The sequence below is a fragment of the Bos indicus genome, chromosome 14 (genome assembly GCF_029378745.1).
Source record: "Bos indicus isolate NIAB-ARS_2022 breed Sahiwal x Tharparkar chromosome 14, NIAB-ARS_B.indTharparkar_mat_pri_1.0, whole genome shotgun sequence".
NCBI lineage: Eukaryota > Metazoa > Chordata > Mammalia > Artiodactyla > Bovidae > Bos > Bos indicus.
The window spans coordinates 5,984,614-6,128,792 of NC_091773.1; the positions used below are offsets into that span (position 1 = coordinate 5,984,614).

The 144,179-nt window shown below is 42.1% G+C and overlaps 2 long non-coding RNA genes across 2 annotated transcripts; one reads left to right on the top strand and one right to left on the bottom strand.

The window, feature by feature from the left end:
• Positions 1 to 30,872: 30,872 nt before the first annotated feature.
• Positions 30,873 to 100,392, bottom strand: LOC109568314 (uncharacterized). The gene is made up of 3 exons (XR_002182227.2): positions 100,278 to 100,392; positions 90,757 to 90,829; positions 30,873 to 90,480 (listed from the first exon to the last, which is right to left on the bottom strand). It is a non-coding gene; the product is annotated as an uncharacterized lncRNA (long non-coding RNA).
• Positions 100,393 to 104,373: 3,981 nt separating this feature from the next.
• Positions 104,374 to 113,642, top strand: LOC139186794 (uncharacterized). Its single transcript, XR_011570403.1, has 3 exons — positions 104,374 to 104,580; positions 105,751 to 105,855; positions 113,253 to 113,642. It is a non-coding gene; the product is annotated as an uncharacterized lncRNA (long non-coding RNA).
• Positions 113,643 to 144,179: the final 30,537 nt, after the last annotated feature.

Consider the following 144,179-nt stretch of genomic DNA (forward strand, 5'->3'; position numbering starts at 1 on the left):
GACCCAATTCTAGAATTGGGGTGGTGATTCCCCCATCAACAAGGACAGATCCTCTGTGACACCAGCTGGGTGGCCTACACCAGCTTAGTGTCACTTCCTCCACTGTGACTGGCTCCCCTCAAGAGATCATCAGATTCCACAGCAAAGAGCTCAAGACGGACCCCTCTCCACTCTTCCCCTACAGACTTCAGCCACAAGCCTAGGTTGCTGCCAGTACCTTCGGACGGAATCAGAGGTTCTCATCCCAGCTTGGGTACAATTAATTGGCTAGAGTGGCTCACAGAACTCCAAGAAATATTTCATTCTCTAGATCACTAGTTTATTGTAAAATGAAAGCACTCAGAAACAGCCAGATGGAAAAGAGGCACAGGACATGGGAGGGCAGGAGGGTCTCGCGCCCTCTCCAGGCCTGACGCACCTCCAGTGCCCCGACATGTTCACCAACCCGGAAGCTCTCTGAACAGTGCTTCCGGAGGCTTTATTACATAGGCATGATTCATTACATCATTGGCCATCCGGGACTGATTTAACCTCCAGGTACTCTTCCCTCCCCAGAGGTCAGGTTTGTAAGACTGAATATTCCAATCTTATATGCAGAGTACATCATGAGAAATGCTGGGCTGGAAGAAGCACAAGCTGCAATCAAGATTGCAGGGAGAAATATCAATAACCTCAGATATGCAGATGACACCACCCTTATGGCAGAAAGTGAAGAGGAGCTAAAGAGACTCTCGATGAAAGTGAAAGAGGAGAGTGAAAAAGTTGGCTTAAAGCTCAACATTCAGAAAACGAAGATCATGGCATCTGGTCCCATCACTTCATGGGAAATGGGGAAACAGTGGAAACAGTGTCAGACTTAATTTTGGGGGGCTCCAAAATCACTGCAGATGGTGATTGCAGCCATGAAATTGAAAGACACTTACTCCTTGGAAGGAAAGTTATGACCAACCTAGATAGCATATTAAAAAGCAGAGACATTACTTTGCCAACAAAGTCTGTCTAGTCAAGGCTATGGTTTTTCCTGTGGTCATGTATGGATGTGAGAGTTGAACTGTGAAAAAAGCTAAGCACTGAAGAATTGATGCTTTTGAACTGTGTTGTTGAAGAAAACTCTTGAGAATCTCTTGGACTGCAAGGAGATCCAACCAGTCCATTCCAAAGGAAATTAGTCCTGGGTGTTCATTGGAAGAACTGATGCTGAAGCTGAAACTCCAATACTTTGGCCACCTCATGCAAAGAGTTGACTCATTGGAAAAGACTCTGATGCTGGGAGGGATTGGGGGCAGGAGGAGAGGGAGACGACAGAGGATGAGATGGCTGGATGGCATCACCGGCTCGATGGACATGAGTTTGAGTAAACTCCAGGGTTTGGTGATGGACAGGGAGGCCTGGTGTGCTGTGATTCATGGGGTTGCAAAGAGTTGGACACGACTCAGCGACTGAACTGAAATGAACTGAATCATAAGGTTGGCTCTCCGGGTAGTGAGCCCGCATCTATGCTTGCTGCTGCCACTGCTAAGTCACTTCAGTTGTGTCTGACTCTGTGCAGCCCTACAGATGGCAGCCCACCAGGCTCCCCCGTCCCTGGGATTCTCCAGGCAAGAGTACTGGAGTGGGTTGCCATTTCCTCCTCCAATGCATGAAAGTGAAAAGTGAAAGTGAAGTCGCTGAGTTGTGTCTGACTCTTAGCGACCCCATGGACTGCAGCCTACCAGGCTCCTCCATCCATGGGATTTTCCAGGCAAGAGTACTGGAGTGGGGTGCCACTGCCTTCTCCACATCTAAGCTTAGGTGGGTCCAAAAGGTGACATCAAAGAGACACCTTTGTTGCTCTCATCACAGAGAACATCCCAAAGAGTTTAAGAGCTCTGCGCCAGAAACAGGGTTAAGATTTATATTTATTTATATAGCTATATAAATTTATAAATTTTATTATATTATATAATTTATATATTTATATTTATTATAATATAAATCATAGTGCCACCATGGTGAGTTAAGAGAGAATGTGTGTCTGTGTGTCTGTGGGTGGGGTTATGTGTGGTATTTTGGTGGCAGTGGGGGTTGATATCTGTGTGTATCCATGTGTATGTGAGTGTGTGATGCTGGGTGGAGATACGAAGGTGTGTGTGGGTGTGTAGATGACTGTGTAGCAAGCCGTGTGACAGTATTTCTTTCCATTCGATCTTTAGAAATTATTGAAAACTTGCTTTAAAAAAGTTCACAAGTGATTTTCCCTGGCTCCTGAAGCTCCCTGGCTCCTTAATTAGAATTTTGTAAAAATACCATTCATACTCCCTCTCTCCTGTCTGGGCTTTGTGGCTTCAGCTTCTTTCCTCTTTTATTGCCCCGTACTATAAGCCAAATGTTAAATGCATAACATCAAGCAGGATAAAGGCACTGTTGACAGATTGTATATTTGATCTGAGAGAAAATATGTGTTTCAGACAGCCTCCTTGTCCTAGAAAATATGTGTGTTGTCAGAAGTTTTGTGACTGAGGCAGGAGGCTCCAGAAAGAAAATGGGATATTAAATTGTGGAGTGATTTGGACAAGATTCACAAAGTACCTTCAAGTTTCAAGAACTCAGCAGCCAGCTCCACACATGTCTGCCACAGAACATTAATATTTCAGTAAACACAAACCTTTTATCACATGTTCTATTTTGTTTTCCTCCCCTTTGAAATCTTCACAAATTTGAGTAGGAACAAAAGATACAGCTTGATCTGAAGAACAGCCATAAGTTGAAGGTTTATATCACTTAGAGTGCATAGGACAACAACATCAGCTATTTACAGCATAAAATACAATGTGTTAATATTTTATTTCATGTCAAAAGCCACATGGTATGTAGATGTTAGAAGTTTCAGAGGTATTTGAAAGTGATGTGTGAGATACTCGATGTAAACGGTAAGCATGTATTTTCCTTTAAATACAAAAATATATATAATGCAGAAGAGCTTGAGTCAAATTTATAAGATAAATATAAAGAACAAAATTATTTTCAGTTCAGTTTAGTCACTCAGTCGTGTCCAACTCTTTGTGACCCCATGAACCACAGCACGGCAGGCCTCCCTGTCCAAGTTCCAAGTCCACCCAAACCCATGTCCATTGTGTCAGTGATGCCATCCAACCATCTCATCCTCTGTCATCCCCTTCTCCTCCTGCCCTCAATCTCTCCCAGCATCAGGGTCTTTTCAAATGAGTCAGCTCTCCGAATCAGGTGGCCAAAGTATTGGAGTTTCAGCTTCAACATCAGTCCCTCCAATGAACACCCAGGACTAATCTCATTTCGGATGGAGTGGTTGGATCTCCTTGCAGTACAAGGGACTCTCAAGAGTCTTCTCCAACACCACAGTTCAAAAGCATCAATTCTTCTGCACTCAGATTTCTTTATAGTCCAAGTCTCACAGCTACTTAATTCACAAGTCTTCTTCTTAGCACAAGATGGGATGATGCACTATACAAAGCCATGGCAGTGGAGGGACCATCACTAGGACATTCCTGGGAGGAGAGACAGAGACATGCCCCCACTTCCAGGTGAGATAGAAACACCAGCTCAGAGGCCATGTTGGTTCCCTATCTGCACTTGAGCAAACTCAGCCTCAGTTCAGTTCAGTCGCTCAGTCATGTTCAACTCTTTGCAACCCCACGGACTGCAGCATGCCAGGCCTCGCTGTCCATCACCAACTGCCAGAGCCTACCCAAACTCATGTCCATTGAGTCGGTGATGCCATCCAACTAGCTCATCCTCTGTCGTCCCCTTTTCTTCCCACCTTCAATCTTTCCCAGCATCAGGGTCTTTTCAAATGAGTCAGGTCTTCGCATCAGGTGGCCAAAGTAATGGAGTTTCAGCTTCAATATCAGTCCTTACAATGAACACTCAGGACTGATTTCCTTTAGGATGGACTGGTTGGATCTCCTTGCAGTCCAAGGAACTCTCAAGAGTCTTCTCCAACACTACAGTTAAAAAGCATCAATTCTTCAGTGCTCAGCTTTCTTTATAGTCCAACTCTCACATCCATACGTGACTACTGGAAAAACCATAGCCTTGACTGGATGGACCTTTGTTGGCAAAGTAATGTCTGCTTTTAAACACAACCTAGTGAAGTGTTAGTCACTCAGTCAGGTCCCATTCTTGGCTACTCCATGGACTGTAGCCCACCAGGCTCCTCTGTTCATGGAATTTTCCAGGCAAGAATATTGGAGTGGGTTCCCATTTCCTTCTCCAGGGGATATTCCCAATCCAGGGATCAAATTCAGGTGAGATCGAACCCAAGTCTCCTGAATTACAGGCAGATTCTTTACCATCTGAGCCATCAGGGAAGCCCCAGCTTAGTGAAAGGTAGAGAAAATAATAGTGAGGAACTAAATTGATTTAAAATGTGATTCACTGAAGAAAGCAAGAAAAATATCAATATCTGAAATAACAAAGTAAATTAAATTAATTTAAAAGGTATTTCACACAGTATTTGCATAATTCAATTCATATTATTTTACATTTTTATATATTGCAAAGTATAGAAGTTTCTTGGGAATAATTTCTCATAAAAATACTTTTATATGATTTAGATAAAATGAATGTCCCTCTTCCACACCTTCATCTACTAAGGGAAGGATGAGATTATGTTTTATATAATTTATGTTTTACCGTCTCTATCCTCACTTTGCTGCTGCTGCTGCTAAATCACTTCAGTCATGTCTGACTCTGTGCGAACCCATAGACGGAAGCCCACCAAGCTCCCCTGTCCCTGGGATTCTCCAGGCAAGAACACTGGAGTGGGTTGCCGTTTCCTTCTCCAATGCGTGAAAGTGAAAAGTGAAAGTGAAGTCGCTGAGTTATGTCTGACTCTTCTCGACCCCATGGACTGCAGCCCACCAGGTTCCTCCATCCATGGGATTTTCCAGGCAAGAGTACTGGAGTGGGTTGCCATTGCCTACTCTGATCCTCACTTTATGTATATATATATATATATATATATATATATATATATATTATATAAATATGTAAACAGTTCTGCATTTGTTTCATGGATTTATATACTACACTTTAATTGACAATATGATTTTAAAATATGATTTTTAAATCATAAATATAATATGATTTTTTTTTAAAAACTGCTTTCAAGCAGCATAAAATTTGAAAATCTGGTTAGTGTACAGAGCTATAGTCCATTTTCTCTAATTTTTTATGATATGGATTAATGATCATTTATATTGTAAAAATCTTCCACACATAATAGAAAAATAAAATGATACTTTATCAAATTTCAATCCCAGCAGCATTGAGAATATATGTATATATCAGTTCCATCAACTTGCTAACAACATATATAATTCAATTAAAAAGAAATAGACAAATCTATTTTGTAAAAAAAAAAAAGTACCTCATAATTTTACTAATTAGTAGTTAGGTTAAGTAACTTTTTAATTTTTATTTATAATTTGTATTTTCTTTTCTTTGTAAGAATATTTAAATTGTGAAACTTTTAAAAGTTATATTATTTTCAGATTTATTTGAAGAGGTTCTGTACATAACTAGGGCAATTTGATATATTGCAGCATATATTTTTCTCAGTGCTTTACTTACCTTTCTGTGTGGTTTATGAGACAGTTTTTCACAGAAGTGAAGTTTGACTCAGTTGAATTTTTTTTTTCCTGTATTGATTCTGCTTCCTGTGGCTTTTTAGAAACAATTTCTTTATACAAACAATATAATCATATTCTCACATAATTTCTTTTAAACTTTTTGGAATTCTTTTTTAAGACTGTATTCTTAAATCACTGATTTGTCTAAATGTATGAAGTGTTGACTAGCTGTATTTGTTCTTCAAATGCATGACTTAATGACCCCACGCCATGTAAAGAACTAGTTTGGTGGTGCTCGTGCTGTCTGACCACGAGTCGCTCAGTCGTGTCCGACTCTTGCCACCCCATGGACTGTAGCCCGCCAGGCTCCTCTGTCCATGGGATTCTCCAGACAAGAATACTGGAACGGGTTGCCATGTCCTTCTCCAGGGGATCTTCCCGACCCAGGAAGGCTGACTGAGCTATGAGGGAAGCCCAAGAACTGGTTTAAAGGAAAGGAAAGCAAAGTGGCTCAGTTATGTCCAACTCTTTGCAACCCCACGGACTGTAGCCTACCACGTTTCTCCTTCCATGGGATTTTCCAGGCAACACTACTGGAGTGGGTTGCCATCCCCTTGCCATCCCCTTCTCCAGGGGATCTTCCCGACCCAGGGATTGAACCCGGATCTCCCGCATTGTAGGCAGAGGCTTTACCGTCTGAGCCACCAGGGAAGTCCCTAAGAACTAGTTCCCTCTTTTCCAAAGAACTTTCTTGCAGGACCCTGCAGATAATGCATGGTCTCCCTCACTAGGGGGCGCCATTCACACAACCCTCAATAGGGACTCACCCATTAGGGCTGTGTAACAGATGCTTCCCTCTTCAATGTCAACCATTAACTGAATTTCCAAATGCAAGACAATCTATTAATGGACTCATCTGCTCTAATGACCAGTCTGTATGCAGTTCACACATACGTCACTATCTTTTAATTACTTAAACTTTAAAATAACTTATTTCTGATTAAACAGCAACATTTCTATTGAAATATTAGCTAGATTATTCTGTTTTATTGAAGTATAATTGACATACAACATTATGTTAGTTTCAGGTGCACAATATGATGACTCGATGTTTGCATAATTTACAAAATGATCTCCACAATGAATCTAGTTAACATCTGTCATCATACAGAGTTGCAAATGTTTTTTTCTTGTGATGAGAATTTTTCAGATTTACTTTCTTCAGTTCAGTTCAGTTCAGTCGCTCAGTCGTGTCCAACTCTTTGCAACCCCATGAATCGCAGCACCCCAGGCCTCCCTGTCCATCACCAACTCCTGAAGTTCACTGAGACTCACGTCCATCGAGTCGGTGATGCCATCCAGCCATCTCATCCTGTCGTCCCCTTATCCTCCTGCCCCCAGTCCCTCCCAGCATCAGGGTCTTTTCCAATGAGTCAACTCTTTGCATGAGGTGGCCAAAGTACTGGAGTTTCAGCTTTAGCATCATTCCTTCCAAAGAAATCCCAGGGCTGATCTCCTTCAGAATGGACTGGTTGGATCTCCTTGCAGTCCAAGGGACTCTCAAGAGTCTTCTCCAACACCACAGTTCAAAAGCATCAATTCTTTAGCGCTCAGCCTTCTTCACAGTCCAACTCTCACATCCATACATGACCACAGGAAAAACCATAGCCTTGACTAGACGGACCTTTGTTGGCAAAGTAATGTCTCTGCTTTTTAATATGCTATCTAGGTTGGTCATAACTTTCCTGCCAAGGAGTAAGCGTCTTTTAATTTCATGGCTGCAGTCACCATCTGTAGTGATTTTGGAGCCCATAAAAATAAAGTCTGACACTGTTTCTACTGTTTCCTCATCTATTCCCCATGAAGTGATGGGACCAGATGCCATGATCTTCGTTTTCTGAATGTTGAGCTTTAAGCCAACTTTTTCTCTCCACTTTCACTTTCATCAAGAGGCTTTTTAGTTCCTCTTCACTTTCTGCCATAAGGGTGGTGTCATCTGCATATCTGAGGTTATTGATATTTCTCCTGGCAATCTTGATTCCAGCTTGTGTTTCTTCCAGTCCAGCGTTTCTCATGATGTACTCTGCATATAAGTTAAATAAGCAGGGTGACAATATACAGCCTTGACGTACTCCTTTTCCTATTTGGAACCAGTCTGTTGTTCCATGTCCAGTTCTAACTGTTGCTTCCTGACCTGCATACAAATTTCTCAAGAGGCAGATTAGCAACTTTCAAATTTGAAGTGTAATATTATTGACTATAGTCACCATGCTCTTCATTACATCCTCATGACTTATTATTTTATAGCTGGAACTTTGTACCTCTTGATAGGCTCTGCTATTCTTACACATTTTCCTTTCCATATGAATGTTAGAACACTTCATCAAATGCCATGAAAAAACCCTTTTGGGATTTGATTAGGATTGCTTTGGATGTAGAAATCAATTTAAGGTCTTTACAATATCGATTCTTATCGTCCTTGAACTAACTAGATTTCTTCATTTACTCAAGTATGTGTTTTCACTGTCTACTTAGATGAGACTATTTTGGTTTTCTTTAATAATATTTTAAGGAGATGAAATATATTGGTGTATTTTCTAACGTGAAATATTCCCTGCGTTTTTGGAACTAGAACGGTGTCCTTTAAGCTTGGTCTTTTACTGCTTTTTAGCATGTTGCTGAGTGTGTTACTAATGCAAGGACACTCATTGGCTAAGTACTCATATTGTGAGGTGGCACATGAGGTTGCCTAGTAAGAAAAGAAAAGAAAATACTGACTTGATGAATTATATTAATCCCCACTCAAACATCCCTTTCCATTTAACACTGGGTTTCTATCATTGTTCACATAATAAAACTTTATGTCTAGTGATTGTCAGATATCCTGGTTATGTGATGAAAACAGTATGCATATAAACAGTTTGCAAACTGTAATTGTAGATGTCACAGATGTAGACATTTAGGAGTCAATAAAGGATTTGCAGAAAGCCCAAATCATTAGTTCATTCAATGAATATTGATGAATCAACAACTATATATCAGAAATTATTTTATCTGCCAGGATATAATAGCGAAACCAAATGGGTAAGATCTCACCACCTCACTGAGATTATACTTTATTGAGTGATAAAAGTAAAAAAAGTTGGCTCAGTGGTTAAGAATCCACCTGCTAATGCAGGAGAAATGAGAGACACAGGTTTGATCACTGAGTTGGGAAGATCCCCTAGAGAAGGAAATGACAACCCACTACAGTATTCTGGCCTGGAAAATTCCATGGGCAGAGAAGCCTTGCAGACTACAGTCTATGCGGTCACAAAGAGTTGGACAGAACTGAGCACATTATTATAATATAAAAATTTGAAGTAAACTTTATATACGTTGAAGCATTGGAAAAGACTCTGATGCTGGGAGGGATTGGGGGCAGGAGGAGAAGGGGACGACAGAGGATGAGATGACTGGGTGGCATCACCGACTCGATGGACGTGAGTCTGAGTAAACTCAGGGAGTTGGTGATGGACAGGGAGGCCTGGCGTGCTTCGACTCATGGGGTTGCAAAGAGTCAGACACGGCTGAGCGACTGAACTGAACTGAACTGATATACATCTTGAGTGCGTGCTCTTAACAAATACATGCGCCCATATAACCTATCCCTCTCTCAAGATAAAAAATATTTCCATGAAGTCTCTTCCCAGTCAGTTCCCACCCCGGCAGAGAGGCAACCACTTTTCTGATTTTTATCCACCATAGGTTAGTTATGCCTCTTCTAAAGCTTAACATTAATGGAATCATAAAGAGTGCATTCTTTTGTGTTAGACTTATTTCACACAGGGTAATTCCTATAAATCTCATTCACATAGCTGCTAGTTCACTGGTCTCTCTCTCTAAACATCAGCTGTAATCTCTTCTCAGTACTTCCAGGTTCCAGCTTCTGTTTCTTCACTGGGTCCCTTGACATCTCCCACTGTGATGCATAGTTTAAAGACAGGGATTACATGGGGGATGTTAGCACTTCTGCCTCCCTTTTATTACAGCTGCTTCCCTTTTATTTCCCCGCTAAACTCCCTCTGTTCTTCCAGTCTCTCTCTCCTTTGATACCACAAACCAACAAGATTGTAACTTTCTACTTTCCCAACAGTGTATGTAGATTGAAGAACAAAAGAAAAGAAAGCTAGTTACTCAGTCGTGTCTGATTCTCTGTGACCCCATGGACTGTAGCCCACCACGTTCCTCGGTCCATGGAATTCTCTATTCAAGAATATCGGAGTAGGTTGCCATTTCCTTCTCCAGGGGATCTTCCCCACCCAGGGATCAAACCCAGGTCTCCTGCATTGCAGGCAGACTCTTTCTTGACTGAGCCACCAGGGAAGCCAGCTTGAAGAATAACCTTGTGTTTAAAAAAAAAAGCTACAGAAGGTTACATCTCTGTTAGTACAGTGGATACCTTTCTCCAATTTCTTCCTACTTTGGTTACTTTCAGAAAGGATGGTGGCGGTGGTTGTTTTAATCTTTTGTCCAGATTTTATAAATGTGACTTGTGGGCACAGTAGTTTCGCCAAACCACTTTATCATTACTAGAAGCTGTGTGTACATTGCATTATTTATAAAATCTTCTTTGCGGATAGTAATCTGTAAATGTTTCCTCTCCAAGTATCCATCTCTTTGACTTTTTGTTTTATTTCCCAGAGGCTTTCTTCGAATTTGTCTTTAAACTGTTGAATTGATATTTATTCTTACTTCAAATGATATTGTTCTCATTTTTATAGAAGCAGCATCTGCTCTAATCTTTCTGGGGACATCAATTATTTTTCAGAAGGTTTATTCTGTATTACGCACAAATATTTCACAAGAGAGGAAGCAGGGAATGGGAAGCTTGGGGATTCAATCTGGACCTATATTTATTTTCACCTCTAAAAATCTATGGGAATTTGGGAAAAGCTGCTGTGTGAATCAGAGTCCAACCAAAGAAGATTAAAATATTTGCCATAAATAATACAGGTGGGTTTTGTACAGGGAATTGGATTCACAGGTGATGGGAGAGGCGGAGGGGCCCAAGCAGTGGAGGATGAGGCAACTGAGGCTTTAGAAGGAGAGGAAGCTTATGTTACCTCTCAGTGGAACAAAGCAGGGGGTGTTGTTACCAAGGTCTGTGCAATAGACCTGAAAGAAGAAAGTAAGGTGGCCCTGCCTGGAGAGAGAGGAAGCTCCACTTCAGAGGCAGCAGCTGTTAGACATACAGCCTGAGGCAGAAAAGCAAAACGAGAAATGTCCTTGGCGTGTCTTTTCTCCTTCTGTTCAGTGTATTTCTAGTGCCTCCTGTTGGCCAACCCTGGAAGATAGCTGACGCAGCTGCTTGGGAAATGTGGCCTAAAGACAGGGACCAGAACAGGGGAAGGGCCAGGAGAGGACGTGAGAGCAAAGACTGCTGCCAGCACCCGCACCTCTCTTTAAAACTTGACTTACTTTGCTTTGAAGTGGGGTCTTCACGCCTACCATTATGCATCTGAGAGAGTATTATGTAAAATACTATGCACCACTTCCTGGCTCTAATCTAACAAATGATCAATGCTAGGGAAAAATTTCTCTTATAAATTGCTTATAGTGGTTTTGTTTATTGTAAAAAGAGATAAACTGTTAAGGAAAGCACATTATACATGTATCTGTGGTGTAGATTGCAAAAAAAAATGACTACAAATTCCTCCCATTCCTTTATGTATTATTATATTATACATTGTATATTTTTATGTATATACTTTTAAAATGTTGATACTGTTTCTTTCCAACTTGATCTAGAGATTAAAACTTGGCCCAAATAAACATGTGAAAAGATGCTCAACACCACAGGTTCCAGGAAATGACAGACTGACCCAGTGAGATATCATCCCTCGTCCACTAAAATGGCTAAAATCTAAACCACTTCCAACACCCAGTGCTGGTGAGGATGTCAAGCAACAGGAACTCTCATTCATTGTTGAGGGGAATGCAGAGTGGTAGAGCCATTATGGAGGATAATTCAAGTCAATTCATTAAAAAAAAAAAAATAGCTTGCAGTGTGGAAAAAAAAAAAAATGTGATTTTTGCCATGCCTTTCATCAAGTTAAAAATCTTTCTCTCATCCATGAAATCTGGCCTTGACCACGTGATGTGATCTGCCCAACAGTATATGAAATCAATGAACATGAAAAGAGATTAGACTGAGGATTACCTTCTCTACCACCACGAACTCTACCATGACCAGGAGAGGAAGCCCAGGCCGGTCTAATAAAGGAGGTGGCATCATAGAACAAGACAAACCATCCCAGCTCAGAAACCCTAGGTCAGCCAACCCATTAGTGGACCTACAGAGCAAAAGTTACTCTAAGCAAGCCCAGCAGGAAAAGCACCCTGCTGCACTAAACTGATAATCTACAGCATTATGAGTAAACGACGTGAGTATGGTTTAACGCCACTGAACATGGGGTGGTTTGCCACCCAGCAAAAGACAGCTGATACCTCTCCACCAGCCATTTGTAACCCTGAGGAAGTCACCCGGAGGTGTGGGGCCCAGGTTTGTTGACTGTAAAATAAAGTAGCAGAGTAGAGAGCTAGGAGAGGCTGCACTGATTTCTAGTTTTCTTCCAACTCTAAAATTCTGTGATGATGCAGGAGGAAGTTTGATTTTTTTTTTCCTTGTTTTTTCTCCTCAAAGTTATTCAAAGATTCGTTTCCTCTTTCCAAATAATCTAGCTTGGAGGATGGTTTATAAATATCTCATAGTGAAAGCACAGATCTGCTGTCAATGAAATGAGCTCCAAATGTCTACATTAAAAAATTTACAAGAAGTTCAAAGAACTCTCAGAGCCGACAGCTACATCAATACTAATGCTGTCTGTTTCCAACAGTGTCATCATTACCGCGTACTGTAGGAAACGGCTTGGCTTTAAAATCTGAATGATTTAGGTTTGAATACCAGCCCCGTGGCTCTGTGATTCTCAGAAAATTACTCAATATATGGTTATTGGCCAGAAGATACATATAAACATATGAGGATGTCTTCCTCTGAATTAGAATTCAGGGAAAGACAATAAAGATTGTGAGACATCATTGCTCTGCTATTCAAGTAGTAAAAGTGGAAAGTAAAAATTCCAGGGGTTAGAAAGATTGTGCATCAATAGAGTATCCAAAGATACAAAAAATCATGAAATTTCTCAAATTCACATTGATGGGAGAATGGAAAAATGATCTAATGTACATTAAGCATAGTGTTGAAGTTGAAATGGATAAACTATCCCCCCATTCAATAGTGTGAATAAAAGTGAGCAGCATAATTTTCAATCAAAAAATAAATTCCAAAGGATTACATATAACATGAGATATTGTTTTCATGATATTAGAGAAAAAAATATGCAAATATACTATCATATAGATGTGAAAAAATATTTAAAATGCAAACAAGGGAATGATGAATGCAGAATTTAGAAGTGTTTACTTGGGTGGGGACATGGGGCTGGAAAGATAGAGGGGAATCAGGCTGAGGGATTTATGGCCTTTGTTGGGTATCAAAATGGGTAAGGGAACCTTGAATGAACCAATGAAGGGAGTGTTATGTATCAAGGATTAAAATTTAATTCATTTGTGTGCACTTGTTGACCTTGAACCCATGAGAAATAAAGAAATAGTTAATACCCTGAAGCCAAGTAGACTTCTAATTTTGAGTGGGAAAATGCATCAGATTACATAGTCAATAGGACGCCGAAGTCATACAGTGGCAAACAGAGGTGAGGGTAGGAGAGGAGACGCGAGGCTCTGGGTCATTTCTTCATTTGCTCCCAAACTTTATCTGTGATCTGGTGATAAATGAAAAGGTTTTTGGATGAATGGGGCTGTTGCTTTCTGCTTCCTTACATTTTACCATCAGTCTTCACATATTTGAATTATTTTTTTTTCCTCCACCTCTCAATGTCTGGCTCTATAATGGGTGAACAGTAATAGATAAACTTTATTGAATGCTTATAAATACTTCTTAGGCATTCATTTATTGAATTATCATAAATATTCTTTTTTTAACCCTCATTTTACAGAGGAGGAAAAAGACTTAGACAGGCTAAAGAAATTGCCCAAAAAGTGACTGGGAAGGGAAATTAATCTAGGCAGTATGCTCCAGAGATGGTCTTTTCAATTGCTGCACCTTCCTGCCTCTTGGTATCACATGCCTTTAATACTGAATATATTGGTAAAGAAACCCAGAGTCCCTTATGTCCTAATGAACATGGAGTGTTTCTCCTGAAGAGAAGCTGTGTTAGCAGTCCCCTGAATTCTCTAAATAGAATCCAGCTCCTCCACCAGATGCTCACTGCTGAGGTCTGTCTCGGCATTCTCCATGCCCAGAGTTACATACCGTATTATTCCTGACATGCACAAGATACAGTAATGCTTCTGAATACATTGTTTAGGGAGTGAATGGCTCTCTGAATATCTGTTCCTTGGGGCTAGTGTCTGTGGCTACTGCTTCTGAGTGAGGAGATATTCACAGTCTATGGTGTAAATGACCTATTTGCTCAAGGATATCAATAGGCACTGCTCTCTTGGTTCAGCTGACCTGGAGCCATTAGCACCTGATGCTCGTGCCAGAGTCTTCCCATCAATAGAAACATCTCTGTCAATCCATGTTTCCACTTTAAGGAAATATATCCAGGAGGAAATGAACCAGAGGATCTAGCAGTAGACGACCTCTATGACCATACGGTATTATTACAGACATCAGAGAATGCTTCTCTCTCCAACCTCCTGAAGTGGATCTTGGGGTTCTGGATGCTCCCAGCAGGTACAGAAACATGACAGTCTAAGCTACTGAGACCTCATAAGGCAAAGGCTGTGCAAGGTATAGTGGGCTGGGAGGGGTGTGAGCAGATACTGAATTCCAGCAGCTCAATCTATTGGCAGTTTCTACTTAAGTAATTTGGATAGCCTTTTGGAGCCTCAGGTGCTTCCCTTGCTAAATGAGAATCTTATACCAAATATGAGGTTTCATGAAAATGAAACCAAATGAATGAAATGAGATGGTTCAGTCTTACTTTCTTCAAAGTAGTTTTAATGAGGTGATCTACCTGTTCACTTACATGCTTAGTAAATATTTGTGGAAATGCAATTTCTGGGAAAATACAACCTAGGTGATGGTGAAGGACAGGGAAGGCTGGCGTGCTGCAGTCCATGGAGTCACAAACTGTCAGGTGTGACTGAGTGTGCTGCAGTCCATGGTACTACAAAGAATCAGACACAACTGAGCAACTGAACTGCAACAATGCCTCCTTGGTGGCACAGTGGTAAAGAATCCGCCTGTCAATGCAGGAGATGCCAGTTATATCCCTGGGGCGGGAAGATCTCCTGGAGGAGGAAATGGATATCCACTCCAGTATTCTTGCCTGAAAAATTCCATGACAGAGGAGCCTGGCAGGCTACAGTCCATGGGATCACAAAGAGTCAGCTATGACTCAGTGATTGAGCACAAGCAATATCCTAGGTAGGAAATCAACATAAGGAAACTGTGTATGTATCATCAAAACATAAAATAGATAGATACGGTATATAAAATAGATACAGTAGATAATAGAATTGGGAGAAAAGGCATGAGTTTAGAATTAGGCATGTTTTCAAACCTCAACACTGATTTTTGTGTAGTCTGGGTAAATCAGTTTGCTTCTCTGTCCTTAGGGCTGGCTTCCAGGTTGAACGAGATGGTATCAGTGAAAACATGGAGCACCACTTCCGACTCTCAGTAGAGCTGAAAGGTCGCCTTTCCTCATGCCTTTTGCCCACAGAAGAGCAGTCCAACATGTTGGCAGGCATCCAGGGGTCTTAATTATCCAAGTCAGGTTTAGCCTCACTCCCCATCCCTTTGCAGTTGGCCAGTTGGTCATGACAGTCAGTTTACTCCTTCCTCTGGACCCAGAAAGGACAGCTGTGACTTGAAGATGGCCCCTGCCCCATGAATAAGTGGAACTTTGGACAGAGATTCTCTGGTTCCATCCTTTCCAAGTGTGACCAGACATCTGCCTGCTGTATTATCAATATTCTATGAGACTTAATAACTGCCCACCTTCATGCACGGGTCTCTAGGATAATAACAACTAGTACCAATCAATCTTTACTGAACCACAAACAAGGCACTGTAGGAAAACTACTAAGATCTCTTTGCAATAAAAGAGAAATCTGAGGCTTAGAGAGCTTAAGTCACGTGTGTGTCATATATGGTCGGAAATGAACCCAGAGACGTTACTTTGCCAACAAAGGTCCGTCTAGTCAAAGCTATGGTTTTTCCAGTAGTCATGTATGGATGTGAGAGTTGAGACTATAAAGAAAACTGAGCGCTGAAAAATTGATTCTTTTGAACTGTGGTGTGGGGAAAGACACTTGAGAGTCCCTTGGACTGCAAGGAGATCCAACCAGTCCATCCTAAAGGAAATCAGTCCTGAATATTCATTGGAAGGACTGATGGTGAAACTGAAACTCCAATACTTTGGCCACCTGACGCGAAGAACTGATTCATTTGAAAAGACCTGATGCTGGGAAAGACTGAAGGCAGGAGGAGAAGGGGGACGACAGAGGATAAGATGGTTGGATGGCATCACCAACTCAATGGACAGGAGTTTGAGTAAGCTCTAAAAGCTGCTGATGGACAGGGAGGCCTGGCATGCTGCAGTCCATGGAGTCACAAAGAGTTGGACACAGCTGAGCAACTGAACTGAACTGAACTGAACTGACTGAGAGACTGAACTGAATGAACCCAGTTGATCATATTATACTATGGACTCTGCTAGAGTTTTTGATCCATGTCATATATTTTACTGGAGAAGGAAATGGCAACCCACTCTAGTATTCTTGCCTGGGAAATCCCATGGGCAGAGGAACCTGGGGAGCTACAGTCCATGGGGTTGCAAAGAGTTGGACATGATTAAGCATACATGTATTTTACAATTTAAAAAATCTCTGGAAGTTTCCACATTCTCTGCTTCTAAAGCCAAACCCTTGCCCAGATACCTGCAGGGGCAAACTATTCTCATTTTAATCCTTAAACATAGCCCTAGATCTCACCTGAGTTTGAGTCACAGCGGTTTCTTTGCTTTGAATTCCTTCTCTTCCCTGGGGATTCCTTTCTTCCCATCTCATCTCCACTCCACACTGACACCGTATCAGCTGCAGTTCCTGAGGCCTGGTTGATTTAACAGCCTCAGCAGCACGGCCTCCCAGATCCACAGAGCTCTCCTCCTTCCCAGCAGACTTCAGAGTGGGTTTGCACATTATGGTATTCTCCCTGTTTGGTTTTCTGCACTGTTCCCGCACCTCCCTGGAGGAATGACTCAGCTCTTGGTGTTTCACAGTTCAATCTCTTGCCTCTTGTCTCTTAGGCTAGGCTAGTGCTCACCCTGCTTCTATGAAACTACACGTCGGTAGTGACATGTGAGTGCATGCAGTCAGGCTTAACCCTATGCAAAGTGCTTTCATATATATTGTTTAGTCACTCAGTCGTGTCTGACTCTTTTGTGACCCCATGGACTATAGCCTGCCAGACTCCTCTGTCCTTGGGATTTCCCATTGAAGAATACTAGAGTGGGTTGCCATTTCCTTCTCCTTTCATGTATATTTTACATACATACATATATATATATATATTAAATCTACTTCACAGGAATAATATAAAATAAGAAAATACGTGGAAGTATAAATTTAAAAAGACATACAGAATCCCAAAGAAACTTACCAGCATTGTAAATGAGGTTTCTCATTTGATCATTATAGCTGAGGTACTCATGTATTTTGGCATCCCGTTTAGTTTAAAACCAAATTTCTTTTCCAGTCCTGCCCTTCACTTACTACATCCCTGGGCTGAGTGTCTCTTATCTTCTCTAAGTTTCCATATCCATACAACAAGAATCATAACCTTTCCAGGCTACGGTGACGATTAAATCATTTAAATACGAATAGTCTACTCGTATGTTTTGTACTTTTTCTTTTTTTCATGGTTAGTCGTGTCCAGCTCTGTGACCCCATGGACTGTAGCCCACCAGGCTCCTTTGTCCCTGGTGTTTTCCCGGCAGGAATACTGGAGTGGGTTGCCATTTCCTCCTCTGGGGATCTTTCTGACGCAGAGATGGAACTTTTTTTGCGGCTCCTGCTTTTGCGGCTCCTGTATGGCAGGTGGATTCTTTACCTTTGTGCCACCTGGGAAGCCTTGGCATTTTTTTGGGGGGGGAAGGGGGATCAAAAATTATTCTTGTTTTGTAAACAAGATATCAGAATCACCGAAGATTAGGGCTCTGCAAGTTCATAGGGTGTATTAGCCTTCCTTTCTCCAAAGCAGAGGTCAGCAAACTTTGCCCATGGGTCAGATCCCGCCTTCGGAAACAACGTTCTGTTGGAACTCCAGCTCCCTTATTTGTTGGTGTGAAGTCGAAGGCTGGTGTTGCTCTCCAGGGTAAGCTGAGTAATCGGGTGCGGAGATCACGAGGCCTGCAGAGCCTGAGCCACTTACCATCTGACACTTTAGGAACAAGTTTCCTGCAACCTGGTTCCTTGCATGCTGACCCTTCCCTGCTTGGCATCACCCCACGTAGACAGGGAGGTCAGCAGAGAGTCCTGTAACAGTGAAAACAGACAGGACGCTGTTCGGCTTGCTTGGCATTTCTAGGCTGTGCCCTCCTCGGGCCTCGGGGACCTCAGAGACACCTAATATTTTCAGTTGCTCCATCTTAGAACTCAAGCAGGAAATCAACTTGGCTGTAGAATTCTGTGTGAAACATCTTATGTTTCTGACTCCAGTTATGACTCAGAGAGGTAGGGCAGTAAGAAAGCTACTTTTATCTTGTGCCAAAAATGAAAACCGATACATTCACAAAAAAAGAGAGAGAGGAAAAAAAAAAAAAAAGAGGAAAACGTGAAAGGAGACTTAACAAAGGTTTTGTTTTTCTTTCCTCCAGACCTCACAGGGCTGTCTTTGGCTGGGGGCCATGTTTGGACCGCCAAGTCTTCAACACCACAATCCCAACTTCTCGAGTGGCTCAGACAGTAAAGAATCTACAATGAGGGAGACCTGGGTTCGATCCCTGGGATGGGGAGATCTGCTGGAGGAGGAGCCCCCTGCTTGTAAGGGACTTTCTGCTGCTGGCCACCCAGTTCCTACCCCTTTGTGAAGGTTTTGCTTCTCTGCAGACCTTGTGTTCCCTTCCCCAGAGAGTGAGCCGTAGGACCCACTGTGTCCTGAGATCCTTGTCTGCCCAAAATGACTGGCAAGTTCCCAGGACCTATCAAAGAAGACTTGTTTGCCAATTTCAAGACACCTGGAGGATGTTCTTTGCTGTAAAGTATTTGAAATTCCTTCGAAGACAAACAGCAAAATATACAAATGGAAAAAGAAGGGAAAAATCCATCTGGTCACAGAAAGAGTAGTGTCTTTGAACATCGATTTTTTTCACCCAGTCATTTATTGGATAAATACTTACTTCAGAGTTATTCTATAAAACACAGTTATTCTCTGTCTCTGTTTTGAGACAGAGAAACATGCTGGTTCTGACTCTCGTAGTAAGAATGTTGAGTGGGAACAGATATTTTTAAGTATCAAGAAATACTTGCTTAATTAAACCTGTAATTAAAACTATAGGAAATAAAACCAGGGTGCTTTGATTTCAAAAAACATCTTGAATTTAAAATATGATTTGGGGTTAAGAACGAAGGATAGATGGTGCATGAAGATCACATGCAAAGTCCTAAGACATGATAAACATGTCATGACATGATAAACCAGGCACTTAAGAGTAATAGAATCATAAATACAGCAGTGATGAACTTAGTACTCTGTAGGCTGTGTTTCCTCAGTGTGTGTGTGTGTGTGTGTGTCTGTGTGTTTCCAGATGCACAAAGATGACTGGACCTTTAAAGATTGTCTAAATTTACTGTGTTAGTTGCTTGATTCAACTCAAAGCACCCCAGACAAGATGTCATTCCTTTGGTGCTTGAAATCTCCAGTGACACGTTCATTTCCTTAGACAACATTTAACTGCCTTTGGAGGGATTTTCTACTGGAAGCTTCTTCATTACGTTAGCATGGGTTTAAGTTGCCCGGGACCTCTTGGCTTTGGTCTTTGTTCTACTTCTACCCAGGAAGTCAAACTCATCTTGCACATGACCACCATCAGGCCTTCGGAGGGAGCCTTCAAATCTGCCTTCAGGCTAAGAACAACCAACTACTCTATACCAAGAATCTTCTTTTTTCATGTGTTTTAAGTGTGCTTTCTGTACTAGACACTGTGATGTGGGATAGGAAGTTGTTATTGTTGTTGTTTGGCTAAGTTGTGTCCGACTCTTTCATGACCCCATGGACTATAGCCCACCAGGCTCCTCTGTCCATGGGATTTTTCAGGCAAGAGTACTTGAGTGGGTTGCCATTTCCTACTCTGGGAGATCTTCTTGACCCAAGGATTGAGTCCACATCTTTTGCATCTCCTGCATTTTCAGGCAGATTCTTTACCACTGAGCCACCAGAGATAGGAAGACAGCTGACAACTGGAACAGAGTCATACTTGGAGAAGTTCACACTCTAGGTGGGGCGTGAAACATCTAAATCGGTCAATTATTTTATATGACAGTTTGTGCTGCTGAAGAGGTGGGCCATAGGAGCAAACTGCAGTGAGCATCTCATTTCCAGGCACTGGATTCTTTATGAAAAGTCCACATAGAAATGGCCTAAGGAGGTCCTACCTTGAACCTTGAACCTTCAGATTTAGGTTCAGTGGGAAAGAATGGAACCAAGAACCAAGCTGGAACCATGTTAGCTCCAGGAAGTACTCTTGTGCCTGGATTATAGAAATGCTTCTATATTTATCCCTCTTCCATGGACAAGTGAGCTTGTTTGTCTGTGTATGTATGTGTGTATGGGTGCACGAGAGAGAAAGAGACAGAGATTTAAAGGAAGAAATAGAGAGCATGTTAAAGGCATAGAGAAAAAGCTGGAAATAGAGGAATGGGAAAGAAATATTAGCTGTACTTTTCACCATTTGAGTTCCTTCACAACTGGTCAAAGTACTATATTTGTGAGTGACAGAGGTGCCCACTCCCATCTGTTGGCTCCAATATGTGGAGCCATTCCTGTGGCTGATTTAAATTAAGCTCAGGCTGCAGAGACATATTGTGCATAAGAAATAGGTTACGTCGCTTATATAACTTCTCTTTCCCAAATTACCCCACGCATTGCCAGTCCACAGGCACACAGCACAGGAAGCTGGTCTCGCCCTTCGCAGTGCGGTAGAAAGGGGCAGGGCGGAAGCAGAAACAGACAGATCTGAGTTTGCATATTCTCTCTGCCATTTATTAGCTCTGTGACCTAGGTCGAATCACTTGACCTCTCTGACTTCCACAATTGTAAAAAGCCTCGGATGTGCGCCGAAACTCCCTGGGTGCTATTTTTCACAGAAAAGGATGTTGAGATTATGCATATTGAAATGCAATGTGCTGAAAGATGCAGTTTAGAAAGATTTTTCTAGCAGTCTGTCTCAGGGAAGGGCAGGTGCTGCTGGCGGAAAGAGATCGTAGGCGAGTTTAAAGTCTGTTTCTGGTTTCCTAGGTGAGAATCTTTCAAGAAAAGGTGAGTTTTCTGACACCATGACACACAGCTGCCTGCCTTGCAGCAGGAACACAGAAGCAACTGGAATCAACTTTGCCTGGAAAAGGCATGGATAGCTTGACAGGGGAGGTTCAGCACTTGGACGGTGAATAGGAGTTTTATAAGCGAGAAAATGATGATGAGGCATTCCATGATGAAGGGAAAGAGAATACTAAGGGGAAAAAAAGCACAGAATTGTCTGCCTTATGAAGACTGTTGTTGTTTAGTCACTCACTTCAGTTCAGTTCACTCGCTCAGTCGTGTCCAACTGAGACACGTTTGCCACCCCATGGAATGCAGCACGCCAGGCCTCCCTGTCCATCATCAACTCCAGGAGTTTACTCAAACTCATGTTCATTGAGTCAGTGATGCCATCCAACCATCTCATCTTCTGTCATCCCCTTCTCCTCCCACCTTCAATCTTTCCCAGCATCAGGGTCTTTTCTATGAGTCAGTTTTTCACATTAGGTGGCCAAAGTATTGGATTTCAGCTTCAGCATCAGACCTTCCAATGAATATTCAAGACTGATTTCCTTTAGGATGGACTGGTTGGATCTCCTTGCAGTCCAAGGGACTCTCAAGTGTCTTCTCCAACACCACAGTTCAAAAGCATCAGTTCTTCAGTGCTCAGCTGTCTTTATATTCCAACTCTCACATCCATATGTGACTACTGGAAAAACCATAGCTTTGACTGACAGACTTTTGTTGGCAAGGCAATGTCTCTGCTTTTTAATATGCTGTCTAGGTTGGTCATAACTTTTATTCTGAGGAACAAGCGTCTTTTAATTTCATGGCTGCAGTCACCATCGGCAGTGATTTTGGAGCCCAAAAAGATAAAGTTTCCGCCATTTCCTCATCTATTTGCCATGAAAGGATAGGACCAGATACCATGATCTTAGTTTTCTGAATGTTGAGTTTTAAGCCAACTTATTCACTCTCCTCTTTTGCTTTCATCAAGAGGCTCTTTAGTTCTTCTTTACTTTCTGCCATAAGGGTGGTGTCAACTGCACATCTGAGGCTATTGATAATTCTCCCGGCAGTCTTGGTTCCAGCTTGTGCTTCTTCCAGCCCAGCGTTTCTCATGATGTACTCTGCATATAAGTTAAATAAGCAAGGTGGCAGCATTCAGCCTTGACGTACTCCTTTCCCTATTTGGAACTAGTCTGTTGTTCCATGTCCAGTTCTAACTGTTGCTTCCTGACCTGCATACAGATTTCTCAAGAGGCAGGTCAGGTGGTCCGGTATTCCTATCTGTTTAAGAATTTTCCACAGTTTGTTGTGATCCATACAGTCAAAGACTTTTGCATAGTCAATGAAACAGAAGTAGATGTTATTCTGGAACTCTCTTGCTCTTTTGACGATGCAAGAGATGTTGACAATTTGATCTCTTGTTCTGTTGCCTTTTCTAAATCCAGGTTGAATATCTGGAAGTTCATGATTCATATACTGTTGAAGCCTGGTTTGGAGAATTTTGAGCATTACTTTGCTAGTGTGTGAGATAAGTGTAATTGTGTGGTAGTTTGAGCATTCTTTGGCATTGCCTTTCTTTGGGATTGGAATGAAAACTGACCTTTTTCACTCTTGTGGCCACTGAGGAGTTTTTCAAATTTGCTGGCATATTGAGTGCAGCACTTTCACAGCATCATCTTTCAGGATTTGAAATAGCTTAACTGGAATTCCATCACCTCCACTAGCTTTGTTCGTACTGATGCTTCCGAAGGCCCAGTTGACTTCACATTCCAGGATGTCTGGCTCTAGGTGAGTGACCACACCATCATGATTATCTGGGTTGTAAAGATTTTTTTGTACAGTTCTTCTGTGTATTCTTGCCACCTCTTCTTAATATCTTCTGGGTCTGTTAGGTCCATACCATGTCTGTCCTTTATTGTGCCCATCTTTGCATGAAATATTCCCTTGGTATCTCTAATTTTCATGAAGACATCTCTAGTCTTTCCCATTCTATTGTTTTCCTCTATTTCTTTGTATTGATCACTGAGGAAGGCTTTCTTATCTCTCCTTGCTATTCTATGGAACTCTGCATTCAAAGGGTATATCTTTCCTTTTCTCTTTTGCCTTTCACTTCTCTTCTTTTCACCACTATTTGTAAGGCCTTCTCAGACAACCATTTTGCCTTTCTGCATTTCTTTTTCTTGGGGATTGTCTTAAACCCTGCCTCCTGTACAATGTCAGGAACCTCTGTCCATAGTTCTTCAGGATCTCTGTCTATCAGAGCTAATCCCTTGAATCTATTTGTTACTTCCACTGTATAATCATAAGGGATTTGATTTAGGTCATACCTGAATGGTCTAGTGGTTTTCCCTACTTTCTTCAATTTAAGTTTGAATTTGGCAATAAGGAGTTCATGATCTGAGTCACAGTCAGCTCCCAGTCTTGTTTTCACTGACTGTATAGAGCGTCTCCATCTTTGGCTGCAAAGAACATAATCAATCTGATTTCAGTGTTGACCATCTGGTGATGTTCATGTATAGAGTCTTCTCTTGTGTTGTTGGAAGACGGTGTTTGCTATGCCCAGTGTGTTCTCTTGGCAAAACTCTATTAGTCTTTGCCCTGCTTCATTCCATATTCCAAGGCCAAATTTGGCTGTTATTCCAGGCATTTCTTGAATTCCTACTTCTGCATTCCAGTCCCCTATAATGAAAAGGACATCTTTTTTGGGTGTTAGTTCTAGAAGGTTTGTAGGTCTTCATAGAACCATTCAACTTCAGCTTCTTCAACATTAATGGTTGGGGCATAGACTTGGATTACTTTAATATTGAATGATTTGCCTTGGAAACGAACAGAGTTGATTCTGTCCTTTTTTTTGACTGCATCCAAGTACTGCATTTTGGACTCTTTTGTTGACTATGATGGCTACTCCATTTCTTCTAAGGGATTCTTGCCCACAGTAGTAGATATAATGGTCATCTGAGTTAAATTCTCCCATTCTAGTCCATTTTAGTTTGCTGATTCCTAAAATGTTGACATTTACTCTTGCCATCTCCTGTTTGACCACTTCCAATTGGCCTTGATTCATGGACCTAACATTCCAGGTTCCTATGCAGTATTGCTCTTTATGGCATCAGACTTTACTTCCAACACCAGTCACATCCACAACTAGGTGTTGTTTTAGATTTGGCTCCATCTCTTCATTGTTTCTGGCGTTATCCCCCTACTGATCTCCAGTAGCATATTGGACACCTACCAACCTGGGGAGGTCATCTCTCAGTGTCCTATCTTTTTGCCTTTTCATACTGTTCATGGGGTTCTCAAGGCAAGAAGACTGAAGTGGTTTGCCATTCCCTTCTCCAGTGGACCACGTTTTTTCAGAACTCTCCACCATGACCCGTCCATCTTGGGTGGTCCTACACAGCATGGCTCATAGTTTCATTGAGTTAGACAAGGCTGTGGTCCATGTGATCAGATTGGTTAGTTTTCTGTGATTGTGGTTTTCTGTCTGGCTGCCCTCTGATGGAGAAGGAAAAGAAGCTTATGGAAGCTTCCTAATGAGAGAGACTGACTGAGGGGGAAACTGGGTCTTGTTATGATGGGCAGGGCCATGCTCAGTAAATCTTTAATCCAATTTTCTGTTGAAGGGTGGGGCTATGTTCCCTCCCTGTTATTTGACCTGGGGCCAAACTATGGAGGAGGTAATGAAGATAATGGTGGCCTCCTTCAAAAGGTCTATGAACGCACTGCCCCACTCAATGCCCCCGACCCCGTAGCAGGCCACTGCCAATGCACGCCTGTGCCAGAGACTCCTGGATACTCATGGGCAAGTCTGGATCAGTCTCTTGTGGGGTCACTGCTCCTTTCTCCTGGGTCCTGGTGTGCACAAGGTTCTGTTTGTGCCCTCCAAGTGTTTATTTCCCCAGTCCTGTGTAAGTTCTGGCAGCTCTATGGTGGGGTTAATGGTGACCTCCTCCAAGAGGGCTTATGCCATACCCAAGTCTGGTACACCCAGAGTGCCTTCCCTGCAGCAGTCCACTGCTGACCTGTACCTCCACAGGAGACACTCAAACACAGTTCTGTTTTCAGTCTCTGTGGGGTCTCTGGGTCCTGGTGCACACAAAGTTTGTTTGAGCAGTCATGTCCAAATCTTTGAAACCTCATGGACTGTAGCCCTCCAGGCTTCTCTGTCCATGGGATTCTCCAGGCAAGAATACTAGAGTGGGTCACCATGCCCTCCTCCAGAGGATCTTCCCAAGACAGTGATAGAAACTGCTTATCCTACGTCTCTTTCATTGCAGGCAGATTCTTTACCCGTTGAGTCATCAGGGAAGCCCTTTGGTTATCCCATGTTTGTGAAAATAATTAATTTTGATGGTTTTCACACTGTGCTTGCATATTTCACATATGTAGTCATATGAAAGCCATTTACCTGCACTCACACAATTGATGTCCTTTTCACAGTTTTTCAGAGTATCTTTCATTCTTTAGGTAAAGACATAAGGTAAGAAAGCGAATGTTTTCCCCAATTTTATTGTAATTAGTGCACAGGATGCATGTAGGGGAGAGGGGCCTGGGTGTTCAATATTTCCTGGGAGCTACTCAAGTGCTCTCTCCACCAGACCAGAGAGTTATTTTTACTCTTCATTCAGATATTACTTATATCTCTTATCTCCACATTGTAGACCATAGAACCTAGTTTGTTAGTCATTCTGTTGTGTCTGACTCTTTGTGACCCCATGGACTGTAGCCAATCAGGCTTCTCTCTGTCCATGGGATTCTCCTGTCAAGAATACTGGATTGGGTTGCATTTCCTTCTCCAGGGGATATTCCCAACCCAGGGATCAAACCTGGATCTTTCACATTGAAGGTAGATTCTTTAATGTCTGAGGCACCCAGGGAAACTCTGCAATAAACATAGTTCTATAATAAACATAGAACCCAAGATGTCATTAATTTCTATACCTGTGATGTTAAAGATGAGAACTCAGATAATTTTCCTAAAGCTTTTTTTTTTTTTTTTTTTTTCCATTTGCCATAAAAGACAGAGACAAATGAGATCATTACTCTTTGGGCTTTGGGAGTGGGTATGATGAGATTTTAGTATTGAGTGGAGAAGTACTCATTTGAGACTTCAAATTCATATTGATGGGAGAAATGAAACAATTATCTCAACCATTATGGATAAGACAGAAGTAGGGGTTAAAGTCAGGGCATAGATCTTGAAAGATTGTATCAAACAAGGTAAATTTTGACATGAACAAGATATCTTTAGTGTTCTCTGTACAACTCCACAGGACAAGAATGGGATTAAGAATGTAGGAATTCTCAAAAGCACTGTGTTTACATCACATAACTGTACAGCTTTGTTTTATAGAGTGTGCTTTGTGGAGAATGATGATTCCATCATTTAAATAAAAATTATATCAAATCCCTGGCAGAGAAATTGAGGTTTTTCACTCATTTGAGAGAAAAAAAAAATGAACTGTTTGATAAGTGTTAGTGATGGTGTAGGCAAGTAGGTATGTGTGCATTGCTGGAGGAAATGTAGATTTATATAGCCACATTGAAATTGTTTCAAAAAGTATATTACAATATGAAATTCATAATCAACATGCCCTAAAATGGTCATTTCTGCTGGCTGCTCTAGAGAAAAATGGGAAGTAAGGCACAAGAATGCTCATTAAGGCACTATTTATAATACTGAGCATTAAAAACACACCTAAATGTCTAACAATAGAGAAATGGCTAAGTAGACATATGCATTCATCCTTTATAATATGAAGAAACACTTAAATGATATAGCTGTACATGCTGTTATAGAGAGTCATCCAAGATTTATTGTTGATAAACACAAGTGGAGCAATACATATGATGTGATAGGACATATACACATGTTCATATAGTAAACATTCCGTATTTTTACAAAGTACATTAATTAATCATTAATTAAAGGTCTGAAAGGGTATGCACCAACCCCAAGTAGAAGAAAGTCTTCGAAGAGGATTTTAGCTCACAATAGATTTTTCCTATTAACTCTGATTCTCCCTCCTCCAAATGTCCATGCCCTGAGACTTTTCCGTTACTCTCACTAGTGGGCAGCGTATTTGTATCAATACTCGCTACTTGGTGCTGATTGAGCCATACTTGCTTTGGAGGAGAAAACTGCACCAAGTCTGAATTTAGACCTTAAGACATCTTACATGTTTCTGCTTCCCCTCTTGCCTTCTGCCATTACGATCAGAAGAACATTTCTGGGACAGCCCACTGGTCACAGACAAGGAATGAGAGGAACATGGGTCATTCCTGCTCCAGTCAGCCTTCAGACATTCAAAGAGAAGCAGAGCAGAAGGCAGATGAAACCAGCTGAACCCACCAACCTGCACATGCAGGGGTGATAATAAGACAGCTGTTTTAGGCCACTGAGCTTTGGGCTGGCCTGTTATACCGCATTATTGTGGTCATAGTTGACTAATACGTAGCCCAATTTCTGGTATTTATTTTTCTAGGGAAGGACAATAAAACAAAGCATACTAATACCATGCATAACAGTAAATATTAAAGAAGAAAGTCAGCTAACATTTGTCTACTTGCTTTTTATTGTCTTCAGTTCAATTCAGTTCAGTTCAGTTGCTCAGTCGTGTCTGACTCTTTGCAACCCCATGAATCGCAGCACCCCAGGCCTCCCTGTCCATCGCCAACTCCCGGAGTTCACTCAAACTCATGTCCATCGAGTTGGTGATGCCATCCAGCCATCTCATCCTCTGTCATCCCCTTATCCTCCTGCCCCCAATCCCTCCCAGCATCAGAGTCTTTTCCAATGAGTCAACTCTTCGCATGAGGTGGCCAAAGTACTGGAGTTTCAGCTTTAGCATCATTCCTTCCAAAGAAATCCCAGGACTGATCTCTTTTAGAATGGACTTGTTGGATGACACCACAGTTCAAAAGCATCAATTCTTCAGCGCTCAGCTTTCTTCACAGTCCAACTCTCACATCCATACATGACCACAGGAAAAACCATAGCCTTGACTAGACGGACCTTGTTGGCAAAGTAATGTCTCTGCTTTTGAATATGCTATCTAGGTTAGACATAACTTTCCTTCCAAGGAGTAAGCGTCTTTTAATTTCATGGCTGCAGTCACCATCTGCAGTGATTTTGGAGCCCCCCAAAATAAAGTCTGACACTGTTTCCACTGTTTCCCCATCTATTTCCCATGAAGTGACAGGACCAGATGCCATGATCTTTGTTTTCTGAATGTTGAGCTTTAAGTCAACTTTTTCACTCTCTTCTTTCACTTTCATTAAGAGGCTTTTTAGTTCTTCTTCACTTTCTGCCATAAGGGTGGTGTCATCTGCATATCTGAGGTGATTGATTTATCTCCCGGCAATCTTGATTCCAGCTTGTGCTTCCTCCAGCCCAGCATTTCTCATGATGTACTCTGCATAGAAGTTAAATAAGCAGGGTGACAATATACAGCCTTGACGTACTCCTTTTCCTATTTGGAACCAGTCTGTTGTACCATGTCCAGTTCTAAGTGTTGCTTCCTGACCTGCATATAGGTTTCTCAAGAGGCAGGTCAGGTGGTCTGGTATTCCCATCTCTTGAAGAATTGTCCACAGTTTATTGTGATCCACACAGTCAAAGGCTTTGGCATAGTCAATAAAGCAGAAATAGATGCTTTTCTGAAACTCTCTTGCTTTTTCCATGATCCAGCGGATGTTGGCAATTTGATCTCTGGTTCCTCTGCCTTTTCTAAAACCAGCTTGAACATCTGGAAGGTCATGGTTCATGTATTTATTAGATGTGCAAATGGCAGGCTGTCTTCTAAAAGCTGAGGGTAGACAGGACATATTGCAGAATAAAATGTGTACAAAATTTGTGTATGTAGGTACACATATCTGTACTTTATCTGTGAGCGCAAGGAACCTGTGTGACCATGTACAAATCATTTCTCACTATTGGCGCTTCTTTTCTCTTCAGGAAAATGGAGATGAAGGGCTGAGATTAGTGATCTACACTCTCTCAGAGGACACGCAACCTAAGACACTGTACCTGCCCAAAGCTTCACTGTGACTTCTTATTTTTCAGTCCACAGAAAGGCAATCTCCTGCTTAAAACAAAACAAAAAATCTTTGACATAATTGTCTTTCTTTTTACCTTCCCCAAAGGCAATTGTATTGCCAATTTTTTCATGAAAGAGAATTAAAAAACATCTCACGTTTAGTCTTCATTACCATATTAGAAAAAGAAACTTAGAATTTTATATTATCAAGTTAAAGTATTTATCAGGGTACGGGCAAGACTATTTTTACATAGATTAGAAGCAGTGTGACACAGTTAGCACCAGCTCAAGGTCTGAAATTAAAGACTGCTTCTAACTAGTATGGGCCTTTGAAAATCAACTTCTTTGAGGCCTTGTGGGTAACTTGTAAAATGAAAATAATATCAATAATAACATACACTTCAATGACTTCAAATGCTTCATTTAAGAGCATTAGATGAAATAAATACAAGTTAAGAATTTGGGAGACAGCTAGGGTATAATAGCAGAAAGTCAATGGCTCTATTGTCCAACACTCCCTACAATGAGCCTATGAGGTGAATTTTATTAAACATGCTTTATAGATAAAAATTTTAGAGTTCAAAAAAATGTAAAGAATTTGTCCAAATTAATATGCTATGGTCAATTCCACGGTTAAATGTCTCAAGGATTGCACATCCAGCCAAGTAACAAGTAGAAAGCCTTCCTTCATGCCATAAATAATGAAAATAACTAGACCAAATAAGTATGAAGGAAAAAAACAACACTGTTGTCTGACATGCATGCTCAGTTGCTTCAGTCATGTCTGACTCTTTGAGACCCCATTGATTGTAGTCCGTCAGGCTCCTCTGTCCATTAGATTCTCCAGGCAAGAATACTGGAGTGGGTTGCCATGGCATCGTCCAGGGGATTTTCCCAAACCAGGAATTGAACCCATGTCTCCTGCATCTCCTGCATTGCAGATGGATGTTTTGCCCACTGAGCCACCTGGGAAGTCTTACATGGGAAAACTAAATTTTTGTGGATTAGATCATAGATCATGGCAAGCCCATGATCCCTAGGGGAAAATATAAGCCATGAGACGAAGTCATCCTCCTGCCCAGAGGGAAGGAATATCTGGAATGCAGAGCAAACAGAGTACAAGTTCTAACTGAGATTAACCAGAAATGGGAACTCATGGAGGGCAAATATGCTGGTATTTGTGGGGCAGAGGCATAGATTAGAAGAAGTGGTGTTGAGAAAGAGTTCCAGAAATATACACACATTTTCCTTGCGATGTTGCCTGAATACTAAGCTGATCATAGAGTGAAACTCCTTCAAATCCGGGCAAAAGTCATATCCTAAGGAGCTGTAAGCTGAACTCCAGAGAGCCACATATTAAGGATAAAGTGGACTTAGATTAAGGCTGCTCTAGAGCTCAACATTCAGAAGATGAAGATCATGGCATCTGGTCCCATCACTTTATGGGAAATCGATGGGGAAACAGTGGAAACAGTGTCAGACTTTATTTTTGGGGGCTCCAAAATCACTACAGATGGTGACTGCAGCCATGAAATTAAAAGATGCTTACTCCTTGGAAGAAAAGTTATGACCAATCTAGATAGCATATTGAAAAGCAGAGACATTACTTTGCCAACAAAGGTCCATCTAGTCAAGGCTATGGTTTTTCCTGTGGTCATGTATGGATGTGAGAGTTGGACTGTGAAGAAAGCTGAGCACTGAAGAATAGATGCTTTTGAAGTCTGGTGCTGGAGAAGACTCTTGAGAGTCCCTTGGACTGCAAGGAGATCCAACCAGTCCATTCTGAAGGAGATCAGCCCTGGGATTTCTTTGGAAGGAATGATGCTAAAGCTGAAACTCCAGTACTTTGGCCACCTCATGCGAAGAGTTGACTCATTGGAAAAGACTCTGATGCTGGGAGGGATTGGGGGCAGGAGGATAAGGGGACGACACAGGATGAGATGGCTGGATGGCATCACTGACTCGATGGATGTGAGTTTGAGTGAACTCCGGGAGTTGGTGATGGACAGGGATGCCTGGCGTGCTGTGATTCATGGGGTCACAAAGAGTCGGACACGACTGAGTGACTAATTGAACTGAACTGAATTGAAGAGGGAAAAGAAAGAACTTAAAAAGAAGCCTTAAAAATTAAGAAATTCTGTGAGTGGCTAAACTAAATTCCAAAACTGGACTCAACACTCTATAAAAAGACAACTAATATTGACATTCAAAATAAAAATATTCAAATGTAAAATATAGAATTGAGAAGAAAAAAAAAAAAAAGGAAAGTGAAATTCGCTGTCATGTCCGATTCTTTGCGACCCCATGGACTATAGAGTCTGTGGAATTCTCCAGGCCAGAATACTGGAATGGGTAGCCTTTCCCTTCTCTAGGGGATCTTCACAACCCAGGGATCAAACCCAGGTCTACCTCTTTGCAGGTACATTCTTTACCAGCTGAGCCAGACACTAAAATAATTCAATAAATATGGATTCAGAAGTGACAGAAATGATAGAATTAGCAAATAAAGTCTATAAAAACAATATAAATGTTTTAAAGTGTGTTAGTCACTCATTCGTGTCTGACTCTTTGTGACCCCATGGACTGCAGCCTGCCAGGCTCTTCTGTCCATGGAATTCTCTAGGCAGTAATGCTGGAGTGGGTTGCCAGGCCCTTCTCCAGGGGATCTTCACAACCCAGGGACCGAACCCAGTTCTCTTGCATTGCAGGCAGATTGTTTACCATTCGATCTAGCCAGGAAGCCCCAACAAATGCTTTGGGTGCGTTTAAAGGAAAATATGAACACAGCAAATAGATAAAAGGAAGATGTGAAAAAGAATAAATTGAACTTCTCAAGCTGAAGAAAAAATACTGTACCATTAGAAATGAAAAATCTTAACAGATGATATTAATAATAGAGTAGGTAATAGCAAGAACCAGGAAACCTGAAGACCTAGGAAAAGAAAGTATACAAGCTGAAGCACAAGGAGGAAAGATACATTTAAAAGAAATGGAAAGAATCACTGATCTTTGGAAATACATTGTGTATTAATTGAAAATTTTAGATGAATACTATAAATCATGTACAAAGGAATATAGCAACAGCCTCACTGACTTCTCACCAGAAACAATGCAATTCAGAAGACCAAAACATTGAATAAAATAATAAATGAACTAAGAAATAATAATATAATAATATTAGAAATTATACTGAACCTAGTTAGTTTCATACATGATGAAAACATAATTTCAAACAAAGAAAGGCTCTGAGAATTTATCATCATGTGACATGTACTACAGAAGATATTAAAAGAATTTCTTCAGGCAGAAGTGATACCAAATGGAACTCAGGTCTACATAACTGAATGAAGAATGCTATAAATAGGGTAATAGATGGTAACTAGATCATGGTGATCATTTTGTAATATAAAAAAATTTCAAATCAGTATTTTGTGCACCTGGAAATAACATAGCGTGTGGATCAATTATACTTCAAAAAATTTAAAAATAAACAGAAATATAATGCACGAAAACTTTAAAAAAATCATAAATAGCAAGCATGTAGATCAATATAAACCACGTTTACTCATAAGTTTTTAATCAGCTGTTTAAAGCAAAAATAATGATATGTTTAGTGAGGTCTTACCTATGTAGAAGAGAGTACTTGCAATAGTAAAAAATATAGAAAGGGGAAACAGAATTTTGTCACATTTCATATATAAAATATAATTTTATTATTTGAAGGTAGACTTGAAGACTTAAAGATGCATATTAAAGCTCAAGAGAATAATTAAATGATTAAAAATGGATACATACCTATTAAGTGAGGAAAAGCCATAACATAAAATACAAATTAAAAAATTTACTGCCAAAAAGTTTTTGGAAATGATTAAAATGGTAATCAAGGTGGGCCTTTTTTTTGGGAAAACTGGGAGATTTGAATATGGATTAAATATTAAGTGATATACATAGATTTTATTATTTTTTTCAGGGGTTACAAGAGTAATGGGTTACCTAGAATATCACTTTTATCTCTAGAAAAGGTATGATTAAACACTGAAAGCTAAAATACCATGATGCTTGAAACTGATTTTCAAATGGTTCAGCAAAATGTGTGCAAGTGTGTGTTTCCATGTGAGTAACAGTTCAATTCATTGTTAACATGTGTTTTCAACTTCTTTTATTTTTTTTGTATGTTTGAGAAATTTTGCAATAGCTAGAAAAAATCATGAAAAGTGATTTTGTATACTGAAGCTACATTTTCATGGGACACTAAAATGTGTAACATAAAAGTTTCATTAAGTAACTTTAGGGTCTACAGAACTGATCTTCTCTATCTAGAGCTAGGGAACAAAGACAGCTCTCAACCAGCCCCCTGACACGTTATATCTTCTCTGACTTTCATCATCACTGTGGATCCAAGGCTCTAATTAAGGGCTATCCAGGAGAAGTTATATAATCTGAGGCATCTAGGGCAAAATGAGGATGCAGGATCCCTTGTTCCATAATTACTACCCATTTCAAGACAGAACAGTAGAGCATGAAACCAATGAGAAGCTCCTTGAAGCCCAGGGCCCCATGTGATGACCCAGGCAGCAAGCCCATGGCCATGGCCCTGGGTCTATCCTGTCTTATCTGGAACCCTCCCACACATGAGCTAATACATTTCAAGCTGACTTAAATGCTTAGTTAAAATGCCACTAGAAGACAGGACAGTCCTCCTTATGGGCAAACATCCTGTATTATTTTCTCTTTCTTGCAGCATACCTAGCATTATGCTTTACACTTTGTAAGCCCTTAAAGAGAGGGAGATGCAGTGATTAGTGAATTTACAAGGAGAAGATGTGGTCAAGAGCCATGACTTAGTAGATATGTTTCTGACTGAATCTCTTAAACTCCTCACAAAAATGAATAAAATCCCTATCTAATAGAGATCTTGCATGAGAAAATATGAGATTATTTAGCTGTATTGTCTTACTGCTAGAACACTTTATGATTCTTGGTGCATGGATGAGTGGTTTGATTGACACATGTAATGTATGTCTACACTGTATGGAATAAGGAGTGGGGAGTGTAGCAGACCGTGACTTTCCTGTGATGGTGCCCATAGCCAAGTCCATAACACATGTCCTGTGATTCCCTTCCATCAAGGCCAGCAGGAAGTCATAGCCAAACCCAATCTGAAAGTGAGCATAACAACAGAGAGCACTGCACAGAGCGACTGCTGAGTCCCAGTCTCACCATTACATTGATGCCATGTAGTTCATCTAACAGCAGCAATAACAGTATCATCACAGCTTTTATGAATGAATTGCAAACAGTAGCCTATTAAGCACCGGATCCTATTAATCATCATCTCAGAAAGTCAAACTTTCCTTTTGCTTTCATTTTTTCTTTCATTCTTTGAATTTCTCATAAAACAATTTAACTCAACAGAATTAAAATATACTTCTGGCTTTCTCTTATTAGGGCTTGTGTCATCCTGTTGGTCTTTTAAGAGCTGAAGTTCCTGGGTCTTATCCATGATTTCACTAGTCAATGCCTTGATAGAATTCTTGTTAATGTCAGACCTAATCTAGCTCAGTAGTTTTATAGAGCAGATGGTGATTATGGTGGCATTTTCTATTTTACAAAACTTAAGCACTTTATTTTACATTTTTAAAAGTATAATTTTAAAATTAGAGGTCACTTTACCCATTATGGTCTTAGTGTATAAAGGGTACTCTCAGTATGGTACACTGGCAATATTTTTTTTCAATTTACTCAGGAGAGAAGATCACATTTCAAAATGCAGAGTCTAACTTCCATAGAGAATTATTCAGAGACAAACGTTTTCTTTCATTCATGTATACATTCAGCCTACTCAATCATTTATTCTTGATTCATTCAACAAAGGTCTACAGAATGTATTTCCAGCACTGTTTTAGGTGTTATTCAGATAAACAAGATGAAAATACTTGAGTTTTTCAATAAATGATTTCACTGTCTAGAACAATGTGATCTGAGTTCTAATTAAGCCTTTCACAAATGCACAGAGATCCAGAAGGAGGGATGCCTAGGTCTACTTGAAGGCAATAGGTCCTCAAACTTGAAGACTGAAGTTTAGAGAAGACAGAGACTCGATCATTCCAGGCAGAAGGCAGCATGAGAAAAGATAGTCTTAATTTGTATCAATTAGGTCTGCATCAGTTCAGTTCAGTTCAGTTCAGTCGCTCAGTTGTGTCCGACTCCTTGCAACACCATGAATCAAAGCACGCCAGGCCTCCCCATCCATTACCAACTCCCAGAGTTCACTCAAACTCATGTCCGTCGAGTCAGTGATGCCATCCAGCCATCTCATCCTCTGTCTGTCCCCTTCTCCTCCTGCCTCCAATCCCTCCCAGCATCAGAGTCTTTTCCAATGAGTCAACTCTTCGCATGAGGTGGCCAAAGTACTGGAGTTTCAGCTTTAGCATCATTCCTTCCCAAGAAATCCCAGGGCTGATCTCCTTCAGAATGGACTGGTTGGATCTCCTTGCAGTCCAAGGGACTCTCAAGAGTCTTCTCCAACACCACAGTTCAAAAGCATCAATTCTTCGCCGCTCAGCTTTCTTCACAGTCCAACTCTCACATCCATACATGACCACTGAAAAAACCATAGCCTTGACTAGATGGACTTTGTTGGTAAAGTAATGTCTCTGATTTTCAATATGCTATCTAGGTTGGTCATAACTTTCCTTCCAAGGAGTAAGCGTCTTCTAGTTTCATGGCTGCAGTCACCATCTGCGGTGATTTTGGAGCCCCCAGAAATAAAGTCTGACATTGTTTCCACTGTTTCCTTATCGATTTCCCATGAAGTGATGGGACCAGATGCCATGATCTTTGCTTTCTGAATGTTGAGCTTTAAGCCAACTTTTTCACTCTCCACTTTCACTTTCATCAAGAGGCTTTTGAGTTCCTCTTCATTTTCTGCCATAAGGATGGTGTCATCTGCATATCTGAGGTGATTGATATTTCTCCTGGCAATCTTGATTCCAGCTTGTGCTTCCTCCAGCCCAGTGTTTCTCATGATGTACTCTGCATAGAAGTTAAATAAGCAGGGTGACAATATACAGCCTTGACGTACTCCTTTTCCTATTTGGAACCAGTCTGTTGTTCCATGTCCAGTTCTAACTGTTGCTTCCTGACCTGTATATAGGTTTCTCAAGAGGCAGGTCAGGTGGTCTGGTATTCCCATCTCTTTCAGAATTGTCCACAGTTTGTTGTGATCCACACAGTCAAAGGCTTTGGCATAGTCAATCAAGCAGAAATAGATGCTTTTCTGGAACTCTCTTGCTTTTCCCATGATCCAATGGATATTGGCAATTTGATCTCTGGTTCCTCTGCCTTTTCTAAAACCAGCTTGAACATCTGGAAGTTCACCGTTCACGTATTGCTGAAGCCTGGCTTGGAGAATTTTGAGCATTACTTTACTAGCCTGTGAGATGAGTGCAATTGTGCGGTAGTTTGAGGTCTGCGTAGTGGTTAAAAAAAAAAAGCCATCTCATGAAGTAATGGACATCCTCTGTGTAGAGATGTTTAAACAATAAATCCAGCTACCCAGTAGACATATTGTAAAAGATATGTGTTGGTCTATATGTCTCCATAACCACCTTAAATCCTGAGATTTTAGGTAGAATTATAGTGGCATGCAATTATTCCAAATAATTATTGGGAACAAAGTGACAGTTGCTCAGTCGTGTCTCTTTGTGACCCCATGGACTGTAGCCCACCAGGCTCCTCTGTTCACTGTATTCTCTAGGCAAGAATACTGGAGTGGATAGCCATTCCCTTCTCCAGGATCTTCCCAACCCAGGGATTGAACCTAGGTCTCCCGCATTGTAGGCAGATTCTTTATGGTGTGAGTTACCAGGGAAGCCCCACTGGGAACAAAGGTAAGGAATGAAATTTTTTTAAAAAGACTTTTTCATTTTTATTTGTTTATTATTAATTTCTGTGGCTACAGTTTTCTAATTTTCATTTTCCCTTCATTCTTCTTTTAAAATGACATGCTGGGCCCACTCATCTAGTGGACTCAGTTCTCTATTTTTTTAATTTATTAATATTTTAAATAAAATTGTCATGTAGTTCAGACAATATCATCTGAATTTTATGGAGGACAATTTCATTCATTTATGAATTGGCTAATTTACTGTCATGGAGGCTAAAGTTCAACAAAAGAAAAGAGGCATTTAATTTGGGAAGAAGAGACTTCGAGTTGGAAGGCGGGGTGTGCATGCTTGATAACAAGTGCCTGAAAGACTACTGCCACTGGCTACAATTTCAGGAGCGCTGACGCTAAGCACGTCCATTGCAATATGTCATTTTTTTCCTATACTCAGTGAGCAACAAACCACCCCAACCCAAATAAGAGGATGCAAAGGATCCAGAGGTTAAGTAACTCCGACAAGCCCACACAATGGGAAAGTTTAGGTTTGAACTCAAATACATTCTTCCAAGTTACAGAGTCTTCATCCCTAAGCTGTCTGCTAATGAGTAAAACTTGAACCAACAGGAGTTTTCAGAAGCTGTCTTTGCTGGCCCTCAGGAATATGAGAAAAGAGACGTTATCTATTTTAATGAATATTACTGGATTTTATTTAGCAAAAGCATTTCATTTTGAAAACATACAGACAGGTTTTGGAGAAACTGTTACTGATTCTTTCCAATTCTGGAAGTGAAATTTCATATAATGATGTATACTGAGAGTTATCAGAGCACTACATAAAATTATATTTACTTAGAAGAATTAATCTGAACTAGAACAAATTCACCAAATTAGAAAAATTCTAAAAACCTAAATGTGTTTTTAAAATATTTATGATGACAAAATATGGTTTGGAACTTTTGAATGATTGCTTGGTCAAGCAAAATGGAGAACGCAAAGCCGGATTCCCCTGTGGATGACAACAAAACCCAGTTGACGCATAAGAAAAGTACTGTGACTCCTTTCTGCACGGGGTGTCCCACGGCATTAGTAACTGAGTTGTTGCTGGTAAACTGTTGAAATCACTATCAGAAGGGAAATACAAACAGATAGCAGCTTAGTGAGCTGCAGGGACCTGAGTGGGCACAGACATTCCCTGACATTCTGATTCACCTGAAGCCTCAGTTTCTTAATATTTAAGATGTAGGCCATAAATGGAAAGGAAGTTTAAAAGAGGGGATATATATGTATATCTATGACTGATTCATTTTGCTGGACAATAGAAACTAACACAGCATTGTAAAGCAACTATTCTCCAATACAAATTGATTTAAAAAATAAGAAGCTTTCCCAGTGAATGTAACAGGTAAAAACAAATAAATGAATGAATAAAATAAGATAGGTGCCATGAAACATGTGGCTGTATGATGCTCCTTCAAGCCCAAACATACATACTAGGAGGGTAGGATTTCATGTATGTGTGAAAATGTATTTCAGTGGTTTCCAAGAAAGATCGTGTGTGGTGGTTGTGAAATTACTAAAAGGGATCCTGGAATTATTTTCAATAATTTAAACAACCAAATGTAACAGCGTATTTAATCTTTAAAAAAAAAAAACAAAAAAAACTCCCTAAGTGAAATACCAAGTTATTTCATCTTGGCTGCAATTATCACAATTTGGTGTGGCAACCTCAATTCTCCCCTCTGACCAAGAAATCTAGTAAATAGCATATATGTCTGATTAACAGTAAAAATATAGAATTAAAACACCGTAAACTATTTAAAAGGGCTTAGTTTTTGTATTGGGTGTATTTGCTTTTAATAAATGGAGGACTTGGTTCTGGTATATGTAGAGTGAGCCTTCTACTGTTACTGTGCATTTCTTCTGGAAAATTATTTTATATTTTAAAAATCATACCTGTATTTGCTCCAGCATTCTATCCCTGAGGACCTAGGTATAGAAAATAATATGAAAGGGAAAGCTACATACATAGGAACGCCCACTTTCTCTGGAACATTATACATGAAGGAGAACATAAATGACCAAGTGGGAACTGGTTAAACCAACTCTGTGTAAGCATTCCTTGCAATGTTGTGCAGGAATTGCAAATATTAATTAGAAGTAGCATATAGAAAACTAGAAAATATTTTTTATATAATGTTTAAAATTAAAAAGTAGATAAAATACATATGCATTGCTTATAACTATGCAAAATACACATAGATAATAGACTGGAAGGGAAAACAAAACATAAAATAATTTTTAAAAATAAGTGTCGATTCAAAAATATGCACATAGAGTGTGCATATTCATAAAGAATGGCTGGAGTGGAAAATTCAGATCTGGAACTAATTTTTTATGATGTGGATCCATGGGGTCACAAAGAGTTGGGCACGATTGAGTGACTAACACACACACATTAGTAATAGTATTGTCTCTTTTGAATAGTGTGAAGATCAGTGTGGTTCTTTTTTAAATTAGTGTGGATATTATTTATCAGTGTGTGTATTTCTCTTACTGTTTCCAAATGGTTGTGATGCCTTTATATTAGTTTTATAAGTAAAATATGAAAGTAAAATTGGAAATTGTTCATTTGCATATACATATTTTGGTTAGCAAAAGACTGTAAAATATGGGGACTGTTTGAAGGATTATTGTATGATGTATGATGCAGGGAAAACGGACAAAGTGTTTACATTATCTGTGTCCTGGGACTTCTGTTATTGACTTCGTATTTGGCAAGAAGTTTTTGCCTCCAGATTCCCACACCGTGTCTGGCTCAGAGACAGGGCTCAATATTTGCTAAATGAGCAGTATCAGCTTCCAAACCCCTCACCATTCGAGATTCAAATTACAGGAGTGAAGGACGTGCCTGGACCCACAGCGGGGGTCACAGTGGCCGTAAAAGAACGAAGCCCAGGTTTCCCACATTCTTCCACAGTGATGGATTCATTGCACTAAACCCATGCCTTCCACAAAGGTCATTTTCCCTGTAGTGACATTATCATCAGGAAATTTTCATCTATTCTGGAAAAAGACCTTCATTAAAATTTAACACTCTCCTCCAGGTGAGAATACTTGGTACTTCAAACCTTATGATGGTTTCTAGCTACAAAAGACGAGCTGCCCTTTCAAATTATGCCAACAAAAATTGACTTTATGTGTGTCAAAGTTTATTACCAACTCCTAAATTCAATAGTAGTCATCAGGAGTCCGGTTCTTTCGATGGGAATCTGGGATTCTAAGTTCCCGTATAATGTGGCACAGGACAGAAAAAAAAACAAACACGTCACCCTTCAAGTCTGGTCATCTCACTTAAAGGGGGTGAGAAAACTCAGATACCATACCCTTTCTGTATAAATAGGTGTTCTTTTATATCATAATCCCAAAGTCATATGTAGTTCATTGCCTTTACATCAACTCTCAATTATCTTCAAATAAATCACAATGAAATTAATAATTTATGTAAATCATAGAGTTGAATGCCTGAAATAAGACACATTTTTAAAGTCTCATTGATTAACTTTTTGTAATAATACTCATTACAATTGTATAATGCATTGCCATTTACACAATGTCTTCACATGCATGCTTTCATTAAATTCTTCTAATAATCCTATGAAGTACAAATTTTAAATCTTATTACTTTACAAATGAAAAACGTTCAGGTCTCTAAGACATGTTTGAGAAAATTACTATAGAGTCCCAAGAAAAGAAATTAATTTTCACAGTAATTCCTACACTATTTTAAATGGGATTAGAGATAAATGTCTATGGTATTTTCCAAATATGTGCCAGGCATTGTGCACTGGGTATTATACCTTAAATAAGACACATGTAGACCATGTATGTCATGTATGTGTTCATATATTTTGCAAGTCAACAGGGAGACAGTAGGGAAAAAACAGATTAAAACTCACTAAATTTAACTATTTTAAACTATGATAAAGCAGAAATACAAGGTACTATGGCAGTGAATTTTAAGGGACTGACCTGATCTGGGGTGAACAACAAAGATTTCCTTAACATAATTACTGAGGTTTGAAAGATACATGAAAATTTGCCAGGTGACTATGCAGAGCAGTGTACTGAGAATATATCTTCAGTTGATGGAAATGACACGTGGGAAGTTTCTCAGAGAGGAGCATGGTGCATGGGAAAAGGGGAAGGAACACAATACAGCCCTAGGCAGACAGTGATAGGGAGCGTGGAATTGGTCGACGTTGGGGAGGAAAGCGGGACCCCGATGGAGCCTCCTTTACAGACCAAGTTAGGATATCAGCTTTTTCCTTAGAGTGATGGGAGGTCATTTTGAGCAAGGGAATGCCATGATTAACTTTGCATTTTTGAACAGCTCACTGTTACTTGTTGTGTAGAAACCAAGAAGAGCAAAAATAAACCATGAAGACAGGCCTGGAGACCATGCACAGGGAAACAGGTCCTTACCATGAGGAAAACATATTCAAACCTAGCAGCCAACCTCACCCAAAACAGTGAGTACTAACTCTGTTGCAAGAAGCCAAGCGAGGATTCTGACAGGAGTCATCTCACAAGGAGGGATGAAGAACTTCAGACAAGAGAGGAAGCGACTCTCCTAAGATTCTTAGATACCCTGGCTTACATCCACAATGATGGCTGTTTTCCTTGATTTCCCCTTTATTTCTGGACACACCTGAGGAAGGGCATGTGTTAATCATGCTTTTTGATTATCTATTTCTGATGCTTTAACATCTGGTGCCTTGCTGACTTCGGAGAGGTTGCTCCTCTCAAGGTCCATCAATTTCTAGAGACATTACAGGACATGCCTGCGAGTGCACCCCTCATATGCAAACCAACCACACCCCGAGTGCCTTCTTTATGGGGCTCTTACACTTTGGGCCACTATTCATCTGTCTTAATCACCCAGGGCCAGGCGCCAGAAGGTTTAACCAGATTCAGCCTCTACTCCCCAGAGTCTGCTGAAATGATTCAGATTAGCCCATCATAAACCGACTTACACTGCGTCCACAGTAAAGGCTCCTGCCCACCTTCTCTCTCTTCTCCCTCAGCCTCCAGACTGACCCTGGCACTCCCAGCCCCACCCTGTGTGATCCCCTGTGCTGTGAGCCCCCTCCCTTGAGACTCTGAGTAGTGAACTGTCTTTTTAAAGGCAGTTGCCTTCTCTGTTGGCTCCACCCTACCTGACTATGATAAAACCTGCACTTTCACAAACTTAACATAAATCTTTCAAGTGAAGCTCCACTTTCTGGCAAATAGTGTCCAGCATTCGCAGAGGGCGTGCTAAGTGTTAGGCATCGTTCTACACACTTGGCCCGCAGTAACTCAGCTAATCCTCACAAAACCATGTTATTACTATTTAAGGGGTCTATCCTTATTCCATTTTACAGATGGCAAAGTTAAGGCACAGTGAAGTGAAGTGAGGACTTCCCAGGTGGCTCAGTGGTAAAGAATCTGCCTCCCAATGCAGGACACGTGGGTTTGATCCCTGGGTCTGGAAGATCCACTGGAGGAGAAAATGGCAACCCACTTCAATATTCTTGCTGGGATATCCCCATGAATGGAGGATCCTGGTGGGAGTCCAGGGGGTCACAAAAGAATCGGACATGACTGAATGCCTGAGCATGCACACAGGAGATGAAGTGACTCTCTACACCACACAGCTTGGAAGTGGAAAGCTCAGCTCCAAGCCCATTTCTGTCTGACTTCAAAGCCCTCTCTACTGACATGACAACTGATTCTTCTGAGGAATGTGGGGGAAAGAGTACAGAACCTTCTTCAGAGAATAAAGTGCATGAAAGAGAGAGAGAGTGCAGCTCTAGGATTGTCTATTCATGGGGCCACGGATGAGAAAATGGGAAAACGGGAGTCATAAGGGCAGTTGCACACACACCCAGATAGGAAAACTGCGCCCGGCAATGGAGACATAGCGGAATTTTCCTTAAATGAGCATCAGGGCCAATATGATCACTCTCAGAGGCCGCATTTGCCTCTTGGCCAGTTCTAATTATCAGCATCGATGCTTTCTATCGGCAATTATCCAGGCTCAGGGAGCTGCCTCAGTAAATAATTGGAGTGCAGGGGGCCCCGGAAGGTTATTCACACAGGCACACTGGCTTTGCTCCCCAGCTCTGACTTGCAGTCAGCATGGCCTGAGTGGGAGCAATATGGGCCTCTGCAAATCTGGCCCAGGGCTGTTGAGCAAATTGCAAAGCTGATCTCTCTGCATTAAGAGAAGCCCATTAGCACAACGGAGCTATTGTAGCTGTCAGATCACTGGGTGCCTGGCCGAACCTGCCTGCTCTTCCTCCGAGGAGCCTGGCTCTCAGGGGACCTGGGTTTGCCTTTGAGATGATCAAAGGGAAGTTGTTCTCCACTCACTCTGACTTCTCAGTGAAGGAGGACTTACCCAGTAAATTAAAACACTGGTTTTCCTCCTCTCTCATCAAATGCGTGGGTTTTTTTTTCCCCTCCCTTGAAACAGTTCTGACATTAACTGTGCAGAGTTAGCACAGACCCCAGAAGTTAAGGGCTTGGTCCCACAGGACTGCCCTCACTTCAGATGGATGATCGCACGTCTAGGAGGTCACCCATGCTCCTGGCTTATAGGCTATAATTTGGGGGTTCCTATAATCTTCCCCCCACCCCAAGCTTGATGGTTTGCTAGAATAGCTCACAAAAGCCAGGGAAATACTTTACTTGGTATCACTGACAAATTCCCAGGTGGCACAGTGGTAAAGAACCCTCCTGCCAGTGCAGGAGATACAAAAGATGTAGGTTCAATCCCTGGTCAGGGAAGATTCCTCCAGAGTAGGAAGTGGCAACCCACTCCAGAATTCTTGCCTGAGAAACCCGATGGACAGAGGAATGTGATGGGCTACAGTCCATGCGGTCACACAGAATCAGACACGACTAAGCAACTGAGCGCACACTGATTTGTTACAAAGGATGCAACTCAGGAAAAGACCCTGATTCTGGGAAATATTGAAGGCAGAAGGAAAAGAGGGCAACAGAAGATGAGATGGCTGGGTGACATCTCTGATTCAATGGACATGAACCTGGGCAAACTCTGGGAGATGGTGAGGGACGGGGAAGCCTGGTATGCTGCAGTCCATGGAGATGTGAAGGGTGACACAGGACTTGGTGACTGAACAACAGCCACAACGACTCAGGAACAGCCACATGGGAGAGATGACCAGGGCAAGGCTGTGGGCAGGGGCACAGAGATCCCATGTCCTCCCCAGATACGTCCTCTCCTGAGACCTTGATGTGTTCACCAACTCAGAAGCTCTCCAGGTGCCTTTGGTAAGGGTTCTTACGGAGGCTTCTTTACCCAGCCCAGTTGATTTAGGTGTTAATCATTGATGAATAATTCAACCCCTGGCCCATCTCCCTTCCTTGGGTGGCGGGGGAGGGGGGATGGCCCTGAAAGTCCCAAGCTTCTAATCATCTATAGTCAAGTGGTAACCAACTCCTCATCTTTGGGTGCTTTCCAAAAGTCACCTCACTAACGTAAACTCAGACATGGATGAAAGGGGTTGTTACAAATAACAAAAGACCCTTCTTTAACCTTTATCCCTCCAGAGCATCTCAGAAGCCAGGCAGGAAGACCAAGTGTACATTTTTAATTATTTCATAGTATGACATGGGATCAGAGGCACAGAATAGGAATAATTCAATTTCTTTTTAACACTTTTTGGGTGACCTATTCCATTGTCCCAGAAAATGTACCAAACAGGAGAAACATACAGACTAAAATCAGGATGTCTCTGGTATGGGCCAGTCATGGTTGGTGTGGTCCATGAACAGCTGGTGAAGTTGCCCTGCAGTCAGGACTGGGGAGAAGGCCTGGGAGACCTGTGTATGTAACAGCCTGACCTGGTACCACATGGTCAGTGGTAAGATAAAGAGTGTGATCCTTAGCCCAATCTGCTTCCTGTTTCTCAGACTTGTCTTTCAAATGTGGGAACCTAGGCTGTGTTTCCCTAGTACACCTTCTAGAATAAGCTTCAGATGTCCTCTGCTTCCATCAGCACCTTCCCACAGAACAGCCTGACTTCCCACTCTAAGACCAGGGAAATAAGGGAAGTCTCTGGGGGCCCAGTGGTTAGTCCAAGTGTGTCGGTCACTCAGTCATGTCTGACTCTTTGTGACCCAGTGGACAGTAGCCCACCAGGCTCCTCTGTCCATGGGATTCTCCAGACAAAAATACTGGAGTGCATTGCCATTCCCTTCTCCAGGAGATCTTCCTGACCCGGGGATAGAATCCAGGTCTCCTGAATTGCAGGCAGATTCTTTACTGTCTGAACTTTCACTTCCTGGGCTGAGCTTTCACTTCCTGGGTCCAGGTTCAATCCCTGGTCAGGGAACTAAGATCCCACAGGCCACAGGGTGTGTCCAAAAGCATATGAAGTAAAATCGGAAAAATGAACCATCTTATCCAACACATTGCCTCTGCATCTGACCCTTCTCCCACTTATTTAATATCCACTTTTCTGAGCACGATTACTCTGGATATGGGAAACTTTTCTTTGCCTGTTTTTCATGGTGGAGAAACATCTCAAAGTCACCAACAATTTCTCTTTGTCTCTTTCTTTGCTTCTCAATGCTGTTTCTATTCTCATCATCCCTCCCACTTGGCTGTAATAAGACGTTTCCCAAGAAATCAGAATCGTTCTTCCTTCTGCCGTCTCCTCACGTCCTATTCATCTGCCGGTTCGCCTCTCTTCTCTCCACAAGCTGTGTCTCCGTTGAATAAAGATGCTACATTTTCAGCAGCACTGAAATAGACACTGTTTCTGGAGCTTTTGAAAAGACAAGGTGGGTTGGCACCCAAACATTCCCTAGGCTTTGTGACTAGGAAAGCTGCATCTTTTTTCCTACTCAGCCAAGCCAAATACACTTTCTGTTTGCCTTTTAATTTACATTCTTCAGAAAAATAAATTGTAGTACACAATTCCTGAAAAGTGGGTGAAGAGTGATATTTTAATAAAATAAGATTGTGGGAGTGAATCACGGCTGCTAAGGACTGACAGGCGGGATGGAAGGGAAATGATTCTCTGATGTACAATTTAATTGCATGTTTCCTGGTTTTCTAGCATTTCCCATCTCTAGTATCCTGGGAACTTGTGCCTGAACCCAACACAAGTTCACCCACCTTCCCATTCTTACCTACAGCCCCTGAGAAACATCTGTTATATAAACAGAGTGACCCCGGTATTTAACAAACGTACAGTAACATTCATTTTGTTCCTTCAAATTATTTTCTGACAAAGACTATTTCACTCAAACCACAATGGACTGTTGTCTTTTTAGGAACTGTATCCTAAAAGATCCAGGGTTTCTACCCCATTACTTCTTGCCAGCATTAGCTACTTAACTGGATCTCAGTTAATGAATTCAGAGCCAACTCCTGCATCTCATAGGAAGTATAGTTTTGTCATTTTGTAGTTATGTGTTTAATTCCCATGATGTTTTCAAGTATAATAAGATCATTTTATTTTCAAGATCGAGCTCTATCAACTTTTTCTTAACTACACATACTCTTTCAAAGCTTGGAAGATTGAAGACATCACTGGTGAAATTAAAAAGAAAATGCTGAGGAATGTTGAAACATTTGGGGGATAACAGTAGAGCTTTGAAGAAGACAATTTAAGTAGGATGTCCAACTTTGAGTTGGTAAGTCCTTGAATGTTTAATTTGAAGATGCCAACCATCATACCCACAAAATTACTACAGGTATTGAAAGTAGACAGTCCTGGGGATTGAGCCTATCTATGACCTTGGAGAAGGAAATGGCAACCCACTCCAGTACTCTTGCCTGGAAAATCACACGGACAGAGGAGCTTGGTGCAGGCTACTGTCCATGGGGTGGCAAAGAGTTGGGCATGACTGAGCGACTTCACTTTCACTTTCACTATGACCTTGAAAAACTGCATGGAATAGTTTATCTGAGCCTTGGTTTTCCAAAGTACAAAGTGGGAGTAATTGTACACAGAGGGTAGAGTTATTGTGAGAACAGAGACATGAATGAACCTAGATCAGAGTTCAATCAGGAGAATAAAACCACAGTAAGTGTCTCAAAAAGAGGGGACCAAGGACACATGATTGGCTGCCCAGGCACTGGAAAGCTGAGAGAGCAGATTAAAACTAGTAACTGCAAGTCAGTGTCTTCCCATGGAGCTGAGGGAAGAGACCGGATGAGGGATAGTACCAGAAACCTGAGCCTATACAGGGAGTAGAACATTCTGAGCTTCAAATGCCTGATTTCATTTCCCAAAGGACTGATGGGAGGAGGAACATGGAACGTTCTTACAGCGGTGAAGAGTTGGACCCTTGGACCAGGCTGTCTGGGTTCAGATCCAGCTCTGGCACTTAACTTGCTCTGTGTCTTGAACAAACCATGTAACCTCTTGATTCTTTAACATGCACATTGGTGAAATGGGGACAAAAATACCACCCATCTCATAAGGACTCAGTGAAACAAAATATGCACCAGATATAATACATATAAAGTGTGACACGTGGTCAGTGCAATATGAGTTCTTTGCTAATATTGTTAGGAATATTGTTTTACTGTCATTATCACTCATTTTTTAATCTTTTGGCAAAAGCCCCTTTCACACACGGAAACTGGAAGAATGTAAAGTAAATATTGTCTCCACTGAGTTGGCCTGTCCTTTCTGATCAGCTGTCCACCACTTGCTCATAAGCTCGTGAAAGCGAGAATCCTTTCTTTTTTGTTGCAAAGTTTTCTATGACTGATAACACTGTTCCTGGTATAAGAGAGGGATGCAGTGAGCATTTACAGGCTGAATGAAATAGATGGAAACTCCTGATTTCTGATTTAGGCATCTGGGTAAATGGTGGTGTCATTCCTTTATTTAAGGCCATATTGAGAGAGATCAGGAAAAATTCAATATAGAGATGGAACAGTATATAGATCAGGAAAAGTTCAACATATATAGAACTGGACAGTGTTGCCCAAAGAAAACATATGAAACAGGAAAGAGTGTGTGTGCATATATACAATTAGGCATATATGTATATATATGCCTTTACTGTATGCTAGGCACTGTTTCAAACACTAAAACAATTGTGAAATAGAAGTAGGTAAAACTTCTTGCTGTCACCAAACTATGTGGGGCATTCTGATGATGAATGTGATAAAAGAGTGAGTTACATGGACTGTTCAGAATTAAGTTAAGTGCCATGGTAGAGGTTGAAATTTTATTTACTTTTTAATTAAAGTATGGTATATTTACAATATTAGTTTCAGGTGTACAGCATAGTGATTTAGTATCTTTTTAGATTATATTCCACTAAAAATTATTATAAGATCACGGCTGTAATCCCTTGTGCTGTACGATAATCCCTGTTACTCGTCTGTTTCATACACACTGGTTTGTATTTCTTAATCCCTAATGCACCCTCCCCACTTCCCGCTCCCCACTGGTTACCACTTGTTTGTTCTCTGTATCTGCAAGTCTGTTTCTGTTTTGCATATATGCTCACTTGTATTAATTTTTAGATTCATCATATGATGATATCATATAGAGGTTGAAACTTTGAACGTGTTGATCAGAGTAGGCGTAAGTGAAGACATTTGCACAGACTTAGAAGTGAGGCAGTGGGCCACATGGACGTCAAAAGAAGATGAAATGACAAGTGTGAGCCCCCTGACACAGAAGCATGTCTCATTTGCTCTAGAATGAAGAAGAAGCCTCTGTGGACACTACAGAGCAAGCAGGAGGGCAGCAGATGAGTCAGCAAAGTGGAGAAAGCCCAGACGGCCAGGGCAGTGGACGCCCCTCTGAGGATGCAGCTTCGTTCTGAGTGAGGCGAGGGGTGAGAGGGCTGAGTTGGGGCCTGAAGTGGACTCACATTTGAAAGGATCCTCCAGCCCACTGGTTCACGATAGCGCGGTGCCCAAGTGTAGATGCAGGAAGAGCAGGTAGAAAGTAGCTGCAATGGTTCTTGTAAGAGACAAAGGCTGGCTTGGACCCTAGTAGTAGCAGAGGAGTCAGAAATAGGTCAGATGTGGGTAAATATGAAAGCCAAGCCAAGTCAACAGGATTTACTCAAGGATTGGATGTGGATTATTAAAAAGAAAAAAAAAATGTCAAGGGTATCTCAGAAGTTTCTGACCCCCAGTGCTCAAAGAATAGAGTTGCCTTTCATTGTGTGAAGAGCAGAACTGTGTGAAAAACTAGAATTTTCCCAGCTGTAAAACACACTGATATTTAAGGAAGGAAAAGAAGACAAACCAATAAAGACCCTGGATGGGAGAAGCCAGAAAAGGCAAAATAATATTGAACTATATTTCTAAAGAGAACAAGAAAGTCAATGATGGCTTAGTTCTTAAGAGGGAATATGGAATAGTATCAGCATTTTTCCACGTTATCCCATTTAACCTGGGTTGTAGACACTGAATTTATCTCAACTAATGCAGAATAAGCTTTCCTTATAGAGAAGAGCCAAGGATTGGTGAGTGGAGAGGTAAGCCTTGAAACTGACCCAAGGAAGAAAACATGAAAAGTGAGGGGAGAAAGAGCTTAAAACTTTATCACCCCAGGATTGTAGGGTGGTAATGAGGTCACCACTGAAGTGGTGTGCTTTGCCTTCTGTGCCTTATGGTGGGAAATAACAAAATGTATACGTAACGAAAATCTTACAGGGAAAAAAAAGGCTTGGGACAAATTCATTGGTTTTCTATTACTCCTGAAACAAATTACCATAAACCAATTATCAAAGCAGCACAGATCTGTAATTACACAGTCCTAGAGGTCAGGAATCCAAACTTGGTTTCACTGGGCTGAACTCATGTCAGCAGGGCTGTGTCATTCTGAAAGCCCTTCGGGAGGATTGTTTCCTGCCTTTTCCAGCTTGTAGAGGCTCCCTGGTTCATTCATTCTTTGGCTCATGGCCCCTTCCCTCCAGTTTCAAGAGAGCTTCGTAGCATCTTCTCATCTCCTCTGTCTCTTACCCCTGCTTTCTTTTCAACAGTCCCCTTCTATCCCACACTGGGTCTCCATGAAGAAGGAATTCATAGGGGCTGGACTCCATCTTAGGCCTATTCATGCTGATCATGCTCAGCCACCTTTCCAATGGACTCTGAACTCTGTGTTTGCTGCTGCTGCTGCTAAGTCACTTTAGTCGTGTCTGACTCTATGCGGTCCCATAGATGGCAGCCCACCAGGCTCCCCGTCCCTGGGATTCTCCAGGCAAGAATACTGGAGTGGGTTGCCATTTCCTTCTCCAATGCATGAAAGTGAAAAGTGAAAGTGAAGTCGCTCAGTCATGTCCGACCCTCAGCGACCCCATGGACTGCAGCCCACCAGGCTCCTCCATCCGTGGGATTTTCCAGGCAAGAGTACTGGCGTGGGGTGCCATTGCCTTCTCCAGAACTCTGTGTTTAGTACCTATGAAAATAACAACAGAAGGATAAGACCCCCTCCACACAGGGGAACCTTGAGGATCATATCTAGGTTACACATCGCCTAAGAGAAAACACACTAATCACCCCTTCCTCCAAACAGGCCATAAATTTTTCTGTATCTATCGGAGTGTAACCTTGGGTTTACTGATTATTGACTAATTGTTTGACTGAGCACATGAGCACATAGCACATGAATGATGGGGTTATTGGGATTGTATTTTCCTTGGTTTATTAAGTCTCAAGGAATTTGAAGTGGTGGGTTCAGACACATACACATGGGGTATAAAAGATTTTCACAAATGCTGGTCAGGGTCCTTGGCTAAGAGGAGACTTTACCTTGGGCCCACCGGTGTAATAAACTGCACTCCACTATCTGCATTGTCCTTCTGAGTGAGTTTGTTTCCCGGAACATGTGGCTACAACATCCAGACTTCATGCAGAATATCACAATGAAACCAAGACCAGGCATCAGCAGTGAGCATGGGGTTTTCTTCATAGTAGTCACTGGAGACAGAAGTTGTCCTAATTCTCTGTCCAGCTGGGTCTTGGGCTCTTTGAGAAGCAGGGTTGAGTAGCCTTGTGGGGGTGGGGGAACTGGCGTGTAAGCCACTGTTTCAGAACCAACAGCCTCCAGGAACTGCAGGGATGCAATGGTGACCAAAGGGGTTGTCAAGGAGGGAGAAATTTTCCTCCAACCTTTTAGGTTCTTCTGGCTGGTCTATGAAATTGGCATGAGACAGATTACTAGGAGAAAACCAAACAGAGGCTCAATAACATACATACATGGGAGAGACCCAGGAAAACGGTAGCTCACCAAATGGCCAAAACCTTCACCTTAAATACCATCTTCAGCTAAAGACAAAAGAAAATATTGGGGGTGATGGTTGGGGACCTCAAAGAGCAGGAAGGCAATTGACATGAAAAGAAAATGTTTGGTAAATAAATGTTTGCTGAGCTGGGATGAGACAATGGACACAGAGAGGAATTTTAACAAAAGACAATTTGCTAGGTTCCTCCCTGTTTACAGGCTTCCCTGAAAGCTCAGTTGGTAAAGAATCTGCCTGCAATGCAGGAGATCCCGGTTTGATTCCTCGATTGGAAAGATCTGCTGTAGAAGAGATGGGCTACCCAGACCCCAGTATTCTTGGGCTTCCCTGGTGGCTCAGCTGGTAAAGAATCCACCTGCAATGTGGGAGACCTGGGTTCGATCCCTGGGTTGGGAAGATCCCCTGGAGAAGGGAATGGCTACCCACTCCAGTATTCTGGCCTAGAAAATTTCATGGACTGTATAGTCCATGGGCTCTCAAAGAGTCGGACACAACAGAGTGACTTTGACTTTGACTTTCCCTGTCTACACCGAGGTCACACTGGTGTTACCTCTGGTGACAACGCCCTTCCTGGAACGGGCGTTGCAAAGAGTCTTCAGTCTTTGCAACCCCAAGGAGGCAACAATACTGTAGTGAGTTGCTATTCCCTTCTCCAGAGGATCTTCCCAACACAGGGATCAACCTGCATTATAGGCAGGTTTTTTTTAACCACCTGAGTCACTAGGGAAGATCCCAGTAGGGGAGAGGGTCAAAAATTCTTTCTGTCTTTTGGGTCTGGATCATTTTAAGCTCAAAATAATCTGCATGCCCAGGAGATATTTGGGGGTGGCGAATTTTGCTCCTCTCTGGGATATTTAGTAACTAAGATGAAGAAGTGAGGAAGGCTGAAGCAGTGACCAAAAAAAAAAAAAAAAGCATTCTGTTTACCACTCCTACATGTGGCACTAAATGTGTGAAAACTGATAGACGAGAGCAAAGGAATATTAGGAACTAATTACCAGGAACCATGGGTAAAAACAGTGATATTGACATGCACACAGCTATGTAAAATAGATGATTAATAAGGACCTACTGTATAGCACGGGGAGCTCTACTCAATACTCTGTAGTGACATATATGGGAAGAGAGTCTAAAAAAGAGTGGATGTATATGTGTATGTGTAACTGATTCACTTCACTGTACAGCAGAATATAACAACATTGTATATCATCCATACTCCAATACAAATTAATTTAAAAAACAAACAGAAAACCAGCTAGAGTCCTGGTCAGACCTCTGCAGCAGAGAAATCCTTCTCAACTGAGCAAAGCTAAAAATCGTAATTAAAGTGAGTTCAGTCTGCAGGAGTCAGAATCCGTCATGAAATTAGAGCCCACAAAAGCAAATTCTACCCAAATATTGCAGGTAAGTTAGAGGCACAGTATGCTTGCCTTTACCCAGGCAACTTGCACCTAAGGACAGAGAAAACCTCATCACTCCAAGGACAATGTATAGAATATCCTATTCATTCATTTTTAATTCACTGTTCTCCCCACAGAAGCTGCTAAGTGTAAGCAGGTGATGAGCCACGGAAATCTATGACAAAACCCAGATCTTGGGGCTCATAGCTTGTCTGGTTGCTCAGAAATGTGACCCAGTTCCTAAAACATTCCTGAGTCCTGGGAGTCTGCAGCTCAGAAGCAGAAGTGAAGGTGCGAGTGAACTAAAGCAGGAGGCGGAGGTGTGAGAGGGACTGGCTTATCTCACTGTGTCTGCAAACCCCATCACTGTGCAGGTGCTCTAGGCTTATGGGAAAGCCCCTAACAGCCCTCCAGATGCATGACCGAAAATGCTAAGTCACCTGCCTCTATTCTTACCTAGCTCTGTCTCTGAAAACAAGTTCATGGGGTTCTCAAGGCAAGAACACTGAAATGGTTTGCCATTCCCTTATCCAGTGGGCCACTTTTCTTCAGAACTCTCCACCATGACCCATCCGTCTTGGGTGGCCCTATATGGCCTGGCTCATAGTTTCTTTGAGTTAGACAAGGCTGTGGTCCATGTGATCAGATTGGTTAGTTTTCTGTGATTGTGGTTTTCAGTCTGGCTGCCCTCTGATGGAGAAGGATAAGAGGCTTATGGAAGCTTCCTGATGGGAAAGACTGACTGAGGGGAAAACTGGGTCTTGTTCTGATGGGTGGGGCCATGCTCAGTAAATCTTTAATCCAATTTTCTTTTGATGGGTGGGGCTGTATTCCCTCCCTGTTATTTACCTGGGGCCAAACTATGGTGGAGATAATGAAGATAATGGTGGCCTCCTTCAAAAGGTCCCATGCATTGTACTGCTAGACTCACTGCACCCAACCCTGCACCAGGCCACCACTGACCCATGCCTTCACTGGAGACTCCTGGACACTTCCGGGCAAGTCCAGGTCAGTCTTTTGTGGGGTCACTGCTCCTTTCTACTGAGTCCTGGTGCACAGAAAGTTCTGTTTGTGCCTGCCAAGAGTCTCTTTCCTACTCCTGTGTAAGTTCTGGCAGCTCTATGGTGGGGTTAATGGTGACCTCCTCCAAGAGGGCTTATGCCATACCCAAGTCTGCTACACCCAGAGCCCCTGCCCCTGTGACTGTCCACTGCTGAGCTGTACCTCCATAGGAGATGATCAAACACAGCTCTGTCTCAGTCTCTGTAGGGTCTCTGAAAAGGCAGAGGAATCAGAGATCAAATTGCCAATACCCATTGGATCATCAAAAAAGCCAGAGAGTTCCAGAAAAAAATATATATTTCCGCTTTATTGACTATGCCAAAGGCTTTGACTGTGTGGATCACAACAAACTGTGGGAAATTCTTCAAGAGATGGGAATACCAGACCACATGACCTGCATCAGGAAGCAACAGTTAGAACTGGACATGGAACAACAGACTGGTTCCAAACAGGGAAAGAAGTATGTCAAGGCTGTATATTGTCACCCTGCTCATTTAACTTATATTCAGAGTACATCATGAGAAATGCTGGGCTGGATGAAGCACAAGCTGGAATCAATTTTTCTGGGAGAAATATCAATAACCTCAGATATGCAGATGACACTACCCTTGTGGCAGAATGCAAAGGAGAACTAAAAAGCCTCTTGATGAAAGTGAAAGAGGAGAATGAAAAATTTGGCTTAAAACTCAACATTCAGAAAGCTAAGATCATGGCATCTGGTCCCATCACTACATGGCAAATAGATGGGGAAGCAGTGGAAATAGTGACTGACTTTATTGTTTTGGGCTCCAAAATCACTGCAGATGGTGACTGTAGCCATGAAATTAAAAGACGCTTCCTCCTTGGAAGAAAAGTTATGACCAACCTAGACAGCATATTAAAAAGCAGAGAAATTACTTTGCCAACAAAAGTCTGTCTAGTCAAAGCTATACATTTTGCAGTAGTCACGTATGGATGTGAGAGTTGGACTATAAACAAAGTTGAGCACCAAAGAATTGATGCTTTTGAACTGCAGTGTTGGAAAACACTCTTGAGAGTCCCTTGGACTACAGTCCATCCTAAAGGAAATCAGTCCTGAATATTCATTGGAAGGACTGATGCTGAAGCTGAAACTCCAATACTTTGGCCACCTGATGTGAAGAGCTGACTCATTTGAAAAGACCCCGATGCTGGGAAAGATTGAAGGCAGGAGGAGAAGGGGATGACAGAGGATGAGATGGTTGGATGGCATCACTGACTCAATGGACAGGAGTTTGAGTAAATTCCGGGAGTTGGAAATGGACAGGGAGGCCTGGCGCACTGCAGTCCATGGGGTCACAAAGAGTTGGATATGATTGAGCCACTGAACTGAACTACTGAAAACAAACAAACAAAAACCAAATAAATCAATAGCAAATAACTCACCTTCAATCATCCCCTGTCCTCCTCCCTCAGAAGCCTCCCCGCATTTGGTCAAAGTCACTGTGCTGCAGAGGAGGTGAGGAAACCTCTAAGTGTTATGAGTAACAAGGGGGATAACTAACAACATTAATGTTCTAAGGTATTCTAAAAGCTGTGTATATAGCACATTTAGTTCAGTTCCATCAATACGTAATCAACGAGGAAACTAGTATTATTATCTCATTGCATGGCATGGCTGTGTTGGACCTTGGATTCAAACCAGTCTAAAAGCATTTAAGAAGCACGTATAAAATCAGCATTTATCTTGCTATTGCCTGGCTCTGCTTCTAACAAAAGAGAACTAAAGAGACATGGTTCCAAATAAGAAGGCATGATTTTGGCTTTGCATAATTGACATCGTTATCTGTCAGGTGGCTTGACTCAGCCCAGGGGCCATTATAAGATCATTAGGAAAGGCGAGCCCTAGGTCCCGAAGGCCAATCACTGGTGCTCTAATCTCAGGAGAAGCAGCGTCCCTGACAGGGGCCTCGGGGAGAAATGTATTGAAGCAGAGAGAAGAGTGTAATGAGTGAATCAAGGTGGGAAAATCGCTGCCTGCGCACCAGTGAACAGGATCATTTCCGTGAAGATGCAGATGAGCTCCAGGGCAGCCTCCCCACCACCCTTCTCCTTTTCCCTGGTCCCACAGCAGCAGCTGTCCGAGATGTCAGAGAGCTGAGCAAGGACAGGGGCAGAGGAAAGGCAGGTGTCCCTGACATCAACAGGCAGGCTCCAATCAGCAGATGCCAGCCTAGCCCAGAGTCCCTCCCACCACTGACACGGCGACCGTTAGGGTCAGAGTCTCGTGCGTTTCTTTCAAGAACACAAACTTTGCTTAGAATAGGAATGGGACTTGAGGAAGAGAATGAGAACACAGCCTCCTAATTGCAGCAGAATCTAATTTTAAAATCTCCTTTTCAGTAGGCATCTGGATGTTCTGTTTTAATGCGACCAATTACCTGGGGTCTATTTCCTGCCCAGCAGCCTATGGAGAGAAGTACTGGAGGAGAAAATGATGTAATGAGAAGCAGGCCTAGGACAAGCCTAAGTGTCTTGCACAAAAGCATACTGGCTGCAGCAAGGGGCTCCTGATTACCACACATCTCAGAAAACCTTGGCACTGGGCTGATCCAAATTAGATGCCAACATCGGGGAACATTTCTTTTCCATGCTTTTTTTTTTTTTTTTTCCTTTCCTCTTCAGAGTGATTAGATGTTGAACGGTAAAAGGAAAATATTTCAGTCGTGTTACATTTTGTAAAGAACACCTTGAAATCACCATGGCTGGATAAGCCTGGTTCACCCCTGCTCTAATGTTTCCCAAACCATCTTTTACCAGAATGGTGAACATCTTGCAAAGTCTGGTCTATGAGATAGATCGTTTCAATGATGTTTTGCAGTATTATCATACTCAGCATGCCAAGGCACACAGAAGTTAGGGAATTCACTACAAACCAGTTTGTAATCAAAGTTTACCTTTATTAAGGTGCACTGTGCACCATGCATGGGGATAGTCACTCTGCAGAGATGGTGCTTCTGAAACCCACCAGCAACCTCTTAAAGGGGATAACATTATCATTTTTTTATAGATAAGAAATCATAGACTAAGATGGATTAAATAGCTTATTTAAACTCATACAGGGGCTTCCCTGATGGCTTAGCGGGTAAAGAATCTACTTGCAATGTAGGAGACACAGGAAATGTGTTCAATCCCTGGGTCAGGAGATCCCTGGGAGAAGAAAACTCACTCTAGTATTCTTGCCTGGGAAATCCCATGGACAGAGGAGCCTGGCCAGCTGCAGTCAATGGGGTCGCAAAATGATCAGACATAACTAAGTGACTGAGTACTCAAGCCACACAAACTCATACAAATAGAAAGGGACTTAGGACAGGAGTGTGGGCAGTATAACTGTAGGGCTTCTTCTAAAGTTCATGCTGGACTGCTGCTGCTGCTGCTGCGTCGCTTCAGTCGTGTCCGACTGTGCGACCCCAGAGACGGCAGCCCACCAGGCTCCCCTGTCCCTGGGATTCTCCAGGCAAGAACACTGGAGTGGGTTGCCATGCCTTCTCCCCATGCTGGACTACTGGTTCACAAAGACCAGGATCGAACCTGGTGCCTCTGCATTGAGATATGTTCCCATGATATGCAATAATTTCCTTAAATCTGTGATCCACACCATGATGTAAACAGAGCTGGCACCACTGCCTTCATTTTACTGGAAGGAACTTGAGATGGAGAATCACTGAGTTGTTAATTATAAGGTCATGTTTATGCAACTTTAGAGTCTCCAACGTTTAATTCTCAAAGCCCTGAGAAGCAGAAGGTTTATTATTATCCCAACTTCATTAGATGTGGAAACAGGGCTCTGCGAGGTCAAGTAAAATGCCAAGGTTCAGACACACAGGTATAGGGATGCCGGGATTGAAATTCTTTTCTCCTCACTCCATCTCTTTTTTCCCTCTCTCCCCTGAGGGCAGCACCTGGAGTATTAGAAGTTCAGTGCGCAGCTGCTAACTAAATGCATAATAAATAACTTATGTTCTCTTGCACTGTTTAGAATGGGGCAAAGACATTTGGCTTAATGTATCTAAAACACATCTTTACTTATTTATTACAAATCATGGAAGCATAAATTTTCCTCTCCTTAATCTATCAACATACGTTTTGGCTTATTATGCTATAAATCTCTTTTCTATCTGGAAGAACCATGCAACCATTCCACAAAGGTAACAAACGTACCCACTGCTGGTGAGATGTTTGTCCTTCAACCCCACACTGGGTTTCAATTTGAAGACAGCAGGCTGCAAAATCATCCTGCAGACAGAGAGTTGAGCATTTTGTTTCACAAGAGCAGACCTGTAAGGATGTCCTGAGGGCAACCTGTGTTACCCTTCTCATTAAATTGCTCAAGCCATTGCTGGTGCTTGTGATGACTTCAGGCCTCTACCAAGGTGTGCTTTTCAGTTCAGTTCTATGCAGAAATAAAGCTGATTGGGAGCACCCACGATGTACCATATTATGCTAGGTTTGGGTTGGGGTGAAAAATAAATAAGATACGGGCACTGTTGAATAGAGTCTTCCCATCTGAGTGATCGCAGGGAAAGTTCCAAGAGATACTCAGGAGACGCATGACAAGACAAGTAAGCAGTGAGAGTCTGCAAGGTATAAACTCTAGTGGGAGGCTAGAGGGAAAAGATCATTTTGTGGTGAGGTTAGGTTACATTCTTTGACATGAATAAGCTGCCCAGAGAAGAGATAAGGAAGACGTCACAGTGGCACAGTTGAATTAGCAAGGCCATTTGTTGTCATTCAGTTGCTCAGTCATGTCTGACTCTTTGCAACCCCAGGGACTGCAGCACACCAGGCTTCCCTATCCTTTGCTGTCTCCAAGAGTTTGTTCAAACTCATATCCATTGAGTTGATGATGCTGTCTGACCATCTCATCCTCTGTCGTTTCCTTCTCCTCATGCCCTCAACTTTTCCCAGCATCAGGGTCTTCTCCAATGAATCAGCTCTTCACATCAGGTGGCCAAAGTATAAAGCTTCAGCTTAAGCATCAGTCCTTCCAGTGAATATTCAGAGTTGATTTCCTTTAAGACTGAAGGCAGGAGGGGAAGGGGAAGACAGAGGAGAAGTTGAATAGTTGGATGGCATCACTGACTCAATGGACATGAGTTTGAACAAGCTCTGGGAGATAGTGAAGGACAGAGAAGCCTGGCATGCTGCAGTCCATGGGGTCACAAAGAGTCAGACACAGCTGAGCGACTGAACAACAACAAGATTGACTGGTTTGATCTCCTAGCTGTCCAAGGGACTCTCAAGAGTCTTTTCCAGCACTACAGCTAGGAAGTATCAATTCTTCAGTGCTCAGCTTTCTCTGCGCAATGCCATGGAGTCAAAGCATGTAGATGTGGTGAAGGGTAAGAGTGCCAGGTGGCTGTAGCATGAGTATGTACAGGTAACACACTGGGCAAATTGGGAAACCAAGTCGAGGATGTTACAGAGCCATGAATATCATGCTAAGGAGTGAGTCTTGTATAAACGTCTCACAGTCTTACACAGGCAACCACTGATTCCTGGGTCTCTCATTGCCAACAGGTAGCCTATATCCTACTGCACAAGTATTTTCCACTCCACCTCACATATCCATTTTCAGTCCTTCTCTACCCTGCGCTATGCTCCCTCAAGCTGATCTTTAGAGACTGAGTCATCCAGACTCTCTTGCATTTGAGCTTCCCATTGGGTGTGGCCAGTGTAAGTCATGGACTGAGGTTCAAGGGCAGAAAAGGGGATAGGAGAAAGTACCCCCTGCCAGCTCTCACCCCTACTGGGCTGTGGTCAGCACTGATTACAGTCCTCTGCATAAGATCACAGCTGAGCTCACTCAGCACTAGCTTACTCGAGACTGAGAGGTTTCTCCAGACTTGCCATAGAAAACTGGGAAAGGCCCAAGCTAAGCTGGGTAAGTCAGTTGCCCTGGCCAACTCCTATCTTGTGGCCTCTCTCCTGTAGATGCATGTATTACTGCATCCTGAAGTCTCCCTGGGCTCTGACCATTTCAGTGGCTTTCCTCGATGCTAGTATCCAGACACTTCCCTGACCCTTATCAGTTCCCATCACTTTGCCCACTTCATGAACAGTCCCTCTATCTCCCTCTTTTTCAATGAGCTCAATTCCTCCTTTGAATGTGATGTCTACTCCCTGCTAGACTTTGACTGATATGCTTAGAATTTTCCACAATCCATATTATACTTAACTGAATCCACCTTCTTTAAAAATCTCTACCATCAAGAGGGATTCTTCCATCTGACTCCTGGAAAGGCAGTGTTGTTTTTATTCAGTTGCTAAGTTGTGTCCAACTCTTTGCGACCCCATGGACTCCAGCACACCAGGCCTCCCAGTCCTTCACTATCTTATCTTCCAGAGTTTGCCCAAGTTCATGTCCATTGAATCAGTGATGCTATCTAACCATCTCATCCTCTGCCACCCTCTTGTCCTTTTGCCTTGTAGTAGGTGGTGAAGTAGAGGCTTATGAGCAAAATCTGAGATCCCAATTTTTATGGTGGGTGAGAATAAGCTTTTCCATCACTACGGGTTCTTTGTCTATAAAATGAGAATCATCACATTCATCTGATGTACTTAGCATGGGATTTAAAAAGCAGAATGAACATAAAATATGTAGGTCCATGCTTTAGCTCCTGTTATAAAGCACATTTAACAAGATTCCTGGATTGGGAAGACAGCTAACATTTACAGATATGTAGGCATATTTAGTTGGAAAAGACCCTGATGCTGGGAGGGATTGGGGGCAGGAGGAGAAGGGGACGACAGAGGATGAGATGGCTGGATGGCATCACTGACTCGATGGACGTGAGTCTGAGTGAACTCCAGGAGTTGGTGATGGACAGGGAGGCCTGGCGTGCTGCAATTCATGGGGTTGCAAAGAGTCGGACACGACTTAGCAACTGAACTGAACGGAGGCATATTTAGTTTGGGGGGGAGTGGTACAAATGTATCCATACAAGAAATATTCGCTGCAGGTTTACTCTGCCCAGGTGTTGTTTAAGGTGCTAGTTCTTTTCATGTCTGTTGAGAGCCCACCGTGTGTCACACACCAGCCACCCACCTTCTCTTTTCATCAAGCCTGCCCAGCACGTGCCTGTCTTTAGCAAGTGTACTTGCTGCTTCCTGTTTTGAATATTCTCCCTCCAGATGTTCAAGGGCCATGTCTTTTTCTTCACTCAGGTCTTCACTCCAATGAGAACACCAGGGAGAGAGTCCCATAAGTCCCAGAAAAAAATAAATCCCCATTCTCCATCTCAGTGCTATCTCCTGACCTCAGAGTACTTACCACTGCCCATTAAATTATCTGTTTATTTACTTGTTTATTGCCTATCCATCTCCCTAGGACTCAGGGGTACAGAGATGAATAAGATATGCCCTGGGTCATTACAGTTCTAGAGACCTGGAATGGAATATGAGTTAGAGGCAGATACATGGCCGAGGAAAGGGACTAACTGAACAATTTTGCAAGCCCTGCCAAGAGCTTTTGACATTCAGGAGACATGAACTTCTTTAAATATCTCTTTTCTTATCAAATGGAGAAGGCAGACTTGAATATGGAAGATTCAATTAAGCCCAGCGAATTTATCTTTCATTGATTGTCTCCTGATTGAGGGAGCCTAGTTGTAGCCAAAGGAACAACAGTGGCCTGGGATTGTGAAGCTGACTTATGGTTAATTGATGCTTCTGCACAGGGAAGCAAATGAATATTTGAAGAACACCAGGATGTGAGCTTGCACAGAATGCAGTGCTCTTGTTGGCTCTCTGCGTGTACCCAATTTACACTCTCAAAAGCTCATCCTGCCGGTTTTAGAAAAGGCAGTTCAGAGAGGCCCTTTCATCTCTTTGACCCCAGCTTCATTTACAGTGAGACATAAACTGTGTTCTGCATTGTGTCCCCCTTATTCTTATCTGCCATAGTCCATCAACGTTTTTGCATGGATGATGGCAATAATAGCATCATGTCATGGAACCTGACCAAAAGTCCTGGAGCCATGTTTGGCTCCAGCAAGTACCAGCTGTGTGAATGAGGAAAAGACGCTTCATACCTCTGTTTTCTCATTGCTACACAGAGATGTAAATTTCACATGAATTTTTTGAACTCATTTTGTAACGTGTAAAATAGTTTTTAACCGTAGTTTATAAATTCCAAGTCAATGGAATATTCCATATGGAATGTTTATGCTTTGTGGGGGTATAAAAATGTGCACTCAAATGAAGTATATTGTTTGTAATTAATTAGGTGCATTTTTTCTGGATTCTGTCTCCATGCGGGCTCTAAAGCTTTTGCTAGATTCTCAAAGCTATCCTGATGCAAAAAAATGAAGCCTTCCCTCTGTAAAATAGTATAAGATATGGGGACTGTGGGACAACTGTAGCAGGGTCATTTATTAATACTTTGGGTGCTCAAAAAGGAAAAGCCAGTTCATGCAAATTAGTCTTTAGAATTCTTTGGATTTTTTGATAAGTATTCTCTACTTGCTTTGTACTCAAAACTCATGCACAGAAAATTGATTGGGGGAATGATTAAAATTAGAAAGGTAGGGTCTAATTTTGACAACTCAATGTACTATATGAGCCGTGTTATCAACTAAGGCAGCCACAGAAACGCCTAAATCTCACCTTTTTCTTTCATTTGTTTCTGCTCATATTTTTTTGTATTCATTGGCACTCATAATTTCTTAGAGTAGTTGCAATATTTTCAATGTGTCATCTTAATTCTTACATTAAGAGCTTTTTAGGTTAATCATCTTGTAAGGATGAACTAGTCAATTCAGCAAAAATAAGTTGGACTATATTTACTTATGTCCCTAAAATAAATGAGCCAGTCTTGAGTTCCTTGGATGAGTTGCTAAATTCCAGTGACTCTCAAGCATACTCATCTATGAAATAGGATGTTCGGACGAGATTCCGGTTTTTATCCATTCTCGAGCAATAGATCGTCTTCTACCAACTTTCCACACCTTCTGCCGTCTGAGCTGAGTCTGTGTTCTCCTCAGGTTTGTCCATCATGCTTTCTCTTGCTGGATCACAGGTCTATCTTTTTCATCTACTGAAAACTGAATCCTAAAATCTTAAGTCAAATGTTTCCCAGGTTTTTCTATTCACACTTTATTCTTTTGCCAATCTTCTTCACATGTAAATTTCACCTCTATTTGGGACAGTCCATCACACAGGAAATGTTCAGTATATACTGATGGACGGATATACCTTAATGTACAAAAGGAATTCAACCGAGACACCCCTCTGTCCCAAGATGCAGAGGCCTATAGCACCCAATGATTCACATTCGTTAGAAGCCATGTCTGCTGGTTTTAGTGTGTCTCATCAGTAGAGAGAAATATATTGTGACCTAGTAACTAAGCAGAGAGAAGAAAGTGAAGAACTGGACTAAGAGGAGTTTGGAATTTGGGAAATTAACCTGTGTTAACAGAAACCTATGTATCTATGTCTCCTTTAAGTGGGCCACCTTGGGATAAGGTCTCAGTACAAATGAGGGAGTGAGAGGCATAGAAGAGAAAAAATAGCAAGGCAATGGAGGTATCATTCAGGGGAGAAGAAACTGACCTCTATGAACTGGGTCGGCTGAGTGAGAAAGAAGAGAATGCAGACACATAAAGCACTCCCAGAGGAAACCAGAGGCCATGGTTTGGGTCCAAGCTGTTTCCTTTCTGGGTCATGTGATCAAGAGCACATTGCTTCATGTTTTGGAGCCTCAGTTGTCTTGTCTATAAAGCAGAGATAGACTTACACTCAGCATTTTGTTTTGTGCATAACATAATAAATGTAGCTGGATAGCCCAATGTCTTACACTATTCATTTTTTATTTTAGACATCCTTTGAGTAATGCATTCAAGGATTATGGCCAATAGCATTTACTTCTGATTGGTACCAGATGGTGAGGTTGAGTGGCTGGCAATTTCCCATCCGGGTTAAACTTTACCCATGGGCTGGAATGAACCTGGAGGGCACAAGGGTGCATGGATTGGCCCATGACTATATACAGCTGACAGGCGGTGGTCACTGTGATGGTCAGAAAGAGATGCTGGGGCCTGTTCCAGCCTTGGGCGTGTTCCACTCTATCATGCCAACCATGCTGCCAGCCCTTGATCTCCATAGTAACCTCCCCTCTACATACACAAATACCAAACATCTAGGATTCTTATTTTAAGCAATAGCTATTCCCCACCTTTTTTTCAGTCACTTCCCCAGAGTTATAAACTTCTGTAATGCATGATGGGGCTTCCCAGGGGATTCAGCAGTAAAGAATCCGCCTGCAAATGCAGGAGACACAGGAGATGTAGGTTGTATCCCTGGGTTGATACGATCCCTTGGAGGAGGGCATGGCAACCCACTCCAGTATTCTTGCCTAGGGACAGAGGAGCCTGGTGGGCTACAGTCCATGGGGTTGCAGAGAATCAGACACAACCGAGTGACTAAGCACAGCACAGCATCGCACAATGCATGATAAGCTGCATCTGCCTAATACCATCGACAGACTATTCTGCCAGGAAAAGAGATGCCCAGTGAAAGCAAATCAATGGGCCATGGAAACAACTCTTCCCAGAAATGACCTAACCTGCCTGCTTCAAAAGAAGGTGAGGAAACAATAATTTAGTTGCAGGATGGGATTACTGGAAGCAGTCATTTTATATGCAGCAGCGTCCTCATGTTCTTGTTATAGAAGCTACAAAGACAAGCGAGGCGGAAGAGATATTGCAGTGAGCTTGAGTGCTGGCCCTGAGGCTTACCTGTAGAATTAATCTGCTAAATCATGTCCCTAAGCCTCAATTTCCTCATCTGTGAAATGGTAAGGGTGAAATAGCTACCCAACCAACCTCTTCAGGCTTTGATTGCTTTTAAGGTGTGGTAGCTAAAAATTTTAGGGCTTCCCAGGTGGCTTAGTGGTAAAGAATCCGCCTGTAATTCAGGAGCCACAGGAGATGTAGGTTTGATCTCTGGGTTAGGAAGATCTCCTGGAGGAGGAAATGACAACCCACTTCAGAGTTCTGCCAGGATAACCTCATGGACAGAGAAGCCTGGTGAGTTACAGTTCATGGGGTCGCAAAGAGTCAGACATGACTGAATACACTCGCAGCCAAAAATTTTGTACACGTCTCTTACTATACAAACATTAAGTTTTTGTTGTGCATCGCTCTTTGATCATGCTTTAATTTTTAGTAGGAGTCTAAAGCTAAGTGTTCTCTGGCTTCCTCTCTTAAGCTGAGAGAACTACTAAGTAGGGAAAAGTGTAAGTATACTGAAGGCAGGGATTTTATTCGGTGTTGTTTTTTTCCCATATGACCAGCCTCAGAACAGGAGTTAACGGGTGTGTGTGTTATGTTAGTCATGTCTGACTCTTTGCGACCCCATGGACTGTAGCACACCAGACTCTTCTGTCGATGGGATTTCCTAGGCAGAGTGGGTTGCCATTTCCTCCTCCTGGGGATCTTCCCAACTCGGGGATCAAAACCAGGTCTCTTGCACTGGCAGGTAGATTCTTTATCATTTATCATCAGGGAAGCCAAATTTGTGTAGGCATGTGGTAAATTTGCTGTGTGGATGTATTTCTGTCCTGGTTTGGGGTCTGTAGGAGCAGACTGTAGACGAGGATCTGAGCGTCAGTAGTTCACCTGGGAAGTGGTCTCAGGAAACAGCCGTGGGGGAATGAGGAGGTGCATCTGGAAGGAGTCAAGGGAAGCAGCCATCGAAAAGGTATTAACAAGGAAGCAATGACCACAGCTGGCAACTAGAGCTTAATCCTGCTAGAGGACAGGAGAGCCAATGTAGGACATACCCGAGTCATCCTATCCAAGGCACAAGGGAGCTGGTGTACTGAACCAACCCCTCCCATTAGCTGATGGGTTAAGGCCTCACCTAGGAGGCACTAGGGCCCTGACACTTCTTGCCCACCCTTCACAAGGACAGAGAGAGGCTCTGCAAGCCAGGGAATGACCTCAGGGGAAGAATTGTGGGTGCTGGCAGTTGAAGTTGGGCCAGCATCACAAAAATACTTAGGGACTATAGGCCGCCACCAATGGCATCAGTTTCAATTGTGTATCAGGAAATTCATGTAAATCATCTTAATTTCTGTGACCCAGGTGGAGTTGTCCATTGCTCTGTAATTCTAAAATGTGTGATCTATGATCTGATGTTATTCATGTTGGACGTAGGGAGAACATAAGCTGAAGAAGCAGTGTCTAGATTGCTATGATACGGGACCATCCTGTGTTTGTGTGTGTGTGTGTGTCTGTGTGTTTAATAAAAGCCGTTGTCTGTTGTGACTAAAGAGCAAAGTGTTTTGGTGAAAAACTTAAAAAGGGCACTGGATTGGGTTTGAGTGCTTTCCTAGTCATCAACTGATAGGCAATCACAAACAATTCACTTCTCCTCAATTGCAAAACTAGAGTCTTGCACAGAACAGGGATTGAAAACTGTATTTTAAGGCATGTGGTGCCTCCACTCCATTAGGGGTGTCTGCCTAGAGTGCTCTGTTGAGAAATACGAGACCATGTTTAGGTCTGTGGTAGGCAAGCCTCTTCACTGTCCGCTAATGCCAACAAGGAGCTGTGAAGGGTCGTGTCTCCACCCCCTGGTTCTAGATGGTTGCTATGGCCACTGTCAACTTCTTTCACCCACCCTGCCCTGTTTTTGTTCTGTAATCATCAACTTAATAGAAAATTTCCACTTATGAGAGACATAGACTAGGAATTTTTTTTTAATTCTCAAATGCAAAAAAACAAAATGCACTTATGAGCACTCACTGTAACACTTGTATCAGACGCTCTTCCCCTCGGGGTTCAGAAGACCCATCTGAACTGATAATACTCAGGGTCAGTAATGTGGACAGAAAACACCACTGCTGTGAGGTTAGAAGAAGACTGGGTTAATACTGATTTCTATTTCCTGACAAGTAAATGAGCTGTTATCACACATGGGTTCAAAGGCCGGAATTGAACAGGAAGATAGATACAGCATATTGTATCTATATACAATGAAATACAAAAATGAAACAGAGGTCACGAAACCCTGAGGAACACGATCCTATATCTTCAACAGTCATTTAATAATTACAAGTATTTATAATTTTAAATAGACATTCATATACATTTTCATAAATGGTTCTCAAAATAAACACTAAGACAAAGCCCAGGGATGCAGTACTCATATCTCCTTTATTCAATATTATATCACCATTATCTAGACAAATTTTCAATAAATATTTGTTGAATTAATGTGCTATTTCCCTTTTTCTAGACAAGATGAAGCAGTTTTTTATCAACTCATACAGCTTGTAAACAAAACAACCATTGCTTTAACACAGGTTTTCAATGTATGCACCAGAGGTTGTACCTATATATAAGCATGGTTAATGTTCAGTACTCTCTTAAATCATGTCATTTATTGCTTACGCCCTGATAAGAGTCTAAGCTCTTATCTGTCTCTCTCACACCTGGGACTCTTGTACCTAGCCTAGAGCCTTAGATATAGCAGCTGATCAAAACTTAATGGTTGTAAGGATTTCTATCTTAATGATAACTCAGAAAAAAATTAAGAAAGTAGATCAAAGTCATTCAGAGAATGAATGACAGAGGTTTGTCTAGAATCCAGTTCTTTTTCTTAAGTCCTGATAGAAGTATAATAACAAATGCAGCACAATTTTAGCCACCAGTTCAAGTTCTGTCTGATCTGGATATAAAGGAAGGAATAGTCCCCCAAATGGCACCCCACTCCAGTACTCTTGCCTGGAAAATCCCATGGACAGAGGAGACTGGTGGGCTGCAGTCCATGGGGTCGCTAAGAGTCGGACACGACTGAGAGACTTCACCTTCACTTTTCACTTTCATGCATTGGAGAAGGAAATGGCAACCCACTCCAGTACTCTTGCCTGGAGAATCCCAGGGATGGGGGAGCCTGGTGGACTGCCGTCTATGGGGTTGCACAGAGTCGGACACGACTGAAGCGACTTAGCAGCAGCAGCAGCAGTCCCCCAAATACCAGTTGCAAATTAGTTGGTAGAACATTTTTTTTTAAGTTGCCCAAACAGTCACCGTGAGTCAAAATGCTCTCAATTTGGGGTGATATATGTTGCCTTTTAAGGTGATCTCTGGCCTTATTGAGCCTAATGAATGGTGACTCCAAATGTCAGATTTTCCTCTTTTCCATTTGACCCTTAAGTTTTAGAGTGAATCACATTTATCACAGAAAGGTCAGCAGAATCTTTGAAGTGAAATATGTGCAGAGAAAGAGGGAAATTTAATGGTTAATGGGAAGTGGCTTTTCAGGATCCTTGCCAATGCGAAGCATGTGGTCAACCCTCTAGCTTTAGGAGAGGGGGATGCAGCTAACACGAGCCTACACACTCTGAGGGCAAGCGCAGTCCTCGAAAACACAGCTCGGAAAGAGGGCAAGTGAGGGCATGCCTATCCTTAGCCTTAACGGATAAATGTTACAAACCGTCTGTGTGTGTGTGTGTGTGTGTGTGTGTGTGTGCATGCACACACGTGCACATGCATGTTCAGCTACTAGGGCAGGGTACATAGCAAACTTCCAGGAACAATGTTTAAAATGTTGACTTAATGGCTACCGTATGCACTAAGTCTTGAATTTACAAAGATGACTGAAGATAGCCCCTGAATTATTAGGGCTCAGGATTCAAAAGATGATAGATGTCTAAAAATAGATTTCCCTTTGGCTTTCCTTGTGGCTCAGCTGGTAAAGAATCCGCCTGCAATGCGGGAGACCTGGGTTCGATCCCTGGGTTGGGAAGATCCCCAGGAGAAGGGAAAGGCTACCCACTCCAGTATTCTGGCCTGGTGAATTCCATGGACTGTATAGTTCATGGGGTTTCAAAGAGTCAGACACGACTGAGCAACTTTCACTTTCACTTCACTTTCTGTTATCTTGGGAAACTATTGCTGTTTCAAAACTCATGTCAGAAGTCAGTTCTCTCAAAAAACTTTCTGACTTCCTTCCAACTCTCCCTTTACAGATGTCCTTATCATTTGTTTTTTAATACATGTGCTTGTGTCTGTCCCCTTGCTAAAAGGTGAGCCACTTGGGGGCAAAGACTTGTGAGTCCAAACCTCACATTCATACATGACTACTGCTAAAATCATAGCTTTGACCAGACAAACGTTTGTTGGCAAAATAATGTCTCTGTTTTTTAATATGTTGTCTAGGTTGCTCATAGCTTTTCTTCCAAGGAGCAAGCAAGGATTCTCTAAAGAGGTTTGATTTAAGGAATCAGCTTATATATCCTTGAAACATTTAGTAAATGGTCTTGTCCAGCTCTGCATCTCCCTTCCTTCCTTCCTTCTTGCCTTCACCCTTCCTTCCTGCTTCCCTCTCTCCTTCCTTTAGTTAAACGAGTTCTTCCTATTGCTACTCCTGTAGGCAACTTCTGTATCTTTGCAATTCTATGAATGAGTAATATCTCCAGTCTTCTAAATACAAATGGATATCCAATCGCCTTGAAAGACAGTGGGTCAAATTTCTGACTACTGTATCTTGGGCACTCTTACCACTCACTATTCCTGTGGAATTGATTTTGGAGCCTGCCATTTTCAGGATAAGCCAACTCTCAAGGAAGATAGTAGCTAATGGCAACCACAAAGGAGATGATAACAGGTGGATTACCAAACGCTGCTATGAAATAAGAAAAATAACAAATAGCTGGCCTCTAGGCTGGTGAGGTAGCTGCAGTTGTATGGCCCAATAGCAGGCATGTTCTGTTTTCTATCCAATCTGGAAACCTCAATATCATCTTGTCCCTGGTCCGAAGTTTCTGGCACAACTGCTCCCCTCTTGCACACTGCCATTCTCACTCCAAATCAATGCATGTAATCAAACACCCAGGCAAACTGCCTGGCTCGTTGAACACTTGATGTGCACCTACAGCCAATTTTTTTTTCCCATTCTAATGTTGTCACTCATTAATCATGGCTGTAAAATGTAAGGGTAAGATCACACTGTTGGTCAGCAGTTGCATGTTTTCGTTGTGAGCTGGCTGTGGACCATTTTCTTTAGGAATGAAGGAAGTCATCCTGAACATACATTCATTTCTAGTAATTGCTTTTTCTTTTATATCACAATATGCCGGAGGATGCGTTTTTTGCTGTTTTTTGCTTTCCTGTGGGTTCCATTGCTTATTAACAGGTTTTGAGTTCTGTGTCTTCAGGTTCATTTCCTGATTTGAGGCAGGGACGTTTATAGAGAGTGCTGCTAGGCTTCGGTGAGAAGATCTTGAGGGCAGATGGAGATAGAACACTTGGTCAGATACTTGGTCAGAAAACACGAGAAGAGTCTAACTTTGCAAAACGTGTCCATAGATAATATCTACTGCTCTTGTCTCAAAAACTCTGTACAACTGGAAGATCAGGTTTTATTATACTGTCTTTACCAAGTCACTGGACATGAGTTTGAGCAAACTCCAGGAGATAGTGAGGGACGGGGAAGCCCTGTAAGCTGCAGTCCATGGGGTCACAAAGAATCCAACACAACTTAGCAACTGAACAACCCAACAACAAGATTAAGAATGAACTCTGGGAGGTAGAAGTGACAGCCAAAGTTATTTACATGAAGAGTGGTGGAACTTACTTATAACAAAATCAAGTCCTGACTCCTGTGAATTCTTTATTAAATAGACCAATATAAAAGTTACAATAATGCAAACAGACCAGTTATAATTAACCAGATTTTTGCTTTATTCCAGAGGTCTACTGTGGCACCACCAGCTTTCATCTTTGTAACCTAAAAGACAGGCACTTTCCATCACAAGTTGAAGAACCCAAGGGAAGAGCTCTGTTGGCTGAGCTTAATGAAAAGCACAGCCCTGAGACAAGAAGAATGAATGACAAGCAGCATCTGGGTTACACGCTGAACCTGGGGTCAGAGGATAAAGTCCTATGATTGGTCACCTCATGAATCATGTTACGGCATAGGAGACAAGACGGTGCCCAAGAAAATGCAGTGCTAGATGGAGAAAAATATCTTCTGTGTGCTACAGAAAAGCTCTAGTGCAGTAATTGATGGGTGACAAGAAATGGAAATGATATAGGATGGAAAAGAAAACTGGTCTGGGAAATCAAGTAATCTGGATCTATTCTATCACTTCCTAGACGTGAACAATCATTTTTTCACTTCTCTGGGCTTCAACTTAGCCATCTGTAACATGAGGAATCCCCAAAGTGGCTGCATAGGAGAATAATTTTGGAGACTTTAAAACATATACTGTATTATTGAAAAGTCCAAACATGAGAAAATTATACATAGCTAATGAGGAAACTTAGAAAACTAATTATCTCTTGGTCAGAAATCAAGGACTACTACACTAAGTGACCTCTCTGGACATTTCTTATCTAAATATTTTATGATTATTTAAGATAAAGAGAAATGGGGGAGAGAAGCACAGAGAGAGAAAGAGAGAGACAGGATGAGGAATAAGAACAGAGTTTCATGGCTGACCCAAGCTAGCTGTGCCATGTGCCACTCCATACTCCCAGTATGGTCTCTGCTGATAAACAGTGAAACCCTGCCACATGCTTTCAAGCAAAGAAGATTCTCAAGACTTTCCAAATAAAGATCAATGGGCTCATTCTGCATGTAGACAATTTCATCAACAGAAACACACCATAGAAATAGACTACTCCCCGTGGTTTCCTGCCCTCCAGCTTTCATAGAGTCATAGCAGATGCTCGACAGCCTTATGGAGTCCCAGACTGCCAGCAGCTGTGCCTTGACTCCTGCTAATTAAGCCACCTATCACCTGACCAACAGTGCATTCCACGTTAGGATTGCTTTAGCTGGGGCAACAGTCACACTAATCATTCACCTTGAGTGGAGAAGGTTTCAGACACAAAACAAGCCTCTTCCAGCACTGTCTGCTTCTACAGGGAAGGCAAAAGCTCCAACTGAAAGCAAGGATACAGTTTGGTAGGGATTAGTGGCATAGCTAGTGTTGAGTGTAAAAACAAATAGCTCAGAGATCATTCAGAGAAGGCAATGGCACCCCACTCCAGTGTTCTTGCCTGGAGAATCCCAGGGATGGGGGAGCCTGGTGGGCTGCCACCTATGGGGTCGCACAGAGTCAGACACGACTGAAGTGACTTAGCAGCAGCAGCAGAGATCATTTACTCAAGGAGTTCTCTACCAAAGTTTATGTTTGAATTACTTGGGGATTAGGGGTGACAGATCCCTGGGCACCAGCCTGTCTGTATCAGAATCTCATGGGGGTGGGACTTCCGTGGTGCTCCAGCGGTTAAAAATCTGCCTGCCAATGCAAGGGACGTGGGTTTGATTCCCTGGTCTGGGAAGATTCCACATGCCACAGGCAACTGAACGCATGCACCCTGCACTCTAGAGCCTGAGAGCTGCAACTGCTGAAGCCCGCACACCATAGGCCCTGTGCCCCACAAGGGAAGCCCAAGCACCATAACTAGAGAGTGGTCCCCACTCGCTGAAGACCCAGAACAACCAAAAAAAAAAAAATACTGTGGGGGTGGTCACATGTGTAGACTTAGGAAAACCCTTAGTTTACTCTGATGTGCTTACGATTGACAACAGAATCCCCAGCTCTGTAACCCATATGGATACTGAGATCTAGCCTCATAAGGGGTTAACTTGAGAGTCGAACTCTGACTTTTTGAAAATTAAAAAAACAAAAAAATAAATAAATACAAGGTGAAGATTTGAGGTTTGAAACTATTGTGCAGTGTTTTGGTTTTTTTTTTTTTTTTCCTTTTTTTCTTTAAAGGCTAATTTTCCAGTTGCTAAGATTCCAAGCTCCCCATGCAGGGGCCCTGGGTTCAATATGTGGTCAGGGAACTAGATCCCTCACGCTGCGACTAAGAGTTTGCCTGTGGCAACTAAGACCAGACACAGACAAATAAGTAAATAATTAATCAAAACTAATTTTAAAATATGTATTTTTGTAACAGACAAGGTAGGAATGCAGCAATGACAATAAACCTCAATTCAGGGTCTCCTAACTGGCTTCTATTCTGCACGTCTATATATACTTGGAACAATATTATGAACGCACACACACAACTAGTTAATAGCGTTTATCTAAAAAAAATGATGCTACTTCCTAGATTTGAATTTCAACCCCATCATTTCCTGTGAAGTTCATTAACCTCAGAGTCCTCAAGTATGAAATTGGGATAATGGTAATGCCTATTTCACAGAATTGTTGTGAGATTTGATTTTTTTTTTTTTTCAAAGTCATAGATGTAAAGCGCTTTGTTCAATGCTTGGCCTGTAAATGCTTGGACAATGTGACCTATGATTACGATTCAAAGCCTGAGAAACATGTTTCCACTTACAGTAGACACCAACATCTAGGCCACCTGGGCTTAAATCCTGACCATGCTGTTTACTAAGAGCCATGATCCACTTGTCAGCGCTGGTCAGAGCAGGGTCTGGACCAACGTGAGTCTGAAGGAGGCTAACAGGGTGGAAAGCTGGAGCCAGCAGCCCTAACACTTTCTACTCAAACTGTGGACCATGGGGGCATCGAGACATCCAGATCACCTGGGAGCTTGTTAAAAAAGCAAGAATCTCGAGCCCCGCCCCAGACACACTGAATCTAAATATGCATTTTAACAAGATCCCTAGGTGATTCATACATATTATACTAAATTTTGAGACATACTACTTTCATGGCCCCAGTCCAGGTAAGGAAGATGCTGAAACAACAGCATAATAGTGCAAAAAAAAAAAATGACAAAACAAAAATAGAATTTTCCAACAGTGGGTAAAGACAGTCTCAGAGTAAACCCACTGACAGGTAACTGACAGGTAATTTTACAGGGACAGAGCCAGTAAATGGAATTCTGTATTAGAAGGTTTTGCTATCTGGGACTATTCTTTAGGGTCAGTTCACTTAAAAGGGTCTATAATCCTGATCAGAGAGGTCAAAATATGGAGTGTAATACAAAAAAAAAAAAAAAAAAAAAAAACACTTTCTGATTTCATGCCTCAGAGGCAAAATGAGAAGCTGAGGCAAAATTTCTGAGCTGGAGAAGCATCTGGGGCAAGAGAAAAGCTGAGCAGTTAGAGCAGGAAGAAATGGAATGGACTGCAGGAGTGGGATGAGGTTGGCCCAAGAGTAAGGTGTTTCGGAGGAGTCGAGGGCACCCCGTCTCTCTCTCATACATGAGCAGTGAGGCACATACAACGTGGAGAACGTGATCACCAAGCAGCGGTCGTTTGGGGAAAAGCAAGAATCATGAGACACGCGAGAGATTCAGGGCTCCTCTAGCCTGGCAGCACACTACCATGGTCAGGGAGAGTCTCAGAGGGAAGCGTCTGCCCCGGAACACTGCTCGACTATCAGGGGCAAGACGCTGACATTTCCAATTTCCCTAGAGGGCCCCACGTGATGCCACAGTGAGAAAGTGTCCTGGGGAGAAGGAGGAACATACTCCAAAGCACCCTCACGGTGAGTCATCACCAGAGATGAGTGAGGGAGACGCTGATCGCATGAGGGAGTGGGTTCAGAGTGAGCCAGAGACAGAGGCCAAGGAGAGGCCACTGATCAGTCAGGTCTTCTCTCCTGGACTTAAAAATAACAGTAGCCATTGTGTGTGTGTGTGTGTGTGTGTGTGTGTGTGTGTGTGGAGGTGAGGGTGGGGGCAGTGGGTGGCATTCAAACCCTAAGCCAGTCATGAAAGAAAAAAGTATGAAAGTGAAAGCCACTCAGTCATGTCCGACTGTTTGTGACCCCATGAACATGCCAGGCCCCTCTGTCTATGGACATTCTCCAGGCCAGAAAACTGGAGTGGGTTGCCATGCCCTCCTCCAGGGGATCTTCCCAATCCAGGGATCGAACCCAGGTCTCCCTCATTGCAGGCAGACTCTTTACCAGCTGAGCCACCAGGGAAGCCCAAGCCAGTCATTGCTGTCCTTTATTGCCTTTTTATCTTGCATGTTGTTCTAAGTATCTCGTATACATTATCTCAGATCATCCTTTAGAATCACCTATAAAATGAGTACTATTATTTTCATCTTATTGATACAACATCGAAGCACAGAAAGATTAAATATATTTCCTGGGTCCACAACTCTGAACCTGCAGAGCTAAAACTCAGCAAATCGAGGATGAAGTGCTCTGTGCTTTGAAGCTCCATGCCACTTGCCATCTCTCGGTTGGTGGACTATTGTTTCCCTTGCTTTCCGGCCAGGTAGTACCATGGCCTTGTAGTGGTGCAGAACTCTAGGAAAGACTCCTCCAAGGATCCCAATAAACTTATGGTGTCCAGTGACAGATGGCCTTGTAGGAGTGAAGCCAACATATACAGGAAGCTCCATGTTTGCTCTCCTCTGATTTCCTGTTGTGGATCAGTTCATGATAGGATGTTAAGGATGACTCTTCCTGTGGTCTCAGATTCTGCAGAAGTCACAGATGCTGACAACGGAATTAACCAAGTCTAAGTACACCTGTTGCAGTGCAGGTCTTGCAAACGTGATGGCCATGTTGTTGTTCAGTTGTTCAGTCGTGTCCAACTGTTTGAGATCCCATGAACTGCACCATACCAGGTTTTCTTATCCTTCACCATCTCCTAGAATTTGCTTAAATTCATGTCCATTGAGTCGGTGATGCCATCCAATCATCTTATCCTGTGTCACCCCCTTGTCCTCCTGCGTTCAATCTTTCTCAGCATCAGGACTCTTCCAATGAATCAGTTCTTCGCATCGGGTAGCCAAAGTATTGGAGCTTCAGCTTCAGCATCAATCCTTCCAGTGGATATTCAGGGCTGATTTCCTTTAGGATTGTCTAGGTTTGATCTCCTTGCTGTCCAAGGGACTTTCAAGAGTAAGTCCCCAGCACCGCAGTTCAAAAGCATCAATTTTTTGACCCATAGCTGGTGGCTATATCAGAACTAGTCCATCTTATAAGTAGAGGAGGTCAGAAGTTGAAGACTTGTAGTGTAAATGCTGACCATTATTTTCTTGTTGTTATTTATTTGTTTTTTTCCTTTTCCTTTCTTTGGTAATTGAAGTGCCTGTCTTACCAAAGGCATCCATACCAAGGATGCACCATTTCAATGAGGTTTCTTGAATAAACACAACCATAGCCTAGACAGAGTGCCAGATGCACCCTCTCTGAGGCTTCCTTCCATTTCAGTTACTGACCACTTGCATTAATTTTTTTTTCTCTTCCCATGATTTAAATTCTCACTCTTACGTTTTAATTCACCAATAGAGAATGAGCCCCAAAGACCCTAGATCTCAACCCTTGACTCCAATGAGAGGAAAATCCAGGCATGCTCTTCCCTCCCCCGACCCCCCTCCCCACTGGACATCTCTATATGGTCCAGTGGACTCTCTGTGTAATTCCAGGTCTTGCAAGTAATAAGCTTCCATTTTTTCAAAGTTTCTGATGGTTATTTCTTGAAGGCAATCATAATAAGAACCACAAGGACTCATCCAACCGTGACATTGGTTTTTGACAGGCTAAGCACAGCTGGAAAAGGCTGGAAGACCTACTCTGACCAGGGTTGTAGGTCTGTAAATTCTTGCTCACCAGGAGGAGAAGAGGGCTTTCTGCCCTTTCACCGTAAAGCTAAGGGCTTCAAGGGAATCAGAGAACTGGTTGTGTGTTCCTTGCAATCCAGGGGGCTTAAGGATTGATGCCTGATTCAAACAGAAGTCTAAAGACAAAAGGTGTTTGCTGGAGTGATGAGGACAGCCACCGGAAGTGAAGAATAAAATAGAAGCAGAGACAGCAGCCGGGGCAGACCACCCTTGCTAAGGGGCTGACCCAGACCTTCTTGCTTGGGGAGGTTCCACTTTGAACCACCTGGGGAGGCGCCAAGAAGGACTAACTCCCACTGAACATCTGCAAATCACAATGCTGCTGGCCACGAAACAGCATTTCCACCTTCCCACTACCACTCCTCTCCACCTGCTCTGTCCCAGGAAGATCAAAGGCAGTACGGGGAGAGTGAGGAGGAGACGAAGAAAAATAGAATGAACAGGTGAAAGTACCTTTCTCAGCCTCTTCCCGAATGTTTTCTGGTCTGAGACAGAACCAGCCAAGGGGAAGAGAAAGGTTTTAAATTGGATGAGTGACCACGTGGGTGGAACTGGACATTTTAACACCTGAAAGTTACCAGGAACATTATAAGAAACAGTCCAGATCCCACCCACAAACTACAGAAAGCTTCATCATAACTTTGCAGACACAATGTGACACAGCTGGTCTGCCTGCCCCCCGGCAAGTCCAGCTCCTGCTTTGTTACCTTGAGGATTTCGTTGGATCCCAGCTCAGTCCCTGCTCTGCATCTTTTAAAGCCCTCTGCAAACCTCCAACTTCATGCCAGTCCTTGCATGCACGTACCCAGTGCTTTCAGATGGCACATCACGGCCCCACGCCTCTATTCTGGGTTTTCTCATATTTTCTAGGTTATTACGGGAAGAGATGGCAAAGGACTGGAAATAAGGCAGCAATGTCCTGTTATTATATCTGAAGCTCCATTTGAAGGCATGTAAACACGCATGAGTGTTCTGTATAATCACACATTTGTATGTATTATCATTTGCTATTAGTTTTATTTCTCTTGTTTTAAACGTTATTATCCAAACAAGCTGGGCACAAGCTTTCTGTACTTGTCCCACCATAAATAAACAAAAACGCCTAAACACAATTTGTAATATGTCATCTCCAGACCACAGCTAGGATGCTGCATAAGTAGAAAACCAAAATTAAATCAAACTGGGCACCATGCCCAGACCACTGGCTTCCGGCAAACAGACGCAGAGGGAGAAAGAAAGAAAAGACTAAATTGTAAGAAACCGGTGAAATAGCAGGGAAACCATGGTAATTAACCCTAGGACTGGTTTGTCTGTTCTGGAGCCCACCTTCTAGTTACCTCTGGAAACTTGAAATGTTGAAAATTACCTATTTTTGTTTGGAGTAAATCTCCATTATTGGCATTTCCCAATTTTCTGATGGGAAAGCTAGAGAAAAAGCACATTCTTTGTTATTCTGCAGGTGCAGGTCATTTTCTTTAGCCATCTAATACTTTCTTAAAAAGTAAAATAATAGTAAAAGTAGGGTCAATAATAGTAATCACAATGACAAAATCAGTAGCAGCGGCAACTATAGTAACAAGATCTGCTCCCCTTACCTGGTGAATTTAGCAGATGCCAGGGTTAGGGTTAAGGGTTAAGGGTTAGGGTTAAGGGTTAAGGTTAAGGGATAAGGGTTAAGGGTTAGGGTTAGAGTTGAGGGTTAGGGCTGACTCACTCACACCCCTCAGCGCATCTGAGTCTTCCTAGACCTGGCAGGTGGGCAGCTCCCAACCTCAAGCATGTGGTCCTTTCTCTTCTCTCCTCTGCCTAAGGGCTTACCCAGCACCATGAGTGCTGGAGCATGTTCCACCGGAGGCAGTCACAGATCGTGGGCAGAAGGAATAGACAACCAGGGACCAACGATTAATCAACTTAGGATGGCAGTCCCTGGGTTAAAACTCCAGACTTCTGGTCTGTTGTTGGACAATTTAAAGTTTCTTTGGCAGACCTTGGGGGACTCGAACCTGAGTCCCACTGTGGAATCCCTCCCACGAGTGTGCCTTGACTTTTCTCTCCCCTCTGTATCATTTTCCCTCCTTGTAGGATCACCTCCCCATAAAAGTGGTTTAAATGTAGAGCCCTTGGAGGCAAAGACAAGAGCAAAGCCCTGGTCATACATTATCCTTTGACTTCTAATTGCAGTGCAATAAAAGAGGCACTATTAGTATTTTTAATATTTTACTTATGAGACTAACACTCAGAAAGAGTTAGCAACCTACTCTGTGAAACTACTTGAGAGTCAGAGCTATCCATCTAGAAAATAGAAGAGTGGACAGAAACAAAAGTGTGAAAGATCAGCGATACCACAGTTAAATCCGTGCCAGGAACTGACTAGTTCCAGACTTCATTTAAATGGATATTATAAACCCCTATTTGTTTAAACCATTTTTAGTCATGTTTTTTGGTTACTTGCAACCAAAACCACCGATTGAGAGTAATTGCATATTTACTGTAAATTAAAATCTAATATACTGTTTAAAAATCTCTCTTTCAGCATAAAGCATTTGCAAAGAAGATCATATGCATTTCCCAGTATCATCTTATGATTTGTATGACTTTTAGTGGACAATAATAAAGTACAATGAGGACGCTTGCCTACTAATTTGCTTTTGCCCCATAAAACAACATTCTCCATACAAAATGCCCCCTTAGAGTTATAGCTTCCAGAAGTGAGAAAGTAGAATAGAGACCACCTTGTTGTAACCACCGCCTGATATGAGCATCCCTGCATTTGGGCGTGCTTGTCTCTCGTCTCCCTGAGCATGAACTAACCACTGTGTGTGTTTAGTTGCTCACATGTGTCCGACTCTGCAACCCTGTGGACTATATAGCCTGCCAGGCTCCTCTGTCCATGGAATTCTCCAGGCAAGAATACTGCAGTGGGTTGCCATGCTCTCCTCCAGGAGATCTTCCCAACCCAAGGATCAAACCCATGTCTCCTGCCTGTTGGGCATTGCAGACAGATTTTTTACTGCTGAGCCATCCATTATACTGGACAGCCTATTTCTTTGATATGGATATATAATACTTTATAAAGTTCTTTCCTTTTGAAGGATTAAAGTCTATTACCTCTCTAGAATCTCATTTGTCAAGCCTGTTTCTGACCCCTACGGCTAAACATAAGTTTATTAATTCTCCTATATTTCACAAAGATAACTATCTTGCCTTTTCACCGCTAAAAATCAACATACCCTTTCATTCACTCAGTAAATATTTGTCATCTATTATGTATCAGGTACTGTTTTAGATACCAAGAATAGAATAGTGAATAAACTGGGCAATGTGCCTGCTTTCTTGGAATGAAATTCTAGCAGAGAGGAGCAGATGATAAATGAATAAACAAGATAGAAGCGTCTGTTATAAAGACTGAAATCAAAAAGAGAGGAATGTTGTAATATGCAGAGGTTTCCAGGGGAACGTCTTTAGATGAGTTAGGCAAAGAAGTCTGACCCCAAAAGGTAACATATAACCTGAACTCTGAGCGCTAAGAAGTAGCGAGTCATAAGAAGATGTAGAGGAAGAATTTTTCAGGAAGAGAAAAAAATATAATGTAAATCCCTGTGTGTGTGTGTGTTTTCAAGATTGCTTTAGCTATTCAGGAACTTTCTGTCATTCTACAGACATTTTAGGATTTTTTTTTTCTATTTCTGTGAAAAAAAATTCACAGGATTTTGATAAGGATTGCACTGAATCTGTAGATTGCTTTAGGCAATACGGACATTTTAACAATGTTAATTCTTCTAATCCATGGGGCAGAATATCTTTCCATTTCTTTGTGTCTTCTTCAATTTCTTTTTTTATGCTTGCACTAATTTTTAAATTGCATTTTACTCCTGGCTGCGTCGGGTCTCGGTTGCTGTTCAGGCCTTTCTCTAGCTGCAGTGAGCAGGGCCTGCCGTCTGGTTGTGGTGCCGGGGCTTCTCACTGCAGCGGCCCCTCCTTTTGTGGAACGCGGGCTCCAGGGCATGCTGGCTGCAGTGGTTGCAGCCTGCGGGCTCCTTGGCTCTAGAGCACAGGCTTAGTAATTGTGGTGCAAGGCCTTACATGCTTGGCTGCATGTGGCATCTTCCAGGATGAGGGACTGAACCCGTGTCTCCTGCGTTGGCAGTTGGATTCTTTATGACTGAGCAACCAAGGAAGCCCTCATCTTCAATTTCTTTCAACCACGTCTTATAGTTAACAGGTCTTTCACCTCTTTGATTAAATTTATGCCTAGATATTCTTTCTGTTGTGATTATAAATGAGATTATTTTCTTAGTTTTCCTTTCTGCTAGCTCATTGTCAGTAGAGAGAAATAAGGTAGATTTTTGTGTAATGATTTTGTACTCTGTAATTGTACTGCACTCATATAGTATTTGTAATAGCTATTTGGTGGAGCTCTTAGAGTTTTCTGTATATGAAATCATGTCATCTGCATATAGTGAGAGTTTTACTTTTTCCTTTCCAAATTGTTTGCCTCTTATTTCTTTTTCTTGCTTAATTGTTGGATCAGTGGCAAGAGTGGGCATTCTCATCTCACTTCTGATCTCAGAGGAACCTCTTCCAGTTTCTCACCTTAATAACTGAGTGTGATGTCAGCTGTGGGTGTGTCATATATGGCTTTCGTTATGCTGAGGTACAGTCCTTCTGTAACAATTTTACATGTTTTATGAAAAATTATACAATTCTATGAAAAATATTTTACATAAATGGGGTTGAATCTTGTCAAGTGAACAAAGCTGGAAGTATCACACTCCCTGATTTCAAATTATGCTACAAAACTCTGGTAATGAAAACAGCATGATTCTGGCAGAAAAACAGACACATAGACCAATGGAACAGAACTGAGAGCCCAGGAATGAACTCACAGATATATGGACAGTTAATTTTCAACAAAGGTGCAAAGAACACACAATAGATATAGGATAGTTTCTTCAATAAACACTGTTGGGAAAACTGGACAGCCACATACAAAAAGCAAAATGAAATTAGATCACTATCTCACACCATATACAAAATCAGCTCAAGATAGATTTAAAACTTGAATGAAAGACTAGAAATCATAAAACTCCTAGAAAAAAACAGGCCTCTTTTGCATTCAATTCAGTTCAGTTCAGTTCAGTTCAGTCGCTTAGTCGTGTCCAACTCTTTGTGACCCCGTGAATCGCAGCACTCCAGGCCTCCCTGTCCATCACCAACTCCCGGAGTTCACTCAAACTCACCTGCATCAAGTTGGTGATGCCATCCAGCCATCTCATCCTCTGTCGTCCCCTTCTCCTCCTGCCCCCAATCCCTCCCAGCATCAGAGTCTTTTCCAATGAGTCAACTCTTTGCATGAGGTGGCCAAAGTATTGGAGTTTCAGCTTTAGCATCATTCCTTCCAAAGAACACCCAGGGCTGATCTCCTTCAGAATGGACTGGTTGGATATTCTTGCAGTCCAAGGGACTCTCAAGAGTCTTCTCCAACACCACAGTTCAAAAGCATCAATCCTTCGGTGCTCAGCTTTCTTCACAGTCCAACTCTCACATCCATACATGACCACAGGAAAAACCATAGCCTTGACTAGATGGACCTTTGTTGGCAAAGTAATGTCTCTGCTTTTGAATATTCTATCTAGGTTGGTCATAACTTTCCTTCCAAGGAGTAAGCGTCTTTTAATTTCATGGCTGCAGTCACCATCTGCCATGATTTTGGAGCCCAGAAAAATAAAGTCTGACACTGTTTCCACTGTTTCCCCATCTATTTCCCATGAAGTGATGGGACCAGATGCCATGATCTTCATTTTCTGAATGTTGAGCTTTAAGCCAACTTTTTCACTCTCCTCGATTAATATGCATAATTGCATCATCTAATACCAGATTATCTAATACTTATCTCAAGATATTGACTTTCCTAAACTTCCTAAGAGTGTCACCTTACAGATACTACCAAGCTCTAGGTTCAGATTTCTCATCTGTAAAAATAGAAGACCTGATTAGACTACAAATTCTTCTGAAGGGTAAATGAGGACATAGAGATATATAAATGCTTTGTAAATTTCAGAGTGTTATTTACATGGGTACAGTTTCCAGTGTTGCATTTTTCCTTCTCTAAACTAAATGTTCTCAATTCATTCTCTCTTCCTTATATGACATATTCCATAGCTCCCAGTTTCCTCTTTATCCTGGTCCCCCACTTCAATGCTTAATATACAATATTTATAGCAACTGTGTAATTCCAAGCATCAGTTTTCTTTCTGTTGGTTCAAATTTGTCTCGAACTTTTACAAAGAGCATGGCAGGATAGCCTACAGTGTCTGAGAGCCAGAACAGAGACAGAAATTAAGGCCACTGGATTCTATATCGGGTAGCAACATAACCTCTTAGCGGGACCTGACACATTCTCACTGATCTTGTGGTGAGTTTATCCACTTCTGTGATGGGCATAACAGCTATCAGGATTAATTGGATGAAATGAATGTGAGAAGAACTCCTGAACTCGAGGGACACAGGTAATACCAATATTATCCCTGATCCATCCTCTTATGGAATTAGCAAATTGTCTCTTAATGGATCTGAAGGTACTGCGATGCCATAGTGTACCCTTAGCAGTAATTTGTTCAGTGAAACCTGGTACAGTGGCCGTGACATTTGAGTGAAGCACCTGGCACACAGCAAGGCATTCTCTCTCCTCTCACAGTGATCTCAGTAACACGGGCTGAGGAAAATGAAAAATTCCAAATATACATACGCCTTACAAAAAAGAGCTTATCCTCTGACAGCCTTTTCTCTAAGCAAAGCACACTTATGAATGAAAGTACTGTGAACAATTATGTATTTATAATTACAAGTATATACATTGTATGCAAATTATACTTATATATATATATATGCTGTTGTATCAGCCTATATCTATCATCTGTTTATCTACCTGCATATCTAGAGAATGGCATTTATATATATTCTTCCTAATTCTCAAAACAAATTCATGAGGTAGACCGTATTATCGACATTCCCCATTTCATAAGTCAGACAGAAAAAGATAAATGCCCTATGACATTGCTTACATGTGGAACCTAAAAAATACAACAAACTAGTAAATATAACATAAAGTAAGCAGACTCACAGATATAGAGAACAATTTAGTGGTTACCAGTGAGAAGGGGAGGGGCAATATAGGGGTGGAGGAGCGGGAGGCATGAACTGTCGGGTGTGAGATGGACTCGAGGATGTGCAGTACAATAAGATGAATACAGCCAATGTTTTGTAATAACTGTAAGTGGAAAGTAACATTTAAAAATTGTGCAAAATTAAAAAAAATCCCCATTTCAGAGATAAAAATACAGAGGATTCGAAGTTTTACACAGTCAAGTTACCTAGCTAAAACTGAGGTCTTAAAATTTGAGCCTAATTTTGTTTGGTTTTAACGTCTGTGCTTATTCCATTGCCAAGCGTTTATTTGCTTTTGCCCTATTTCTCTCCTAATAAAACTCTCATCAGTATCTCCACCACCATCATCAGCATCATTATTTTTAGCATATGCCTTTTGTTGGGTGTCTACCGTGAACATCATTTCACTTCCCCGCAAACACTCTGAGACGGCTACTTTTATACAGAACAAGGGGATGAATCCTAGAAAGATTCATTTTCTTCTTTCAGATTAATATCCAGCAAATGTAGGTCTTTGATACAAACGAATCCCCATCCATCACAAACCTTTGTGCATTGACTAAAGACAAGATTTTTTTTAAAAAAACTGTGAAAATAGAGACTACTAGATATGTGATAAATTAAATTTTAGGCCTTTGAAATAAAGAAGAAATATATATGAAACCATTCCTCTTAGTCTCAATCAAATTGTGTAAAATGAGCCCTCAGCCAGCTAAGATCAGACTGGACATGACATATAGAGAGTATATAAACTTAAAAAAAGCACAACTTTTCCAAGAGGAGCTAAAAAATATTAATAGAAGACTAAGGAAAAAACATGATGAATTTAGGAGATTGCAAATAGTTATGCCAATCTAGGTGAAATAAAAGAAAACTTAGAGTTTAAATCCTAGAATACTTGGCAATAGGTTTTCAATGTGGCCTGTGAGTGATGGTTTTTATTCCATCCTCTTCCTCTTCTCTTTCTAAAAGTATTTTGCAGAGAAACAAGCAAAGATTATAAATTATATTTTAAACCTAGTATCAGAATTTATCTTATGAATAAGATTGCATTTTGTTTAGTAAGACATTCTGGCAGATCTTTTTAACTATGAAAAATAGGTTTCAGATTATGTCCCAAGAAGGAGGAAAGTAGGTTAAGAAAATAAAACAAAAAACAAGAATGCATTGTATACTAATAGGTATTGATAGTAAATTAGTTAGCTCTTACTGTAAACCACAAGTATTTATAGATGCATTATCTGCTTATATGCAATAAAATTCCTTTAATTTTTGTAATCATATGAAGTAGGTTGTTCCCAGCTGGTGCTAGTGGTCAAGAACCTGCTTGCCAATGCAGGAGACATAAGAGACGCTAGTACAATCCCTGGGTTGGGAAGATCCCCCGGGAGGAGGAAATGGCAACCCACTCCAGTGTTCTTGCCTGGTAAACTTCCATGGATAGAGGAGTCTGGCAGGCTACAGTCAAAGGGACTGAAAAAGTGTTGGACATGACTGAGTGACTGAGCACGCACGCACGTGCTATACCATAGGACCACAGGACTGTCAGTGTTGGGGGCTTGAAAACACAAGAGAAGTAGTCATCAAGGGGATATAAAGATTTATGTCCTCAGGCTTTGAGCGTTGCCCAGGATGAATCTCAGAAAAGATATTGGGACGTTTGTGCCCATACATTTAAATAGCATCTAAATCTTTTAATCTAAACGAGGTTCTCTAATTCTCTAGTTAGATGAATAGATAGATGATAGATAGAATGTTTTAATTAAAAATAAAGCATTAATCATTATCTCTTGATAAATTTAAAATGCTTCCTCATTTATTTCAATTGTTATTTGGTTTTTCCCCATTTTTATTTCTAATATAATATGATATGCAAAACAAATGTCAAATACCAACATGACTACACATTCCTGAACCGTTGGATCACTGAGTTAAAATTTTTCCAGCAAGCAATATTGGCATGTTCCATAAAAAAATTTTGGCAATTAGGTAATTTTATTCATTTATTCATCACTTCATGGTAAATAGATGGGGAAACAGTGGAAACAGTGACAGACTTTATCTATTTGGGCTCCAAAATCATTGCAAATGGTGATTGCAGCAATGAAATTAAAAGACACTTGTTCCTTGGAAGAAAAGTTATGACCAACCTAGACAGCATATTAAAAAGCAGAGACATTACTTTGCCAACAAACGCCTGTCTAGTCAAAGCTATGGTTTTTCCAGTAGTCATGTATGGATGTGAGAGTTGGACTGTAGGGAAAGCTGAGTGCCGAAGAATAGATGCTTTTGAACTCTGGTGCTGGAGAAGACTCTTGAGAGTCCCTTGGACAGCAAGGAGATCAAACCAGTCCATTTTAAAGGAAATCAGTCCTGAATATTCATTAGAAGGACTGATGCTGAAGCTGAAACTCCAATTCTTTGGCCACCTAATGCAAAGAACTGACTCATTTGAAAAGACCCTGATGCTGGGAAAGATCAAAGGTGGGAAGAGAAGGGGACAACAGAGGATGAGATGGTTGGATGGGCTCAGTGGACATGAGTTTGAGTAAACTCCAGGAGTTGGCGATGGACAGAGAGGCTTGCTGCAGTCCATGGGTTCGCAAAGAGTTGGATACGACTGAGCAACTGAACTGATTCATTTATACACTTATTCACCATTGCATGAACATTTCTTCACCACATTTTCCCAAAAGATATACTAGGCAATAGAGAGGTCAATATTCAATGGAAGCCTGGTAAGATGTTACGGTGCTACTTGTCCTAACGGAAGATGATGTGAGTAACAAGATGAAATGTGATTAAAATGGTACTCTATTGGTATTCTGGCCAGGAATTTAGAAACAACCTGTTTTTTCCTGGCTGCACCACTTCTGTTACTGGAAAGGAAATGCACACAGGGCATGGGAAATTGGCCCTCACTCATTGTGCTATGTTTCTGTCTCAAGCCCCAGATAGGAATCAGTAAACTCAACTAAGCCATTTGGTGGCCTTGCTGTGTCTATACCAAGAAGGCCTACATTTGGCTAAACAGAAGCTATTCATAAGGCAAGTTAAGGTATTTTTCCATAATGATGCTGCTAAAACCTCAGGTCTCACTACTATTCTGATGCAAAAAAAGACAACCGAAGAACATCTGCTGCTCCTGAGTTCCTTGCAGGTGCGAGGCAGCCAGAGAGTATATGTTGGGGCTGCAGATGAAGATGGAGCCGCTGTCTGCTCCATTGCTCTTCTGGACGAGACAGCAGATTCGCACTCAGCGGCAAGTTTTCAAGGATAGATACACCAAGGGAATGACAGAGTGTGCACTAATGAGAAAGCCTGAATCAGTTCAGCAAACCTAAGGGTCTTGATCTCTCAGTGTGTGTCTAAAAGCAAAACTGCAGAGCAGAACAGGAGAACTAGTCATGCCTAGTCTAGACTACAGAACATTCACTAACCTAATTTGTTGTTGCTGTTCAGCTTAATCTGGACCACAGAACATTCACTAACCTAACTTGTTGTTGTTGTTCAGTGGCTAAGTCATGTCTGACTCTACCAACCTAAAGACACCCCTGAAGTGTTACTGCCTGTCCCTGCTCTGGGGTCTGCCCCTTAAAGGGGAGAAGAAGAGGCATGATTTCTATGGAGGCCACAGGAATATATACAAACATTGGGCTGGAAGAATGAGAGAGACCTACGTGCCCATATCACAGCACAGGGAGAGTCAAAAGGAGCAGAAAAGTAATAAGCAGGTGCTCACAGCCAGGACATGGAAGCAACCTAGATGTCCATCAGCAGACGAATGGATAAGAAAGCTATGGTACATATACACAAAGGAGTATTACTCAGACATTAAAAAGAATACATTTGAATCAGTTCTAATGAGGTAGATGAAATGGAGCCTATTATACAGAGGGAGGTAAGTCAGAAAGAAAAACACCAATACAGTATACTAACACTTATACATGGAATTTAGAAAGATGGTAACAATAACCCTGTATGTGAGACAGCAAAAAAGACATAGCTGTATAGAACAGTCTTTTGGACTCTGTGGGAGAGGACAAGGGTGGGATGATTTGGGAGAATAGCACTGAAACATGTATATTATCATATGTGAAACAGATTGCCAGTCCAGGTTTGATGCATGAGACAGGGTGCTCAGGGCTGGTGCACTGGGATGACCCTGAGGGACGGGATAGAGAGGGTGGCAAGAGGGGGGTTCAGGATGGGGGACACATGTACACCCATGGCTAATTCATGTCAATGTATGACAAAAAACAACAAAAAAAAACTACAGTATTGTAAAGTAATTAGCCTCCAATTAAAATAAATAATTTTTTTTTTTTTAAAAAGAGTTCCTGTCAACCATCCTCTCGGGCTGCCTGATGGTCCCAGGACTCTGAAACTCAGCTATGAACCACTCCTATGTTGCATGAAAGAACCCTAACATAATGAATTTGTACACTCACTGCCTTTAATGATTAACAAATGAAGAAGATAGGCAGATAACGTAGTAACAGTCATATCAACTCTTTGAGAGGCTGTCATGACCTCTGTGCTTCAGCCCAGAGAATTGAGAGGCAGGATCATACTTTTCCAGCAACCACAGAAAGAAACTCATAGCCCTGAGCTTCCTACCCAGGACTTGCTGATCCTGAAGAGAAAGCTGTTCCCAGCAGAACTGGAGATGATTCCAAAGGAAGTCCCTTCCTTAGCACCTCTCAGAGGCTCCTCTGAGTCTATGAAAATGGACTTGAACATTCTTCCACGGCCTCAGATCTCTTATTTTGAAGTTGCATTTGATATTAGAGGAGCAAAAAGACAAGTCTCTCAGAATCACTGAATAACTCAGGTGGTAACCGGTGCCTCTGGAATGAAAAAAGTACCATGGATGAAATGGGAAGGGTTTCACATGTGTCTTATGAAATTTCTCTGAAAACATTGCTACAAGAGAAGTTTGATGTGTATCAGCCTACATATTTCTTAATGTCACCAGAATAACCTAGGAAATTTGACATCAGCTAAGTGTGAGGTGGCTCAGATGGTAAAGCATCTCCCTGCAATGCGAGAGATCCAGGTTCGATCCCTGGGTAGGGAAGATCCCTGGAGAAGGAAATGGCAACCCACTCCAGTATTCTTGCCTGGAGAATCCCATGGACGGAGGAGCCTGAAAGGCTACAGTCCACCGGGGGTCGCAAAGAGTCAGACACAACTGAGCTACATCACTTTCACTTTCAAGTGTGAGGCAAAGAGCTCTGTAGATACAGAAACACTGAGATCTACATACTGCCCTGTACTGAGCTTATAGGATGACTGTATCCAAGTTACTTCTTCTTTATAGAACTCAGTTTCTCATTTGAAAGTGAAAAAATCAGCTGGAGAAACAGTGGGTCTTTGAGGATAGCTCACTTGTAAGGCTTTAGGTTTGTATGTGCATCCTAAATCATTTCAGTTGTGTCTGATTCGGTATGATCCCATGAACTGTAGCCCACCAGGCTCCTTTGTCCGTGGGGATTCTCCAAGCAAGAATACTAGAGTGGGTTCCAACGCCCTCCGCCAGGGGATCTTCCCAACCCAGGGATCAAACCCACTTTCTTACATCTCCTGCATTGGCAGGTGGGTTTTTTATCACTAGTACTACCTGGGAAGCTCTAAAGGCTTCAGGTTTGCATTCTGCTAAAAAGTTGGGGTGAATTCAGTGTTAGCGTAGCACATTTTTTTTCTCTCTTCACTCTCTCTAGAAAGGAAAAACACTTAAAGGAATGAAAGAAAGAGTTGAAGATGCAGAAAAGGGCATGAGTTCACTCCCTGCAGGCAGCTGGAGAGGAGATAAGGCTTCTCCTATTTGTGATTTGCCTTTTCCCCTCCCACATAGCTGCGGTGGCAAATGAGGCTCATTAGAACCTCCTATTGATTAAGTGTCTGCCTTTGGAAGGTCATTTGGGACTAACTCAGTTTGCAGAACAAGAAAAAGTGGGATGAGTGGCTCAGACTGGTTCTACACTGTTAGGGAATTGGGGGAGTGTTTTATGTGCCTCCCAAAGTTACCAGGGACACAGGAGACAAGGATGACCCAGAGAGATGCTGGTAAATGGAGTCCACAGTTGCTCTGTCCGTCCCCTCTGCCTTATGCCAGCAGCACCCAGCGAGAGGACACTATCTGAACATGGAACTATTTACCAAGTCCCAGAAATTTAGCTTATCTGGAAGTTTGTGTTTAACTGTAATTGTCTGCATGGAGCCTGCTGAGAATACACACTTTTGGTTTTAGAATGGGCCCAAGAATAACCATGTTCCAGCATTACAATTCTTTCCATTATGAATACAACACCCCAGAGCAGGTTTCTAAGGGCCCTGACAACTTGAATTACTGTCTTTTCCTACTCAGCCGCCTCAGATTGAGCTGACAATGAAATGGCTTTAAACAATGTCATGCCTTTTTACCCTCAGACTCAGCCTCCAGAACCTCAGTCACACTCCAGTGCCACATGCGAGGAAGGGAGTGTTGGATCAAGAGGCAAAGGGTTCAGGGATTCTCTGGGCAGCTCTGTGGCCGATGAGCCATGCGACCTTGGCAAAGGTCATCCCCAGCTCTGGCACCCACTTTCCATCTCAGAGCAAAATGAGAGGTTAGATAAACCAGAGAAGCTTTCTGACTCTTTCCGATTTCTAATTCAATTCCACAAACATTTGCAGAGTTTATATGTGTTACAGTCACCGTGCTAGACAGCTCCCAGCTGTATAATTTATTTTTTATTCCATTGAAAACTAGAGTCAGGTAATTTTCATGCAATTTTTAGCACAAAATCACTGGACTGGGAGTCGCACGCCTCAGGTTTTACTTATAGCTTCATCACTAAATATTTGTGTGATCTTTCCAAAGTTCCATCAGCCATCTGGGCTTTAGTTTCTTCATCTGTAAAAGGAGATGGAAGAATGAGGGGCTATGTTGAGAGTTCACAGCAGCCTGAGAGTACTTTTTTGTCCACCAGTCCTATAATCACCACCCTCTGAGTGAACATTCTATGCCAGGTGGTTGGATAAGAACTGGGGGTGCAGAGAAAAACCAACTATCTGGAAAGTTGTTTAAAGCGATCCAAAAGGACGAGCAGTTACATTTATTCCATTTTGACTCGGCCTTGTTCTGGACATCTCCCTGGAGCGCACTGTGCCCACGAAGCCAGCCACTTACCTCCTTTCACTGTGCTGCTCTGGGACAGTGGTCTCCAGTCCACGTTCACTGGGACCTTCAGAATTTTGCAGGACTGTCACATGAGAGACGATTTATATTGTTGAGTCTAATTCAGGAGGTCAGAATTTAAATTCTCATTGCTTGCTCCTTCTCTCCCTCCCCATCCTGCATCCCTCCCTCTCTCTTACCATTTCTCATCATCCGGCTGCTCTGTCTTCTAGACACAAGGACACTCCCTTGATTCTTCACAGACTACACCCTTTGTTCTGCCTTGGTGCTCATGCCTAGTCACTCAGTCGTATCCAACTCTTTGCGACCCCCTGGACCATAGCCCACCAGGCTCCTCTGTCCATGGGATTCTATAGGCTGGAATACTGGAGCAGGGTTGCCATTCCCTTCTCCAGGGGATCTTTCTGACCCAGGGATGGAACCTGGGCCCCTGCACTGCAGGCGGGTTCTTCACCATCTGAGCCACAAGGGAAGCCCTTGGAGTCTGCCTTTGTTGTTGCCTCTGCTTAGAAATCTTTCTCCAGAGGTTGTTTTCTTTCTTTCATTCAAAAGGACTGACTCTTGGTCAAAATTCTGATTCTAAATCCAGCATTTCCTCCCAAGGGAACATTTTTCCCCATGAGTCATTTACAGTGATATGTTTCAAATATATATAAAATACATATTTCTAATATATATCTTTATTTTTCTTGTTCCTATTCTTAGTCCACCTAATTTTAAATTCCATACTGTTTTGGAAGCCTAAGCCTAGATAAATGACTGGAAACTAACAAGCATTCAATGGTGATTTCTTACACACATACACACAGAGAACTAACAGACATAAAGTCTGAGGGCCCAGAGTCGGCTCAATAAATGCCAAATTTATCTAAACCAAACTTTCCTGGAAATGGAAAGGGGATATTCATGAAACTCTGAGGCAGAATGGAAATGAAAGGTCAGGGGTTGGGCGGGGGTGAGAGATGAGACAGGAGATGTCCCAGGGGGTAAATCATGTAGACACTTGGCTGTCACAGGAATAGATCACATTTTATTGTTTAGATAATATAGAGCCTGTGAAGGGTATATTAATCAGGGTCGTTGTTTAAAAAATAAAATCAATCTAGCTATCTTAAGCAGGAGAAGAAATATTTATTATATTTCAGCACTCCCAGAATCTCTGGGGGGATCAGATTTCCCGGGAACAGCCATAAATACAGCAGCTCGGCACATCGCAGGTCCCGTCTAGCAGAAACATGCTGCCCTCACTGTCCTGGGCACCTGTGACTCCATAACTGGATGCCAGAAATACCACCATCACTCTCTCAGAGCAATAGCTCAGATGGCTCACATCAGCCTCTGGGTTTCAGAAAGCACACCCGCTTTGCAGAACCTAGGAGCTACATGAACTCTAGCTGCAAGAGTGTCTTGGAAGTATAGATCTTATCTTTTCAGCCTCCTCAAAACAGAAAGATTTATTAGGAGGCTAGGGATGGGTGCTAACGGAGCCAGCCCACTCTAGCTTCCGTCTGGAGTCCCCCCTCAGGAGCATGACTCAGTCTAGAAGAGAATGTCAGACAACCGGGCGAGTATTTCAGAGAAGGGATGTCTGCATGGGGTGGGACTGGCCACTTTCTAAGTCACCTTCCAACACTGAGATTCTCTGTCTATTTGGGGATCAGCTTCTTGAATAGGATATACGTTAGGAGAACAACATTATTCTTATTGAGCAATTACTATGCTCCCAATGCTGGGCTGAGTATCTTGCTGGTACTGGTTCATAAAATCCTCTTAGATACCCTATGAGGTATGTGATGAAAACCCTCTCTACCCCTTTATGCTCCCTCTGCCTGTCTCAACACACATCTTCCCTGGGCCGGAACTGTCTGTCCCAGAGGAGGAGAAGTTGAGAGAAGCTGAAAGTCAGAAGACGTATTAGGCTGCACACTTTTCCAGGAAACCGGGTTATTGTCTTTGAAGGTCACCATTAGTCTCCCTCTTACATCTCCTGCTCTGATAATGAATGGTGAGCTAAAGGATGCTCCTGTGTGCCCACTCTGGACGCTTCAGGGCTCAGCAACTTGAGACAGAGCCTACTTTGTCCAGGGCAGACCTAGTCTTGTCCCTAACTTCTGTGAGTGTTGTGTTCTCTCTGGAATGAAAGTGCATGAACTCTGAAGATAGAGAAGGGGAAATGGAATTTCACTGAAACCTGCAGCCTCACCAAGTTTCTCCAATCCAGTTTTTACCCAAGATCCCCTCATTAGCAGTGTTAGGCTTTTGTTCAGACATGAATAGATCCTGTATTTCTGTGTATAACTCCCTCAGATAGAAATTTTAGAGAAAGAAAAAGTGAATGCTACAATATGAGCGCCAAAACGTTACGCAGGATCCCTAAAAGCAGGTATTTTATTTTATTTTATCGTGCCAATACCATTTTTCTGGTTGCGATATTGTCACAGATGATCATACAATCCTGCACTGAGGGAACTGAGGTGGGAGGCACACAGAACCGCTCTTACTCGCTTTGCAATGTGAATCTATAATTAGTTCAAAACGTCATCTTTTTTAAAAAGAAGGTATCAAAATCATCAGCAACGAGGTTTGCAGAATCACTGGTCTCCTCCAGAGCGGGGAGGGCTCAGTCTTCAAAAAACTCAAGGCCTGTTTCTTACATCTTGAAAGAAGAGGAGACCTTTTCATTACTTCCTGAACACATGTGCTGCCAAAAGAGATAAATGACTGGAAAATAGAACAGGTTGAACTTGGATGAAAGAAAGAGAGAGGGAAGGAAGGAAAAAGATAGATAGACATTTTATGTCTACTTTCAGTGGTAGAAACAAAATCTAAGAGTAACTAAACAAGTTGCTCAAAATTATACAGTTGGAGCTACCTGTGTTTGGATTCAAACTTAGATACTTATGTTCCTTTTTTCACTCATTCTGACCTGGGAGGGTAAAGAATGCAAAGACAACTCACCCTTGCTTCCAGAACCATGCTCGGTTACTACAGGGAAAAATTAGGCCCTGATTCCCTGTGCAAAGCCCACTGCACAGCTTCCGAGGGAATGACTCGTAGCCAAGGGACCTTTGATCCCTGAGAGCATCTGGACCGAAACACGACAAGCATTTCTCTCTGTCTATTTCAGAGGCCTGCTTATGAACCGCATCTTGCCAAGAGTAAACCAGTGTGAACACCCAGAGACAGAAGGTGTGAGTCCAACAGTCATCTCCATAATGTGCGGTTATGCCATAACCCTGCAGACACTCTAGTATCGCAGAGGGCTCTGACGTAGTGGAGAAGGAGAAGGTGGCCAAGGTAGGATGCGATATGAAGAAATGGAAAGGAATCCTGGCTTCTCTAAAAACTTAAACACCCTGTAATCAAGTGTCTTTTCTTTTATAACTAGCACTGAGTGTGCATGTATGAGCATGTCTGTTCAAAAGGAAATATGGTGCGTGGGTGGAAGAGAGGGCTTACAACTCTATGAGATGTAAGTTAACATCTTGTTTAAAGGTGTATTTTCTCCGGATAGCTTCCATACTTAAATACAGGAAGGACATTGATTCAGGGATTTGGGCTGGAAAATGTGAACAGAGGGAAAATCAGAAGTTCAGCTGCTAACAATACATAAAGGATGACAAAATGAGTCAGGAATTGTGGGTCTAAGACCTGCTTGCCTCACAGAGTAGCTATGAAACCCAGAGCAAACCCTTTTTTCAGTCTCTTTCATGAAACATCATCTTGGAACAGGTATAAGGATGAATACAGTAACCTACATGAAAGCAATTTATAAAAGGTGAGGACTTCACGTATTGAGTACTTGCTGAGTGCCTCTTGTACGTCAGTTTGCTGTCTTTACATAATATCCCTTGAGCTCGCCAACCAATCCTCTGCTTAGTGTCTTGTCTTCTGTCTGTTTCCTCTGTCTAGAATACTCTTCCTACTTACTGTTTTTCTTGCTTTCTCCTTTTATTAATTCAGTTCTTCTCCCCAAAGTCACCGTCTCTGCAATGCCTTTTCTGACTCAGTCCCTGCCACTCTCTCATTTTCCAGCTTTACTTTGTTTCATATTTATAATTGTTTTTCTAACAAGAAAAATGAGGTCAGTAGGCATCTCCTTACCTAATAACATAGCTAATGTTTACTGAGCACAGATTATGTGCCAAGCTCTAGTACAGGCACTTTGAATATCATAGTTCATTAACCTCTATCTGGTTAATTTGCAAGTGTATTTCCTTCTTTAAGGAGTTAAAAAGTGAATTAAAGACAAATCTCTTCCTTTAGAGATCTGGCCAAGGCTCCCTGCCTTGGATGGTGATGCGCTGGCTTATCTGACTCCCCCGCCTGACTGCACCTAGGTCACAGTTGTACCCCTGAACCTCGCACACTTCTTGGCATATCATAACTGATTAATGCATGGTCATTGATTGAAAGGAAAAAAAAAAAAAGCTTTATTGAATGTAAATAATCTTGTGCTATGCCTTGAAGACAGCAGGTAAATATCATTTGCATTATTATGCTGAACTTGTCATTGTGTTCTTCACTTGTGCATAGTCTCTCAGTCATGTGACTCTTTGCAATTCCATGAACTATAGCCTGTCAGGCTCCTCTGTCCATGGGATTCTCCAGGCAAGAATACTGGAGTGGGTTGCCATGCCCTCCTCCAGGGGATCTTCTTTATGCAGGGATCAAACCCAGGTCTCCAGCATTCCAGGTGGATTCTTTACTGACTGAGCCACCAAGAAAGCACTTGTAGATGCTATATTTCCACGAACCTGATACAACCTAATCAGTAGATTCTGTGATCCACATTTTATGTGTGAACATTCTGATACTTATGACGGTTAAGTGACAAACTGGCAGACATCAATTATCTAAACCACCTCCAACTCCATGTCTAACTTTTTTTGCCATCTACATTCATTTCTCCTTTATGAAACTCAGGTTCCAGCAGACTCTAAAACTGTCTCTTTCACTGGCCCAAATGTTTGGAAATGGAGCGTAATCTGTCAAAGAAAGCCCATCTCGTATTTCCTTTTCTTGGAAATGTCTTCAACATTCACTCAGCAGGAAACACTGAGTTTCTGCACTGTGCCAGGCAGGGTGCTTGTCGTTTAGTCGCTGAGTCGTGTCCTACTCTTTGCAGCCCACAGGGACTGTAGCCCAGTAGGCTGCAATGTCCATGAGACCTGCAGGCAAAAATACCTGGGCAGGTTGCGATTTCCTTCTCAATACCCAAGCAATGTGCTGGATATTGAGAAAATCTGGAGGTGTTAGACTAGTCATCACCTTCAAGAGGCCCTCCACCTAAAGAGTGAGACCATCATATAAAAATAAATGCTGACGCCATTTGGTCAGGCATTTGTTGATGGTCAGGGCCTTTCAAGATGATATTCCAGTCAGGAGTAAAGCCCTGCAGAGGAGATGAACCTGATCCTTAAGCCCCTTCCAATTCAGTATCCTCTAACTTCCCTTCCAGTCACCTAGTTCACTCCCTCTGCCTACTTTAGAAAAATTCACAGCTTAATAATGCATGAGGGAACATTACCTTAAGGTATAATTATGCTTTTCCCCAAATGACCTATGCAATTACACCAGAGTGGTGAACAGTGACTGCAGACAGGAGTTGGAACAAGTGCCCAGGAATATAATGTTACAAAATGACCCCTGTTTCAATTTTCCTTCTTATAACTACATAAAAATTACATTTGCTTCTATCACAGAGATGTGCAGTAAAACATGAAAAAGACCCATTAGATTATCAACTCTCATCTCCTCCTAGGAAGTTGTTTTTTTTTTTTTTTTTTTAACTGTGATAGTCTTTCGAGGGACTTGAGGCTGTTAAATTATTCCAAGATAATAGGGATAATGAGAGAGGAAAGACCTCCCAGCACAGTGTTTATACTTCGTAAATCTGCACATTGGTACCTGGCGGCAGGTAAACCTTCATGGCCAGATCATGAGTGGACAGAGCTCAAAGAAAGGTGGGAAGTTGAGCCAGGAGATCCAAGGCGAGGCTGGGATTATAAAATTAGAGCTAGCATTAGAGTCAGAATAAATAGTCACAGCTGGATAAAAGAGAAGGGCTAGTTAGTGGTCATGTGGGCAGTTCCAGACCTGGGAACCAGAGATTTGAGACAGCATGTTTCATATAAACACTGATATTAATATGACATTAATGTAGATTATTACACATATATAAATATTTTATGAAACTTCCATCATACTATGAAGTATTCTGATTCTGTTGAATATTAAATCCATTCCTTAATCAGGATCACTAAAAACACCCCAAAATGATTACCTAAACGCCTTAATCATTCTTTTAAAACTTATTTTACTGAAATATAGCTCATTTACAATACTATATTAGCTTTAGGTGTACAATACAGTGCTTCAATAAGTTTTATAGATTAGACTCCATTTTAATTTAGTATTAAATATTGGCTATATTTCCTGTGCTGTAAAATATATCCTTGTGACTTACACATTTTATATTAATACCTCTTAATCCTCTTCCCCTAATTACCCCCCATCCTTGACAACTCTTGATATCATCAGGCTTTTTAGGCTTTAGCCATGTTAGTGTTGGTATAATAGTAATATCATTGTGGTTTAATTTGCATTTCTGTAATGAATAATGAACATGAGTATCTTTTACTGTGCTATACATGTTTGAAATCCTTTATTTAGTTCATTTAATTTTATAAATAAAATATTTGTAAATAAATATTTCTCTATTTATGAATGACAATAATTAGTAAATATTAACCTTTACATTATTGACTTATAAAAGATTTTTATTTTTTTATTAATAAATATCAGTACTTTACCAAATATATCTATTGTGAATATTTTCTCCTAGTTTAGATTTTATCTTTTAATTTTATTAAACATGGGTTTTAAATAGCAGATGTTTTTAATGTTTTTAAGTTTGATGAAGTCAAAAGTACCTGTGTCTCCTTTATGGTGTTTGTTTTTTGTGTCCTATTTTGAAATACTTGCCTAACCAGAACATCATGGAGATTTCTGCCTGTTTTTCTCTCGAAGTCTTATACTTCTAGCAGTTACATGTGGATTTCTTATCTGTTTTATTTTTGTATATGGTTTGTGGCAAGAAGTGGTTTTAGAGAAGAGAGGGAGAAAGAGACAGACAAACAGACAGATAGAGAGGGAGAGAGGAAAGAGAGCTGAATATGTCAAATGTCGTCATTTCAGCATATGAATTCATCACTGAGCAAGTTGACACCTGCGTGTAAATAAAGCTCAGTGACTTTGATCCACTTGTGTCAAATTTAACATCAAAAGGTATGATTATTCAAACTGAACTGCATTTGCCTGCATCAGTGCTCTGTTCTTACAGTCTACTTTGTCTAACAGTAATCTGGATTAGTGGGATGGTTTTTATTATACCTCTCCCTTGATTTGGCAAGGACTAATGACTGCCCCTCATTATCCTTTCCCCAAAGTACTTGAATCATCCGTGAGAAATGCCACCATAAAAACTCCAACCTTCCAACAATGCATTCATTTATGTGAGATTGAAATAAAGTTTTATTTTCTGCAAGCCAATGTCATATGAGATTTCTGTTAGTTGCATATGAACACAATTCTAACCTGGTATATATTTTTCAATCCATTTACTTTCAACCAATTTCTGTTCTTTTGTTTTAGATATATCTGTTATAGCAACATAGCTGAATTTTTTTCATCCAATCTGCCAATATTTTAACTCTTTCTAATCTCTTGTACGGAGAAGGCAATGGCACCCCACTCCAGTACTCTTGCCTGGAAAATCCCATGGATGGAGGAACCTGGAAGGCTGCAGTCCATGGGGTCCCTGAGGGTCGGGCACGACTGAGCGACTTCACTTTCACTTTTCATTTTCACGCATTGGAGAAGGAAATGGCAACCCACTCCAGTGTTCTTGCCTGGAGAATCCCAGGGACGGGGGAGCCTGGTGGGCTGCTGTCTATGGGGTCGCACAGGGTCGGACACGACTGAAGTGACTTAGCAGCAGTTAGCAATCTCTTGTAACTGGACAATCAGACCATTCAAATTAATTGTGCCCACTGATATATTTTAATTTATTTCTAATATATTATGTGTCGCTTTCTGTTTGATTTTTATTGTGATAGTGTCTTAAAATTTTCTTTCCTTTTGGATTCTCTTATACTGATTTTTATTCTCATTAAAAATTTAATTTCTCTACTAATTTTGAATGTGTATAACACAAAATATTTGCATCATTTTTTAATGACTCTAAAAATGTAAACTTTACCTAATCTTAAAAATCTGAATTTAAGCAATATCTGGATTATACTCTTAGAAAATGTGTGTATTTTAAGCGTAAATCCAATTCACCTCCTTAGAAAGCAAATGTTAATTTCACCTCAGATCAAATTTCTTTGTGGAACTTTACAACTCTGCGTAGTAAGCATTATTGTCATTACTTTGAAATGTCAATGCATGAGTAGTTGTATTCAAATGTTTAACATTGTGTTTGCTTACCACCCATTTCTTCTTAAAATAGCTTTATTGAAACAAAATTCATCAACCTTATGCTTCACCTGTATAAAATGTATGATCCAGTGGTTTTTAATATAGTTACAGAGTTGTACAACCACTACCAAAATTTAATTTTAGGATATATTCATCATGCCCAGAAGAAGCCACTAATCTATTAGAAGTCATTTCACATTTACCCTTTTCACTAACCAACCACTAATTTACTTTATGTCTATAAATGTGTCTTTTCTTGACATTACACCTGAGTGGAATCATACAATATGTTGTCTTTTAGAACTAGTTTATGTCACTAATCCTAATGTTTAATGTTTCTCTCCCTACATTATCAATTTTTTCTCTTCGTTCAATTATTTCTCATCACATACAAATATGCTATAATGCCTCCTTCTAAGAAGTAATATGCATCAAGTCCATATCCCTAGGCCCTTCTGCCATATTTTTCTCCTCTTCTTAAAAGCAAAATTTCTCAAGTAACTTTTCTCCTCTAGTTCATATCTCATTCTGTCTTTTTGTCACATCATTTTTTTCCTCTACCACTATACTAACTCATTCTTGTCAAAGGCATCAATAAATTCCATTTTTTATGTTTATTTGGAAAACTTTCATGAGCCTCCGGGTGACCCATTTTTGTTAATTATTCCTTAAATATTGCAACACTTTTTTTTTTCACTTAGTTTCTGGAATTATCTTGGTTCAGCTCCACATTTGGGGATATTTTCTTATGGAAAATCCTCCACAAGCAACAATGACCCTTCAGATCAAAATTCCACATGAATGGTACCTTGCACTGAACGAAATCTTAAAAAATAATATATTTTCCAGTCAGAGTTCTGAAGCAACTTGAGTGAATATAAAAGATTAAAGGGATGAGATTTTCTTAGTGCACTTGGGATCTTTACCAATAAGTTTACAACAAAGCTGAGTCAAACTGAAAGCACACAATTTCTGTGAATAGACAAGGTCACAAGAAAGGGTAACAGGAAGAATCAAACCGTACATACCCTCTCCCAAAATTGTTCATCATGGAACTTGCCTCATTTCCTCAACCTCAGTGAATGATGGAGAGAAGACAGAACTATTTTACTGATGGATGATCTCTACGTGAAAAGAAATATCATGAGTGACAAACAAACCTCCCACTCTTCCAACGTGACCAGTTCTTGAACGTCATATGCTTAGTTGCTCAATCATGTCTGACTCTTTGTGACCCCGTGGACTGTGGCCCGCCAGGCTCCTCTGTCCCTGGGGATTCTCCAGGCAAGAACACTGGAGTGGGTTGCCATGTCCTCCTCCAGGGTCTCTTCCCAACCCAGGGATCAAACCCAGGTCTCCCACATTGCAGGCAGATTCTTTACCATGTGAGCCACAGTTTCAGATAAAACTTCAGTGGATCTTTTAAGTAAATTTTTAAAAATACCTTCTATCTGGTGTTCATTGGAAATTAGATACATTATTTTTTCCAAGAAAAGATGAATATAACCCTTATACTCATCCCTCTAACCCCTTTCCTTATACTGCTTTTATAAGTCTAAGGGAATTGCAAACAAGTACAGGGCTACTCTGAGGGGATAGCTGAAAATATAGTGAAAGATAGCATTGCCTATAACTCCACAGAATTCAGTAGGTTACAGGATAAAATGAGGAGATGGACCCACCCTCAAAGTTAACAAGTTTACAAATATCTTATTTGATATCTGGTTGTTTGGTTGGTTGCTAATTCCATAGGTCAATGACAGAGGCTTGGAAATATCTTGGTTCATTTAGCACAATGAAATACAAATATTCATTAGATAGGAGGAAAAATGGAAACTTTATTCTTCTCCAAAGAGGGTGTTTACCATGTTGGTGTTTTAGTCCTGATAATTCAGGAGCCAATATTGCTTATGGCCGGACATTGTGCTCTAGCACAGTTCCAAATATGGCTAGGTTAACATGTGTCATGGAAATAAAAACAAATATTTTTAGTGCAAGTACGCTCTAAGCACTCTGCTAATTGCTTTACAGAGAATACCTTATTTAATCCTCTTCACGGTTTGTTGAGGAAGGTAGTATTACTAACTACATTTCATAAATAATATAGTATGCTCCAGGGAGATTATAACTTGTCCACTCCAGTAAGATGGCATATGCCGATGCTTATATTTAAATTCAGAATGTTGGATTCCCAGTTTTATGTATTTAATTACTTTATAAGACAACTTTTCAATACACGCATGTGCTTTCTGTGTGTGTGTGTGTGTTTGTCTATAACAGTCTGATGAAACAATAAGCATTTACATTCAAACAACACACCTTTTGAGTTAAAAAGAAAAAGGCTTACAATAAAATTGTGTGAAAATAAAAGTGAAAAGTATCAGTCACTCAGTTGTGTCAGACTCTTTGGACTCCATGGACTGTAGCCCATCAGTCTCCTCTGTCCGTGTAATTTCCCAGGCAAGAATACTGGATTTGGTTACCATTTCCTTCTCCAGGGGCTCATTCCAACTCAGGGATCCAACCCCATCACTTAGGTGGTGCATAAACACTTCAGGAAAAACACTTCTAGAATGGTAAAACTTTGCCTGGTTTTTACCTGCTGAAAGTGGATGAATGTCATGAAGGAATGGAAGGTTTACTCCATATTATCTAAGATTTATTGAGAACCTAATGATTATATTAGGAAAATTATATATGTGATTATATGTGGAAAATTTTTCAAGAGATGGGAATACCAGACCACCTTACCTGCCTCCTGAGAAATCTGTATGCGGATCAAGAAGCAACAGTTAGAACTGGGCATGGAACAACAGACTGGTTCCAAATTGGGAAAGGAGTACGTCTAGGCTGTATATTGTCACCCTGCTTATTTAACTTACATGCAGCGTACAATGGCACCCCACTCCAGTACTCTTGCCTGGAGAATCCCATGGGTGGAGGAGCCTGGTAGGCTGCAGTCCGTGGGGTCGCTAAGAGTCGGACACGACTGAGCGACTTCACTTTCACTTTTCACTTTCATGCATTGGAGAAGGAAATGGCAACCCACTCCAGTGTTCTTGCCTGGAGAATCCCAGGGATGGGGGAGACTGGTGTTGGCTGCTGTCTATGGGGTTGCACAGAGTCGGACACAACTGAAGCTACTTAGCAGCAGCAGCAGCAGCATACACCATGGGAAATACCAGGCTGGATGAAGCACAAGCTTGCCGGGAGAAATATCAATAACTTCAGATATGCAGATGATACCACCCTATGGCAGAAAGTGAAGAAGAACTAAAGAGCCTCTTGATGAAAATGAAAGAGGAGAGTGAAAATGTTGGCTTAAAACTCAACATTCAGAAAACTAAGATCATGGCATCTGGTCCCATCACTTCACAGCAAATAGATGACGAAACAGTGGAAACAGTGAGACTTGGGTTTTTGGGGGTCCAAAATCACTGCAGATGGTGACTGCAGCCATGAAATTAAAAGCTCATTGGAAGAAAAGCTATGACTAACCTAGATAGTGTATTAGAAGCAGAGACATTACTTTGGCAACAAAGGTCCATCTAGTCAAGGCTATGTTTTTTTCAGTGGTCGTGTATGGATGTGAGAGTTGGACTATAAAGAAAGCTGAGCGCCAAAGAATTGATGCTTTTGAACTGTGGTGTTGGAAAAGACTCTTGAGAGTCCCTTGGACTGCAAGGAGATCCAACTAGTCCATCCAACTAGTCCATCCTCAAGAAAATCAGTCCTGAATATTCATTGGAAGGACAGATGTTGAGGCTGAAACTCCAATACTTTGGCCACCTGACGCAAAGAACAGACTCACTGGAAAAGACCCTGATGCTGGGAAAGATTGAAGGCAGGAGAAGAAGGGGATGACAGGTGGTTGGATGACATCACTGACTCAATGGACATGAGTTGAGTAAGCTCTGGGAGTTGATGATGGACAGGGAGACCTGGTGTGCTGCAGTCCACAGGGTAGCAAATCGTCAGACACGACTGAGGGACTGAACTGAACTGAATGATTACATTTTCAGCTGCTGCCTTTGTGTAGTATTAGCACAGACATTTCTAAGCTCATATCCTGTACTCACCATGAACTTCACTTCTTGGTAACTGAATTCTGCTTCATGGTTCTATTTTCCTAATGTTTATTCCAACAACAAAATGGTCCCATGTAGGCCTTTCTTTTTTTCTTTAAACTAGGCATCTACACAGGCTTCCCAGGTGGTGGCATGGTAAAGTATCCGCCTGCCAATGTAGGAGATGAAAGAGATGCTGGTTCAACCCCTGGGTCAGGAAGATCCCCTGGAGGAAGAAATGGTAACCCACTCAATATTCTTGCCTGAAAACTTCCATGGACAGAAGAGCCTGGTGGGCTACAGTCCAAGGGGTCTCAAGGAGTCAGACATGACTGAGCACACATATGTGCACTCACACAAACACACATACACACAAACAAGTGATGAGCATGCAATAATGAATGAGAAACACTGTTCCTCACAGGGACTCTGCATTCAGGATGCAAAGAACAAGGGCATCATCATCCAGAAATGCACCAACGTCATTGCAGACGAGGCAAGTGCCTGGTATTCTCCAGTACCAGGTTCAATAGTCTTGGGGGCCTGACTCCCCAGGGAGATGCCATTTAAGCTGAGGCCTGTTGAATGAAACACAGTTGCAGGTGAAGGAGGCAAAAGGTGAAAGGTTGGGGAAGTTTTTTCCAAAGGCCCTGTGATGAAAAGGCAGAGGGTTTGTCAACAGAGGGAGGAGGTACACTAGAGTCTATTAAGCAGAAATCATCAGGCATGGCAAAGCCCTGAAATTTAAAGTAGGTGTAAAGAGTGAATCCCACTCAAGTGCTGATGGGATTGTGGTGGCCGAGGTGAGCCGGCAGGTAGTAAAGTGGTGTTGGGTAGGCTTGGGAAGGCACACCTGGCCGGACACCAGCAGGAGATTGAACTAGTGGAGCCCACAATTGCATGCCAGATGGAGAAGGAAGTGGCAACCCAGTCCAGTATTCTTGCCTGGAGAATTCCACGGACAGAGGGGCCTGCTGGGCTACAGTCCATGAGGTCACAAAGAATCAGACACGACTGAGTGACCAACACATGGGAAGCCCCAGAGAGAGGACAGGATGGCTCCTGGACCCCCGAGGGTGAGGATGTGGGTCTGGCCTCATCAGCATCACAAATCCACGCTTCATTATCCATAGAGTGAAGGGCATGGCGCTACTTCCTGCTCCCTTCCCGACTGAAACATCCGGCTTCCAAGATGGTGAACCCATACCTGTGAAGGGAGAATGAACATTCAGCAACTCTTGACATGAGAAAGCAGAAGTTACAGGTGGGCTGTTAGGGTCCAAAGGAAACATGCTCATCTGGAAGTAAACAAAACAAGATTTAAACTGAGGATGGCACCTACAGGTCCATCTCAGATCAGACATACAACTAACAGTGTATCTCTAGTTTCTTGCACGTTAAAAAAAAATCGAACTATATTAGCAGTATGCTTATCAGGAACAATACTTCCAAAATGCTGTTCCTCAAAGCATGATCTTCAGGATGCAGACCTCCAAAGCATCTGGAGACATCTCCAACACTCATGTCCTAAGGCCCCCACCCCAGGGTTCTGATTCATTAGGTCTTATTATCTGTGTTTTTAACATGATACTTGGGCAATTTGTCCAATGCTTGGGTACTTCTAAGACCATGTTTTGAAAAATACTCCTTAGATACGCTCAGCCAAATCCCAACTCTTATCCCTTACGCTTTTCTTTTTTGGCCACATACCATGGCATGTGGGTCTTAGTTCCCAGACCAGGAATCAAAGCCTCACCCCTTGCCTTGGAAGTGCAGAGTCTTAACCACTGAACCATCAGGGAAGTCTTCTTTTACTCTTTAAGAAACTTTTTCTTTAGGTGATTTGACAAAAATGTTTTATCACTAACAGAGGGTGGTTCAAAGTCAAGTACATAGGTACCTTAGGAACTTGGTTCTAAATCCCTGATACCTTGACGCTGATCCTATGCATTTTAGCTAAATGGCATTCTTCACAATCTAATTATAACAAGGCACTGATGATTATAAGGAAAGTCTCTACCTATTTAACTATATCCTTCACTGTCTAGATAGGGGAACCATCTATCAACATGGTTCTTTTCTTTCTGTAAGGGCACATCATTTTCATCTAAGAGCAAATAAAATGAATCTATAGGACAAATCAAATTTTAAAAAGCACCTGTGCTTCTCTCCACAAATCTAATCTCAATAGAAATAGACATACTAATTAATAAATGTGTACAAAATAAATTAGTACTGATGATAGATTAATACAAGAGAAATATAAATATTAAATAAGCCATCTTCTTCTTTGTTGGAAGTTAGCTTGGTCATGGAGTTTAAAGACTACCAAGAAAGAGGAATCTGCATTATATCAGTCCTAATCATCTCCCTCTTTGCTATTTTCTTTCTCTTTCTCTCTCTCTTTTTTTTAAAATTCCCTTATTGTGACTAGAGTTTATGAAGCACTTACATCATGAATGTCCTATTTATCATGCACAGCAACCCTACATCATCTGGAAGCAGATACTGTGGTTGAGGAAACTAGATCTCATAGAGGGTAAGTGTCTCTGCCACATCCAGACAGTGAAGGAGAGGCAAAAAGATATTAGAAGCCAAGTCATTCGTTTCCAAATTCATTGCTCGTTTATCTTGCAGCAGGATTTTAATCTTTTGGAAAACCTTATTTTAAAACCCAAAATGTCCAGTGACACAGTACAAAAAGCAGCTTGTTTGCTGGGAGATACAGTGGCGATGAGTCTTGATATCCAGGGAGAGGGTGAAAGTGCTAGATTATATCCTTTCGTAGCCTAGAATGATGTCAGATGATGGATGCTTCAGACTGAGTGGATCTGAAGATCACCCAAGGTTGGCACAATAAACAATGACCAACGTAAAGATATAACCCAGATCACTGCCACTGACAAGTCCATAATTTTTATCATGGCCTCCCAGCAAGACAGCCTAAGTCAGCCATTACTCACTGCTCAGCAGTGTCAGAGGTGAATATGACTGTGCTTCTGACCTCTGACATCATCTCAAGTCTGTGCCGAACTGGAGCCCTGTGTCTTCCACAAATGTTGATCTAAATCCTGAACCCTTCTGTTATCCAAGAGAGATGCAAGTCTCTCTGAGTCATTAGGAATGTTTAAAAATGAAACAAAACTGAAGGCTAATATTCCAAAAACATCAGACATATGACTAAACAAGAGCTCCCCAGTACTAAATGTTCAACATGTATCAACAAAAACATGCAAAATGCATCCCTTACCCTTTGGAGGTCACTAGTGCTACCTCGGTTTTTGCATAAAGCAGTTGGGATCTGAAAGTCTAGGTCACTTGCTCAAGGTTGAATAGCTGATAGGGGCAATCGTGAGGCTCTGAGCCCAAGTCTGACTACAAAACCCAAGTCCTTACCACCTTGCCATAATGCCTCTTAGAATGAGATAGCATCAATCAGAACAAGGCACAGGATCCTGGGCAGAGAGGGATGAACACACATTGGAAAAGAAAAGAAGGGCTCATTCTTACAATTGCCCCAGACTAAAGCACCAGGATGATGGCCATGATCAATTCTTTCCCCCAGAAGGAATATCCCTGGGTTCTAATCTGTAGGTAAGGCTTGCATACAATTTTTTTGGTATTATTACAGATCCTTTAAGTCTGACCAAGGTGATATTTGGAAAACCAGAAACAGGCTCAGACTGTTTCTGCCACTGCAGACTGGAGCAACCTGATAAAAATAAATGGTGATTTGGGAAGCTGAGTCTGGCAGAACAATGAAGAAGGGATTAAATTAGGGAGGTGGGAGGCAAGGAGACAGGTTAGAGGTCATTCCAACCATCCAGATCCAAGAACATGTCTGTAATTGATGTTCATGTGGTCAGCCCCAAATTACCACAAGCCCTGGCTGCCGCAAGCTGATTCTTCCTGACATCAAGGGCAGAGAGGGAGGGACATTTATGTCTGGCTGTAACCCCCACATGGGACAACCTGTGAATAAAGCAATCTGTTCACCCATATGGACCCCACACATTTTATAAATGTGAGTAAATTCACTCTCAACTTGTGTTTCCTATGATCAAATTCAGCAGAGATTAGCCATCAGAATGACACCATTTGTAATTCCCTATTGTAGGGAGGGCTTATCAATTAGGTAGAAACACACATAGTCACACACACACCACCAACAATAATGACAAAATTTTTATCTAAAATTATCTGACTGTTCTATATTCTACAAGGTACCTTTAATCAATAAAACCACAGGCAATCTGACACTTGAGGTCGTGAATATGACTATAAGGTCATTAGAAGGCCTATAAGGTCAATATCTGATCATTGGCTAGTTCTTAGTTAAGGAGAGTAAACTGATGCTGTTTGAGATGGAAATGTCCCTCTCTTTCCCTAAATAATGTCAAGCCTGTCAACCTAAAACATACCCACGGGAAATATATTTCTTTATAATCATTCAGTCAGTCATTTACCGAGTCTATATTAAATGTCTGGTTGCATATGACACAAAATTGTGACAAATGTGATAAGGATGATCTAGGTTGTGGGGAAATAAATATAAACATAACAAGATTCTTGTCTTTGAGGAATTCAGGGTCTATTGTAATATGTTATCAAGTGCCACAGGAGGCAGGAAGGTTAAGGCATATCAGGTTCTTGAAAATCAGTAAGTATGTATTAAATTCCTGTTATGTATAAGATCTTAGGTTAAAGTGAAAGTGAAAGTGACTCAGTTGTGTCAGACTCTTTGCAATCCCATGGACCATACGGTCCATGGAATGAATTCTCCAGGCCAGAATACTGGAGTGGGTAGCCTTTCCCTTCTCCAGTGGATCTTCCCAACCCAGGAATGGAACTGGGGTCTCCAGCATTGCAGGCAGATTCTTTACCAACTGAGCTATCAAGGAAGCCCAAGATCTTGGATCCATTACCATTATTTATAAATAATTGAAAGATGAAACTTAACAATCTTTCAAAATTCAGAAATATCTATGGGTTTTCAAAGTAAGGCAGTAATAGTAGATACATTTCTATTGATACTTGTCATTAAGCAATAGCTTTATTGAGTACCTACTGTATTCCAGGAACTAAGGTAGATATTATGCTGCTGCTGCTAGGTCACTTCAGTCATGTCTGACTCTGTGTGACCCCATAGACAGAAGCCCACCAGGCTCCCCCATCCCTGGGATTCTCCGGGCAAGAACACTGAACTGGGTTGCCATTTCCTTCTCCAATGCGTGAAAGTGAAAAGTGAAAAGGAAGTCGCTCAGTCATGTCTGACTCCTAGCAACCCCATGGACTGCAGCATACCAGGCTTCTCTGTCCATGGAATTTTGCAGGCAAGAGTACTGGAGTGGGGTGCCATTGCTTTCTCCATTTAGTGACAATTAAAATATGGTCTGCACCCTAGTATATCATTATCTAATGAGGTATGTCTGTCAGGTTAAATGATCCCACACAAACAACTTCAAAGGCAACAGAGATTTCTTTCTCAGTCACATCATGGTTCAGCCTCCTCTGTGCTTCACATAGCCTCGCATATAGGGGAAGTCTGATGAGTAAGTGTCTATCCAAGAAATCTCTGCCCTTGTGGTAGAAAGAGGAGAAACAGAGCCAAAAGGGACACAGGTCACTTCTGCTCACATTTCAACAGCCAGTGGGGTGGGGAAAGAAAATCATCTCACAAGACGTGGCTTTAGAGGGAAGGAACTGGGATATTTGGTGAACAGCAATATATCTACCACAGAGTGAGGTCACTAAACCCACAAACCCTCCCAGTAGTACTTTTCCTAGTTCTCAAAACTGTAATCAGTGTGGACATGCTTATCAGTTGGCAGAAAGGAAATGTCATCTGTTTACCCAAGAGCTGTTATAGTAGGAAAGACCAAGTGCAAACCCATGAAATTACCTCAATCCTCTAATGCCAAGGACAAAATAAAATACAATAGCCCTTCACAAGGGTAATGACCCAACAGGAATTGGAAAGTTCATTCTTCCTGACCCCATAATTTTAAGTTCCATCTTTCCAGAGGTTCTGGTTTCCAGTGCAAGAAAAATTACAATAGAGGGGGTCACGAAATTCTGCTAAACTTAAAATTAGTCAAGTCTTCTCTCATACTGAATATTGTTTTTGCTGCTACTGATATTACTACTACTACCATCACTCCATCACTGTGGCCACCACCATCACCATCCCCACGACCACCACACCATCACCACCATCACCATCCCCACGACCACCACACCACCACCACCATCACCATCACCACGACCACCACACCATCACCACCATCACCATCACCACGACCACCACACCATCACCACACCATCACCATGACCACCACCACATCACCACCACCATCACCATCACCACGACCACCACACCATCACCACCATCACCATCACCACGACCACCACACCATCACCACACCATCACCACCATCACCATCACCATGACCACCACCACATCACCACCACCATCACCATCACCACGACCACCACACCATCACCACCATCACCATCACCACGACCACCACACCATCACCACACCATCACCACCATCACCATCACCATGACCACCACCACCACCACCACACCATCACCACCACCATCATCGTTACCATCATTACCACCACTACCATCACCATTACTACCACCATCACCATCACCATCACCACCACCACCACCACCACCATCATCATCGTTACCATCATCACCACCACCACCACCATCACCATTCCTACCATCATCACCATCACCATCATCACCATTCCTATTATTACCCCTTTCGTTACCAACATCACCACCATTGCCACTGTCACCGTTGACTAAAGACTCCTGTGTGTCGTGCATGTATTTTTATTTAATTGAATGTACAATGGCCCAACAAGGTAGGTATTATGGTTTTTATCATGTTATAGCTAAGGTAAATGAGGCTTAATGACATTTTTTAATTGCTCAAGTTTCCATAGTTAATGAATACTAGAATTGGAAATTGAAACTCTAGAATTCTGATGCCAAACCTCAAAAACTTACCCAGCATATAAATTACCTCTAAGGAATATTGAATTATTTTAAAAAATCCACCTCTCTCTTTTTTAATGATGGCACAAACAGAACAAGGGTTAAAAAAACAAACAAAGCAGTGTTCCACTTCTTTCACAACTTTTGGATGATAGTAGGAAAATCACAGGGTTTCTGCCAGAAGATGTCTTTTTTTTCTGTTCTAGTTTCACCGCCAATTGACTGTGTGAACTTATAGAAATCTGTTAACCTCTCTGAGGTGTAGCTGTAAAATGGAAACAATAATCTTGGATCGCCTTACCCAGTGCTGGTGAGAAAGATCAAAATATATTTGCGACATCACAGTATGAACCATAATTCCTGTAGAGGTGTAAATTACTATTATTTCTGCTTGATTTCCCCTCGCTATGGAAAGTTAGCCTCCCCTTATCTCACAAGAACTTAGATTATGGTCTCTAGTCCATGGCTGGAGAGATATTTGTAATATTTACTACAAAGGATAATCATAATTATTTGAAGATACTTGCTTTTCAATGATAGAACAATGACCATTTTTCATTCTGATGTCTAGAAAAGAAGGCTGCTGCTGATTGGCCTAGGACCCCCAAGGGAACGGGGCCTCAGGGAATTTCCCAAATGTTTCCAGTTCAATGGGAGGACAGGTGATGAGGAAGAAGTGGAAGCCTCTATTGTTCACCCTAAAGAATCATTTCAAAAGGGAGGATTTTTTCTGACTCATGAGCTGCCAACAGTTCTTCAATTATTCAATTCACGAATTGGCAGTTCCATTATCCCGTCCAGAAAGAAAATAGAGGGGAGATTATGAAACACCACAGGACAACTCCTCATCAGGCTTGTTTTTCACAAGCAGAAAGGACTAAGGTCCTGCACAGAAAGACCTCAGAGACACCTGCCTGGTGCGTATTCGAGAATGAAGTACCACTAGAGAGGATACATTATGCTGGCTTTTCTGAATAAGTGCTGCGCTGCTCACGCCCTCCTGAGTCACCCTGAGCTCACCTGTAGGCCCTCACTAAGGACAGACCAGTGCTTGGGATGCTGGAGAAGAATCCACGAGATTCTACAGGACAGAACTTTGTCCCACCCCCTTGACGTGGGAGCAGATACCTACAGAACCTTCCCTAGAGTAGGGAAGACCTCCTTCTCTGGATAAGACTCATTTTTAAAACTTATTTTAAATGCACTGATGGACAGCCATGGGATGTTAAGGCGTCAGAAGCCGTCAAAGGGTGGCTACTCTTCCTTGGCTTCATGCCACATATTCTAAGCGATGCTTAGACATTGCCTGCATCCAGCTCATCAGTCCGGCAAAGGGGAAATTATTTTAAACTTAGGAGCCATACTAGGTCCTGGCCTGGCTTAACCTACTTGTATAAATGAGTCAGGACTTCCCAGGTGGCGCTAGTGGTAAAGAAGCCACCTGCTAATTCAGGAGACATAGGAGATGCAGGTTCTATCCCTGGGTCAAGAAGATCCTTTGGAGAAAAGCAAGGAAACCCACTTCAGTGTTCTTGCCTGGAGAATCCCATGGACAGAGGAGCCTTGTGGGCTGCAGTCCAGAGGGTTTCAAAGAGTTGGACATGGCTGGAGACACTTAGCACCCATACACAAATAAGTGAATGTTGAAGAGTTTACCTGTAACCCTCAACCAAACTCCTGGGTTCAAACAAGCAGCTGCCTACAAGAAGGAAACCATTCTGATGTCTTCCTTTCCTCATAGGGACCAGAAATGATGTGCAACAGAAACCTCTATTTATAATTCTTTTATCATTTTGAACACTAAGAGAGATTTTTCTATATTCTCTAATTGAAGCAGGCAAATCTAATTTCTGGCATAGAAAGTATATTCATAGATATGTTGCCAGCTTTACACTTTATCTTCCTTTATTTCGAAGTGTATAATTTATCTCCTAGGCAATGGAACCCATATCTTAATATGACTTATGTAAGAAAAATAGCCCACCGTCACAGAATATTAATTGTTTCTGCTTTCCCCAGAAGTAAAGAGAGAAAAAAAGTTATATGCCTAGTGAGAGCAGATCCAACTTCAAGTTTTTAAACTTAATTCAATATTTCCCATAACATCTTTCTAATAAATGTTGGGTCAAGATGTCTTCCTTGGTAGTTAAATTTGGTGCTCCCTATTCTGAAGGAGATCAGCCCTGGGATTTCTTTGGAAGGAATGATGCTAAAGCTGAAACTCCAGTACTTTGGCCACCTCATGCGAAGAGTTGACTCATTGGAAAAGACTGATGCTGGGAGGGATTGGGGGCAGGAGGAGAAGGGGACGACAGAGGATGAGATGGTTGGATGGCATCACTGACTCGATGGACATGAGTCTGAGTGAACTATGGGAGTTTGTGATGGACAGGGAGGCCTGGCGTGCTGCGATTCATGGGGTCGCAAAGAGCCGGACACGACTGAGTGACTGAACTGAACTGAACTGAACCCTCCTCTTCAGGGGTCCCTGGTGACTCAGACGTTAAAGAATCTGCCTGCAATGCAGGTACCTGGTTTCAGTCCCAGGATTGGGAAGATGCCCTGTAGGAGGTCATGGTAATCCAATCCAATATTCTTGTCTGGAGACTCCCACGGACAGAAGAACTTGGTGGGCTACAGTCCACGGGGTCGCAAAGAGTCAGACACGACTGAGCGACTGACACACACACCCTCGTCTTTGGGCTTCCAGGTGACGAGATGGTAAGAATCCACCTGCCAATGCAGGAGATGCAGGTTAGATCCCTGGGTGGGGAAGATCCCCTGGAGAAGGAAATGACAACCCCTCCAGTTTTCTTGCCTGGGAAATCCCATGGACAGAGGAGCCTAGCGGGCTACAGTTCATGGGGTTGCAAAGAGTTGAGCGTGACTGAGAAACTAACATTTTCACTTTTTTTTCAGGCCTCCTTCATGCCACACTGACAGCAGACAACCAGGCCCCAGCACAGCAGAAGCTGTAAAAGCCCAGCACTTGGTCTGACCAATCCCATTATTTAAGAATAAAAATACAGGCTGGTGCTGAAGAAAGAGTGAGCCTTGCGCAGAAAATTAGAGGGGTTAGCTCAACTGTGATGTAGGCCAGAAGGCTAAACATTTTGCTAAGTAAGAAACAAATCCAACATTGTTACAACTGTTTTGCCCCTACCAGTCTACCCGCGGAAGTCAGCATGACCTTAAATTCCCAGGGCAGGACACACACGAAAGAAGGCTTGGCATTTTAGCAACTCTGCAGATGTAAGAGAGGAGGTTATCAAAATCGAGTCCACATTTCATTATGTTACATAAAAATAAATTGGCTCCAAATAACACAAAATCACTTTCATCATTATGATCCCTTTTAAAATAATACTGCCTCTGTCGTGAGTTTATTCTCATATGTGAATGATCACACTATAATAGTGTTGCCTAAACAAACAGACCCTTCCCTCACACCCATTCACACACAACCCTGCTAAATCACTTCAGTCGTGTCTGACTCTTTGGGACCAAATGGACTGTAGCCCATCAGTCTCTTCTGTCCATGAAATTTTCCAGGCAAGAATACTGGAGTGGGTTGCCATTTCCTCCTCCAGGGGATCATCCAGACCCAGGGATCATACCCACATCTCTTTTGTCTCCTGTTTTGGCAGGCAGGTTCTTTACCACTAGCGCCATGTGGGAAACCCTCACACACAACCCTGCTGCTGCTAAGTCGCTTCAGTCGTGTCTGACTCTGTGTGACCCCATAGACGGAAGCCCACCAGGCTCCCTGTCCCTGGGATTCTTCAGGCAAGAACACTGGAGTGGGTTGCCATTTCCTTCTCCAATGCATGAAAGTGAAAAGTGAAAGTGAAGTTGCTCAGTCATGTCCAACTCTTAGCAGCCCCAGGGACTGCAGCCCACCAGGCTCCTCCATCCATGGGATTTTCCAGGCAAGGGTACTGGACTGGGGTGCCATTGCCTTCTCTGACACACACAACCCAGAGACACTTAATAATGAGCCAGAAGCTACCAGAAGCTACCAACAGATTCTTCTCTTCCCACACCCCCGATGGATGCGTAGAGAAGAACCTATGCCTGACCAAGTCAAGAAGACTCACCATGTTGTGCTATTTGCTAAGTTAACATAAGGGGAGAATGGCCAAGCGGAAGTTGAAAAGAATGTCTTTAAGCCACAAATCACTTCTTGTGGTTTAGTGTTTTTACCAAAGACATATGAAAAGTCTAAAGACCCAAAGAACTCCACTAATATTCCTAGAAAAGAATGTCAGCTCCTCTGACTCTCAGGTGGCTGTCAGGTGTGGGCAGAGTAGAGAATGACTTGCCATAAAGTGGCCAGAGACTTTCCAGAAACACCTGCATTGACACATAAAGTGTCAAAACTGCTCCTGAGTCAGTATTTAAGTGTTAACTTTCACCGCATGGCATCTTGTAATTGTTTGGAATGAACACAAGTTCTTGGGAGCCCACTGGATCTGAGCATGAATTTACACTCTGTCCTAATGGGCTGGGGTTTCCCAGGTGGAACTAGTGGTAAAGAATCCACCTGCCAATACAGGAGACATAAGAGACACCGATTTGGTCCCTGGGTCACAAAGATTCCCTGGAGGAGGGCATGGCAACCCATTCCCATATTCTTGCCTGGGAGACCCCATAGACAGAGAAGCCTGGTGGGCTACAGTTCATGTGGTCACAAAAGACTCAGAGATGCTGAAGCAACTTAGCATGTATACACTGACAAGCTGGAGGAGCCTGAGTTTCATCCTTTACACACTGGTTGTAACACTGCTGTCTGCCTCACATGGTTGCCGTGTGGCTTTACCAAGCTGATTTCTAAGATGCTTTGTTTAACAGCGCCATTCCTCCCTGTTTGGAGAACTACCCACTCCCTCTCACCTGCCTGCATCTTTTTTTGGCCCATCCCAGACAGATCTACCTGGGAAATGCCACATTCTTTTGGAGCCCTCGGCCATGACTAATTAGGCCAAGGTGGGGTCCCAACAGGGATGTTTTGAATCAGAACTTGGAACAGTAATTAAGGGCTAGTGCTATTACTCTTTGGATTCAAAGCTGCAAGATAGCAGCATAATGCTGCCAGCAGCCAAGTTCATAGTCATTTGAAGCCCGAGTCCCATTCATTCAAAATTAATAGAGTTGATCATAATCTTCATTTCTACTTGCATACCTCAGGTCTCCTTTCAAGTAATTTTATTCAGGTTTTTGCCTCTACTTCCTCACAAAATCTTTTCTTATCAAGGATATAATGTCTTCCATTTTGCCAAACCCAACAGTTGTTTCTCCGTTTTTATTTTTTATTAAATTCAGAAAATCCTCCTTCTGTCTCAAAACACTCTTTTCTGTTGTTACTTCCTGGACTCCCATCTTTTCTTGTTGACATACCCAGTTTTTGGTCACTTTCTCTCAGCCTCTTCACTGACTCTTTCTCCAACCAACTCTTGCCTGTGAGAATGTCAGCACGGGGTCTGGATTGCCCCATCCTGGGTTTCCACTCTCTTTCCAAACTCTCTCTTCAGATAATCTCAGTAGGCCTGGTCTTTAAGCATCATTGAAACTGTGACTGCATTTGCAGACAGAAGAGGTGATTAAGTTAAAATGAGGTCCCTAGGGCAGGCCCTAATCTAATGTGACCAGTGTCTCGATAAGAGACAATGAGGTCACAGACACACACAGAGGGAAGACCACATGAAGCCACAGGAAGATGGGCACCTACAAACCAAGGAGAGAGGCTGCAGAACCAATCCTCTGACACCTGGGTCTTGGGCAGCCTGCCTCCAGAATTATGAGAAAATAAACCCCTGTTGTGTAAGCCACACAGTCTCTGGCACTGTGTCATGGCAGTCCTAACAAGCCATATGGTCACTCTGGTAGATTTCATAAGGTCCAGAACTCCACGAGCCACTACTGCAGGGGAATAGCTCCCCACCAGACCCAGGCCTGAAGAGATTCTGCAGAATAGAGGGCATGTAGGTGGTGGCTCAGATGGCAAAGAATCTGCCTGCAATGCAGGAGACACAGGTTCAACCCCTGGTCAGGAAGATCTCAAGGAGAAGGGATGGCAACCCACTCCAGTATTCTTGTCTGGAGAAGTCCGTTGACAGAGGAGCCCGATGGGTCATAGTCCATGGGGTCGCAGACAGCTGGACACGACTGAAGACTTCACTTCACTTCAGATGGAAGAGAGGGGCTTCCCTGGTAGCTCAGTTGGTAAAGAATCTGCCTGCAATGCTGGAGACTCCCATTCAATTTCTGGGTTGGGAAGATTCCCTGGAAAAGGGATAGGCTACCCACTCTGGTATTCTTGGGCTTCCCTAGTGGCTCAGATGGTAATGAATCCACCTTCAATGCAGGAGACCTGGGTTTGATCCCTGGGTCAGGAAGATCCCCTGGAGTAGGAAATGGCAACCCACTCCAGTATTCTTACCTGGAGAATCCCACAGACAGAGGAGCCTGGAGGGCTACAGTCCCTGGAGTTGCGAAGAGTCAGACACGACTCAACAGACTAAGCACAGCACATACAGAGATGGAAGAGAAGACAGAGTCTCCAGAAGAAACAATGCCCCACTTGCTCTATAGCTCAGTTCTTCCCACACCAGAACCCTGGAAACAAGCGCAGGCGAGGACCCAAGGGCCCATGTTCTAGGCCTGGCAGTCGGTAGCCTGTAATGCTGGGTTAGGCTCCTGATGCGTGTAAACTTCAGTCACCTCTTTGGTAAAATGGACTCAGCCATTTGAACCTTCCAGGAAGCTCAAGGGGATGACAGACAGTAAGCCACTCTGCTAACTTAGACGTGCTCTACAGATGTGAGGGGTCCTTCTCAGTATTTTCCCTCCTGTTTCCATTTAACAAAATCCAACCAGTGGCCCGGGACAAAAACGCATTCAGCCGCACTGATGGATGCCCCCTGCCTCCAAGGTTGCCTCCTTCATTTGTTTCCATTTCAAACACCCTGTGAGCAGAGTAATTGAGTTTGAATTGCTTGGGGGATCCTCCCCCTTCATGGTTCCATGCAAGGAAAGGCTCACGGTTGCTAATGATTTATTATTTCACCTCCTAACTGTATTTGTTGCTTGTGCTCAGCACGGTTGCCATGTAAGAGGCACACACACTTGCCGTCGACTCCAATACGGATGTGAATAAATCCAGGCCGGCCCTTCTGCCTTGGTCACTTATGGAAGCAGCTCTTTCACCCTCTAAAATGGAAATGCTTTTATCTCACAGCCCGTCTCTGGGAGCTGTGTCTAAATTAATCTGGTGTCCTCAAGTGCCCTGGCTCCCACCCAGCCTTCAAGACTTCCTCTGCTCTGGGAAAGGTTTAAGGCTTCAGGGATCTTGCAAGCTCTGAGATATTCCTGTGAATTAGAGTTCACATATAAACAAAAGCTGCTCATATTTTAGACTACTCTTCATATGCTAAGCATTGTACAAGTATAGCCGTTTTAAGACTCACAGCCTGATGAGGTAAGCATTGCTCTTGTCTCTTTTTGTAGGTGCAGTGGTTTTCAAACATGGCTGTGAATTCTTAGACACTCCATGGTGAGATGGGGTCTGTCTCTTCCCCTCAGACCTGGGTGGACTCTGACTGTGCTGACCATTAGAGAAATGACCCACGAGGTGCTCAGTTGCTCCAGAAACGTGTCATACAAAAGCCACTCTTTGTCCACCTTGACTGTCAGAAGTCTCACTCTTGGAGCCCAGAAACACCATGTAAGATGTCTGACCTTCATGCCAGAAAATCTGCACCTGCCTTTCAGTCAGCTGTTCCATACACGCCCAGCCTCCCCATCACCCCAACAAGGAGTCAAGCATGTCAGCAAACTCATCTGGGATCCTCACGACCAGGCCATATGCCAACTGAATAACATCATGTGACCTCCTTTGACACCATGTAGAACAGAAGAATCATTCAGCCAAGCCCTGCCTATGTATATTGCACCAAAGAATTGATGCTTTTGAACTGTGGTGCTGGAGAAGACTCCTGAGAGTCCCTTGGACTGCAAGGCGATCCAACTAGTCCATCCTAAAGGAAATCAGTCCTGAATATTCATTGGAAGGACTAATGCTGAAGCTGAAACTCCAACACTTTGGCCACCTGATGAAAAAAGCTGACTCATTTGAAAAGACCCTGATGCTGAGAAAGATTGAAAGCAGGAGGAGAAGTGGACGACAGAGGATGAGATGGTTGGATGGCATCACCAACTCGATGGACATGAGTTTAAGCAAGCTCTGGGAGTTGGTACTGGACAGGTAGGCCTGGCTGGCTTCAGTCCATGGGGTTGCAAAAAGCTGGACACAACTGAGTGACTAAACTGAACTGAACTGAAATTATGCAGCATATTAAAACAGAGGTATTAAACATATTAAAACTGGGGACAGTATGCACACAGCAGTAAAGACAACAAACATCAGTAGAAGAAACATAGGCGGAAAAAGTGAAGACCTTTCCAAGGTCACATTGATGACATACCATGGATCTCAGATTGGACTCCAGAGAGTCTGCCTCTGCGGTCTGGCTTTTTGACAAGCTATAACTGTAAGATAATTGCATCATGAATAAGACTGGAAGAAGAAGTAGGAATCAGTTCAACAAAACAAACTGCTTTCCTACGGTTCAAGCCACCAACACGGAAATTGAGGGGGGAATTCAGCATTTAGAGAAATGTCCAATATGTGACTTCAAATCTTTCCCCACCCCCGTATCAGCTGTGTGACCCACAAGAACTCAAGTTCTCTAAACCTTTGCCTTCTCACTTGTAAAGTGGCAAGATAATAACTGTGAGGTTCAAATGAGATCAAACCTAGCAGAGAGTACACACTAAATTTGAAGTGCTGGGGAAATCCTCAGAAGATAATTTCCTCCCTCAGGGATGATCAGCTAACAGATGCTGTTAAGCAGTGCTTGGGACACTTGGCAGTGGGTGAAAGTACTTTTCATTGTCATGATGGAGGTGGTGCTACTGCAAAGTGCTGGGTAAAAGCTAGAAATTCTGCGGAACATATGACAGTGCCCAGGATGGCAACCTCTCCTTCCCATGCTGACAACGAATTATCTAGTCAAAAATGTCAGTTGCAATGCTGTTTGAGAAACACCCTCATAAAAGAATCTCCACAATGTTAGAAGCTAAAACAGATAACACCTAAGATCCCACAATGATTAAATTGCATCTCTCAAAAATTCTATTACACAGGTTTTTAACATACTATGATTCTGCCCTTTAACAATTCTATGATCCCTAGATGATAAGATCTAAAAGATTTTATGTGTTATGATTCTAAGAAGCTACACTTCTAAATTCCTGGGACTCTATTTGTTACTCTATGGTACTTTAAATCCACTACTTTTCTAAGCTTCTATGATGCTAAGATCTTAAGCCTTTAATCTTAGATTCTAAGGCATCTTGAAGTTATATTTCCAAAAAGCTCCATTCTAAGAAATAAAACTCCTGTGTTTTTACAGTATCATCATGCTACCATTCTTAGATGTTAATGCACCATGATGTACATTTACAGATCCAGTGTGTCCGGAGCATGGAAGCTTACCGTGTTAAAGGAACTCGGCTTCATCTTTAAGCTTAGATTCCCAAGCTGTTTCAGTTCAGTTCAGTCGCTCAGTCGTGTCCGACTCTTTGCGACCCCATGAATCGCAGCACGCCAGGCCTCCCTGTCCATCACCAACTCCCGGAGTTTACACCCAGACTCAAGTCCATCAAGTCAGTGATGCCATCCAGCCATCTCATCCTCTGTCATCCCCTTCTCCTCCTGCCCCCAATCCCTCCCAGCATCAGACTGTTTTCCAAGCTGTTTAACCATCTCCTTTTACAATCTAATAACAACGCTTGAGGAATGGAGATTTCCATTGAAATGCTTGTTTCGGTAGATGAAAGTTCAGTACCCACAATGCTACATAGAGCTCCTGGCTCAGTTCTGACTAGGTCGCAGACTCTTGGATATAAAAAGGATACTAAAATTTGTGTGCATTATGCTGAAAAAAAAAATGTACTTGTGGGCTATAGTCTTAAGGTAACTTTATTGCTGGTCTGGTTTTGTCTTTCTACATATACCCTGTGAGGATAGTTATGCTCTGTTCCTGGGTTATATTTAGGGCCATTGTTATACTCCTTCAGGTCAGATATGAGTAATTAACATACAGCTAATCAAGAAGCAGCTTGTCTGTTACAGTGAAATAATCAAGACTTAAACTTCAATCAAGTTGCAGCTACTTCTCTTTCCTGGACCTGGCTTACTGTCCACTGGCCACCTGTCCTCAGGGAGACATTCATACTGACTCCCTTTTTCTTTCTCCACATGCTCTGGTACTATCCTGTCTTCCTAGTCCTGAGGCCAGGCCCCTTAGGGCTCAGGAATAGGGATGCAAAAAAAGGAGAGAGGGGAAAGGTAAGAGATGTCTTCCTTGACTGAACTGAAGAGGAAAGACTCAGGCTCTCCTTGGGGCTGGTGTGTTAAAATCACCTCTCTCAGGAAACAGCTGTGAATTTCTCAGTTTTGCCACCTCTTCTCCGTGGCTTTCCCTTCCCTCTTCTCCCTTCCCTCCATGTGTGTCAATGTATCTCCATTTCAGTGGATCATGCAGGGCTTCTCTGTGAAACTTGAGCCACCCATGGTATGCCTCTGGTTTCTTTCAAGTCCACTCTTCCCTCTCAAGCAAAATCTAAAGCAACTCTCTTTCAAGGAGCCCACTTTATAGGAGACCATGACCCATCCTTCATCCTTAGAAATTCTGATAGTTTAAGTAAGTCCTGACTCAGTTCCTCCTTTCTTAGAGCCTTGAGTCAGCTGGTCTCTTGCCATTTAAGTGTCTCAGGTGTGAGTCTGACACTAGTTCACTGACAGCCCTTCTCCGAGTGATCTCTTCAAGCCCCCTCTTTCACCTAAGGTAGAAGGAAGATGCTCCCTACCCCACCCACCCTGAGGCTGGTTATGGAGAGAATCGGGTAAGATATTAAGGTAAATAAGTGGCTTTATCCCAAAATCCCCTTTACTCACCAACATTTTTTTTTCTGTTGCTCTGACATCTTTTGTAGTTCAGAGCAGGGGTCAATAATGTATAACCTTCCAGAAAACTCTGCCCACTACCTGTGATTATAAACAAAATAATATTGCAGCATAGCCAGGCTCATTCACACTTACATAATGTCTCTGACTGCATCTGCTCTTCAACAGCGGAGCTGAATAGATAGATTCACCAAAAACTATGGTCCACAAGCTCACACCGTTTACTGTCATGGCTTCACAGAAAAGTTGGTGAACTCTGGCCCATCAAGGGTGCAAAACTGATCTTCTGCTCCCTTCTCTTTCAGGGATAGCATGATCTTCTTTTGCTTCTCGGTTTAGAAGGTAGCATCCACTATACTGAGGGGTTTCCCTGAGGGTCAGTGATAAAGAACCTGCCTGCCAAGGGGTCCAGAAGGTCTCCTGGAGAAGGAAGTGCAACCCAATCCAGTATCCTTGCCTGGGAAATCCCAGGGTCAGAGCAGCCTGGTGGGCTAGTCTGTGGGGTCACAAAGAGTTGGACACCACTTATCAAATAAGAAACAACAATTATTGGGACCTATATGAAACTGAGACTAAAAATAACTTTAATCTGCTATTATTCTGTTCACTTCTAAGTACCTACTCAATACACTGTCAAACCTAGACAGCATATTAAAAAGCAGAGACGTTACTTTTCCAACAAAGGTTCGTATAGTCAAAGCTATGGTTTTTCCAGTAGTCATGTATGGATGTGAGAGTTAGACCATAAAGAAGACTGAGCACCAAAGAATAGATGCTTTCTAACTGTGGTATTGGAGAAGCTTCTTGAGAGTCTCTTGGACTGTGAAGAGATCAAAATAGTCCATCCTAAAGGAAATCAGTTCTGAATACTCATTGGAAGGACTGATGCTGAGGCTGAAGCTCCAATACTTTGGCCACCTGATGTGAAGGGCTGACTCATTGGAAAAGACCCTGATGCTGGTAAAGACTGAGGGCAGGAGGAGACGAGGATGACAGAGGATGAGATCATTGGATGGCATCACTAACTCAATGGACTTGAGTTTGAGCAAGCTTTGGGAGATAGTGAAGGACAGGCAAGCCTGTCATGCTGCAGTTCATGGGGTCACAAAGAGTCAGACATGACTGAACAACTAAGCAACACCAACATTCATCCAAGTTACCTTGCTTAATCCTTATAAAGATATGAGGCAAGTAATTGTTCTCCTTTCACAGAGGGGATATTCAGCTTCAGTGAAGCTTAGTAACTTGTCTAAGAATGCACGGCTAATAGCCAGCTAATGCGGGACTCAAACCAGGTCTGTCTGAGTCCAGAGGAAATGTTCTTTCAAATGCCTCAATTCTCCCTAGCTCTATTTTCCAGAGACTGGAAACTGCATTGTGAAGCCCACCTCTTCTCATAACTGATGCTTCATTTCCTGTCCCTAGGGGATTTCAGTGTTGTCACCAGCTCTGGAGCACAGGAGCCTAGCATGCTGGAGGCATGCCTTTGCTGAATAAGTGAGAACTATTCATCCAATCATTCCCTTTCAGATTAGGGTTGAGCCGGATGCTGTCAAGGTCATCATTTATAAAGGTGAATTTCAGCTTAGACTCAGAACTCTTCATCAGGAATCTCCTGCAGGATTGTGAGAAGTGTCACTGAAAAAAAAAAAAAAGTCCCTAGGAAATTAAACTTACATTTTGCAAGGGAAAAGTAGAATAATTAAGAAAGGACTTTTGACATAATCTGGACTATTCCTAATCCAACTTTTCCACTGTTCCATTATTCAGATGAGAAACATGAAGTCTAAAGGAAACCAAAAATAACTGGTACCAAATGCCAGAGTGACTAACTGCTGAGGTTAGAGAAACTAAATTTCAGGTTCCAAGCCTAGTTTTCTCTCTAGCATCACTGGGACAATAGGTAACTACAGCTAACAATGGAGCCTATAGTTCTTTTCCATTTTGCTGAAGAATACTCTGTGTTCACCAGTTAGATACAGAGGTCTTTTATTTTGCTGTAGGAAATATTGATTCATAAAGAATCAATATGTCAGAAGCTAATAGAAGGGGTTACATTTGTTTAATGAGAAAGGTCATCAAGCCACCCCTGGAAGAAATAAATTAATCCAGGATTTATGGAAAGGGGAAAAGGATCCATAAGAGCCACAACAGACAGAGTCCAAGGAGAGTTTGAGAGCAAAAGACAAAAAGAAATTTGGTTAGATTGAGGGTGGGAGGCTGGAGGGGGGTCATCACCATGCTGTATGCACGACTTTGACAAGATGAATAGACTGTATTTCAGATTGTGCCAAATTTTCCTTTTCCATTTTACTGAGAGAACTTGTAAATTCTTAATTACTTCTGTCTCTTTTTTAGATGTCGGACTGGTGTTTCTTTTTAATAGACACATGCTGTGACTTGACAGATGAGTCATTTTTGCTCAAAGTTCTTTCACATTCATTGGCCCCTCTGTCCTTCCCTCCATGTAATTCACTTCCTGATTCACACCACATATATATCTTGATTCACAAATATGTCTTGAGTTCTCTACATTGTCTTCTGCATAACTCTCCTTCATTCCCTCAGACATTTCCTTTAAGACAACTCTCTGATCACAATTGCTACAGGCTCCCTCTCTTGTTGTGTTTTTATCACGCCCACCACAGTGTCTGTTCCATTGCAGGCCTCCAAGAAATATTGCTATGTGATAGTGAGTTGGACTGTAACCTGTCTGGAGTTCTGGGGGCCAAGGTGAATAAGTCACAGATTTCATCATTGAGCATCGTAACATCTGGCACTGAGAAGTCGAGCAAGGAAAGGGAAGAAGGTGAGGTGAGTGTGGAGGGAGGCTCCACTCCAGGCTGGCCCTGTGCTCACTCATCCTTGTATAGATGAAAGCAGAAAGGCTACTCGGGCTGGCCCGGACAGAGACTCATCCTTAAAGGCAGCACAAAATTAGAATTCTGAACCTCTCAGTCCATGTGTTGCCAAGTATACTTCTCCGATTACTTATGTTCCTTGACTGTAAGAGGCTTTGACAAGCAACAAGTGTGGAACATGCTGGGAGTTGATTATTCTATTGAATAGGTTCTGGATAAGTTGGATAAATGAAAGGCATGCTGCTTGCCTCTGAAATCTGGGCTGAGGAAATAAAGTGAAATTGGCAAATACACCATTTCAAATGAACTCCAGCCACCACCTTCAAAGACACCAGAGTGAAACCATTATATTAGGTTCATAGGAGACATCACAGGTGCTCAGGGTCTATTAATTGGCAATGTCACTCCCGAGTCCACATTACGTGCAGATATATTGAATCTCAATTCCAACTCAACACACATTTATTAAAGGCTGGCTCTTCATTTATTTATTCATTCACCACTCATTGTACAAATGCTTTGTGTGCCCAGAAGTAGGCTGGGTGCCATAGAAACAGGATAGAGCTTAACCAACATCGCCCTACCTTGAGGAAGCTCACGATGTAGTGAATGATCCACGCAGTAAATAGTCAGTCAAGATCTGATAAATACAAGGAAGGAAAAGACAGAATGTGGAAAGAATGTATAATCAGGGGCTCTCATCCAGTTTTAAAGTCAAAAGATGTCTTCCCGAGGAAGTGATGTTTAGGAAAGGACAGGAGAATGAGGTGGAGGGAGTCAGGTGACCAGCTGGGTTCTCTAGTCAGGAGATGCTTACAGGTCCTCTGTCACAGTTCTGGTGGCTGTGTGTAGAGAGGTGGAGAGACAAATGAGACCGAGGATGACTGCCTTTAGTCATAATGCTTTAGAGGCAAATAACAGAAACCTCAAATTCAAGTGCATATGAACAATAAAGGAATTTATAATCTCACATAAGTGGAAATCCAAAAGTTGGGCAGCCTCTAGGAGAAGAACACCCAAAATTTAATAAACACGTGGATTCTTCCGATCAGTCTCTCTCCTGTCCTCAGGCCCAGATTCCTCCTGAGTTGAATCTTGGTAGCCCTTGAGTAGGCTTCCCAGGTGGCACTAGTGTTAAGGAACCCACCTTCCAATGCAGGAGATGTAAGAGATATGGGTTCGATCCCTGGGTTGGGAAGATCCCCTGGAGGAGGGCATGCCCACCCACTCCAGTATTCTTGCCTGGAGAATCCCATGGACGGAGGAGCCTGACAGGCTAAAGTCCATAGGGTCACAAAGAAGCAACTTAGCACACACATATGCATCCCTTTTGTACTTTGGCCACCTGATGCAAATTAAAAAATTAAAAAAAAAACTTTTTTATGCATATTTTTATGCCAAAACTTTTTATGCAAAAAAAAAAAAAAAAAAACTCATTGAAAAAGACCCTGATGCTGGGAAAGATTGAAGGAAAAAGGAGAAGAGGGCAACAGAGGATTAGATGATTGGATGGGATCACTGATTCAATGGACATGAGTTTGAGCAAACTCCGGGAGATAGTAAAGGACAGGGAAGCCAGGCATGCTGCAGCCCATGGGGCTGCAAATAGACTGAACAGCAACAACCAAGCATCTCAGCACATCATGCAGATCTGTGCCTCCGTGTCTCTTCCAGACCAGGACTCCTGCCCTTCCTCCTACCCAGCCTTTTGTATGGTTGTGGTTTGGTCTCTAAGTCATGTCCGACTCTTGCAACCCCATAGACTGTAGCCCACAAGGCTCCTCTGCCCATGGTATTTCCCAAGCAAGAATACTGAAGTGGGTTGTCATTTTCTTCTCCAGGGGATCTTCCAGACCCAGGGATCAAACCCAGGTCTCTTGTGCTGCAGCCAGTCTCCCGTTTTGCAGGCAGACTCTTTACTGACTGAGTCACCAGGGAAGCTCACAACTTCTTGTATAGCAGATGTTTATCCAAGGAATAGTGACAAAATGATTGATTTAGCAAAGTTGATACCTACTAGAGCTTCATCTATAATACAACTGAATAAATGCATCTATATTTTTCATTCCTCTCCTCTCTTTCTCCTTCCCCCTCTCCGCTCCCTGCCCCTCAAGTGTGTGTATGTGTGTCTTTGTGAAAAAGAGAGAGAGAGAAGGAATTCTGAGGGATTTCTTCTTCCAGAGTAGTTGAGATTAGTGTAAGTTGAATTGTTGGTTTGTGACTATACCGGAGAGTTCTGAGTATCCAGGAGAGTCTCAGTAACAGATGATTATCCTGAAATGAAGCCAATAGTCAGGACTATGCCGTCAATACACCTGGGTGTACGTTTCACAGAATAACATTGTGAACCTGATGGTCAGGCTTCCATTCGTCACTTTCCTTATGGGTTTGTGCCAGTCTCATCCAGATCATCTTACCCTACATCCCCACATTCCACAGCCGTAGCCATGGGGGCCCCCTTTTTTCCTTTGAGTCTTGATTTAAATGTCCCTTTCTTTGGAAGATTTCTTATCCAGACTAATCAAAATAAAGCTGATCCTTTTGAACATAATTTCAGCCTCTATTTTTTCCTTCGTAATATGTATTTTAGCTCACAATGATTTTTAAATATTTAGCTTACAGTGATTTAGTTCACAATGATTTGTAAATATATGCCCGCTTGCTTGAATATGTTTTTTCTAGAGTAAAATGCAAAATTTATCAAGTCTGATTTGGGTTTGTTTTTTTTTCATTGTTGTTATTCAGTTTTGACCTCATTACATAACATTGTCCATGATGCTTAGAAGGTAATCAATAAACATGTGCTTGGGAGAAACAACAACAAAGATGGGGAAACAAGGAAGGAAGGAAGGAAGGAAGGAAAGTGGGGTGGGTGGGAGGGAAGAAGAGAGGGGAGGACAAATAAACTAATGGACAAATGAGAGGGAATGAGATGGAGCAAAAGAGTAAAGAAAAGAAGTCAGTTAGGCACCCGATTTAACAGAGCCTCACGTTACTCTCCTGTATTGGGACTCCTGAGTGGAATTAATTATCAAGGATTTTTTGTGTGATTATCAAAGAATGCAAGTTGTAAAACTGCACATCAGAGCCACTAGGGCTTGTCAATGGCTCTTCCTGCCACCTCTGCCCCAGCAGTGGCTTCTGCTCTGGGTACCTAGACATACTTGGAGCTGCTTCCTTCCTTCTGCCCTGAGGCCTTTCTGTTCTGCCTTTATTCCTGTTCACCCTTTAAAACTTCCTCTAGGACTTTTCCATGCCACCCTGTTTTCCTGCATTATGAGTTAGGAGTTACCTACCGGGTGGTAATGAATCTACCTGCCAATGCAGGAGATGCAAGTTCAATCTCTGTGTTGGGAAGATCCCTTGGAGGAAGAAATGGCAACTCACTCCAGTATCCTTTCTGGGAAATCCCATGGACAGAGGAGCCTTCGGGTCTGGGATCACAAAAGAGTCAGACAGGACTTAGCAACTAAGGAATAATAACAAATAAATAGGAATATTAGGAATAGGGGTTCCATGAGCCTACGGTGACTGAGGGCAGGGGGAGGGGCAGAAAGCCACTACCCTGACCACATGGTTTTGTAAGAATCTCTTCAGAAGAATGGAAGGTCTTATTCATTATGATACCACAACTTAGCCAAATAATTGACATATAGCTGTAAATAGTGAATCAATAAACACAAAGTTTTTGTGAGTGAATTGAATGAGAGTATGTGAGTGAATGAATAAACATTTTACACTTGCTGCACACAGCTTTTTTGTGAGCATTCTCATACACTTTCTAGCATTTAGTGTCTTAAATATAATAGGTACAGAAATGTATGGCTGTGCTTTATTGGGGGGGAGACTTGTTGTTTTCCTACAAAAGATTCACTGTCTCTATAGTCATGTGGCCAAGTCTGACTGCAAACAAGAATGCCGTGCTCATCAAGAGAGGACAGCGGGTCTTAATGTAGAGACAGTCACTGCCTGCGTAAGAACTGAGCCCTTAATTTACTCTGACAACTACTTTTAAGTAGCCAAAGTGAATTGGAAACCTTCCCTTGAGACATTCATTGGAAAACACAGTTTGGATTAGTCCAATAACCGAATGTCAACCACCTCCTACAACAAAGCAGTGAGACATGCTTCCCTCTCTACAGATCAAGTAACCCAGAAGCGTGCAGCCTGGGTAACCGCTAATAAGGGTTCTCAGAGAATGGAGGCCAGTAGAAGAATTGTTTTTCCCCATAGTAAAAGTCCAAACACCTTACCTTAGCACCCACTGCCCTAAATAAGTCAGTCCTGACCTCCCCAGGCATTGAAGACACTAAGTGAAATCCCACAAGCATTTCTAAAAAAGCGAAGGGGACAGGACATTCCCAGTTGAAGGAACAATTAATTTTTTTGTAATTTCTATTCTTTTTTAAAATTTTATTTATTCATTTATTGATCTGTTTTTTGGCTGCTTCGAGTCTCTGTTTCTGCAGGCAGGTTTTCTTTATTTTCAGTGAGAGCCGGGACTCCCCTTCAGCTCTGGTGGCCGGCTTCTCACTGCAGTGGCTTCGCTCGTCGTGGAGCACAGGCTCTAGAGCACTCAGGCTGCAGCAGTTGGGGAGCTCAGGCTTAGCTGCCCCTTGGCATGTGCAGCTTCCTGGACCAGGGAGCAGACCTATGCCCCTGCACTGGCAGGCGGGTTCTTCACTACTGGACCACCAGGGAACAATTTAAATAAATGCAAGGAAGTCAGTTAAACTTAGCAACCCAGTGACTCCATATGACACATACGTGGAGGAATTAATAATAAAATAGGGAAACGAAGGTCTTATACTGAGATGTCTTGGTATAAATGTCGCTCGGTCTTCTGGTGTGAACTCGCTGTTGTTGTTCAGTTGCTCAATCGTGTCTGATTCTTTGCGACCCCATGCACTGCAGCCAAGAATATTCTGGTGTGAAGGATGGCATAGAGGTGTTTTCCTATTCCCTCTGCACTAAGCATCACTATAAGCTCTGGAAAGGGTGCAAGAGACAACCAAGGAGAACTCTGAGAGGTGTAGGAGGAAGGCCAGCAGGCTCTGGCTCCAGGACTGGATGAACGGCTCAGGGGGAGAGCATCTTGTCTTCTCTCAGCCAATAAAAGAAAGTCACCCAGGCCTGGCCTTCACCAATCCCTGACCCACCAACCGAGGAACGCACAGGCAGACTGGTTCTGTCCCTGGGTCACACAGGAGTCTCTCTGAACAAGCAGATTATTCAGACACCCTGAATGCCCAGAGGATAAGCAAACAACTCACTCCCCACTGGGCCTGTGTTGCCTAAGGGAGGAAAGATAGCTTTTTAAACACATGGTGCTGGAGCATTTGGACCCCCATAGGCAACACAGCATAAAAATTAACTCAAAATTAATTATCAGTTCAGTTCAGTCACTCAGTCGTGTCCGACTCTTTGTGACCCCATGAATCGCAGCACACCAGGCCTCCCTGTCCATCACCAACTCCCGGAGTTCACTCAGACTCACGTCCATCGAGTCAGTGATGCCATCCAGCCATCTCATCCTCTGTCTTCCCCTTCTCCTCCTGCCCCCAATCCCTCCCAGCATCAGAGTCTTTTCCAATGACTCAACTCTTCGCATCAGGTGGCCAAAGTACTGGAGTTTCAGCTTTAGCATCATTCCTTCCAAAGAAATCCCAGGGCTGATCTCCTTCAGAATGGACTGGTTGGATCTCCTTGCAGTCCAAGGGACTCTCAAGAGTCTTCTCCAACCCCACAGTTCAAAAGCATCAATTCTTTAGCACTCAGCTAATTATAGACAAATATAAAATACAAAAATACAAAACTTTAAACAACAACAACAAAAGAGAAAGTCTTCAGGGTCTAGAGCTGATTGCAGAGTTCTTGACATCAAAAATATGTCCAAAAATTCATAAATTGGACTTCATCAAAATTTTAAACGATTTTTCTTTTGACAATCCATGTGAAGAGGAAGAAAAGACAGTTTATAAACTAGAAAAAAATATTTTCAAACCTCATAGTTGGTCTTTGGAATATATAATGAACTCTCTAAACTCAACACTTAAAAAAAAAATGAGACATTTCACTGAAGATATACAGATAACAAATGGCACATGAAAACAAATTTTCAACATCATTACCCAACAGAGAAATGCAAACTAAAATGGCAATAAGATATCACTATATACCTATGAGAATTAATTAAATTAAAAGCAAAAAATACCAACAACATCCGATGCTGGTGATGATGCAAAGAAAAAGAATCACTCACACAATGCAGCTGGAAATGTAAAATAGTATAGCCACTCATTAAAAGTTAGCAGTTTCTTGCAAAACTAAACATAAAAATCACCATATGGCCAGGCAATCGAATGCCTGGGCATTAATCCCAGAGTAAGGAAAATTTATGTTCATGCTGTGGAGCCTTGTACCAAGGTCACAGGTTGCCAGGTGGAGCCCTATATGAAGGAAATATCTCAACTGACTAAACCTCATAGCAACTGTTGCCATGAGCTTCCCCTCTCCCCAGTCTAAACCACCCAGCTCCCTGACCCCATATTAGGTACAAATACCCACCCTATTACTCATCCTATAGCACCCTAACCAATCACCTGCTGCCACCCATCTAGCAGGAATTTTCTCTGTCTTGAGGCTATAAAAATTGGCTACTAGCCCACATAAGGTGACTCTCCCTTTAATTGGTCTGCTCTTCTAAACAGCATCTCCTACTCTAAGGCTGTATATTGTCACCCTGTTTATTTAACTTATATGCAGAGTACATCATGAGAAATGCTGGGCTGGAAGAAACACAAGCTGGAATCAAGATTGCTGGGAGAAATATCAATAAACTCAGTTATGCAGATGACACCACCCTTATGGCAGAAAGTGAAGAGGAACTAAAAAGCCTCTTGATGAAAGTGAAAGTGGAAAGTGAAAAAGCTGGCTTAAAGCTCAACATTCAGAAAATGAAGATCATGGCATCTGATCCCATCACTTCATGGGAAATAGATGGGGAAACAGTGGAAACAGTGTCAGACTTTATTTTTGGGGGCTCCAAAATCACTACAGATGGTGACTGCAGCCATGAAATTAAAGGACGCTTACTCCTTGGAAGGAAAGTTATGACCAACCTAGATAGCATATTGAAAAGCAGAGACATTACTTTGCCAACAAAGGTCTGTCTAGTCAAGGCTATGGTTTTTCCAGTGGTCATGTATGGATGAGAGTTGCACTGTGAAGAAGGCTGAGCGCTGAAGAATTGATGCTTTTGAACTGTGGTGCTGGAGAAGACTCTTGAGAGTCCCTTGGACTGCAAGGAGATCCAACCAGTCCATTCTGAAGGAGATCAGCCCTGGGATTTCTTTGGAAGGAATGATGCTAAAGCTGAAACTCCAGTACTTTGGCCACCTGATGTGAAGAGTTGAGTCATTGGAAAAGACTCTGATGCTGGGAGGGATTGGGGGCAGGAGGAGAAGGGGAAGACAGAGGATGAGATGGCTGGATGGCATTACTGACTCGATGGACATGAGTCTGAGTGAACTCCAGGAGTTGGTGATGGACAGAGAGGCCTGGCATGCTGCGATTCATGGGGTCACAAAGAGTCAGACAGTCTGAGTGTGATCTGATCTGATCTGATCCTCTCATTCTGCCCCATGTCTGGGAATTCTTTTCCAACCGACATACAGACCAAGACACACACAAAAACCTGACATGAGTATTCATAGTAGTCTTATTCACAGTAAGAAAAAAATAAACCAACAACGGATCAGCTAGGCTGTCCTGCAGCAGGCGAATGGTTAACAAAGGATGGTATGTAAGTTTCACAGATTCCTGCTCATCAGTAAAAAGGAAAGAACGACTTGGATGAATCTCCAGGGAATTATACTGAATGCCTAGCAGATTACCTTTTGTATTATTCCATTTTCATAGCATTTTTAAATGATCACATTTTAGTGGCCAAGATTTGAGAACAGAGCTGAGTTGGGGGCTGTGGCAGGAGATGGGGACAGATAAAAAGGCACAACGTGAGAGGTGGACCATGAGGGGATTACTGGAACTGTTTAATGTCTTGACTGTGGTGGTGGATACAGGAACCTATAAAGATAATAAAATTGTATGGAACTTCACACACACACAGTGCATGAAGCAGAACTGGGGAAATTGGAGTGAGATCAGAGGATTGTGTGAAAGTCATTGTCTGTTGATGTTTAATATAGTTTGGCAAAGTTTTCCTACAGAGAGAGAAAAATGGTCAATGGATATATAGGTAGTATTTATTACAGTTGTATCATTGTTCAGTCCATAAATCATTTCCCAATCTTTGTGACCCCATGGACTGCAGCATGCCAGGCAGCCCTGTCCTTCACTATCTCCTCCAGCTTGCTCTAATTCATGGCCATTGAGTCAGTGATGCTATCCAACTATCTCATCCTCTGTAGCCCCCTTCTCCTTCTGCTGTCTGTCTTTCCCAGCTTCAGGGTCTTTTTCCAATGAGTCAGCTCTTCACATCAGGTGGCCAAAGTGTTGGAGCTTCAACTTCAGCGTCAGTCCTTCCAATGAATTTTCAGGGTTGATTTCCTTTAAGATTGACTGATTTGATCACCTTGCTGTCCAAGGGATTCTCAGGAGTCCTCTCCAACACTGCAGTTCATTCACAATTGTATGTGAATCTGCATTTATCTCAATAAAACTTTCAAGGAGAAATATTGTTTGCTCTAACTTGGGGCAGACCATGGGCTGGCTAAGCCTGTAAGCTCTAGAGGAAGTAGCTAGAAGGCAGCAGTGTGAATGTGCATTGGCTTCTATTAGCTGACATTCAGTTCAGTTCAGTCGTTCAGTCGTGTCCGACTCTTTGGAACCCCATGAATCACAGCACGCCAGGCCTCCCTGTCCATCACCAACTCCTGGAATTCACTCAGACTCACGTCCATCGAGTCAGTGATGCCATCCAGCCATCTCATCCTCTGTCATCCCCTTCTCCTCCTGCCCTCAATCCCTCCCAGCTGACATTAGGAAAGGTTTAAAAGAAAGTGGTGAGGAACTTCCCTGGTCATCTCATGGTTAAGACCTTGCTTTCCAATGCAGGGAGTATGGGTTTGATCCTTGTTCAGGGGGCTAAGATCCCACACACCTCAAAGGCCAAAACACCAAAATATAAAACAGAAGCAATATTGTAACAAATTTAACAAAGACTTTAAAAATGGGCCTCATCAAAAAAATCTTGGGGAAAAAAAGTGATGAACTTGGTCAAGATTGGCTGATATTTAAGAGGAAAAAGAAAGAGATGAGTCAGTTCAGAAATTTGAGATATTGAAAAGTTGGAAAAATGAGTATTTCTGGACTCTCACCATAGGAAATGAGGTTGGAAAAGCTTGGATTGACAAAGACACATCAAGACAGCCTTTCTGTGAAAAGTATTACTGTCTCAGGCTAGCTGTCTTAAAAGCAGAGCAAGAGACAAAGTTTTATGTCCAGGAGTCTTATCTGAGTAGGAATGAAGATCAAGAGAGACATGCAGGGAAGGAGGAAAATCCATTCTGGGAATATGGACCACACGTGTAGGTGTCATGTGTCCAGACACCACATGACTTTCTGAGAAGTTTTACACAACCTCCCTCAAACTGCCAACCCATTAAGTGGGGAATAGGTGACATTAAAACAAGGAAGCAATAAATCAAGCTTAAGAACTGTGTCTCTATTGTGACGGCTGGCACATGTAACTGACTGGAGAGAAATAGATCTTCCTAAGCGTCGTATGTTTGAGGGTAAATTTCATTGTCAAAATGTTACCAAAGATCCTTCGACTTTGAGACCTAAAATGGCTCTTGAAACTCCACACTTGGGTCAGCAGAAGTGGGCTTTACAGATTTATAGAAACTTAGCAGACCTATAATATGCACCCTGGAGGTTAATGAATAGAAGAGAACTCCTAAAGAACAGAGCAAAGGTCTGTGGAGAGTAAAGGACAAGGAGGGTTCTCCCAAACAGCAGAGCAGGGTTTAATTCAGAAACATCCCCATTTCCAAGTTGGAGGATCTTCATAAAGGCTGCCCAGCAGAACTTCAGAATTGATACAGACCAGAGCCTGCTGTGGCCTCCTGTTCTTCCACTTTCTGACTGAGGATTTCCTTGCAAAGGAGGAGGATGGGGAAGCAGACAGTTCACTCTTTATTTGTAACTTATTGAACCATGAGCAGACATATCCATGGGGAACCCTTGAGACTCTGAACATCCACCAGACTTTGAGCAGAATGCAGTGGGATGGAAGAGACCTGGCTTGGCTTCCCTGGGGAGGGCACAAGAGACTTCTGTGTGAGAGGAGAATGAAACATTTTTTTGGGCGGTGACCAAGAGACTAAAAACAATTCCACACTTTCACTTCTCCTTGGGCATATAACTAGATGACATTTTTTACCCTCCAATCAATTAACCAGTAGAATAGGAATTGAAGTAATTGACTCCTACATTTAGGCCTGACCCATTAAATATAATTTTTTTCATAGATAATTTGCAATTCTCTGTTTCCATCTGTTAGCTTAATATAGAAATCTTGAAGCTGGATATAAGTGGAGCCGAAAATGGAAAGAATTTGGAACCCAAACATCTTAAGCCACACACAGTTCTCTTACTGTGATTTTTGCTATTTGGCAAAGTGAAGAAATTTTGCAGATGTAATTATTAAAGTCTCTAATCAGTTGGCTTTGAATTAATCAAAAGGAACTTTATTCTGGGTGGAAGTGACCTAATCGCATTAATCCTTTATAAAGGGGTGTAGATGTCAGAGTCTTGAAGCAGCAGACTTTCTACCATTGGCTTTGAAGACACAGGCTGCCATGAATTCTATAGACACCAGGAGACGAGGCTGCCCGCAGCTGGATGGAGCTTGGAAGTAGATTCTAGTCTAGTTGTGCTGACACCTGCATTTCAGCCTTGGGAGACCCTGAGAGAGGGTATATTTAAGTTATGCCAAGACTTCTGACCTACAGAAATTGTTAGGTAATGGCTGTATGTTGTGCTAAGTTGCTAATTTGTGGTACTTTGTTGCATAGCAATAGAAAATAGAATACAGCTACTTTGCATAACATACATCTTAATTATTTTGTGGCAAAAACATATCTCTAGAATTTTGTCAGAGAAAAGAGTTTTATTGTATTTTCCCTTATTAATTTATTTTTGCATTTCTTTTTTTTAATTTATTTTTTTAATTGGAGGATAATTTCTTGAAAATGTTCTTGGTTTCTGTCATGCAACAATGCAAATCAGTCATAATTATACACGTATCCCCTCCCTCTTAAGCCTTCCTTCCCTCCCTCCACCCCACCCCTCTAGGTAATCATAGAGCTCCACTGAGCTCCTTGTGTTATGCAGCAGCTTCCCCCTAGTTATCTATTTTATATACGGTAGTGTATATGTCAATGCTACTGTCTCAGTTCATCTCTCCTTCCCCTGCTGTATCCACAAGTTCATTTTCTACATCTTTGTCTCCATTCCTTCCCTGCAAATAGGTACATCAGTCTCATTTTTTCTTTTTAGATTTCATTTATGTATATAGATAGATAGATAGATAGATGTTAATATATGATATTTGTTTTTTTCTCTTTGTGGCTTACTTTACTCGGTGTACAGGCTCTAAGATCATCCACCTCACTCAACTGACTCAAACACATTCCTTTTTATGCCTGAGTAATATTCCACTGTATTTATCCATTCATCAATCAATGGATGTCTAGATTGCTTCCGTATACTGGCTATTGTAAATGGTGCAGCCATGAACTATGTGTCGTTTAGAATTGTGGTTTTCTCAGGGTATATGCCCAGTATATGCTGAGTCATATGGTAGATTTGTTCCTAGTTTGTTAAGGGATCTCCATACTGTTCTCTATAATGGCCCTTATTTTCTGAAGGCAACCAGGATAGCTTTCAGTAGAAAAGAACCCCTGATGGGTAAGATGGTTTTGGTCACATCCTTGTCTGTATTGAGTCTAACTGATACATTAATGGTATTAACATTACCATTATTACCACTACCATGGCTTTACCACCTTGGAGCATCATCTGAGATAAAATTAAATAAATGTATTTTCTTTGTACATCTCAGTGCAGATTTACATTTTTACTTATGTAAATTTATGTGAAGAATGTATTAGTTATGGTGACAGCAGCTGCTATAAGTGACAAATCCTCAAATAGCATTGGCTTAGGATAAAAGTGTATTTCTACCGGTGAAACATTCTAACAATGGATATTCTCCAGGAAACTCTGTTGGCCCAGGTGACAGTTGCCAGTGTCTGAAGGCTTTTGGTTATCACATTAAGAGGAGGGCTGCTATTGACATCTCCTGGGTGGAGGCCAGGGATACTGCTGAGTACCCTATGATACATGGGACAGCCCTCCCCGTGCCCCACAAGAGAAATTAACTCCCCCCACAGTACAACCAGGGACAAGATTGAGTAACCTGGTGTACAGTAAATAGCAACAGATTTGTAAATCCTTGATACTTTGTATTCCTACAGGAACACTTCTTTAGCATATACTATGTGCTGGGCACTATTCTATATTCAATGATGCAAAAGTAAATGAGACAGCTTCCTTTCCCTAGGCACCTACATTCTGGCTTATTACATATGTGAACCGATTAATCTTCCTGGAAGTTCTGTTTCTCACTTATGAAGTAGGCTCACTTATAAATATGACTCATATGACAGGTACGGAGTTTAAATGAGACAATGCGTGTGTAACAGGATGCTAAAATGGTGTTCTTCATGCTTCATGAGGCATGAATTCAACAGATGTTACAGTCCAAAGTGACCTGGAGACAGAACACCATGGAAAATAACTGGTGTTATATGACTACACAAAATGTGGATATACGAGCGGATGAAGGAGTGATCCAGGAGGGTCCTGCAACGGGGGATTAGGGGAGGTCCTTGGAGAAGGCGATGGCACACCACTCCAGTACTCTTGCCCAGAAAATCCCATGGATGGAGGAGCCTGGTAGGCTGCAGTTCATGGGGTCGCTAAGAGTCGGACAGGACTGAGCAACTTCACTTTCACTTTCGCTTTGGGTCCAGTGAGAACGTGAAGGGAGGAGCCTGATAAGAACACAGTCAGATTTAATATGTACCCAGGGACGGATGCTGATTTGAGCCGGAGAAGCTGTAACTTTGGGCTTCAAGGATGGAGTGAAGCATCTTGGAAGTAATTGCACTCCTGAGTGTCAATCAAACAGGCATGGGACTTCGCACTGAATGAGGTAGGATGGGAGCTTGCAACAATTTCCAAAGGACTCCTGCCCCAGTGGGCCACCTTCCAGGCTGATAAGACCCAGCACTAATGAGATAAGGAGCTTTCTTTGAGGACAGAAGCCCAGAGGAGATTTGGGAAGAGGCAACTGAAGGAAGTCACTTCATAGGGTCTGAGCAGGGGAGATTCTGAAGAATTCACCGTGACATTCACGAAAGAAAGGGCAACTCTGTTTATATGCCAAATAAGAGAATTTTAGGACAACACTAGATAAGAACTTTCTTGTTCCCCTTATCTCTCTTCCCTACATTCTGCTTGGTGGGGTCAGAAAATTATTTCACATGTCTGAAGGAGGAGAAATTCCAGGTAGAAGAAAGAGTAGGAGGGTTATACTAACCTCTCTTGTTTTAAATGAGCAGCGTAAACCCACTGTCTTCTTGCAGAGAGTGAAAGATTTAAAAGTAATTCAATTTCAGAAAATTGATAAGAATAGGATAGGCTATGATGAGGTAACAAATAAGCCCATGATTCCAATTAATTCACACAGCAATATTTTTTTTTTATATCTTCTCATCTACGTGTCTCAATTATGATAGTAGGTTTGTGTTTCTCATCTACATGTCTCAACTATATCTGGGGGCTCCAGAGCTCTGTTTCACTGATTGAGTGAAATCTCACTCAATTGAGGGAATCTCACTGATTGTGGTTCCATTTCCTCATTACTATCTCAACAAATGACTTCCAAGGTTTCTGAAGCACAGCAAGAAATATCTGGAGTGTCACACATGGACTTTTATAAAATGACCTGGAACAGTATACATGGCATAAATGACTTTTCTCCATATCCCATTGGCCAGAAATAAGCACTATTGTAGCAAACCCAATTGTACCAGAAGCAGGAAATGTTGCCTTCCTATGTGCCAGAGAATGAGAGAGCTGGATATGATTGAGCACTAGACCCCTTTCAACCTTCTAAGTTATAATCCACTTGTACTAGCCATTTTTAATTAAACCGAGAAACTGAGTTTCCATTGAAGAGCAGAGGAAAGCTAAATAGGTTAAAAAGAGATCAGTTCAATTCAGTTCAGTCGCTCAGTCATGTCTGACTCTTTGCAACCCCATGAATTGCAGCATGCCAGGCCTCCCTGTCCATCACCAATTCCCGGAGTTCACTCAAACTCACGTCCATCAAGTCAGTGATGCCATCCAGCCATCTCATCCTCGTCCCCTTCTTCTCCTGCCCACAATCCCTCCCAGCATCAGAGTCTTTTCCAATGACTCAACTCTTCGCATGAGGTGGCCAAAGTACTGGAGTTTCAGCTTTAGCATCATTCCTTCCAAAGAAATCCCAGGGCTGATCTCCTTCAGAGTGGACTGGTTGGATCTCCTTGCAGTCCAAGGGACTCTCAAGAGTCTTCTCCAACACCACAGTTCAAAAGCATCAATTCTTTAGCACTCAGCTTTCTTCACAGTCCAACTCTCACATCCATACATGACTACTGGAAAAACCATAGCCTTGACCAGATGGACCTTTGTTGGCAAAGTAATGTCTCTGCTTTTCAATATGTTATCTAGGTTGGTCATAACTTTTCTTCCAAGGAGTAAGCGTCTTTTAATTTCATGGCTGCAGTCACCATCTGCAGTGATTTTGGAGCCCCCAAAAATAAAGTCTGACACTGTTTCCACTGTTAGATGCAAAACAGTAAAGCAGTTTTCATTAGACTCCACAAGGTCTACAAGTCCAACTTTCTGGTAATAGACATAAAGCCCTGGGTACACTGAGTTACACAGAATGGGTACCACAGGACCATCTCCCTATTTCTTTCTCTTTTGTATGTACAAGTAAAGTTCCTGTACCTTTCTACTCCTGATGAGATAGAAAACAATATCCTATATGATCCTGTTTCTATAACAGCAACACCTGCCGTTTCTCTTGCATCTACTATATGCCAGATGCTTTGCCAACACTTCTTCACAGGCCTCCAGTGGGTGGTTCCATGGTTCCATGAGGGGGTAAATGGAGAAAATTCTACAGAGTGTGACAGATATGCAGGGTCATAATTTCCTTGATCAACATTTTTACTCAAAGAGTGGGTAGACAACATCACTAGCACAAAATACAAAATTGAGGATATTGTTTTATATTAGAATTAATGTGAGAATATCTTTGGATTTTTAAGCTTTATTGAAATATAATATACAAAAAATATACACATTTAGTGTGTACCTTTCAATGAGTTTGGGCATATGCATACTCTCACCACAGCTACAGTAATAAGAATATTCATTACCTCCTAAAATGTCCTTTTATTCTTTTGTGTGTTTTGCTTCCTTTGGTGAGAATACTTAACAAGGGAGCTATCCAGTTAACAGAATTTGAAATGCACAATATTCTGTCCATATCCATAGGTTCTATGTTGTACAGCAGATGTCTGAAACTTTTTCATCTTGCATAACAAAGGAAATCAACCTTCACTATTCATTGGAAGGACTGATGCTGAAGCTGAAGCTCCAGTACTTTGGCCACCTGATGTGAAGAACTGACTTATTGGAAAAGACCCTGATGCTGGGAAAGATTGAAGGCAGGAGGAGAAGGAGATGACAGAGGATGAGATGGTTGGATGGCATGACCGACTCGATGGACATGAGTTTGAGCAAGCTCTGGGAGTTGGTGATAGACAGGGAAGCCTGGCGTGCTGCAGTCCATGGGGCAGCAAAGAGCCGGACACAACTTAACGACTTCCATTCTGAGACTTAGCGACTGAACAACAACAATAAAATGGCATATCCATTTCTCCCTCTTCCTAGACCATGACAACCACCATTGTGTTCTCTGCTTCATCAGTTTGACTATTTCAGATATCTCTTTTAAGTAGAATTAGGCAGTATTTGTCCTTCTATGACTGGCTTGAGAACTGTTGAGTGTGTGCAGCGCATAGAAGGAATTTATTTTTTAAAATATGTTTTTTTCATATTTATTGTTATTTATTTGGTTGCACTGGGTCTTAGGTACGGTATGAGGGATCTAGTTCCCTGACCAGGGATTGAACCTGAGCACCCTGTACTGGGAGCACAGAGTCCTAGCCACTAGAACATCAGGAAAATCCCGTATTTCTTTTACTTTCATTTCTGTGCAGAAAGCTTCTCGTCCCTTCCTCTTCCCCGCTCTCCCCACCACACCAGGGATCAGACACAGAGCTGTCTATGTCCATCAGAGCATTGCACAGGTATTTCCTGGAGCAACTTGGTTAAATCTCTCCTTGCACTTCACTGTCTTAGCTGAAGAATCGGGAGCACTACCTTCACAGAACAGGTACAGACAAAATTCATACTTTCTTCAGGGTTTGAAGGACAACTATGAGAAAAGTTAGGAAAATGTAAGTTAGGAAAATGTAAGTGGAGAAAAGAATAGTCAGGGAGAAATACGAGACTGACCAAGATAGACAGGAGCTAATAACATTATCTTCGTTCCCCACTTTCATGGAGTTTCTCTGTGCTCGGGTATCCATTAACTTCACTTTATTTAATGTTCTAACAACATTTCGCTGTAGATATTGTTATCTGAAGCCATGCGCTCAGTAGAATTTAGACCCCCACAAGGTTCAGCAAGGTTTTCAAAGTCACTGTGACTCAAGACCTCACATGTTATGTCCACTCTCCTCCCCTGCCATATGAGGTTCCCTCTGTGTTGCATCCTTGCTCAAAAGCTCCCACACCAGATTCTGCAAATGCCCATTCATCTCCCCACCTTCTTTTTGCCAGAGGGAAGTAATAACCTCTGATTCATTCGTAGAATTCATGAAGGAAGATTTTAATTCCAGGTCAAACAAATCCATTAGTGTAAAAAGCCCCAAACAAAGCAAAACTATAATGATCTTTACTGCACTGATTGCTTTAGATCTTTTCTAAAACAAGGCAAGCTATAAATAAATACCTGAAGTGATAGAAGCTGTAAAAATAATAGAAACCACCAGAAACAGTATAAAGCCATGTTTTCTAAACTAACACCTCATGGGACACAGGCTCAATAAAAGTATCTTTTAAAAAAAGATGATATGGTTATGTAGTTTGGAAAATGATCTGCACTTAAAAATTCATGTTGGCATTGTAAAGATTCTGAGACAACTGGAAATATTATAGTTAACCTGGATTAATTCTGTCAATGAGAATTTCAAATGCATTTAGTTATAAAACCATCTTTTCTCTACAATGAATGCCCTTGATATAAAATATATAGTGTACGGACTTTCCACACATGTGGAACTGTGTGGAAAATGCCAATGGGAAGCTGGGTCTTCCCAAATGGCTCAGGGGTAAAGAATCTGTCTGCCAGTGAAGGAGATAAAAGAGATTCAGTTTCAAACCCTGGGTGGGGAAGATCCCCTGGAGGAGGAAATGGCAACCCACTCCAGTATTCTTGCCTGGAGAGTCCCATGGACTGAGGAGCCTGGTGGGCTACAATCCATGGGGTCACAATGAGTCGGACACGACTGAGCACGCACACACGCACGCACACACACACACACACACACACCACAGGAAGTTCTTTCTTTCTCTTCCTCAGTGCAAGCCCTTCATGTGACAGTTCTAAGCCTTGCCCCACCTGGCCAAGCACCACAACCAACAGAAGACTTCGCAGCGTGGGCAGCAGAGGTCCCCATCCCATCTCCGCCAGGCTGCTTCCACCGTGTCTCCCGCTGGACTTCTCTCTAGCTTCTCTGACTTCTTGCTCTTCAGCTGGGATACTTCCCTTCATTCACTGGACCAGGATTTTTGGATTATCTGGTTCGGGCTGAGCTGAGTGAGGTACCCTTCAAAAACCCATTACCTGGTCTCTGACCTAAGAACTTCACATTTGGCCTATTGTTCATCCAACAGTCAACAAGGCTTTACTGAGAGTCCACACTGAACCAAGAGAGATGAACAGAACAGACAGGTACTCTGCACAGTTTGTTTATAACTGAGAGCTAGACAAACAGGCACTCCCAAGGCAGTGCCGCAAAGCATTATGGGAAGGAAGGAATGTGCTGATGAAGAAGAGCTTCTAACACAGACCTGGGGATTAGGAGATAGATTCTGAGGAGGAAACGGCACAGACTCTAAAGAATGGGGGGTAAATAGGAATCTATAACAGAAGTGAAAGAACACAGATGTGGAAGCAGGGCGTAACTGTTCCAGACGGATAGAGCCACATGGGAAAGAGCTTGAGCTAAAAGAGAGAAGATGATATTGAAACTGAAATGATTTCCAGTAACTGAAATATGGCATTTAAGGAGTAACAGGGCACAAGGCCTCAGAGGAAAGGAAAGAAAATGTTCCCTGGGTCAGCAACCTAGGGGTGGACACGTGGCCAGGCCAGGCTCCCAGGCCAGTCCTCACTGAGAATGGAGAGGAATCGTCAGATTCAAGAGCTCTGTTCAGCTGCAGGCATTGATCATCTTTGCTGCAGGTCAGAGTCCTGCCCTTTGCCCAGATCTTCAACAAGTTAAGCTCTGGGCTTACGTCAGGAGGCCCTGCAGTGCCACTCAGAATGGGCCACAGAGGAGGCGCACGGGGCTGAGGCCAGGACTACTGTCCACCTGGGGCCTCTGCAGTATTCTCCTCATCTGATCCCGCTTCTATCTGAGGATGTGGATGTTAGAAGAGATTAAGTAGCTCGCCTAAGGATATATAGATTATAAATCACAGGATCTAAACACTGGTCTACCAAAACCCAGCCTCTTTCTATCACACTGCCTCCACGAACACATGTTTGTTTCCTGGTTGGTTTATTAAGAGCAACGGGAGTCAGATAATAGCACCTAACATTGATTAAATGTCTTCTTTGGATGAGGGCCTTTATTAGCTGTTTCGTATTCACCATCGCCCTTAAACCCAACAGTGGCCTATGAAATAAATATCATGATGCTTAATTTACTGAGGATAAACCTATAGTGGAGAAAGTGTAATTTCTCTGAGGTATATGGTTATTATATGGAGGAAGTCAGGTTAAAATTCAGGTTCTGTAACTGTGCTCCTTCCGGATGGAATAACTGAATGAACAGGGACAAGCAAAATGCATTCACAAAAGCACTTTAAAAAAATGAAATCCATTGAATTTCCTAAATGAAAGAAAATACCCTTCTACTCTCTTTTGAGAAGGTAGACGCATCCTAGGGGAGATCTTTGGGGTGTTGTGTGCGGTTTATCCATTATGGTACAAGAGATGCAGGTGTCAAAGGCCCCTACATCCATCATGGGTCTCTTTTATTTTATTTCCAGGTAGATAATGAGCATCCCATTTATGCTAGGCACTTCTGTTGATGACATACTAGTTGCCATAAAATCTGGAAAGTAAGATCAATTTTATGAGCAATTAAATGGGATCTATCCAGAGGTAATTAATTTTATGATGGAGGTTGAACAAGGTGAGAGGAGAGCCTGTTTTAGATGCATTGATGATAGGGAGGAATAATGGCTCATCAGCTATGAAACAGTTCCAAATTACCTGGCTTTCGGGTCATTATTTATATCAGTATTTTAAGTCTGCTGCCCTCCCTGTTTGCATCAGGAACAGAAAGAGTATTGTTATCCACAGCCTTTTAGGGAGTGATCCAAACTTGCTCTCAGGAGCGTAATGGAAACCGGACAGTTACGAAACTAACTTTGCTTTCCTGTAAGACAGATGTTCTCTGATCCACAGTTGAAGAAACAATGAGGCCATTTATCAGTGAAAGGAGCTGC